This window comes from Lactuca virosa, chromosome 5, assembly GCF_052849685.1.
Source record: "Lactuca virosa cultivar CGN04683 chromosome 5, Lactuca_virosa_CGN04683_v6, whole genome shotgun sequence".
Taxonomy (NCBI): domain Eukaryota; kingdom Viridiplantae; phylum Streptophyta; class Magnoliopsida; order Asterales; family Asteraceae; genus Lactuca; species Lactuca virosa.
Genome location: NC_136430.1, coordinates 145,821,609 through 145,965,787, shown reverse-complemented (window position 1 = coordinate 145,965,787; position 144,179 = coordinate 145,821,609).

Sequence of the window (144,179 nt, the reverse complement as noted above, 5' to 3'; positions counted from 1 at the left end):
TTATTAATGCAATGGATGATGTTGTTGCTTGTTTACTACTTTGCATTGTTGTGATACTGTACATGACGTCCTCCACCCCCGAACGTTTCCGCCGTTCCGGTTTTGGGGTGTGACAGATTGGTATCAGAGCATTGTTTATAGTGAATCGAGTGTATCAACCCATAAAAGATATACGAATTATAAACACAGCGGGATTAAAATACTCTGATAAAGAGTTTATACTTTTAAATAATAAAATATTTAACTAAGTATACATACCTGCATTCATACTAAAATCAGTGTCACTAGGACAGAACAAAAGTATTACGATTGTTGGACAGCACAAGTAGACTTAGAGACATATGGTCAACCCTGGGAAGATGTAGCCTGATCAACTACATTATCTGAGGAGTGATTAGCATGTGCCTAAGTATGGTTGTGAGGTTGCAACAAGTCTAAAAACTTACCAAAACTACTACAATGAGAACAGTAGAACAGAACATAAACTTAAAATACTATAGGAGTATTTTGTGTGACTATTAATTACTTATCTGAGAACTAAAAAGGTCTTTATTAGTATGTCAATAGTTGCGGGGTGGATACATTAAGGTTATAGGTAACTAGGATGGCATAGACTTAGAATCTGTGATCTTTGCTCTACTTCATGTTCCTTGTTTGGTTGTGGGCTTAGAGTTAGGGTCACTTATTCGAAGGTCTATCCTGTCTAGGTTACATATGACTGGTATGCACTACGCAAATGTTGGAGTAACTCATAAAGATCATCTTATAATTATGTAGTTAGTTCGTCTATTAATTATTTCCTTATCCCTTTTCTCGCATAGATATAATGGCTAGATTCCATCTTCCCGGAGACCCGTACTATCCCAACCACGGCAATGCAGGATGGCTGGGAGAAGAGCCAGAAGTTGATCACCCAATCCCTTTGGATGATCACGAAGCTGAAGGCTTTTATGATGGTTCTGACTCAGAGCCTGAAGTCAACAACCTACCCCCAGCTGCTCAAGACCCAAACCTGAACACTCGTCCAGCATTTCAAGGACCCACACCTCTGTGGGCCACAAACTTGAACAGATGGAGTCAGGAACAGGGTCAACCTTTTCGCTACAATGGAGACAGAAGTTTCTACAACCTCACTGAGGGAGGTTCAGCTGACAGGGTCCTACCCATAATGATCCGTAGGATTGCTCGGAACACCGAGCAAGGTCGAGCAACTATCAACCGAGTCGTGGAGATTAACTCCAACTCTGGCGTTAACACTGTCCCCATTCGCCAACTAGAGTCTGCTCATGAAAGGACTCAGGTCCGCAATGCAGTTCTACAGAGGGAACTTGCTGAAACCCAAGCAGAAGTCAGGGAACTTCGAGCTCAGCAAACAAGATCTGATAGGCGCGTGAGAGACATAGAACGTCTTCTGTCGGATTCAAGAACTTACTCTACTAGTTCTCGTCGCCGATAGAGTCTCATCGACTTCTCTTTTGGATATAACGTAGTTATGTAAAAACTCTGGTCTAATTTCCTATCTTTGTAAATCTTAGACTTGATAGGTCTTGATTAGGTCGTAGTTCTGTCAAAATTTTCCCATCTTGGTTGATGTAAGACCTACTTCTAGGTCATTTTTTCCCGAACTCATTACATCTGTAATTCCAGTATTATTGACAGATATCTAATCTCCTGGAAATTTTTATCCAAATGCTATCATCTGTTAGTACTAGATCTTCATTCAATCATACTATTCAATCGTGCTATTCAATTGTGCTGTTGGGCTATGGAGAGTTAGTCCATGAGTCATTTTCATCAATTTCCCTATCAAATTCTTATCAATATCTTCATTTTTCTAATCTTATAGTTGAAAAATGCCTCCTCGTAAATCTACAAGACGCGATCCTCCCACACCAACACCACCTGCTCCTCAAATCGATACGACAGCTCTAAATGCTGCTGTAGCTACGGCTGTGGCTACAGCCATGGCTCAATATCATTCGTCCGGTTCTACTGGAGGAGGAACTCCTGTTCACTCTACTCCCGTTGAAACCCTTGTGCGCTCGAGAGAGTTCTCCTACAAGGACTTCACAAACTGCAAGCCCAAGTCCTTTAGAGGGGCTGGCGGAGTCATTGCCCTTTCGTAATGGTTCGAGAAAAACGAATCGGTTTTCGAAATCTGCTCCTGTCCAGAGGGGAGCAAGGTCAAGTTCGCTGCTTGCACCTTTGAAGACAAAGCCCTGACATGGTGGAATAGCCATGTCAAGTCACTATCCCTAATAGTGGCAAATGCTATGGGCTGGGAAACTTTGAAAGACCTCATGATTGAGGAGTACTGCCCGAGGGGCGAAATTCAAAAACTAGAAGAAGAACTGTGGAGCCTAACCATGAAGGGCTCGGATATAGTGTCTTATACCGCTAGGTTCTGTGAGTTGGTGGCCCTCTGTCCCAACATGGTTCATACAGAGGGAAGAAGATAGAGAGATTCATATGGGGGCTGGTGCCTCCATTCCAGGGAAATGTTTTGGCTTCAACCCCATTACATTCGATAGTGCCAAGCGATTGGCTCAGCAGCTTATAGACAATGGGATTCGTACCCCGGCCGCAACAACGACCCTGGCCATCTCAGAACCCGCCAGAACCGCTGATTCCAAGCGGAAATTCTAGGATGACAAGATAAAGAAGAAGGCTGCCAAAAAGCAGCAGATCGTGGCAGTTCATAGTGCGATAGCATCTGCCACTGCTGTGCTCCAGTAAAGCAGTACGCTGGAAGTTTGCCCAAGTGCAACAAGTGTAACTTCCACCACGTAGGAGCTTGCCGGGAAATGCAGTGTTTGAACTGCAACAGGAAGGGGCACACTGCTCGTTTCTGCAAAGCTCCGGCGAGGCCAATCACTCAAGTCCCCGGCGCTGGTGTGAGCCAAACTTGCTACGGTTATGGCGAGGTAGGCCACTACAAAAGGAACTGCCCGAAGGCAGGGAATGCCAGTGGAGTGGGAAGAGTTCTGGCCATAGGCCACGAGGAAGCGGTTGCTGACCCCACAGTGGTCACCGGTACGTTTCTCCTCGATAACTCTTATGCATGCATACTGTTTGATAGTGGAGCGGAGAGGAGCTTCGTGAACCAAAAATTTGCTCATTTACTTAAGCAAAAATCACGAGCACTTAAGGAACCGTTCACAGTAGAAATGGCTAATGGAAAGACGGAGAGCACTAGCAGTATATTCATAAGGTGTACCCTAACTCTAGATAGCCATTCATTTTGGATCGACCTCATGCCAGTCTCAATTAAAAGTTTCGACGTCATAATCGGCTTGGATTGGTTGAGTCTTCATCATGCCGACATCATGTGTTACAAAAAGGCTGTACGCCTTAATCTGTCGTCTGGCGAAACTCTAGTAGTATATGGCGACAAACCCGACACGAACCTTCGTATCATCTCGAGCATTCAAGCTCAGAAATTCTTGCGAAAGGAATGTCGCGCATTCCTTGCTCATGTGGTCGATGTGAGCCAAGAAACGAAAGACATTCAGAACATTCCAGTAGTAGGCGACTTTCCCGACATCTTTCCAGAAGAACTCCCAGGATTACCTCCGCAACGTCAAGTCGAGTTCAGAATCGACTTAGTTCCAGGGGCTACCCCCGTAGCCAAATCGCCCTATCGTCTAGCACCTGCAGAGATGCAAGAATTGTCCTGTCAACTTAACGAACTGCTTCAGCAAGGGCTTTATAAGACCAAGCTTCTCACCCTGGGGAGCTCCAGTCTTGTTCATCAAGAAGAAAGACGGATCATTTCGTATGTGCATCGACTACAGGGAGCTCAACAAACTGACCATCAAAAATCTTTATCCTTTGCCTCGGATTGACGATTTATTCGATCAACTTCAAGGGGCGAACTTCTTTTCAAAAATCGACTTAAGATCCGGATATCACCAAATACGAGTGCTAGGGGAGGATGTTCCGAAGACAGCCTTCCGAACTCGTTATGGGCACCACGAATTCGTAGTGATGCCGTTCGGATTAACAAACGCGCCCGTAGTATTCATGGATTTAATGAATAGGGTGTGTCGTCCTTACTTGGATCAGTTCGTCATCGTCTTCATCGATGACGTACTTATCTACTCTCGTAGTAAGGAGGAACATAGTCAACATCTTCGTTAAGTCTTAGAAACGTTGCGCGCGGAGAAGCTTTATGCGAAGTTCTCGAAATGCGAATTTTGGATCCGAAGAGTCGAATTCTTAGGGCACGTGGTTAGCGAAGAGGGAATACACGTGGACCCTTCCAAAATCAAAGCCATTGAGAGCTGGTCAGCACCGAAGACACCTACAGAAATTCGTCAATTTCTAGGCATCGCTGGCTACTATCGCAGGTTCATTCAGAACTTCTCCCGCATTGCGAAGCCTCTTACGACACTGACCCAGAAGGGCGTGGCCTTTGACTGGGAAGAGAAGCAGGAGAGAGCGTTCCAAATGCTCAAACGGGCCTTGTGCACCGCACCAATACTATCCCTCCCCGAAGGGATAGAAGACTTTGTTGTCTATTGCGATGCGTCGAATCAAGGACTCGGATGTGTTCTGATGTAGCGAGGTAAGGTCATCACCTATGCCTCGAGACAGTTGAAGACACGTGAGGTCAACTACACCACACACGATCTTGAACTAGGAGCAGTTGTGTTTGCTCTGAAGATCTGGAGACACTACCTGTACGGTACAAAAACCACTATCTTTTCAGACCACAAAAGCCTACAACACATATTCGACCAGAAGGAGCTCAACATGAGACAACGACGGTGGGTCGAGCTACTCAGTGATTACGAATGAGAAATTCGTTATCATCCGGGTAAAGCCAACGTAGTAGCTGACGCCCTAAGTTGGAAAGAATATTATGGTCGTAGAGTCAAATCATTGACTATGACTATCCATTCGCACTTGTCCACACAAATTAAGGAGGCTCAGCTCGACGCTTTGAAACCTGAAAATGTGGCGGGTGAATCCTTGAGAGGGATGGATAAGAACTTGGAGGTTAAGGGTGGCGGAGCTTATTATTTCATGGATCGGATCTGGAGCCCGAAACTTGGTGGTTTTAGAGACTTGGTCATGAACAAGGCACACAACACTCGTTATTCCGTCCACCTAGGTTCAGATAAGATGTATCTAGATCTTAAAAAGCTATACTGGTGGCCTAACATGAAAGCAGAGATTGCTACCTTCGTGAGTAAATGCCTTACTTGCGCCAAGGTCAAGGTCGAATACCAGAAACCCTCTGGTCTACTACAACAGCCAGAGATACCGGAATGGAAGTGGGAGCGGATCACTATGGATTTCATAACTAAGTTGCCCAAGACAATCGGTGGACTTGATACCATATGGGTCATCGTCGACAGATTGACCAAGTCCACACACTTCCTGCCTATCAAGGAAACAGACAAGATGGAGAAGCTTACAAGAACTTACATTAGGGAGATTGTACGACTGCACGGTGTTCCCGTATCCATTATCTCAGACAGAGATAGTAGATTCACTTCGAGGTTCTGGCAGTCGTTACAAAGTTCCCTAGGAACTAGGCTGGACATGAGTACAGCCTACCATCCACAGACAGACGGGCAAAGTGAGAGGACTATCCAAACCTTGGAAGATATGTTGCGAGCCTGTGTAATCGAGGCCCTCTATGGCCGAAAGTGCAGATCCCCTCTGTGCTGGGCTGAGGTGGGTGATACCCAGTTAGCTAAAGGACGAGTTCCTGAAAGCACTCTCACGGGCCCGGAGATCATACGGGAAACGACAGAGAAGATCATTCAGATTCGTGAACGATTGAAAGCCTCTAGAGACCGACAGAAAAGCTACACTGATAAACGAAGGAAACCTTTGGAATTCCAGGTGGGCGACTGTGTTCTATTGAAGGTCTCACCCTGGAAGGGCTTGATACGCTTCGGAAAGCGTGGAAAGCTAAATCCAAGGTACATAGGGCCTTTCGAGATTCTCGCAAGAATCGGCCCTGTAGCTTACAAACATAACTTACCGCGCGAACTCAGTAACGTACATTCTACTTTCCACGTCTCGAACTTGAAAAAGTGTCTGTCCGACGAGACTCTTGTAATCCCACTCGACGAGATCGAGATCAACGAGAGCCTCAACTTCGTGGAAGAACCTGTAGAGATCATGGACCGGGAGGTCAAGCAAACGAAACAAATCCGTATCCCGATAGTGAAGGTTTGCTGGAACGCCAAGCGACGACCTGAATTCACTTGGGAACGAGAGGATCAGATGAAACTGAAATATCCTCGTCTTTTTGCTTAGTTATTTGTAACTACTTATTTGCTTAAATTCTAATTTTGGCACGAAATTCCTTCTAACGTGGGGATGATGTGACAACCCGAAATTTCTATTCTGTACAACCATTCACTTCAATAGGAGTCAAAACTGTTTCTGCTAATTTTCAAGATTTTTGGAATAAGTTTGAGTATTTTAAGATTAGTACTTCAGGAGATAACAGGAGAGAGGATGCCCTAGGGTTTATTGTGCAACAATAATGTCCCAAAACTCCAAGAGTTTGGATTTTACGGCCTAAACAAAGGTGTTTACGGCCGTAAACCCTAAAAGAGGGTATAAATATGACACTTAGTCATTATTTATCACTTTTCACAATTTCAAGATCCAAAACTCAATTCTCTCTCAAGTATCATCGACTTTTCTTCTTGATCTTCAACATTGTAAGTGTTTCTAGCCCTAAAAAGTTGATATCTTACTTAATCTAGTGATCTAACATGATTCCATCTGTGAAATCATTCCAAAAGTGTAGATCTTCAAGTTTCACCAAGAACACACACTAGTGTTCTTGGACTTTTAGCACCTTTTCAAGCTTCTACTTGTAAGTACTCTTACCCTAGTGTGTTATAGGGCTTGTTATACTTCTTAATCAACTAGAAAACACCAAGAATCAAAGGATCAAAGGTGTTTACGGTCCAAGAACACCTTGGACCGTAAACCCTAGTAAGGCTGCCAAAGTGTGCCCTAGTTCCTTCTAAGCCTCGGAAACTAGTCTAGACCCTTTCCTTAATGTGTTTAGTACTTGAAAACATCAAAAGACCATAAATCATTTGGGTTTACGGCCGTAAACCCAAAGACAAATGGTCCAAGGACCGTAAACTCCCTAAAGGAGTGAAATGGTGCCCTAATCTCTTCCTAAGGCTTATACATGAAGTAGGAATGCTTCTTAGGACTTGTAAAGCTTCAAAACTCAACATGGTAAAAGTACTATGAGTTTACGACCGTAAACTCAATGAGTTATGGTCACAAAACCGTAAACTCCAATAAAGGGTCCCCTTGAACCCTAAACTCAATAGAAATGTCCTACAACACTTAGATGCAATCCTTAGGACTTATGGCACTTAAATAAGGTGTTTTACATGTCCTAGGATGTCTTAACTTTGTTAATTAGTTGTTTAAAGACTAATTGGATACATATATGTGATATTATATGTTAACTAGGATCATTGTGTGTGTACAAGTCTTCACTTGACACCTAGCATCCTATACATTCCGTTCATCCAAACCACTCACTACAGGTGAGTTCATACCCCTTAATTAACCTTTTAAATGTTTTTAAATGCTTTTATGGGGGGGGATACAAGTTGAACTATTATAGTTATTATATCAATCACATGTGATTAATAACTACCAAACAAGTGGATTTCTTACTTTTCAAACTGTGTTATCAAACTGTTTTACTTCAAACTGTTTTACAAACTCTTTTACATATCAAATACTTTTATTAAACTCTTTTAACTTATATTCTGTGTATCTATATGGATATAATTATATAAGTAGGATTGAAAGGACTTAGGACTGATAGCTCACCTTACTTCCTGTTCCTTGTTTGGTTGTGGACTTAGGGTATTCGGGTTATTTGTCCGAAGGTCGTTTGAATCCTAGTTATATATCATGTATATGTGTATAGATATAAAAGGTTACTTCTTTCATTCAGTTCAATGCCTTTGGGTAGCAAAAGTATACAAACATGTTCATATACACAAACAACATTACTAGTAAACTATAATAGGTATAGTTTAGGAAGATACTATTACTAGAACAATGAAACATACAATGAGTCAGTTCATTCATGAGTAATACATAGTGATGAGAAACAAACATAATACATAGTGATGAGAAACAAACATAATACATAGTGATGAGAAAGAAACATAATACACAGTGATGAGAAACAAAACATACAGGCTAGACAGAGAAAGAACACACAATACAGCTAGCACATACATATACATATACATATACATTACTTACAGTTATGTGAGCCACTTAACGGGGGCATGGCACTACCTGTCATGACCCGTTTTGTATCCAAAATCTCCTTAAGTGGAGAGCGTATGAGTTTGTGTATAGATCTATACTGGATTGACTATCCTACACCTTGCTGCTCGCTACAGTGGGACTTGCAAGTCTACGGGTGCCAAACGTCATTTCTTATGACGTCTTACATCGTCGTTTTTCTATAGAGTCGGTAGCAGGATACATGCCGATCACATGGTACTTTAAATAACAATTGGTTTAAAGTAATTAGTACAGCAGTAGTTACTTAATACAACATTACAGTACTATTTCATTTTCCCTTTACATTTACTTTGTGATATTCACACAATAAACAATAATGTAAAAACTATATTTTTGGTTAATGATAGTCAGATTTGGGAAAATACACACTCTTACAAGAGACACACACACAGATACTAGATGCCTTGGTAGAAGGCTACTTTTAGTAGGAAACATAGGGTTTTCTAGGAGAGTCCAAACAATTACAAACTTTTACAAAACTTATACATTACAAGACTTACAAACACTTTCATAACAAATACAGACACTAATATACTTATGAACTCACCAGCTTTAAAGCTGATAAACTCTTTCAAAATAACTTGTATTCTCAGGTCGCCAGTAGACAGTTACTGGAGCCAGGTTTTTGAGAAGATGGAGCTCGTTCAAGACTCATCTTTTATTTTGATGTATATTTTTGGTGTCTATAAAACTTGACAGAACACACCTGTATTAAATTATATTATTAATGCAATGGATGATGTTGTTGCTTGTTTACTACTTTGCATTGTTGTGATATTGTACATGACGTCCTCCACCCCGAACGTTTCCGCCGTTCCGGTTTTGGGGTGTGACACACAATCACAACCTTGAGCATACAGCGGCTTTCCTAAGGCAACCGAACCCAACCCAAGCAGAACTTTCCAACCCAAAAAAGACAAATCCAAAAATCCCATGTAGAAAACCAACCTGAAATCTGAAATCTCGAATTGGTCTGACTCCCCGAAAGACCACCCATACTGAACCATTGCTAATCCCATTCCACTTATCTCCCAACTGGCTACCCAATTTCTGATAACTTGGTGCTCCCACTAGAAAACATAATCACAGACCAAAATTATTGCTACAAAACACTTATACTTGACAGACAGCTCAGATAATATTTCGAGTAGAAGACTTATCCCTGCAACGGTTAGACTCAGACAAGAGCTGCGCAACATGATCAAATCTTTTACTCTGAGATTATTTAACCCAAAATGCAAGTGACCTAACATATTCTCTGAATGAGCGACTCCACACACGGTTTCCAAATCAATAATAACACCTTGCCTTATCTTGATGCCCTTCACAAATAGAACCAATCCAAGACATAATCTTAATGGCTTGATCTATCATCAAAACATAATCCAATCATTATCCTTGAACCCTTCGATTGATGCCCTCGGCATATAGATACCCCAATTCTTATCCCACTGAAAAGAAATCCTGCACAAAAACACTCTTGATACCCGACTTGAGATCTCTCCCAAAACTCAACCTAATTCTCAACTCATCACCTGAGATGCATGGATCTGCACTTTCATTTTACCCAAAACCTTCTGATTCCCGACAACCCCTCACTAAATCAAGATATAATGGTTCCCAAACCATCGCTAATACTACCAGAGTCACACATGGTCGAACCACTAGGTTCTCAGGAGTCTAAAAAAACAAGGCTACCCAGCCTATAAACCCCTCTGCGCCACACACTAACCATTCACTTAATCCTGCAACTCAAGATCCAAAACCTTGACCCAACGGTCTTTGCCAGGCCCCACCTACATTTTCAAAATCACACAGGCCTCACGCACGGGTCCCACCCAACTATAGCACGAAGCGGCCTCGCCCACGGGTCCCACCCATCTAGAGCTGCACAGGCCCGACTCCACCTCGGACCCCAATTGTCATGAATCTAACACAGAGACATACTCCTCGACAATCCTGACCGGCGTGTCCAAGGCACAAACTGATTTCTCCTTTATGCTCATGACCACCTCCAACGATAGTCTACCTCGAACTGTTGAATGATATGATCCCATCACAGTCTTAAAACACTTCAAGCCAACCATGGTTACCACTCATGGCCTTACCACACCCAAATCATCACAACTCCACTCAACCCGAGTCGAAACCTGCATCCAACTGCATCCCCTCAGGTGTTCGGGTCATACTTCGAATTTCGAATCTCTCAACCTGGACTCAACCACAAACCTACTATGCCTAATAAAGAAGACACCGACCAGCGGTCAGAAGTTTCCTGAACTCCCACTTACACAACCTCAATATGAACGGCCACTTAGGCTGTCTCTCCTCTTGGCCCGGATGTGAAACTTACCCTAGTTCACACCCTTCCTATCTCCCAGAAATCCTGATCGATTCTCCCCCACTTGGATTTGACGAAGCTCTCTCACCTCTTAAATCGATGGATTCCCAACCCATCAACCTCATATAACATGAACCGCCTATGACCTACGCTAGTCAATACTAGCGTTCCATTACTAGCCAAACCCCAATAATCGCCCAACTTCTGAAATCCTGAAGAGTACTCTTGAAGTCTTAACCAATCTGATACTCCAATTCACCTCCCATGATACCATACCAATTCCTTGAGTTCCTATGTTGGCGACTAGAAACCATAACCCTTACCCTAACTAACGAATCTTCACCCCAACTTCCATTCTCACAGAATCACTGAACTCTAACCGTATATAACTCATGCGAATAAACAACTCCCTTAACACATCCAATGACCAAAAAAATCATGCAACTGACACCACTATCTTCCTGCTACCGCTCTTCCCCTAGCAACGGTAGTGATTGAACCCAAAAGTTCTTCCATAGGCAACCGCCGATCATACCAGAAAGATGACAAGACCACTGAACCCTGACTTCACTGGAGGACTAACCCGCTAACCCTGGCCAAAGATCCTCCAAATAATACCCTTGAATTGATCCCCAAAAAACCCGGAACAACAACTGAACGCACTGAAACTCACTCAACAAGATACGACCCTCCAAGGATTCATTAAACACTCTCGGCATGCAGAATGGCATATCACAATCCTTGATAATATATATTCCAGAAAATAGCATAAAATCAACTCGATATATTGCTTACCCAAACCCAAGAAAAATTCCAACGCAATAAAATTTCCCTATAACAACCCCAAAGAAAACATAAGATGGTATACCCGCAAAATCATCTGAAGAAAATCTTGACCTCCTCCTCCTAAATTACCCCGACCATCCAGAGGACATGGTGAAAAGCTCACCTCCAATCCCAAATCACAAGAACTAACAATAAGATCCTTCTTCCTTAAGGATTCTAGAGATCCACAAGCCTTGGGCTCTAGATGAGCCCCCAACCGCCTTACCACAATCCCGGCTCGAAAGGCCCCGAGATGACAATCAAAGAGCTCCAAAATCCATCCCTTGTATGAACCAAAGACCACCGTGGTCCATTCCATAACACCGCGATTAATATCCAATGAGATGAACTCCCGCGACCGTGCATCGATCGGCTCAGTACCCGCTCCTAAGCCGGAACCAGAATCTGAATCACATTCCTGAGTACTCAACACCATACTGAAACAACATGCAAAAGATCTTAATATACTCAAGAAACCTCATCTCCCGGGCTTCTTTGATTCTCCAAGACTCTCCCCGATTGGAGTATGGATCCAGTGCTTTCAGTAGTACGGGCCTAATACTACCTTCCACACCTATCCATACTTTCCTCAAGAATCATCCCGAATCCTCTAAGTCACCTTCTCAAATCCATACACCAAACACTCGCTACCCAGCACAATAAAACCCACCGAAGCAATCCCCAGGCTTTCCTTGGTTCCCGACCTCACCCTGCCATCAGCTGCTAAAGAACTCCTTATAATGCCAGTCGCCCACCTCATTAATACAATCACATGTAACAAAGCTTAGATAATCCTTCGAGTAACAGACTCAACCCTACAACGGTTGGACTCAGACAAGAGCTATGGAATAGGGTCAAATCCGCACTCTGATATTATTCAACCCTGGTCACATGTGACTTGGCATACTCACTTAGTAGTTAACTCCCATCACGTAAGAGTTCCACAAAGCACAAAGCAAGCAGTATTCATGCAGTAAAACTCCAATCCATAGAATAATCAAAGAACATTCAAACTCACACACCACCACTCATTCTAGGAACTTCCACCCTCACAACTGGTTGCCTTATGCATGCAAATTATACACAGGACAGGATCAAATAGGTTGTCGAATAAAAGACTCTACCCTAGGACCACAACCAGACGAGGAACAGGAATTAAGGCAAAATCATTTATTCTAGGGCTATAAGATCCTAACCGTATACACTTTTTAAAGCATATACTTAGCAATTACTGATACAAATAGCTATTCCCATGCTCCCAATGCTACAAGGCATCACAAATTAGGCCAATCTATCGCTGACTACCAGCACTAGCATGCAATTCTACCAGCTCATACAATAGACATACAAATTCATCTCTCCTAGCATTCTATCATACAAAACTGAGCAGATCCTTAGCCCTAACTAGCATGTGATTCACAGATTCACAGATCAAATCATATCAGATAACATGTATGGGTATTTTGAGGGAAACTTACTTGAACTCGGTCGATTGCATGCACCACACCCTTTCTTATATTAGAAAACTTGTTTTTCACTTTTAAATCATTGTTCTTTCATTTTTGAAAAACTTTACCAAATCCTTAGTTTGAGTTTAGACACACCCGAGAGTATGTCTGAATCCCTCATACCATGTTTTTAGATTAATAAATCATTAATACATAACATCTCCATAAAATCAAGATAATCAAGATTTAGCAAAATATCATTAAATCAGAGTAATTCATAGAATGCAGAAACATGTGGTGTGTGCTCTAAATCATCCCGAGCTCTTCCATTTGAAAACCGAAGTACTTGAAACATAAACTGAAAACCGTAAGCACAAACCTTAGTGAGTTCCCCACAAATATCACCTACCAAACATACAAATGGGCCCAGCCCTAAGGTTCATTCCAACCCAAAATGCAAGTATGGGCCCCCGCCTTGGGGTATATTTCAACCCGAACATATCACAGTGGTCCCCGCCCTTGGGTATATTTCAACCCGATCATAATATAGTGGGCCCCGCCCTGGGGTACATTTCAACCCGAACATATCATAGTGGGCCCCGCCCTAGGGTATATTTCAACCCAAACATAACATGTATCACACAACATCTACCATACTACATAACCAGGTAATGGGTCGGCCTTGGTGCCTTCGACCCATGGATATGGTGAGAAGACTCACCTCGCACTGCCGAATCATACATAAGATCACCGGCCGCTGGCTGACAGACCCCCGAACTATCAACATCAAACCAACACCAAATCAACATTTGGGTCCCAATCCATATCCTTAAATCCATACTCAGGGTAAAAAGACCATTTTACCCTTATTCAAGCTTGGTCCAAGACTAAGGCCTAAACTGACAATCTAAAAGGTCCAGAAGCCAAATAATAAATCAAGGACCAATTTTGGCCCAATTTTCCAAATTCGGCCCCCACCCCTTACATGGGCCTTACCCTAAAGCCCAATCATTCCTCCTCCTCCAGAACACTTGTACTCAGATGGCCCATTAATAAATCAAACACCCAAGCCCAAAATGCAAAGTCCCCTCTGAGTAGGCCCTACATACTCAGTGGGTACGTTAAACGTACGCACAAGAAAATCAGTACGCCCCGCATACGAGGAGGTACACCGCGTGTACTGACCCAGCCCATGACCAACCAAGAAAACATCTTAATCCCTTAAGCCAAGATGTCCAATGCTCAGATCTGGACCCAAAACACGCCTTAATCCATAATCATCATTTGGGTCCCAATCTATATCCTTAAATCCATACTTGGGGTAAAAAGACAATTTGACCCCTAATCAAGCCTGGTCCAAGGACAAGGCTGAAACTCACAATCTAAAAGGCCCAAAATCCAAATAATCAACCAAGGCCCAATTATGGCTCATTCGGTCTCAAATCTAAGTTCTTACTTTCCGACTTCATCAAAAAGGCTAAACCACATGCATGAGATGATATCAATAATCAAGATCACATTTTTATGCATTTGGTACATCTAAAATGTCCAAATATAGTGTCCACACTCTTCGGGCAAGCTCAAACTCATAATTACAAACCAAAGGGACCAAAAACCACCACAAACAAGATCTAACCAAAGACATGTCAAGATGAGAGCTTTTTACCTTCAAAAGATGGAAAAGGATGAGAAACTTCTGGATCTTCAAGCCCCACTCCAAAAGATGATCCTTCAACAATCTTCACCCTCCTCAAATGCTCAAGAACACTCCAAAATCACACACAAAATCTTGTGAACTCCAAAATGGTGGCTAAAGGTCGAATATTAGGGTTTAGGAGGCTTGGAGGCTGATAAGGGTCAAGACTGACCAAGATAAGATGCTTAAAAGGGGTAAAACCCTAGAAATGAGGGTTTTGAGCTGAAGAAAGTACGCCCAACGTACCCCTTAGTACGCTTTGTGTACATGAAGAAGGCCCGCAATCATTTAACCCATCACGCCCCGCGATCATTTAACCCAATCCTTGCTATCTTTAATTTGCCATAACTCCTTAGTCTTAAGTCTGTTTCCAACAAACTTTATATCCACAGAAAGGTGACGAGAAGCCCGCACTTCTATCAACTCACCTTCGCCTAAGAACTTTCCGAACAAAAGCCCAAAATCTATAAAGGGTCGAGCTATCGAACTATAATTATACCCTCTCGCTCCGAAACAAAAACGAACACCCGGATCACGTAGACTATAACACCCACATCCAAAAAGGGTCAAATCCTTTCTTCTCCAAGGGCCTAGGCCTTATGATAACTGATGATCGGGCCACGGCCCCGAATAATGATGCGATTCGGAACTGATTGTTACAACCAAAATCTCGTAGAATCTCGTCCGTAGGTGGCTATGTGGTGCGCTTTGGGCTTGTCACGTCATCTCTACCGGGTAAGACTTCGAATCTTAAAAAATTCATAACTTTTACATACGAGCTTCGTTTTCGACGTTCTTTATATCCACGCGTAGTTATTGACGAGTACTACAATTTTCCTTTAGATTGTTTTGGCTAATTCGTAATTTATTTTTAGCCCTTATTTATATAAGGGGTGCACCCTAAATTATTTTTCAAAAATCACAACTCTCTCATACGGACTCCATTTTCTGCGATCTTTATATCCATAATTTGTTTATTGAGGTGTAGTACGATTCTCCTTTACATTGTTTTGGTTAAAACTCGATCAATCTCCTTTTCAATTTTTACTACACACGTTTTTGTGCGCGGTTGATTTTAAAACATAGAAAAATCAAAACTTATTCGTACGAAGTCCGATTTTTTCATTCTTTATATATTCGGGATCGTGTGTACTTTCGGGTTATGTTATTATTTATGTAAAGTAAACAACTTTTTACACACCTAAATTTTTATTTTTTGAGTTATTGGACTAATTTTTCTTATATGTTGGAATACGAAAATTTGTATTTTTATCATTGATTGACAAATATTATATATTTAGTCTATTATATTTGATGTTTGTCACATTTGCAATCAACAATTGCTTACAATTTTAGCAATTGTCACAAGCGTTCCAAATTTTCAACAATTTTTTTAATGTAAATAAAAGGGATAGTGACTTAAAAGAGTAATATACTTTTCGATTTGTATACATTTGGTCAGTGAGTTTATTTTGCGTTCACATTTACCCGTTCAACTTGTTTAAATATACACATTTAGTCCTTATGACCGGCTACTTCAGCTAAGCGAGAAAAAATAACTTAAAAAGGTAATATATTTCTCATTTTATACACATATAGTCCTTAATATTATTTTTGCATATTTAATCCTTAATATTTTTTTGTTGCAAAATAGTCCTTGTTGTTTTTATACACATGCAATACTTATGACCGTTTTTTTTAGGTTTTTCTCACGATATATTATGCGGGACAATCATTAATAAGGTGTTTGAGGTTGTTCATGCTTATGATAATCGCGACATCGACTGCTTGGTTGCTTAGCTCTTGTGGTTTAGTTTATGTCTTGTGTTTTGGACGTCGTAACTTCTTCATACGAGCACGAATTTTAACAATCTTTATATCCACACATTCATATTTGAGTCTACTACAATTTTTCGTTTAGATTATTCCTATTAAAAACAATATATTTTGAATTACGATTTTATAAAAAAAAACGTTCATACATACATTCATAAAGAACACATGGATATAAAGATCGTAAGTAAAATTGTATTACTTTTTAGCAGAAGTAATCTAAATGAAAGTTGTTGTAGATTCAAATATGAACGTGTGGGTATAAGGATTGTTATGATTTGTGATTGTTTGAAGAAGTTTTTATGTTCAGAACACAAGACCTAAGCCAAACCACAAGATCAAAGCAACCAAGCATCCGAGGCAGCGGTGGCCATAAGCATGAACATCCCCGAACACTTTATTAATGATTATCCCGCATAGGATTGTGAGAAAAACCTAAAAAAATCGGTCATAAGTGTTGAATGTGTACAAAAACAACAAGAACTTATTTTGCAACAAAAAAATATATTAATGACTAAATGTGCAAAAAAAAATTAATGGCTTTATGTGTACAAAATAAAAAGTATATTACCCTTTTAAGTCATTTTTGCCAGCTTACCTAAAGTAGTCGGTCTTAAGGATTAAATGTGTACAGCAACAAGCTAAAGAGGTAAATATGGACGAAAAAAAATATTAGTGACTAAATGTATACAAATCGAAAAGTATGTTACCCTTTTAAGTCATTATCCCTAAATAAAAACATCCCAAAATCCTCGTTCGTAAAAACAACATATGTATCCATTTGTTTCAAACTTTATGAAAACACAATAGTGTTTGGTGCAAGTCTAAAAAAAAATCATAGATGTTAGTGTAGTGACACCGTTCCCTTCCCATTCTCACAAGAATAACTTCAAAAAAATATAACTATAAATATCAAACACAGATCTTAATGAGTTCCCCAGTATACCACACATTCCACCACACATATAAGGCTTACACTTACGAATTCTATAGTCTAACTATAGTCTTACGTGGACATACTAATGTTATAATCTAACTATATTCGTCCATACGACACCATAGTCCAACTATAGTTTTTCATACAACTGTTATAGTCCAAGTATAGTCTTTCTTACAACTGTTATAGTCCAGTTATAGTCTTTCATGAAACTGTTATAGTCCAACTATAGTCTTTCCTACAACTGTTATAGTCCAACTATAGTCTTTTATGTAAATGTTATAGTCTTTCAGTCATACATACATCCTACCACACAAAGGACGTATAATGTCACACGTAGTTTTGTGAGAAAACTCACTAAAATCTAGAAGTCTAAGTTTCACCCACAACATTCCTCAACGAACCCACTAGCATGACCACCTAAATTCATCATATGACGCATCTTAGTAACCATTACTAATCAGAGGTCCAACCTCAATCCAAAACTCCATCTCCATCACAATTTGACCAAAAGTTAAACTGGTCAAAATGTAATGCTCAATGGTCAATGTGACCACGTGTTTGTGACCAACCTCTTTCCGCGTCCGGACTACTAAAATCCAAAATAGTCGCTACCTAGACCATACTTAGCATCGCGATCAAGCAAGCCTTGGTCGCGTCAAGCTTATTAGGGAGTACAACCACTTCTTATTAAGTGTTGAATCCCTTAAGTCAGACGCTATAACTTTCCCGAAACCTTCTAAAGTGGTTCCTAATGGATAAAAATCCTATTTGTATACACTTGCAAGCCTATACTAAACACCAAACCTAGATCCAAAACTAACCAAAAAGGCTAAGGTTCGAAGAGAGCTCATGGATGCTCTATTTTCACTTTATAAAGTCTAGAAAGGTCCTTCAAACAACTTTATTTAGTCGGGATATCCCAAACTCCAAGGAATATCAAATAAATGGGACCAAAATGCACCAAAACACTCCAAAATTCTAGATCTAAGATAGAAACCCATAAAGGTTGGAACTTTATTACTTATAAAAGCTGAAAAGATGACTAAAAGGCTGAAAATTATCTGGACCTAGCTTCTTCTTGCACTAAAATCCTTGCTTTTACTTCAAGCTTCTCACAAATTGAACCAAAGCTTAAGGAACATAGGATGGAGGCTAGAGTTTCAAACTCTTGGGTTTTGTAGAGGATAGAGGACGATAAAAGTGGAAAACCTATAAGTTAGTGTGTTTAAAAAGGGTCCAAAACCTGAGACCTACTGTTTTGAGCTATGGCGGTCACGCGTCGCAACCCACTATAAGGTTGTGTCACGACTAATCCAACTGACATGCGCCACGAACGGCACCTGGTCACGTCGCGAGGTCAAGTTCTTACAAAATCCCTTTTTCTTAATTGCCTTTAATATAAATAAATTAAGTGTAAGGTCGAACTTTATAATCGGATGAGTCAAACCTACTTCACGCTGGTACATTTGTGATAAGATCTTTTGTATGTATGGTTTATCTTTTATTTTTAAAGATTTATTTAAATCCTTGATTTGTAGGGATTCATATTATAGATAGTTCAACTCTAGTATATAAGTTATATTGGGGTTCTTTGTAAACTCGACGGCTTGGTGCATTCTCTTTTTGTGAGAGTTTATTAATCAAAATTATTTTTTGATTACCTTCGTTCTTATTGCTTAATATTTGTTTATTACGATCCTTCATAAACATACCCCGAAATCAGACGTTACAATAATGAACATGAAAACACATACCATGACCACATTATAAAAACAAAAAAGATCTACATACTTCATCATTTTTAAATTATGATTGGTGTTACATACATAGTACTTAGATTGCCATCGTCAAATACTACCAATTTAAAGGATGACCACCACATGTTTATTATAAGCAACATTAGCAATCTCAGATGAAAACTCCAACACATGTTCAACCCACAAAGTACATCGAGTAAGATCCAGAATGGACAACAACCAACAATTAGTATTCTCATGCCTGTGAAATTCAATCCCATCAGAATTAAATAAAATAGTCAAACTAATTGTGTCTTACTCTGGATCTTGAAATTCAAACAACACCCTCCTACTAGACCGATCGTCATTTATACTCGGTTGAATTCGATATACCATGTCACTACACCAATCACATCTACAAAACCGAAACACAACATAATTTAGAAATGTTAGCACTTACAACAAAAATATAAGAGTAGTATGTAATCGATAGAAAAGCAGACTAACTATTGCATACTCCTCCCTATCATAACCTAAAATAAGGTCACCAAACATGGCGAAACAAAAAGAACTCAAAGCATGGTAGAATCCAACTGTCATGGCCTTATCAGACGTGTTTTTGTAAAAAAAAAATATTAATTTAAACTTATGATATGCCATTTTCAACGAACACGGTTATCACCAACAAAGAAAATTATATATATATATATATATATATATATATATATATATATATATATATATATATATATATATATATATATATATATATATATATATATATATGCTCCCTTCCTTCAACAATCATTCAAACTTGCGAATCAGAGCTTTCTTAATGGTAGCTAATATGTGGTTTCTATGAAATTATCGTACAATGATACAAAGAATGAAGAATAAAACTATACCAATGCAAACAAAATGGAGAAAACTTATCAATGATAGGTTAACACCTTCTCGTCCATTAAAACGATATCAATACATTCAATTCAGATGGCTTCAAGTAAACATGCAATTGATATACAATTGATATACCACATGCCTGATTTAAGACGACACATAATAGCTAACATCCTAAATTAATGAGCAGACACTTGAACAACCCAAATAGTTACATTACAATTTCAAGAAACAATAAATTGAAAGGCACATGAACAACAATAAAACAACCGCCAGAAGAATCTGTAACTGTAACCCACACAACAGCCTTTCCCAATCAAATGACACGTCGGAAAACAAAGTCTTACCAAAGGCTGTTTTGCACAAATATATATGATTACACCGGCGATGTGGCCTTCAACAACCTGAGGCTTCCGACAAATCTGCAAAAGTTTTCTTAAGTTATATAGAAAAAGGAGAAATCAAATATTCTCCTATTTTTTCTTCCTATATACTTAAGATTGTAACATTTGTCATATTTAATAAAATTAATAAACTTTTATTACATTTATCATCATCTTAAAATGGTAGGAATATGTGTAGGAAGAAAAACTAGAGGATATATAATTTCTCCATAAAAAATTCTACTGATTGAATTGTTGAAATTCAAAAATTCTATTACTTATAGAAATGTATTATACATTTTCTTTTATAAGCTATTTAACTACAAAATGAAAATTGTTTCGTACTTGTATATTTTTTTCAGAAAATGTTTCCTAGATAAATAAATATAAGATACTAATCAAATTTTGTTACAAAGATTGCTAAAAGGTACATTCTTTTTCAACGGTTGCGCATGTTTGACTGACAATTTTTTTTTTTGTGTGTTTATGGTAATCCTTAGTATGTCGAAACAAAATACAAAAAGATAATTAAAAGGTCTAGTGAGTATCCAAATTAAAAGTGATGTGGAGATAAGCCCTATGAATTTCTTAATTACACGAATGAGTCTGGATGATGACACATGAAGCAATGCAAAGAAGTAGTGGCTAGGAGATTCGTTTTTATCTCACGTTGTTTTCAAACATGACTAGGAGATTTTAGCCATCCAGCAATGACTTACTTTTATGTAAGTTTTGATGTCCTTTCATCAACACAAGAGCCTAGTACACTATAAAGAATAAAAGGGGCATCTTGTTGAAACCCATAGTCATAAACGATTAGTTTTGCCTTTTTAGATGATGTGTTATGTTCCTTTACGGGAAACAATCAACAGGTTATAGTCCAGAGATGAGAATACAATATATTTTTTTAATATGCAAATAGAATATTACAAAATTCCTCATTCTAAAAAGTCACAATCTTTATATGGAATGTAAACCCTAAACAACACTAGTCACAATGGAGACAAGTTAAAACACACACACACACACACACACATATATATATATATATATATATATATATATATATATATATATATATATATATATATATATATATATATATATATATATATGAGAGGTCATGCGAAAATGCAAATAATTTGCGAAAACGTGAAAACAAGGAAAACCTATGAGATTGTGTCACCTCAACCTTATATTTTGGACAATAATTCATTTAAACTTTGAATTACTTGATGATAATCGATGATATATGAGAAATCGTTTCATATTAGCAAAAAAACATGTTTTTTTGACTTTTTTTATTATGAAAACTTGATTTTAAAAGTGGTTAGGAAAAAAAAAACGGTTGTTAAAACCACATTTAAATATATATTACCATAACATCCTCCCATGTTAAGTTATTATCTTTAATTTATTGCTAATAAATTTAATTTCTAAAATACATTTAATTTCTAAAGTACATGTGGTTTGATTTTTATAAGATAAAATATATTTTCGTATTTTCGCAAAATATTTATGTTTTCACATAAACCTACTTGTGAATGTGTTGTTATATATATGTACCAATCATTTCAAAAAATATATTTCAAAAATATAGACAAAGGCATTATGGTAAAGTAACAAATATATAAATTATTAATTTTAAATTATTATCCTAAAATTATGGCAACTAAATTAAACGGAAGCCTATTATTTTGGTAACACAATTATCTTCACGTCAAATTGCTCATCTCGAATTTTACAGTCGGCGACCATCTCTGAAGGTTCTCCCCCATACTGCGACACCATTGAAAAAATCGATCAGGTCATTTGTTAATCTGGGGTTCGTCCTGAAAAAACCATACCAGATTCGAATGTCATTGTCGTCAATTACTAGAAGAAACAAGATGATGGGTGTTTCGATGAGGTATCGAGAATAATGGGGGATATTCACTCGAGTGGTGTGATGGTGTGCGGTCGTTGTTTGAATAAAATCTGTCTTAGAAGTTGATGTGGGTGACATTCAAGTATATGTGGGAGGTTTTTTATCATTTAAAAAATATAGGTTACAAATAAAAAAGAAATCACAAGAATGTTTTAGTGGGATGTTTTTTTATCATTTTGAACATGATTACATTTAGTACATCAACAAATTGGTTTATTCAAAACAACCTCCATTTTTCTCTTTTGTTGTTATACATTAACTGAAGAATAAAAGGATGTATTTAGTGGAGCAAGAACATGCATGATACTAGCAGAATTATCAATAGAGACTGGCTTGCCAAATGGTGTATCACTTGTAATCAATGTCCAGTTCTAATCTTGTCAACACCACCACAACATCTTATACAACCAATATTTTGATGAGCAACCCTTCACCCACCAATACCATCGCCATCACTATTGTGACAGCCAAACACCATTGTTGGAACACCATTGTTGGAACACCATTAGATCATCTTCACACTATATTCTTAGAGAACTATTTAAGAATATTTTAGTTATATAATTTTTTTTAAACAATGCTTAAATTCTTAAAGAATTTTTAGTTATATAAAAAATTTATGATGTTATAGATATATAACATTATATTTTTTCAAGAATTTCTTCAGTTGTGTAAAGGAAACAATTATGGTCCTATTGTATAAAAATTATGGTCCTACAATGCAAGAACACTTCAATTCTTAAAGAATTTTTCAGAGTTATATAAAGAATGAAATGATGAAATATATCAAAACCATTTCTTAACCCTAAATTCTACAAGAGTATTTGATTTAGTTTTATGCTTAACCTAAATTCTATAAGAATATTATTCGTTGTTAAGTTGAACTGATTCTTAACATTAATCCTCAAAAATCAAGTTATAGTTTAAAATAGAACACTATATTCTTCAAGAATTTCTGATTATTATTTTTCATAAATGTTTGATTATTTTTCATAAATGTTTGATTATTTTCCATGCAAATAGATGATTCTCATAGTCATATTATATTTGATTTGCATTAATTTTTATTTAGTTTGAATTTAATTAATTATTTTGATATAGTTGCCTAAAACATAAGTAATATTTATTTCTCTTTCTTAATAAAATGTTTTATTTTCCTTTTTAATCAATTAAATTTAGTTATAAAGTAAATGTTATTTCATGTTAATACTATGTACCCTAAGATCATAATTATTCATTATTTTCTATCTAATGGTCAAAATTTGGTCATACATCCACACACTATTTGTTATTCACATTTGATCATATATATATATATATATATATATATATATATATATATATAAAAGTTAAAAGGGCCGTGATAATCATGGCCCGAGAGTATATTTAAGGTATAGTAAGAAAAACGAAAGTATAATGCTATATTGGGCAGGTTTTTGATAGTACAATACCATGATAGGAACACAATTTATAGAATCACTCAAACAATGAGCATATTATACAATAATTAGCATGTATTTTTATAGATTATGTCACATGTATCCTTACCTTATCTCCTGTTGTGGGACAGAATAGTTGAGATCAACACTTGTATGGTTTCTAGAATAAAAGTTTTGATTTGCAGCATACTTTTTCACTCAAGCCAACAAGAGAATGTTCTAGTGTGACAATGATGCTTGTAACATTTAACAACAAGGTAGTTAATAGTTAATACCCCCAAAATGCCAGTTACATTATCATATAACACCTATCCAAAATAAAAAGTTGGGAAACCCAGTTGTATTTTATACAGACCAACAAAATGAAAATTGATGTTTACCATGCTTGCTTTCAGTAGCTGAAGGAGTAAAGTTGTTTAAACTAATGTCTAGAAATATCTTGCATAGAGGTCCCTACATGAGATATAGGAGGAAAATAGGTTTGTCTTTATTTGAATAATCTAATTTTTGTTACAACATCCTTTTGCTATTTAATTTCAGTAATTGTTGCATCTATTTAAGAGAAGAATGAAACAAACATAAATATTGTTCATATTTTTATGATAATTTCTTGAAACATGAAGGAAATTACAATTTTAGGAACAAAGATTTTAACAATAGGATTCAAAAAAAATATGTTTGTTTATATTTGAAATACCAAATGCAGCATAATTTCTCATTGATAACATCAAAAAACAATCAAATATGTTTCCACGAGACACGTCACAGAAAGAACTGATAGCTTCCATACTTGGAAAACTTCATAGGCTATATGTAGTACTATTGGTGGATGAATAGTGATGGGGGAGGAGAATTTAGGATCAATTGTACAAACAACTATATATTGTATTCAATAAGGTTGACAAACTTATATATCCAGAAGAACCGAAAGAGAACGAACCCCGAAAATTGTCCTAGCTACACCCTACATGGATTTTTATACGCTTTTAAGTTAAGTATATGATGGAAAATTTATCATTTATTTTTGTTTGCTAACATTCTAACTATTATTAATTTATTTGTTTGCTAACATTCTGATATGGATTCTTGAGACTTTTTTCGGTGAGTAGTTTGTTTGGTACCCGACAACATAATGTGATCCTTCGGGCTGTTGCATGGTCAAAACTGAGGCTGTTACAAAAGACTCATTCCAACCAGTTTTTACAGATCGACGACGTATGGTTACTTTATTATTTAAATATTTATTGATTTTATCATTTAAAAAATATAGGTTACAAATAAAAAAGAAATCACGAGAATGTTTTAGTTTGATCTTTGGATTGCAGCTAAGAATTGTAACAACGATATTAACAATGACATTCATGGAACAAAGAACCAACCAATAAATCTTTAATACAAATGAAATTTTGTCGACCACATTTAATAAAATATTAACAGAGTTTTTGAATTGGAAAAATGGAACTTTTTTTTGAGGGTTTTATATTCTAAACATGATTAACATTTAGTACATCAACAAATTGATTTATCCAAAACAGCCTCCATTTTTATATTTTGTTGTTATACATCAACCGAAGAATAAAAGAATGTTGTGATTTTCTTTAAATGTTGTGATTTTCTTTGCTTTGTGTTGCTGGAAAACAAACGCACATAACTTAAGTATATTGAAACTGTTATTCTTCTTTTTTCCCATTAATCAAATTGAATTAGCTTTGTTTAGTTGAAACACATGCATTTTTTATACAGTGCATATAATCATCATGTTAGAAATTAGAGGCTAAAATTCATTGCATTAGAAATTAGAGCCTAAAATTGAGGATTTTTATTGAAATTCAAATTCATTGCATCTAATTCCAGTGGAATATCTAAATATTATTAAAAGAGAAACCTTATGACATCATCTTAGATAATCTAGACTCTTGATTGTATTTCAATTTTATTTTTTCCACCCTTAAATCAAATTACTGATATCATCTTTCTTATATGTAATTTATTTAATTCCAATAAATGCTTTCCAATCGTTAAACAATAACTTACATTCGTTGAAATGGAATGTATTTAATTCCAATAAATGTTTTCTATATTTTAAATCTTGAATTTTCAGTTATGAAGATTTTAATATGATCAATTTTAAAAACATATTACTAACAAACCATTTCAATCAATGCATTAATATCAACCATTAATATAAATCTGTTTATATTAGTAAACCATTAATATAAAATCTAATTTTATTAGGAAATCATTAATACCAAAAAATCATATTCAAATTATCACATACATATACGATTCATCCTTGAATCCGCGGCTGACACTTATTTTCAATCGTTTTTTTTTCTTCAAACCTTTTCCTACAACATCATTCTTATTGCTTATAACTTTCATCATCATTCTCTGCTTCAAACATTCGCTCTTGTGCACTAGAAGATCAGTACCTTCTTTCGCTATTTATATTTTTTTCGATTATTTTTTTGTTCCGATATCAAATATATGTATTCATATGTTTCAATTTTCTTTATCACAAATTACATGAAATTAGTTAACTACGTTTCTGAAACTTTTCAAATAAACAGAAAAATATATTACGTACCTTTAACAAAACAGAAATTAACTATCTTGAGAACTGACATTATTTACGAAAATGTTACTTTTATATATTAGAGATGATTATGATTTTTTTTTTTTATAATTTTTATGTCATAAGAATCCGGTTAATTTTGGTATAATTTTAAAATATCATTGAAATTATTATGTTTTTGTATATCATACCAACCTACTTTTTTATCTTTATATAGTAACAATAAAATTTATATATTACACAACAAATATTCATATTTCGAATTTTGTAATATTATTATACCTTACAAAATACATCTCCCTCCAAAATAATTTTCGCTAGTAATTTCATCCATAATTTCACCAAATTTAAATTTGTATTTTCTTTATATAAACTTTTTTAATGATCCTGATTTTTTCCTCCAAAAGTATCTCAAGCATTTACGACTTAGATAATCCTGCCCCATTATAACTATTACTTTCCAAAAATATATCCGTTTAATGAGGAATTTGATTTAATGAAGGAAGTAAATGTTAATTAAAACGAGATATATATTCCATAATTATTACACGGGTTTATTAAAAAAATTAATATCAACGCGTAAACATTAAGCATTTTTAAAGTGAAATTTCAGAATACATACAAACGATGATGTTGTACAATGAAATATAAAATTGAATAGACTGAAAAAAACTATTAAGACAGTCAATCTTGAAAATAACATATTTATGAAAAATTATAAAGTAAGATAAAAATTATAAGATATTAGGGTATTTATAAAAAGTACAATTAGTAAAAGCGTTACGGTTATTAGAAAAAAAAATAAGACCGTTAAGATTAGTTAAAATACAATATATAAACTAAATTATCACAATAGTAATGAAATGTCATTCTTTGATATTTCATATAATTGAAAGATATACTAAATTACATTGATGATATACTAAAATTATTCAAAGTTGCGCCAAATAAAATTGCAAAGTTCTTGCGAGCACCAAATAAATAAGAACAAACATAAAAGCTAGCACTTATATTCATAATCAATTTAAAATAAACTAATCATGATTTAGAAAAGAATCTCCATTGATGATATACTAAAATTAAATTGATATAACATTTAACATTCTATAAATTATATTATATGACTTTATTTGAATAAATGAAATAATTGTCAATATTTAATGCAGTGGAAAAAAAAATGGTATATTGGTTGTCAATATATGTTTAAATTAGGTAACCTTATTATGGAAGGAACGTCTAATTAAAATGCTTATAATTATATAACAATATCATAACAATATGAGACGAGGAAGGTCATTCAACTAATAAAACAAAAAATGTTGTCTACAAAAAGGTCCTTCAATGATTATAGATATTTATCGTTTTCAATGTATTTTCTACACATTTCAATAATACCAATAACCATATATTTTTTTATAATCATTATGCAATATCTGTAGACAATTATATGTTTTTTATGTGTTTCCCGCATTTAACACGGGCTATAATCTAGTTTGTTATTATATAAAGATTACTATTGCATATCATGTAAATTATTCTCATTCCTCCAAATTTGTCCATTTATGATTTATAATTTTTAAAATCATCTTATATGATTGGTGTTGTACTCTTGTACTACACATTAAGAAGTAAAGAATAAACTTTTTAGGAAATTAAGAATGGATACAATTGTTTTTCTTAATTGAATACTACTTAAAGGTTTGTAAATTTTAACATTAAATGGTTCAAGCTTTATAAGTTTTTATTTTTACCTAGAGTAATATAACTTATTTGTTTTACCTAATGAATGTAAACTTGTAAATTCTTTTAGAATGAAAAAGGGCAATATTCTTTCTAATGAATGTTAACTTGTAAATTCTTTCAGAATGAGAAACGGCAATACTATTTCAAAATGAGAAATGCCAATATTCTTTCATAATGAGGAAAAATTCTTTTATATATATATATATATATATATATATATATATATATATATATATATATTTTGGACGATTGTTAGGAATAGTGAACATACTGACTTTTTGGCAAAACAGGTCCTTCTTTTATATTAATTTTGTTATATTATGCATCTGTTGTTTTATGGGTATTTATGCCATTTTTTCCGTTCTTTGTGGACACGTGTTCCCACGTGTCCCTCACATATTATCTCCACCGATTTTCCGCCCAATCACTTCCCACCGCCTCTGTTATCACTGTTGTTATTCCATTACATTTTATCTATTCAGCTGCAACTAATCAGTGCCTACTTCCACCGCCTTCGAACCCAATGTGACAACCCGAAACTTCTATCTTGTACCTTAGTCAAATTCTATCAATGTTAAACTCGTTTCAGCTATCTTTAGCATTATTTTGAACCTGTTTGGATGATCTAAAGCCTTATACAACCAAAGTTTGAATTAGGAATTGGTTGGTTTAAGATTTAGGGTTGCAAATAGGCCAAACACTCCATCAAAAGGAGTGTCTGGTCACACACATGAGTGTGTGGCTGCACAACCGAGTGTATGGCCGCACACATGAGTGTGTGGCCGCACACCCGAGTGTATGGCCGCACACATGAGTGTGTGGCCACACACCCGAGTGTATGGCCGCACACATGAGTGTATGGCCGCACATCCGAGTGTATGGCCGCACACATGAGTGTGTGGCCACACACCCGAGTGTATGGCCGCACACATGAGTGTGTGGCCGCACACCCGAGTGTATGGCCGCACACATGAGTGTGTGGCCGCACATCCGAGTGTATGGCCGCACACATGAGTGTGTGGCCGCACACCCGAGTGTATGGCCGCACACACGAGTGTGTGGCCGCACACCTATCCTCCAACCGCACACTCATCCCTATTTATATAGGGTGACCCCTTCACTCATTCCTTTCATTTGGCTGCACTCTACTTCTCTCTCTACTTTCTCTCTCTAAGAACTTCATCCAAGAACACTTTCAAAGCCTAAAAAACGTGAGTTTTCCATCACCTAGCTTATCATACATGAAGGACCCATTGATCTAAGCCTTTAATCATCAAAGTTTCATCATGTTCTTCATCATATGAAGGTGTACGACCGCACACCTTCATAAGGGTGGCCGCAAACTCTTGAAAGACTCTCCAAAGTGAGAGTCTGGCCTCCATTTGCTAGTTGGACTTGGTATTGACTTGGAAACACTTGAAAATCAACATTTTTAGCATGAATGAAGAGTGCACGGCCGTACACCTCTATGTACGGCCACACACTCCTTTGTACGACCGCACACGTCCTCTGTACGGCCGCACACTCCTGTGTGCAACCGCACACACATGCTGACCGCACACCCTCGCCGCACACACACACTGTTGGTTGTACACCTCCCTCGTTTGATCATATAGGGTCCCGACAAGCATTTCCAAGTCTCTAGGGTGGTTTTCCATCACTTATAGTGGTGAAATACCTTCATTTGACTCTTTTATGTGTCATTACGTGATAATTAGGATAGAATCGTGATTAAGGATTCACTTGAACACCCAGCTTTCCGTATCGATCCTTCAATCAAACCACTCACTCGAGGTGAGTTCATTCCCCTACATTTTCTATATTTTTAATGTTTTCAGGGGGGGAATACAAGCTAAACATAAATGTTTTCAAAACTCATGAAATTCTCATACTTTAACCCTTTTGTACTGTGTTGAGCGTAAGGGACGTTTTCACTAAACTTGCATGATTTTTCGGACTCGTTATTCAGTACGTTTTACATGCAAACTATAATCGGTACAGTTTGGGATTTTCTAAACATAACAAGTATAGAAACTTTCACTACTCAACGTATGCACTAAGACATAAATAGTTTACAGTTTGCATCACTACTTTATCGCGTTTTCATAACTGTAATTATCACTACAAACGGTATACATTCGGATTTTCACTACGGTAGAACGCTACTACACTACATGTAAACTAGATTGTACGATACTGTGAGGCGCTACTTCACTACTGTACCCTTAGGTGTACAGGGATAAATCCTATCATAGTATAACCAGAGTCTCCTGGAGGGAGAGCGTGAGATATGTGAATAGATCTATTCGGGACTGACAATCCCTCACCCGAACTGCTAGCTACAGTTAGGCAGGCATGCCTAGGGTGACAAATGTCATTTAGCGCGACGCCTGAAGAACGTTGGAAAGGTCTCTAGTCATATCAAGCATGGTTATACGACTCACATTATGTATAAATCACCTTTAGTTTACAATCTGACACTCTTCAACGGTTTTATTTTTACTAAATAGAACTAAAACACACTACGTATACTGGCCAAGCCAGGGTTTTCAAACAGAACCAATTATGCTATGGCTTTACATACAAAATATTTATACTTCATGATTAGCTTTAGCTAGTCACATCAGGTAGTATTTTCGCATATCACTACAGTTTTCAGTAACGGACATTCATGGTTTTATACGTAATCGATAACGCTACATTTTCACTAAAGAAAATATCGGATTTTCTTGGAAGCATACAAATATTCATGGTTTATTACATAACTGAGAACACTACATTTTCATTAAAGAAAATATCGGATTTTTCTTGAATCTATACAAACATTTCGGCTAGCTCATCAACAAGTTTTCATTACAAATTACTGCTTATCAACTCACCAGCTTTATTCTGATATTTTCAAACTACTTGTATTCTCAGGAAATTAGTAGACATGTACCTGCTGGGTTTTTGAGGAGTGGCAGCAATAAGAGTTTAATGTTTATATTCATACAAATTATATGATGTAATTCAAACAAGTTCCAGACGATTTCCAAATTGATGTAAACATTTTTATTTAAGTTTTCATTGTAATGGTTGCGTTGCTATGATTGCTATTATACATTGGTTGTGATGCTATACATGACGTCCTCCACCCCGGAACGTTTTCGCCTTCGGTTTCGGGGTGTGACAGATTGGTATCAGATCCCTTGTTTATAGCGAACTAGTATACCGAACCTTACATGGTATACAACTATAAACACTAAAGGGGCCTAAGTGCTCTACACTAAAAGTATACTTTCAAAAATATAAGTATTTTTATAAAAGTATACGAGCATGCATACCTAACAGAATTCGTGTCATTAGTGGAACAACACAAAAAGTATTTGGATGTTGGGACACTTCGTTCAAGCCTAGGCAGTTATGTAATCATGTTTCGGGTGAATATAGCCTGATCAACTATATTCAGTCAAAACATGACCAACATGTGCTTGGGAGTGACGGTGGTGTTACAACAGACTTAAAACTTACCAAAAACATTCACTAGAAAATACTATAGGAGTATTTCGCTAGAGCCAAATTCAGTGAGGAGATTCATTCTTGGTAGAACACTTATTTATCAGGATGAGATATATTTTGTTTCATATATCTTGAGGACTTACCATCCTCTTCTTCCTGATTGTTTCTAGAAGAAGATGCCTCCTCGACCAAGACCCATCAGAAGAAACGACAACACTCCGCCACCACCACCACCCTCTCAGTTCGACCCCGTCATGTTTCAGGCAGCAGTTACAGCTGCCGTGACTGCAGCAATGGCACAAGTGAATGCTGGTGAGGCTGGAGGTGGAACCGACCCACAGAGACAAGATGGAAGTCAGGGACATCAAAAGGAGTGTTCCTACAAGGACTTCATGACTGCAAAACTCAAGTCTTTCGACGGAAGTGGAGGTGTCATCGCTCTAAGTCGGTGGTTCGAGAAGATCGAATCCATCTTCGAAATTTGCGCCTGTTCCGAAGCAAACAAGGTGAAGTTTGCTGCCTGAACCTTCACTGACAGAGCTTTGACCTGGTGGAATGGTCGAGTGAAAACCCTAACCCTGCCAGTGGCTATTGCCATGGGTTGGGAAAGACTGAAGGAACTCATGCTAGCTGAATACTGCCCGAGGGGCGAGGTGCAAAAGTTGGAGCACGAACTTTGGAACTTGAAGATGAAGGGTTCTAACATTGCTGCTTACACTGCTAGATTCTGTGATCTGACACTTCTCTGTCCGGGAATGGTCACCCCGGAAAGCAAGAAAATCGAGAGGTACATCTGGGGGCTGACACAACCCACCAAGGGAAATGTCTTGGCTGCTAGACCGACTACATTTGAGAGCGCCAAGGATCTGGCACAAATTCTGATCGATAATGGGGTTGATCTAGACGAAGTGGCAGCTGTTTCCGAGCCACAGAAGGAAAGTGGTGGGAAGAAGAAGAAATCATGGAACAAACGCAAGGGTCAGTCTTCGCAGGAGCCCTCCAAGAAACAACAAACAGTGGCAGTTCATGCTGTTACTGCTCCTGCTGCTGCTCCAGCTACTGTTCCAACCACCCAAACTCCTACCGGTGTTTATGCTGGGAAACTACCTTTGTGCAACAAGTGTAACTTCCATCATCACGGACCCTGCCGTGAGTTGAGTTGCAACAGCTGTGGGAAGAAGAGTCACACAGCTCGATACTGCAAGGTGCCAGCCCAACCAACCAACCAGACTACGGGAGCAGGTGCTGGTCAAGCTTGTTATGGATGTGGAGAGGTTGGGCATTTCAGGAGAAACTGACCCAAGGCAACGACTGGTGGCAATACAGGGAGAGTTTTGGCGATGGGCCAGAATGAAGCGGTCGCTGATCCTACCGTTGTTACGGGTACGTTCCTCCTTGACAACTCTTATGCATGCATTCTTTTCGATTCTGGTGCGGAGAGGAGTTTTGTTAGTCATGCATTCAAACATTTAATCAAATGTCAATCCCAACCTTTAACTGAAACGTTCACCGTCGAGATGGCTAATGGAGAGAAAGAGAGCACGAACGACATATTCATAGGCTATACTCTTACCCTAGACAATCACTCCTTTCCCATCGATCTTATGCCGGTATCCATCAAGAGCTTTGATGTCATCATTGGCATGGACTGGTTGAGCTCCAATCGTGCTGATATTCTTTGTTTCGAGAAAGCTATCCGTCTCAATCTTCCCTCTGGTGAAACCCTCATGATTTACGAAGATAAGCTTAGCTCGAACCTTCGTATCATCTCGTGCATCAAAGCTCAGAAGAACCTGCGGAAGGAATGTCATGCGTTTCTAGCTCACATCGTTAATGAGACGCAAAAAGTTAAAGACCTCGAGAGCATCCCCGAAGTCTGCAACTTTCCTGATGTCTTCCCTGAAGATCTCCCAGGAATTCATCCCGAACGTCAAGTCGAGTTTCGTATCGACTTAATCCCCGGAGCTACTCCTGTAGCTAAGTCTCCCTACCGTTTAGCGCCAGCGGAGATGCAAGAATTATCCAGCCAGCTCAATGAGCTGATCAGCAAGGGATTTATAAGGCCGAGTTCCTCACCTTGGGGAGCTCCGATCTTATTCGTGAAAAAGAAAGATGGATCCTTTCGGATGTGCATTGACTATCGAGAACTGAACAAGCTGACCATCAAGAACCGATATCCCTTACCTAGAATCGACGATCTCTTCGACCAATTTCAGGGAGCCAATTATTTCTCAAAGATCGATCTAAGATCAGGGTACCATCAGTTGCGAGTCCACGAGAATGATGTGTCCAAGACAGCATTCCGAACTCGCTATGGACACTACGAATTTGTAGTAATGCCCTTTGGTCTGACCAACGCACCGGCAGTTTTCATGGACCTGATGAATCGAGTGTGCCGCCCTTTCCTGGACAAGTTCGTGATCGTGTTCATCGACGATATACTTGTCTATTCACGGAGTGAGAACGATCATAAACAGCACTTGAGGCAGGTGCTGGAAAAATTAAGGGCGGAGAAGCTATATGCAAAATTTTCAAAGTGTGAGTTCTGGATCAGGAAGGTGAATTTCCTTGGTCACGTGATTAGCAAAGAAGGCATACACGTGGACCCTTCCAAGATCAAAGCGATAGAGAATTGGTCTGCACCAAAGACACCCACAGAAATCCGACAATTCTTGGGTCTCGCAGGCTATTATCGCAGGTTCATCCAAAACTTCTCCAGAATCGCTAAGCCTCTAACTACCCTAACACAGAAAGGTGTAACCTTTAGCTGGGGAGTCCAGCAAGACACTGCATTTCAAACATTGAAGTAGGCCCTGTGCAGCGCACCTGTCTTGTCTCTACCCGAAGGGACGGAAGACTTTGTGGTCTATTGTGATGCGTCCAATCAGGGCCTAGGATGTGTGCTCATGCAGCGAGGAAAGGTCATCGCCTACGCCTCGAGACAGTTGAAAACGCACGAGGTCAATTACACAACTCACGATTTAGAGTTGGGAGCAGTGGTATTTGCGTTAAAGATCTGGATACATTATCTCTATGGAACCAAGTGCACTATCTTCACTGACCATAAAAGCTTGCATCATATCTTCGACCAGAAGGAGCTAAACATGAGGCAACGACGATGGGTTGAGCTACTCAGTGATTACGAGTGAGAAATCCGCTACCATCCCGGCAAGGCCAATGTGGTGGCAGATGCCCTCAGCCGAAAAGAGTACTCAGGTCGTAGAGTGAAGGTACTGACCATGACTATCCATTCCCATTTATCCGCGCAAATCAAGGAGGCTCAGCTGGAAGCCTTGAAACCAGAGAGAGTGGCGGATGAAGCATTGCGGGGAACAGACAAAAACTTAGAGGTTAAGGGAGACGGAGTGTACTATTTCATGAACCGGATCTGGACCCCAAAGTTTGGCGGGTACAGAGAGGTTGTCATGAATGAGGCTCACAAGACGAAATAATCCATTCACCCAGGTTCAGATAAGATGTATCTGGATCTCAAACAGCTCTATTGGTGGCCAAACATGAAAGCAGAAATTGCAACCTTCGTGGGCAAGTGCTTGACTTGCGCCAAGGTGAAGGTGGAGTATCAGAAGCCCTCGGGTTTACTTCAGCAGCCAGGAATACCTGAGTGGAAGTGGGAAATGATAACAATGGATTTTATCACTAAGTTACCTAGATCCCCGAGTGGGCACGACGCCATCTGGGTGATTGTCGATCGGTTGATTAAATCCGCCCACTTCCTGCCAATCAAACAAAACTTCAAGATGGAGAGACTTACACGGATCTACATTCAAGAGATAGTTCGCCTTCATGGGGTACCTGTTGTTGGGTTTTGACCATTCTAACACTCCTATGGTGTACATGCAACCCTATAAACCTTGGATCTATGTTTTCTCTATTAAACATGCAAATATTAACTATTCCAAGGTTTCATCCTAACTAGCATATTATGAAGCACCTATACTACAAAGTTCTAGTTAGATGACATACCTTTGATGTAGCTTGATGTCTTCAAGCTTTAAGAGCTTAGCCCCAATAGTGTGGAAGCCTCAAATGGAATCACAAATCACCAAAACACCTTGGAAGAACTTGAGAGAATATGTATGCACACTAAAATCGGCCCACTCTTATTTTCAGACACTTGTGCCAATTTTGTGAGCCAAGGACCCCTTTATATATTATGGAGGATTAGGGTTACATCCATGTAAACCCTAATATCCATGACCTTTCATTTACATAGGATCCATGGGTTAAAAGCTCCATGGACCATCCATGAAAGCTTAGCCCAACCTAAATGAACTTGGCCCATTCCATATATTTAAGAGTCCATATTTTATTAGTTCTTTTTGATCACTTAATTAATTCTAAATTAATTCTTGATCAATACTATTTAAATAATGTGATTCCGTATTAATATATTAGAACTTATAATATATTAATATAAATCATAAATATACTATTCTCAAAAGACTATCCATATAAATTGTGCCGGTGAAGTGCAACCCAAATGGACCATGCCGGGTCGGGTCAAGTACATACCAAATATAGTTATAGACTTAGACATTAATCCAACAGTCTCCCACTTGGATAAGTCTAAAACTATTATTGAGTATGACTTCAAAACCTAACTGGCAATCGTAGCTCTTAAAGCCGCTGTCGAACTCTGACCTTGTCAATGACTTGTCCATTAGATACGGGATCATATATTCCTCCCTTCTAGATATCATATGGACTGAGACATGGATTATAATCATTCTCGCTGTCCATTTGTTGTTTCCCGATTTTCGATTTATGATGACTGACTGATTGAACAAATCAAATCAGTCCTGGCTTGGCCAAGCACTCACATGTGTCATCGCTAAATCATCGAGGGGCCCACAGATATCGCTTTTATCCCGAAGGTAAAAGGAATGGATAAACTTCGACTCATATGGCTTGTTCTACTACTTGTTGAATCATACACAAAGGCACGTTTTATAACATCGAGTTACCAATTCGTGTTCGTGCAATCAATGTATAACCAACTCATAGTAACAACTCATATCTCTAGGTTTGAAGAATATAAGATATTATCGTCTCATGATCACTCGTGATAAAATCCATGAAGTGATTCAAATAAGCGCGGGTTGAATCCAATACTCAGAACTTATGAGCACTCATGAGTGTTTTAGCACCACTTTGTCCACCAACTTGGACCTCTACAAACCAACCCATGACAATCTTGATTCATATCTACTTCCAACATATGACCGACTGTGGATGGTTTGAATAACTTAATCATTCAGGAGGAGAGACTTAGTTATTCTGGAAGTCAAAACATGCAAAGTGAAACACAATAATAAATGAATCAAATATGGTATCAAACCCTATGAATATAAATAAACACTTTTATTTATCACCATACTGATTACTCATTATTCATTGTTTCGGTTTTATCAACTTTATACTTGAATTAAAAACACTAGCTGTCCCATGCTCCAAGCATGTACACTATGTTTTTCTTAAACAATAGCTTTGCCATACACCAAGTATGCACTCTATGTTTGTCTATGATCCTTACTTTGTGAAATAAACCAATTGAACATAATTTCAATGATTCTAATTTCACACTCCCAAATCCTTATCGAAAAATGTGAGAATTTCAAATTCCTATCATTTATCGAAATCTATTTAGATTTTAAACTTATATGCACTGACCCTCCTGTAATGAATATGTAAAAACTCACAAAGACTTGTCAACAGTCATTATAAGGTATTCCAATGGAGATCAACTCCATGGAAACTAAGTCTCATATTCAAAGTACATTGCTTTGGACATGCTTCTTGCATTAAGTTCTCTAATCTTACACATATAACTTCCACCTATGGAGACAACTCCATATTCTCATTTTGACTATCACTTCTGAATAAGAGATGCCTCTTTTCAGAATATGTCAATATGGTCCTTCCAAAATTAGCACTATACTTCCAACTGTCCCTGAGCAACCAATCTTTGGTAAACCTCAGATTGTCCTCGACAATTGCTTAATCATTTCAGTCATATCCAATTCTAGACCTTTTCCCTTCTTAATGCCTCTGGGCATTTGGAAAAATTTAGAAATGACAAATATTATAGCACATGCAATCGGTCCTGTACCCAAAGCAAATGGTACACGATTCATGATGTCTCAGAATTTTGAGCTGTTGGATATACTTCATTTCAGTTCTAAAGGCTTAGATTGAGACCTTAATCATCTATAGTCAAGAATATATATATGAATTTCATGTTGGATTGGTTCAACTTAAGGAAATTCTATATATCGCGTTCTCAAAATTTTACTATGAAGAGGGATGCCGTAATCATAATCGAATTTTGAGAACGCATTATATAGAATTTCCTTAAGTTGAACCAATCCAACATGAAATTCATATATATATATATATATATATATATATATATATATATATATATATATATATATATATATATATTCTTGACTAAAGATGATTAAGGTCTCAATCTAAGCCTTTGGAACTGAAATGAAGTATATCCTCTCCCTTAATTATAGCAAAACAACTTTTTCAATCCCTGCAGCCTCACGAATTGAAACTTTTGTTTTCTATAATTAACATTGCTAACTTGCAACACTAACAATAGTTATCATGCTCACACTAACATGATGATTATTAGCATAACAGTTATGCTCCCACTAGCTTTGACATGTACTCAGAAATCAGCTGGACTTCTAGAAATCAATACTTTATTGACTTTCTTACCAAAGTTCAGATTTCTGATACGAGACGCTTTGATAAAACTTTATCAAAATCATACACCTTTCCTTAGATAGCATGCATGTGTGTCTAAACAATTTCAGAACTATGAAAAGGGATGCCGTAATCATAGTCTCAATTGTTTAAACCTTTTGCTATCTGCTTCAAATCTACTTGGTGGAAGTGTTTCCTCACCATCATTTTCATGAATCGGAGAGAAACCTTATGACCCTTAGATTTTATGGTGTATGTGTTCTTATCCATGTGAATCGTCAAAACCATAGTCACAAGACAAGGATAATGACAAATCCAAACTCATATGGACTAAACTTATGCAATCTTAACTTCTTGCCACCTGGCAGTACAGGGCCTGCCATTGCTTCCAAGTTGTTATGCAACCAACTGAGAACTTTCAGAACTCCTATGCAAAGCCAACTTTAACTGGAATGGGCACAAAATATGTCAACACGATAGGTTATAAACCTCAAGTCGTGTGCTAGTGAAGAACCTCAGGTTTTATTCTTGATTAGTTCTTGAAATTCTTTTTAGGATATTTAAGACTCCCACTGTCCTCTTGACATATAAGACTATCTTGCCAAATATTCAAGAGATAGTGCAGATTCTTTATCAAGACAAACACTTCACACAATTGGCCTTAGTTGGTCTTTGTTTTATCAAAAACATCACAACTTACCAATTTCAAATGTACAAGAGTAGGACACTTTTACTCTTACATTTGAGAAGTGTTTTAAACCTTTCTTTAAGATATGTCAGTCAAGTTACAATCTTGGAGTATGACTCTAAGAATTGTTTTGGAACAAAGTATGACTCATCTTCCTGATCTAACCATTTCAACAATTAATGACTCATCTTCTTAGTCATAAGAATGCACTAAGATGACCTTTAGAGGACTAATTGTGATATGATTTCTAAATCATTAAGATGATCACAAACATGATACTAAAGTACTCTCCCATCTTTTCAGATTTGTGAAACTTTTATCTTTCTGCCTAATTTGATTCTTCCCATTCGTTCTGCCATACATTGAGACTTTTCCAATGTTTCAGAATTATACTTAAACTTGTAAGTATAACCATATTTACTAAACTTTAGTAAATCAAATAGTCTTAACGAGCTTTGTGGTGGACATGACCAGTGCACAAGAATGTGTACTCGATCCCTTTAGTCCTTCACTTGACTCACACATCCATGTGAACAAGTAATTAGTCTTGATTTTCCAATGCTTGAAAGTTCTCATTCATCATACTATTCAACTTGCATGATTCCAAGTTTCGGTCCAATTGAAACTTGGGTGATGAGGAACTTTCTTGATTTGGTAAATTTAGACACTACCACAAATGAAAGAATCAAATCCATTTTCCAATATTGCTGTCAGTGGAATCATATAAGCAACAATTTTCCACAAATGCCATTGTAAGGATACTTCAAATAAATAAAATTAAACAATTTTCTTTTATTTTAAAACTTTGCGGAAAAACTTATCCTTACAATCCACATGGAAAATTGTTGTTATCTATTCCTTAGCAATATATCATAACTTCTTAAGCAACTGCTCAAAATTCTGATGCGATCGAAATCCACCTTCGCGATCAGAATCAACATATATTTCCTTTAAGATTTCTCTCTATTCTTTGATTCTTAAAACATCAACATGTGACCCAGTCACATCATGTAATGAGGATCTCAGAATAGAACTTAACAGAGTTAGATAATGGGCTCTACCTGATGTAGAGTCAAACTTATTGACTTTAACATCCTTAGGTAAATTTGGCAGCTTTGCAATCAACGCCCCTTCCTTTGGCAAAATAAACATATGGACCCTTTGGTAATGGGACTATCTCAGACTTAGCCTTTCTCTTTACCATTTGGTCAACCGGGTTGACTATGGCCAATCCCTTTCCATTGGGAAGAGAATGCTTTTTCTGGATTTCCAGTGTCACCATTGTCACTGTCCATAAAGTTTTGGGAAGTAGATCTTCTAATCAAATTTGCTTTACTATCGTTCCAAATCATTGCTGATTCAGCAGCACCAAGCAAATAGATAAGATCTTTAAGGGTCATGTCATAGTCTGTTTCATAGGAGTCCCAAAGGAACTCACTATGTGACTTAGAAAGTGATTGAGCATCCAACTTTCTTAAGACTTTGACACCCAACTCTCCCGGCTTGTCAATATGTGACTTCATCTCCAAGATGCGATCACACATAGACCTCGCTTGCCAATAGGGCTTGAGTGACCTTAAACTTGTGGGTTAGGGAGAATAATTGGAGGAGGTGGAGGAAGTAAAGTTCCAAGAGATTTGGGAAGATCATAGATGTCTGAACTAGACATCTTTTGGGAGATATTCAAGGTAGTTGATTTAAAGTCCTTAATATAACACCCAATATGAAATATTAAGGCTAGGATCCAACAACCTATTTATAACTGGAAGAGGGATGTCGTAATCCGAGTTATAAAATAGTTGAAGGTAGGTAAATGACGATTTACCAATTTCCACCATGAAAAACGAAATATAATTAAGTTTTAATTGGATTTGAAACTCCTAGATCTTTTGAGATTCATTGAACTTTTCAATGGAATGTTTCAATCTCGAGTGTGCCCTTCAGGTTTTGTGACTGGGATGCCGAGGATCACAAAACAAGGTGTGAATTAACCATGCAAATATACTTGGTACCCTTAATATTTACCCCTCAATCGATGTGCCGGTTAACCACACGAGCTCCACCGATACTATGATAAATATTAAGTTACCATTTGCCTACCTTGTTAAATCCAGGTTAGTGTGCCGGTTAACCACACACGCTCCACTAACGGTTTAAGCAAAGTGCAAAGTGTAATTTCATGGATTAGCACCTTATTCACATTTTCCTAAGTAACTAAGATTGAGAATTTATAAGTGTTTAGTTACTTAGTATTTATCATTAATACTTTTAATGAAGGGAGAATTATAGTCCTTGTCCTACCCGTTCGGCTAACGACCCTACACCAATCAAGGAAGCGGTGGGTGAGAGTGGACACCCATTAAACTGCCATTTTATAGGCAGTAACCTTATACCCCCCTTATAGACCGGCTTCGTGAATGAGGCCTACTAACGGTAAGACTGACTTGCTCTTATACGTATATTTATTATTAACTTATAATACTATAAATTATAAGGGTTGAATTTTAACTTTTAAAATTCTAAGGGCTAACTTGGAATTAAAGTATTCATGGGGAAAACTTTACAAATTCCAAAACTTGAGGGCAAGTTTTGAAAATATTCAAAACTAATTAATTCCATAACTTATGTGTTTAAAGTAGTTTTAATTAAAAAACTCTTCAAGTTCCATAACTTGAGGACAAGTTATGGAAGACTTTAAACTAATAAAAGAATGTAACTTTTCTTTATTTTTGTAACTTATGGAACTAATTAAGGTTACACATTTTATTACTTAATGAAATGACTCTTGAACCTCCATAACTTAAGGACAAGTTATGGAGTCATAAAACCATTCAATAAAGACATGACTCTTCATTTTGTAACCTTTGCCAACTTTTATGAGTTTTAAGAAACTTTAATGTGACTTTTCATGTAACTTGAGGACAAGTTACACAAACACATTTTAGAATCATCTCTTAGATTAAAATGGATTGAAAACAACAATTTATAATAATTTTTCTATTAATCTAAGCAACTCATAAGAACAAGATAATTTAATCAAACTTTTTCATGTAATTAGACTAACCATTAAACTAATACAAAACATGAATCTATTGACAATTATATTTGAAATTGGATTAGAATGAACATTACCACATCAAAACAGGTTTATAGGTTCAAAAACAGCTTATGGTAATGTTCCTAGTCCATTTCTAGCCAAAAAACTCGAAGATATGCTGTCAGGGGCTCCTACTCGTCGAGTGCATGAACCTACTCGACGAGTAGGATGAGTTTGTTCATGGACTCGGCGAGTTCATCAGTGGACTCGGCGAGTCCAGTGCTCAGACAACCCGAAAATCGACTTTTTCAACATTTTTCAGCACTTTGCATCAAGTATAAATGAAAACAAGCCTAGGCTCTGATACCACTGTTGGGTTTTGAGCATTCTAACACTCCTATGGTGTACATGCAACCCTATAAACGTTGGATCTATGTTTTCTCTATTATACATGCAAATATTAACTATTCCAAGGTTTCATCCTAACTAGCATATTATGAAGCACCTATACTACAAAGTTCTAGTTAGATGACATACCTTTGATGTAGCTTGATGTCTTCAAGCTTTAAGAGCTTAGCCCCAATAGTGTGGAAGCCTCAAATGGAATCACAAATCAGCAAAACACCTTGGAAGAACTTGAGAGAATATGCATGCACACTAAAATCGGCCCACTCTTATTTTCACACACGTGTGCCAATTTTGTGAGCCAAGGACCCTTTTATATATTATGGAGGATTAGGGTTACATCCATGTAAACCCTAATATCCATGACCTTTCATTTACATAGGATCCATGGGTTAAAAGCTCCATGGACCATCCATGAAAGCTTAGCCCAACCTAAATGAACTTGGCCCATTCCATATATTTAAGAGTCCATATTTAATTAGTTCTTTTTGATCACTTAATTAATTCTAAATTAATTCTTGATCAATACTAGTTAAATAATATGATTCCATATTAATATATTAGAACTTATAATATATTAATATAAATCATAAATATACTATTCTCAAAAGACTATCCATATAAATTGTGCCGGTGAAGTGCAACCCAAATAGACCATGCCGGGTCGGGTCAAGTACATACCAAATATAGTTATGGACTTAGACATTAATCCAACACCTGTATCCATTATCTCTGACCGAGATAGCAGGTTTACCTCGAGATTCTGGCAATCACTATAGAAGGCTCTTGGAACTAAATTGGATATGAGCACAGATTATCACCCTCAAACAGATGGACAAAGTGAGAGAACAATTCAGACATTGGAAGATATGTTGAGAGCCTGCGTCATCGACTTCGGCGCGTCATGGGACACTCATCTTCCCTTGGTTGAATTTTCCTATAACAACAGCTACCATACCAGCATCAAGGCTGCGCAGTTTGAAGCCCTCTATGGCCGCAAGTGCAGATCCCCTCTGTGCTGGGCTGAAGTGGGTGACATGCAGCTAGTCAAGGGTCAAGTCCCTGACAGCACTCTCACTGGTCCTGAAATTATCTGAGAGACGACTGAAAAGATTGTGCAAATCCGAGAACGACTGAAAGCCTCACGAGATAGACAAAAGAGCTACGCCGATAAGAGACGAAAACCCTTTGAATTCCAGGTCGGTGACCGCGTCCTTCTGAAGGTCTCGCCCTGGAAAGGCATGATACGTTTCGAAAAACGTGGAAAGCTAAACCCAAGGTACGTTGGACCATTCGAGATTCTTGCTAGGATCGGTCCCGTAGCATACAAACTCCAGTTACCACGAGAGCTCAGCAACATCCATCCTGTCTTCCACGTGTCGAACCTAAAGAAGTGTATGTCCGACGAGACACTTGTGATTCCTCTCGACGAGATCGATCTGGACGAAAGTCTACATTTTGTGGAAGAACCTGTTGAAATCATGGACCGTGAAGTCAAACGTACCAAGCAAAGTCGCATCCCGATAGTGAAGGTCCGCTGGAATGCTAAGCGGGACGAAATTCCCTCTAACGGGGGGATGATGTGACAACTCGAAACTTCTATCTTGTACCTTAGTCAAATTCTATCAATGTTAAACTCGTTTCAGCTATCTTTAGCATTATTTTGAACCTGTTTGGATGATCTAAAGCCTTGTACAACCAAAGTTTGAATTAGGAATGGGTTGGTTTAAGATTTAGGGTTGCAAATAGGCCAAACACTCCATCAAAAGGAGTGTGTGGCCACACACATGAGTGTGTGTCCGCACACCCGAGTGTATGGCCGCACACCCGAGTGTATGGCCGCACACATGAGTGTGTGGCCGTACACCCGAGTGTATGGCCGCACACATGAGTGTGTGGCCGCACATCCGAGTGTATGGCCGCACACATGAGTGTGTGGCCCCACACCCGAGTGTATGGCCGCACACATGAGTGTGTGGCCGTACACCCGAGTGTATGGACGCACACATGAGTGTGTGGCCGCACATCCGAGTGTATGTCCGCACACATGAGTGTGTGGCCCCACACCCGAGTGTATGGCCGCACACCCATCCTCCAGCCGCACACTCATCCCTATTTATATAGGATGACCCCTTCACTCATTCCTTTCATTTGGCTGCACTCTACTTTCTCTCTCTAAGAACTTCATCCAAGAACACTCTCAAGGCCTCAAAAACGTGAGTTTTCCATCACCTAGCTTATCATACATGAAGGACCCATTGATCTAAGCCTTTAATCATCAAAGTTTCATCATGTTCTTCATCATATGAAGGTGTACGACCGCACACCTTCATAAGGGTGGCCGCAAACTCTTGAAAGACTCTCCAAAGTGACAGTTTGGCCTCCATTTGCTAGTTGGACTTGGTATTGACTTGGAAACACTTGAAAATCAACATTTTTAGCATGAATGAAGAGTGCACGGCCACACACCTCTATGTACGGTCGCACACTCCCCTGTACGACCGTACACATCCTCTGTACGGCCACACACTCCTGTGTGCAACCGCACACACATGCTGACCGCACACCCTGGCCGCACACACACACTATTGGCTGTACACCTCCCTCGTTCGATCATATAGGGTCCCGACAAGCATTTCCAAGTCTCTAGGGTGGTTTTCCATCACTTATAGTGGTGAAATACCTTCATTTGACTCTTTTATGTGTCATTGCGTGATAATTAGGATCGAATCGTGATTAAGGCTTCACTTGAACACCCAACTTTCCGTATCGATCCTTCAATCAAACCACTCACTCGAGGTGAGTTCATACCCCTACATTTTCCATATTTTTAATGTTTTCAGGGGGGAATACAAGCTAAACATAAATGTTTTCAAAACTCATGAAATTCTCATACTTTAACCCTTTTGTACTGTGTTGAGCATAAGGGACGTTTTCACTAAACTTGCATGATTTTCCGGACTCGCTATTCACTACGTCTTACATGCAAACTATAATCGGTATAGTTTGGGATTTTCTAAGCATAACAAGTATAGAAACTTTCACTACTCAACGTATGCACTAAGACATAAATTGTTTACAGTTTGCATCACTACTTTATCGCGTTTTCATAACTGTAATTATCACTACAAACGGTATACATTCGGATTTTCACTACGGTAGAACGCTACTACACTACATGTAAACTAGATTGTACGATACTGTGAGCCGCTACTTCACTGCTGTACCCTTAGGTGTACATGGATAAATCCTATCATAGTATAAACAGAGTCTCCTGCAGGGAGAGCGTGAGATTTGTGAATAGATCTATTCGGGACTGACAATCCCACACCCGATCTGCTAGCTACAGTTAGGCAGGCATGCCTAGGGTGACAAATGTCATTTAGCGCGACGCCTGAAGAACGTTGGAAAGGTATCTAGTCATATCAAGCATGGTTATACGACTCACATTATGTATAAATCACCTTTAGTTTACAATCTGACACTCTTCAACGGTTTTATTTTTACTAAATAGAACTAAAACACACTACGTATACTGGCCAAGCCAGGGTTTTCAAACAGAACCAATTATGCTATGGCTTTACATACAAAATATTTATACTTCATGATTAGCTTTAGCTAGTCACATCAGGAAGTATTTTCGCATATCACTACAGTTTTCAGTAACGGACATTCATGGTTTTATACGTAATCGATAACGCTACATTTTCACTAAAGAAAATATCGGATTTTCTTGGAAGCATACATATATTCATGGTTTATTACATAACTGAGAACACTACATTTTCATTAAAGAAAATATCGGATTTTCTTGAATCTATACAAACATTTCGGCTAGCCCATCAACAAGTTTTCAGTAGACAGGTACCTGCTGGGTTTTTGAGGAGTGCCAGCAATAAGAGTTTAATGTTTATACTCATACAAATTATATGATGTAATTCAAACAAGTTCCAGACGATTTCCAAATTGATGTAAACATTTTTATTTAAGTTTTCATTGTAATGGTTGCGTTGCTATGATGGCTATTATACATTGGTTGTGATGCTATACATGACGTCCTCCACCCCGGAACGTTTCCGCCTTCGGTTTCGGGGTGTGACACCCAAACTCAAACCGCCGTTCATCGGCTTCTTCTTCTCCACATCTACTGCCGGCTGACCCTCCAGTACCTTTGTCATCCAATAGCCTCCTGCACTTTCCTCCACCCTTTGGGTTTAATCCACAGACTTTGTCATCCAATAGCCTCCTGCACTACCATAGGTTTCCTCCACCCTTTGGGTTTAATCCACGGATGTAGGATGCTGGTGATTCGGTTCTTCTTCATCTATGTGGTAGCACCCTTATGCTTCTTTGCCCTCTTCCAATCAACCACCGACTGGGATGGGGAATCTTATTTTCTTCCATCTTGTTTGTCTTTTCTCTTGCCGACGGCTACTTCTTCAACTTCAATTTCATCATCGGGCAACACAAAAAAAAATCAGCGTTCATGTCGGTTGTTCGATTGCTCTCTGAAGTGTGAGACAAATGATTTTGGGTTCAACAAGCATTTAGTCAGGTACCGCTACCTCTTCTTTCGTCTTTGGTTTTCACATTTTCATAATTTTGGGTTCAACAAGCATTTAATCAGGTAACGCCGACGACCCTCTTCGACGTCTTCACAGTCCTTCGTCTTTGTCTCCTCTCTCAATTTCCCGTTGTGAAGGCCTTCTGTCACAATCCCTATTAGGGCCCGATTTTGGGTTCATCAAACGTTTACCAGCCAGGTATCGATGGCCCTTATTTCGTCTTTGTTTTCTCAATTTCAGAAGTTAGGGTTTAGTTTTGGGTTTATGATGTGATTTCAAGTGTTAGCTTAATTTTATCAGTTTCTGCAAACGTGATTCAATGCTTTCTCTTCGATTTTCGCTTCCTATTAGATTCTGAAACCGATTGTCAACCCCAAATCAAAGCTGAAGGTTAGGGCTTTTTCTTTTGCTGGATTATGGCTTAATCTTCTTACAAAAGTTAACAAATGTTTCAATTTCAGGTCATTCTGATATCTTATGCTCTTTTTTTTTTCAGTAACAATCAGTCGTATATGTTCCAGATCGGGATTTTGAACTTCAAATCTGAAATATAATTGGAGGCGGCAACTTCATTTCGGAAAGGCGCATTCCAATTCTGACATTCCGACTCGATTCCGGTGTTCCGACTCGATTCCGACACGTAACTCTCATCTCTGACACACATCAACACCCATTTCTAACATGGAAGACGAGCACTACGACCCCGTTATTTTATGGATACGTTGTTCGTTTCTCTTTGTTTGTTTAAGGTTTCTATTTTTCTACTGTTACTTACTGTTCCAGAATTCGTATACCACCTCCGTAAAGAACTGAAAACGTTCCAGAGCTTAAATTAAAGATATCATTGTTGTAGGGCCAACTGAAAAGTAGTTTAGATTTATAGGTATTGTTAATTTACATTGAAAAGTCATGTTTCGGATCTTAAAATTTCATTTTGGAAGCCTCCGGAACGCGAAGAACTGTTCCGGAACACGATGAACTCGTCCGGAACATGAAGAACAGGTCCGGAACTGCATCGGAACTGGTATGGAATATTGGTCATTTCCATTTTAGAATGAAGTGATAACACATTTTTTATTTGTGTGGCATGACATGGTTTTTGATGCATCAATTACACTCTCGTGTAAACCCAAAACCGACGGGGAAATTCTTACGATATTCAGAAACAGACCCGAATGCGAGACTATGTTTTGAAATACATGTTTCGAGAGGTGGTTAGACATTCCTAATGTAAATGAGGATCCTTTGCTTCTACATTACATCTTTTGCCACGAGGTTGTCACCGACCCCCAAAACCAAGGAGAGGAAATGACTTTAGAGATTGGGGGTTACGAGCTGTCTTTCGGAAGAAATAATTTTGTCTGGTTACCGGCTTCTGGTTTGGCGACTATTTTCTTGCTTCTGCATCTGGCACCGCTTTTCGTTCCCGTACCTTTCCTATCTTCCCGACGAATGTATCGTTCAAATTACAGCATGTTACATATGTGTTTAAACAATCACTTAATGAGTTATCGGATGAGGATGCAGTTCGTGTATGTCTTCTATACCTGTTAGAGAAGGTTTTCAATGGACGGTTTGCTAAACAACCTGTTACAGAAGAGTATTTCGCTTTGCTATCCAACCTTGATGAATTCAACATGCATAATTTCGTATATTTTTATAATTATTAATTAATTAAACTACCTATTGTTACTAATATTTTTTAGAAATTTAATTGTTAACTAATTTTTTATGTGGAATATATCCATGGGGGAGGATAATCTGATATCAATTGTACAAACAACTATATATTGTCTTCAATAAAGTTGACAAGCTTATACATCCAAAAGAACCGAAAGAGAACAAACCTCAAAAATTGGCATACACCGTACATGGGTTTTTATACGCTTTTAAGGTAAGTATATAATGAAAATTTATTATATATCTTTGTTTGTTAACATTCTAACTATTATTTATTTATTTGTTTGCTAACATTAAGATATGGATTCTTGAGACTTTTTCGGTGAGCAGTTTGTTTGGTACCCGACAACAGAATGTGATCCATCGAGCTGTTGCATGGTCAAAACTAAGGCCGTTACAAAAGACACACTACAACCAGTTTTTACAAATCGACGATGTATGGTTACTTATTATTTAAATATTTATTTACTTTATAATTTTGTTAGCAGGGTAATAGATTCGTACTGAAGTTGGAGACGACAGAAGATGAGATGTATGTTGAATGGTGGATTGTTAGCTCGGCGTTGATTGATCACCCTCATTTTACCGACACGGAAGTTCATAGGGTACCTTCCCTAACATCATCACCCAAAAACGCCCCTAGCCATGAGAATCAAGAAAATATGGAACGAATAGATGATCAATCTCACCTGCCACTATTGACGGAAATAATTTTCAACGTGATTTGATTTCTATTGATTTTGGGGTTACATAGAAACAATGGTACAAGTATAAAAGGAATATACAATCAAGAAATAATTATAAGGAATAAATCAAATAATATATTTATGGACAATATATTCAGTTATCCCACCTCAAGCGAGATCGGTAGTGGAACAACACGAAGCTTGTCACGAAAGTGTGAAAATAAGGGACCAACAAGAGGCTTGGTGAAGATGTCGGCAACTTGAAGTTTGGTGGGGACAAAACTCGTTTAAAGTTTGCCATTAGATATAAGCTCCTGGATCGAATGATAGTCAATTTCAATATGCTTGGCTCACTGATGAGCAACAGAATTTTGGCTAAGGAATATAGCACTTAAGTTGTCACATAAGATGGTAGGGTGAACCGTGGGCATGGCATTAAGATCTCGTAAAAGATGGGTGATCCAAATAAGTTCAGCAACGGTATTTGCCATGGCACGGGACTCAAATTTACAATTTGATCGAGAGACCATCGATTGGTTTTTTTCACTCCAAGAAACAAGATTACCTCCAAAGAAAATTGAATAACCATAGGTAGAACGTCGTGTTTCAATACAACGTGCCCAATCTGCGTCGGAGTAGCCAATTAAAGATGTTGATCTAGGGAATAAAAAAGAAGACCATGAGAGATGGTGCCCTTTACATATCGTAGAATGCGCTTGACTATCTGAAAATGATCAGTTGTTGGAGCATGAAAGAACAGGCTAGCTTGGTTTACAACATAGGATAAATATAGTCGAGTGATGGTAAGGTACTGTAGTTCCCCAACTAAGGATCGATAATGTGTAGGATCTGAGTAAGGTGTGTCGGTGCTTAAAAAAACATCATGTGTAGCAAGAGGAGTAGCTACAGGATTAGCATCAAGGAGAGTGGCACAGGTAAGAACGCCATGAGCATATTTAGATTGATTTAGAAACAATCCATCAGAAGTATAAGTGACCTTAAGACCTAAAAAGTAACTTAGCTTGCCGAGGTCTTTGATTGCTAACTCTCGATGTAGCCTTTCAATGAAACGAGAAATAGAAGTCTCGTCACTCCCGGTAAGAATGATGTCATCAACATAGACGAGAAGATATGAGAGACAAGATCCTTGTTGAAAAACAAACAAAGAGTTGTCGGCTTGACTGCATTGAAAACCTTGTGCGAGCAAAAACGAGCTTAGGCGTTTGAAACCAAGCTCTTGGAGCTTGTTTTAGGCCATATAAAGCCTTATTGGGACGACATACATAATCTAGATGTCATGGATCAACAAAACCGGGTGGTTGTTCCATGAAGACGGGTTTAGATAAATGTCCATTTAAAAAGCATTCTTCACATCAAGTTGATGAAGAACCTAGTGATTTGTAACTGAAATATATATCACGACCCGAGCCATAGTAGCCTTGATCACGTGATTAAAAGTATGAGAAAAGTTAAATCCCGGTACTTGAGTAAAACCCTTTGCCACAAGTCTGGCCTTATTACGATCAAGAGATCCATCAGAATGAAATTTGGTTCGAAACACCCATTTGGAGCCATCTACCTTCAAGCCTTTCAGCCATGGAACAAGTGTCCATGTGTTTATTTTGATGAAGAGCCAATATTTCATCTGACATAGCATCCTTCTAGTGTTGGTGTTTTAAAGCGGATTTAAACCCTTTGGAATGTTTTCTGCAAATAAGGTTGAATGCAATCCATTTGTGGTTACCACGAGAAGATTAAATATATGATTGTGAAGAGGTGTTAGAAGGATCATGAGCCTGAACAACTGGTGGTGTTGGCGATGAAGTGGTTGGACCCACCGGAGATGTGTTTGGGCCTACAGAAGAAGGATCAGACCCAACAGAAGGTACAGAAGTATCACACTCACCAGACGTAGTCGCCAAGGGGTTAGGTGTTGGAGATGGCGATGTGGTTGTATCACATGGGACCAAGCGTGTAAGACACGGGTTGTTGGGGTAGTTAGGAGGAAATTTAGATGGTGTTGGAATGGAAGGTTGCATGGGTTGTTGTGTTCCATCACTGTATTCGACCAAAAACAATTTTGCCAAATCAATATTTGGAGCCTTGCCAAAAAATGGAAAATTTGCTTCATCAAAACGTGCATGGCGATTGATGTACACATGACTTGTTGTCAGGTCTAAACAATTGTAACCTTTATAGTGAGTAATGTAGCCAATAAAAATACATTCAATACTTCTTGGTTCAAGGTTATGAGATGAGTAAGGCCTCAAGTATGGCAAAACTCGACATCCAAATACTTGGAAATTGGTGTAGTTTGGAGTGGAGTGATATAAAATCTTGAACGAAGATTTATTAGCCAAGATTGGACTTGGCAAATGATTGATGATGCGGGTTGCAGAGGAAAAGGCATCCACCTAAAATTTAGCAAGAACATTGGCACCAAACAAAAGTGTTAAGCGAGTTTCAGTTAATGGCGACGCTTTCTCTCAGCGTGACCATTTTGTTGCGGGGTATAGGGACAAGATAGCTGGTGGTGAGTACCATTTTCCAAGAAGAGTTGATTGACTTGATGATTAACAAACTCGGTGCCACCATCGCTTTGAAAAAACTTCAGTTTGCAACAGAATTGTGTTTGAACAAACGCAAGGAAAATTTTTAATATCCCAAAAAATTCAGATTTGGCCTTCAAAGGATAAAACCATGTGAAATGAGAGAAATCGTCTATGAAAATGGCATAGAATCTAAATCTTTCCATAGATGTTATCGGGGTGGGTCCCCATAAATCACAATACACTAAATCCAGAACTTTCAAAGCACGCTTTTCATTTAAATTGAAAGGTAAACGATGTTGTTTAGAAAGTTGACATGAAGAACAAATCACAGGTTTAGGTAAAAGTGAAGTAACAACAAAACAACCGTTTTTATTTAAATAAGAAGTAATGTCAAATGCTATGTAACCCAAACGTTGATTTCATGTCTCGAACGATGCTTTGGAAGAAGGAATAGTAGAAGCCAAAAAAGCTTGATGCTCCGAACTTAACACGTAAAGCCCGTCATTATGCTTGCCTTTTTCCAAAATTTGCTTGGTTTGGGTGTCCTGAATAGCAAAGTAATAACGGTAAAAAATGACATCAACCAGCAAGTCATTCGTCAGTTTACTCATAGAAAGTAGATTCGTCTTGAGATGTGGTACGATAAGAACATCACATAAAGGAAATCTAGAAGAAAGTGATTTAGTACCAACTCGAGAGACAGGAAGAATAGTACCATTACCGAAGGCAATATGTTCTGGAGCATGACAGGGTATGGAGGAGTCCACATGGCCGGCAAAGGAGCCTTGTGGGTTGTAGCACCCGAGTCTACATACCAGTCGCGCATAGAATTTGTTAAGCGACAGTTTGATTGAAAAGCTTGGGCGAGATTTGCTGCAGAATAAGAGGATTGGAGACCATAATTTGGTAATTCGGGATATATATTAGCATAGTGACCATTATGCCTACATAATTGTCAATGGGGAGGACGCCGACCTTGACCACGACCTCCTGAGGAATTGTTATGACCACCAGAAGAACGTCCAGACTTACCACGTCCACGAGACGCATGCAAGTGATTAGTAGGATGATGAGTGCTATTAAAAGCAGCAGAAGATGGCAATGTTCTGTGTAAGGATGTGATGAATAGGTCATGACCTTCCGCAAGGTCTAGCAAATCATGATAGCAAGGATGAGGTTGAACGGCTCTGTGGGTTGTTGAGAAGGTCTGAAAAGCCAGTCCTAGTCCATGCAGAAACCAGTGGGTATTGTCATCATCGGAGACAGAATGAACAGTTGCAGTGAGTTGGTCACATATAGATTTGAATTTCCTACCATACTCGGAGACAGAGAGAGAGAGAGAGAGAGAGAGAGAGTATTTTCTTAATTGACGGATAGAAACCTTGAGGTTTTGAGCCCTTTCAGAAGACGAGTGGATGCAAGCGGCTTCTAGTGTACACCATAAGGATCGAGAAGTGGTGAGACCAATGACCTTAGACATAGATTCTTCAGTGAGAGACGATTTCAGGAGAAGCATTACCTTTTGATCTGTGGCAAGCGAGGAGGTTTATTCCGGATTAGGGTTGGTTTTTTCTGCAACAGTGATGGTTGGCGGTGGAGCCGAATACGACCCATCAACAAAACGGAACCAATCTTGATGGGTCAGAAGAGGTAGAGCTTGACTATGCCATGATAAATAATTTGATTGGGTTAATTTTATGGTGAGCAAGTGGATGAGGGTAGCCATAGGTAAAGAAGTTTTAGGGGAGGAAGAAGAGGTCGACATTGTTGAAGACGAAACAAGAGACAGAAGCGACTGAGATGAATAGGGTTAGGGACAGGAATTAGGAATTAGGCTGATACCATATTGTCGAAAATAATTTTCAACGTGATCTGAATTCTATTGACTTTGGGGTTAAAAAGAAATAAGGGTACAAGTATAAAAGGAATATACAATCAAGATATAATTACAATGAATAAATCAAATAATATATTTATGGACAATATATTCAGTTGGCCACCACCACCACCGTCGGCCGCTGATCCATCAATTGACAAGGACCAAATTCTTAGTGACTTGCAGAACAAGTGTCGGTCAATTGAAAAATGAGGTCCGTGAATGTCGCGAGTAGTTGCGGTCTCAGAAGGAGCGTTTAGCAAAGCATGAAGATACTTTAGTCATGGTTCTAAAACTTATCAATAAGACTCCCGAAGACGATGTTGGTACCTGGAAGGGGATAGAAGTTCATTTTTCATTACATCATCGTTTATGGTCGTTATGTTTTTGCATCGTTTACAAGTATACTTTATTGAACCGTACATGGATACTTCAATGACAATGAGTTATGGGAGCATGATTATATCTTAAGCACCCTCGAAAAGCTGCTGAATGTCGACCCTAAACATCTGCTGAATGACGACCCTGAACAACTGCTGAATGTCAGCTCTGAGCAGTTGTCTCCAGTTTTTCGCTATTCGGATGTAACAGAGATTCCACGGGATGAATACAAAACACCGACGCAAGCACCTCTTAGGCATTCTAAACGCCATAAAGTTATGTCCATATAGAAATGAAGAGGAAAGGTGTTATACGGAAGCAACCAAAATCGTTGGGCAATCTTGTAGATCCTACTATACACAGTGTATATAAAGAACGAGATGGTTCGCTGTTGTTTGCTCATAATTATTTGACCGTTTTGCTACGCTTGAGTTTCGGACACGGTTATATACAAATAGTCATGAAGGATGGTTGTCATGTGATGTAAGTAATATAATTATTTGCTTATTACATTGGAAGGGCTGCTACTGTTCAGAAAATGAGGGTTGGTTTATAGGTATGACAACCCGCATCCACAAACTGCTAGTGAGAGTCAACTACTGGGTACCGAACCAACTGATTCAATTCCACTTTAGAGCTTCAAGATGACATTGGAAAAGGCCCCGGACGTACCACAATAGGTTGATAACAAAGGGGATTGTGGGGTGTTTTTTTTGTTGGTTCCTGGAAGCGTTGATCACCGGGAAATCAATTTCTATAGAGGGTAAAACCGGTCCATAGACTTAGACTTCAGGTTATCGAAAACGACTAGCGGAAATTTTTTGGGGTACAAGGACAAAGATAATTTAAACATCGTATTTGTAATATTATCTACAGACACATCCTTTATTTAGTTTATGTATTTATTAGTTGTTTGTTGATTTTAACTTCATTTTATATTTGAAAAACAAAAATGTATACATTTTATAAAACCAAAACTTATACATTATATAAAACCAAAACTTACTCTAAAAGAAAAACCACATGTTACATGAAAAAAAAAACTAGGATACTGTGTTCCGGAACCGTACTCCGGAATTTCGGAGATCTCTCCGAAACAATGAGGTTATTTTTCAAAAAAAAAAAAATTGATCATATATGTCAAAAAGATCATTTGTAGGGGTTAGATTACTCAATTTCCCATGGAAAAATCATGAGTCATTTTGTCACTTTCTTCCTTCCATCTCAAAATAATAGCTTTTGGGCTAAAGAATAGTTGATGGTTCTGAGTCATTTTGTCACTTTCTTCATTTTTTAATTTAATAACATGTAATTAACTAAAAAAACACCATTAATTTAATTGAAACAATTATGTTCCTAAAAACGAAAAAAAACATAAAAATGATTAAAATCCTAAAAACGACAAAAAAAAAATAAAATCGATTACAATCCTAAAAACGATTACTAAGTGTAATATTTTTTCATCATGTCCGCTCTAGCCTTCAAAACCATATCGAGCCCGTCTCCGTAGAGTTGATCGAAAGGTTTTGTTAAAAAATTAATATCCCGGCTTTTTGGCTTCACCTATCGAGCTCGTTGCTTTTCCTCTCTTGATCTTTTTTTCTCCTCCAACTTCTCCTTTTCAAAAGTCAAACGAGTCTCAAAATTCAAATTTTAAATTTCCAAACTAGTAGCAACTCTATTCACTTCATCTCATCTTCCTGTTGCCGATGTATTTAACGACGATCCTCTCTTTCTGGCCCTATCTCGACCCATTAGATGAACTACTTTTTCGAGCTCGAGCTCATCCACTTCATTCAAATCAACTCCAAAATGTGCATCCGATGAAATAGTGTAAGTCGTCTCGAAAACTTTGGTTCTCTTCGAACCACCTTCTTCGCTACCATACTCTTTTATCCATTTCGGAGACTTAGATAAAAATCTCCAAATTTCAAGAAACTTGAACGGCTTCTTATTATTATTAACAAGAAAAAATTTAAGATTCATCTCTAAAATTTGTTCATCGCCTTCCCCACTTTTCCGTTGAGTAAACAAATTGTTGTAGATGTTGTTAAATTTAGTGATAAATTTATTCATCTCACGAAACTTTCTTGTACACTGATGTTTGGTGCGGTACTCTCCACAATACATGACCTTGAAAAAACGTTCACTTATGTGTCGCCAAAAATGTTCATCTTTTTGCGCGTTTCCTTTCTTGGAATCCTCCAAAATATCGACCCATTATTGCGCTAAAACCAACTCTTCGTCCGGTAGCCATTGTTGAGACGCCATCTTCTCTTTATGAACCAGTGCTTTTCCTTTTTCGTGCTTTTCCTTCTCTTTACGAACCGGTTCGGGATCTGATTGAGTTTCCCGAACAAATTCGACTTCCTATAACTAACCGTATTCCGGCAGGGGGGAAGTTTTGAAAAGTTGTTGATCTAAGTGGTTGCATCGTGTATTATTTTTGTGGTATTTTTTGCTAGATAAATTGTTGGGGTTGGTGTTGGAGGCGGGGCAAAATGGAAGACGGATCCATTTGTGGTCGGTAAACCGACGGATCAACCGGACAAACATTTGCAGGCGATTTTCTACGAGCGATAAATTGAGGGCTGTTTGGTTTCATTTTTGAAATGAAAAGGTTTTAAAAGTTGTGTAGAAGGTGGGTTTTGTATCAAAAATGAAATGGAAATGTTGTATTTATAGTGTTTTTTGAAGAAAAAAAATTAAAAATACCAATTTCGAGCTGTTGGCAACGGCTAGAAACCGCTCATTCCCCATTTTATGTGCGACAAACCTATACCCAAACAAACCTTACCGAAGTTTTTTGGCACCTCGGTATGGTGTTTACCGCATACCGCATCTTACCGCGATATCCGGCACATGGTGCGTCGTATAACCTAAACCAAAAAAAAACAAGCCGAAAAATAAGAGTGACGTGTATGTTCTGACCTTCAAGAAGTTTTCATCTTGTATGACTTGGCCTTTGTTAAATATTCCTCAAAAATTTAACTAAAAGTCTACATTAATCCAAGAAAATTCAGTATTAATCTAATAACCTTCACTTTCTTCAAAATCTAGAACATAAAGCTTTTATATATATATATATATATATATATATATATATATATATATATATATATATATATATATATATATATATATATATATAAAAGACTATGTATGTTTTAGGGGCCGTGCTTAGTGTAATTTAGGTATTTCCATCGGTCATTTGAATTACTACATGTTCGGGGATTCACAATTTCTAGAGGTAATTTGAGTATTTCCATCACAGTCGTCTAATTTAAGAATGTAAGTACATTGCTACTATAGGTAAGGAATTGGGAAGGAAATGAAACTACAACACTATTATGTGCAAGAATGTGAAATTACATTGGTATTTTGGACAATAGGAATTACTACCGGTTATAGGATTCACATTTCTCTTTATTATGAACAACATTTGATTCTACCACTTGATCTTTCATGTGATTAAATGAGTAGCCAAATAAAAAATTAAAATCTTTAAAAAATAAAAGATCAATATTAAGAGGCAACTTATACTCCAAGGAGCACTTATCCATCATCTTTTCAGCAAATGTTTCTTTATGTTAGCTTAAACTGGTCATGGTTTAAGTGGATTTAACCTCAGCTTTGTTGCATTTAGTCACTACAAAATTTTGACTAAAAATTCAACCTTCCAGTATCTAAAGTCTATTACTTTTACGGTTGATGTCAGCTACCTTTTAATTGCTTCATCATAAACTTTCCTAGTCATTTCGTCACTACGAAATGTTACAAATGTAATAAAGGTTTTTATATCTATTCTTGTATCCTTGTAGCTTCATTTGGCATCAAAAAGAGAAAAAAACAGACGGGAAAAAAGTGCAAATGACTTCAACAACTATGCCAAAACTAAGGTTATTAAAAGAAGCTGAAAAGATGTTCAACAAGGAAGCTAAACCTGCACCAATAAATGACCTTGTATACTACATGTTTTTATTGACATGAACAGATAAACCATAATCCCATCTATTGCAGGTGGACACGAATATCCTAGTAGAATCAGCAAATTCATGAACATACAAGTCAATTAATGAGGAAGTAATTAGTAAGAGAGGTGGTTCTTTCACTTTAAAAGTTAAACAAGTAACATAGAAGAGCATACTTGAGTATTTCTAGAAAAAAGGAATTGTAGGAAAAAAAACACAGTTTGTTCGTCTAGAAGAGAAAAAAATACATATGGCGATTAACTCCCTATCAAGAAAATAGTATTTTGATAAATATAAACTTTGCATCATAGGAAGCAAGAACATCCTAGATCTTCACCCTGAGATCCATACAATGGGTTGACATATAATGTTGGATTTCTTTCTTTGTCATCTTTTCAATAATTTCAGAAGGACTAACAATAATACCAATAAGAGGAATGAAATGGAAAACAGTAGCATGTAAAAGGTCAAAAATTACTTCGTCAATATATGAACCCACTTGTAACAAAGATTGAAAATTAATTAAAAATGGATACTATGAGATCATAGTGCAACAAGCAGCAAAAACAAACATGACGAATTTGTTAAAAAATAGTTTTAAAAGAGGAAAGTAGTTAACAAAATGGATGGTCACTTTCCAGTTAAAAGTGTAAAATGTTCATTTAGTGTCATCTAGATAATCATTTAGTCAATTGAAGAAGCATCATTTGTTCATATAACATAACATCTTCTGCATACAACAATTATTTATCCACAACACTTGATGAAATAACAAAAAAAACAAAACGTCTCTCATCTAATATTCTTATTATCATCAAACTTTGATTCTTCAAGTTTCTATAATCAGTTTAAAATTGCCCACAAAAAAAAGAATGGCCACGGAGGAAAGTACCTAAGAACCAGAACCAATATGCTTGGAAACCTTCCACACAAGTCATTAATAAGATTTGTGTAGAATTGTTCCTTTGAAGTTTGGAGTTGCTGTAGGTGCACCATAATATGAGAATGCGACCACATCAACTGTTGGATTAAGGTGTCTAAGCCAGTAACTAATTTGTTATATTCTTGTAATTAAAGCAAATTCCTTTTTGGGTTTCACTCCTAACTAGAATTTGATTAGTATGACAATTGTAGAGAGAAGATAATTTATTATATTATTATATGACTAATAAACTACTAGGAAATTATGAGGAAATGATTTGCTAATATATTATGTGATTAATATATATTAACTGAAAACAAATAATTTATATGTTAATTTATTATGTGATTAATAAATTAATATGAGATCAATTGTTAAATAATTTTTTATTTATATGATTAATAAATTAATATTAAATCAATTAGAAATGATTAATTTTTTAATCAAGATTAATCATGAATTAATTTGGGATTAATTGAAATTAATTAACGGTGCAAGGGGTGAATTGTAATTGTTTAATAGTTGAAAAAAAGAGACAATTCTAGAACCATCTAAGGGACGACGGTTTTGGGAGCCTCCTTGGAGTTTTCAGAAGCCTCTTGGATGCATATAAAGAAAGGATTTCGATTGGAATTAAAATCCATTCAAATCTTGCTTTGTCCCTAAATTACCTAAACTATAAATAGGACCCTTGGGCACTTGAATTCGTTCATGCACTTCCCATAAAGCTTAGGAATGAAATTTCCTTCTCTTCCTCTCTCCTCCATTGTCTTCTATTTCTAGGGTTTGGGTGTGAGCCATTAGAGGCATCATACTTTTGGTGCTAGCTTTCCAAGCTCTTCAAAGGAAGGATTTAAGTGATTTGTTTACTACAACAAATCAAAGGTATGTAATCCTAATTCTTCTATTGTATTTTGATTATATTAGGGTTCATCTAGATTATTGTTGTTTATAATATGTTGCATTCAAAGTGTATGACATAAATCATTTAGGTTGCATGTGCCCTTCAGTATTAAGTGAAATTTCGCAAGCACAATAGCTTTGTAACATATAAAACCCATTAGTGGTATCAGAGCCTAGGTGTATCTAACATTGATTGTACATGAGATGAATTGAACAAATCTGATTTTTCGAAAAAAAAAATGTTTCTCACAATGTGACAGGCCCGTTGTCACAACGTGAACTTAGTCCAAATCCATAATTCGGGATTTTCTTGCCTAATCTGATTTGTGTGGTTAATTTAGGTAATTATCTGTTTTTAAATCTTTCAAAATACGATTTTTGGTGACTTAGATGATTAAAATAAAAAACCTAAATATTAGGAGATAATTTTGGAAAGATAATATTTAATTATAAGATTAGTTAAATGAATTATCCTTAAGGAATTAATAATAAATTTAATTATAAGACTTACTAAAAGATAATTATAAATCAATGACAGGTTTAAATTGATTAATTAATAATATGATTAATTTAGATAATTAATATTTAAACCTTGTGTTTTAAAAGGTTTTAAAATACACCTTATACTATTTATGATTAAATGTTTAATATATTATACGTATAAGAAAAGTCAGTCAAATCGCTAGTACGCCTCATTCACGAAACCATACTATAAAAGGGGGTATAAAGAAACGACCTATAAAATGATCGTTGAATGGGTGTCCACTCTCACCCATTGCCCCCTTTTATGGTGGATGTTATTATCTGAACTGAGTTGATAGGATATAACCACATTAAAAGTATGATACTATAAAGTACCGGAACCTTTTATATAAATCTCAACTCTAGTTACTTTAGGAAAAGAGTAAAGTGTATGTTAATCCTTGAAAATGCACATCATTATTTAATGAGTCGTTAGTGGAGCATGTGTGGTTAACTGGCACACTAATTTGGGACTATAAAGATGAAATGGTGAAACAACTTGTTTTTACAATTGTTGATGGAGTGTGTGTGGTTAACCGACACATCAATGGGAGATTATAAATCGATCGAGGGTGTTTAAGCGGGTTTGCATGGTTATCCACATCTTAATTATGATCTTCAGCATCCCAGTCACAGTTGGTAAGAGCATAATCAAGATTAAACATGCCATTGATTAGATTCAATGAATCTCAAAGAATCTAGGAGTTTCATAAGACTGAAATTAGTAAAAGCCTTACCTACCTAAAATAGATTCGAATTTGATTGCAACATCCCTCTTCAATGTTCGAATAAAAAATATGGATTCTAGCCTTAATTTAAATTTTGGGTTAATAATTAAGGATTAAAATAACTTGAATTCTCTCTTCTCCCAAATTTTATTTGTATTATGAAGATAGAAATGGTCTTCCGCGTTCTTATGGAAAAGGTTTTCCTCAATCTTCTAGAGATGGTCTTCCACTTTCAAGCCAACATTAAATTTTTCTCAAGTTGGGAGATATGAAATAACTCAAGCCCTATTGGCATGTAAACATAAACATGGAAATTATGTGTGTGCACATGTTCTGAAAAATTGGAGAGAATGGGTATCATATTCCCAAAGGAGCAAGCTAATTGTAACACCTCAAATTTCAAACCAAAATTTTCATTTTTAAATTACCGAAAATATTGTTCATAAACCAAATCATCAGAAAAGCACAAGTATCAAATAGAAATCATCATGACAAATATCAGAGTGCCATAAAATGCCCAGTAACAAAATCTCCCAACGAGTATGTACAATCAGACCTTCGCCTTCCTGCGATCCTCAAAAGTACATGAAACACATATAATCAACAACTGTAAGCACAAAGCTTAGTGAGTTCCCCAATATATCTTATACATCACAACACATAAATTGTCATGGGTTATAAGCAACCCTGGAGACTACACGAAGTGACAGTGGACAAACAGGACACCCTGTGGGTTATCAATAACCTTGGAGACTACCCGATTTATCAATCACACATAAACAACATAACACAATAATAACCATAAGACCCAGCTGGTCATCACAGGATACAACTATTCTACCATACTGGTAAGAATAAGTGAGGAGACTCACGTGATATTGATGACAGATAAATCTCACACTCGAACTGCTAGAACAAGACTCCGCCTAATAACACGACAAGTAACCCTAGTCAATTAAGGTTATAACCCGACTCATAGGACTAATCCCACAACTACGCCCCTGATGGGCAAAAAGACAATTTTGCCCTTCCATGATCCAAAACCCTAAATCTTTTGACCAAAGCCGAAATTCAGAAAAAGTCAACAAGTCCACATTCTCGTCCGTACATGGGGCATACTCCTTCCTATGCGTGGCATACAACTCGAGTCAACAATCAACGGGGACGCGCCTGGCTACACGGGGCGTAGCCATGAGTACGCCCGACGTACTCTGCCTGGTCCACACTTAACAACTTTTATATATTAATGCTTTAAGACACTTATTCCAACTTCATATCTGACCATTATACAATTTCTTAACCCATAAAGTCACCAATTTTAAGCCTTTGCATGGCTAGATAGGGCTCAATACACAAAACCCTTACTTCTACAACACTCTAAGTCACTTAACTCATTCATAGGCCAAATAAAACAATCAAGCAACCATTTTTATGAATCTAAGCATTCTAAAACATCCGAGAGGATAACCAATATGCTCGGGAGTACTCCATAGTCACAAAGGTTCAAGCTTTGGGACAAAAAACTCATAAAAACCCACCTTATGAAGTAGTCCCTACCGAGGGTGCTACTATTATAAATGTTCATATCACTTCCCGCTTCTTCTCTGATGACTGCCTAGCCTTCCCTTTGGCCTCCTTACCAAATTTCCTTTTCCTACCCTCTGCCTTGGGAAGATCAGCCATCTGAATCATCGGTCATGTAACATCCCGAAAAGTGGTATAGTTCTTTGATCTTAATCTTTTGTGTATTTGGCAAGACTAGTCCTTTTTGAGAAAAGATGGCAATCTAGTATGCGGGGCGTACGCATGGGTACGCGGGGCGTACTCATGCACTTTGCATGATCGCAGAGGCCACCTAGTACGCTTGCCATACCAGAGGGTACGCTGGGCGTACTAGGCTCAAAGTAAAATCCTAATGCCCTCTTGTGCCCCTATTTAAGGAACATGATGGCCTCATTTCCATCCACCATGTCACACCCCAAAACCGGAACGGTGGAAACGTTCTGGGGTGGAGGACGTCATGTCAAGTATCACAACATATGCAATATAGTAATCAAAGTACAACAACCATTGCATTAATAGTAATAATTTTACATAGGTTACATTTAACAACAACATCAAAAGTAGATATAGGAAATAACATAAGCTGCAGCTTGGTACTAGGCTGACTTCGCAAAAACTCCCGGAGTGTACCTGTCTACTGATGACCTGAGAATACAAGTTATTTTGAAAGCGAGTATCAGCATTTTAATGCTGGTGAGTTCATAAGTATTTAATGACATTGGTATAAATACATGTTTTTCTTCAAAATAATCGCACTAGATAATGGTGATTTGAGTTTACAGAGTATTAGAATTCTTCCCAGAAAATCCTATATTTTCTAATCAAAGTAGTCTTCTACCAAGACCCAATTGTTTTATGTTTAAGGAGTAATTTCCCCCAAAGGTGACTATTATTATCAAAATATAGTTTATACTTTAAGGAATATGTGAGAAGATCACAAGCAAAAGTAATAGGGAAAATACTATTTTACCTCAGTAGTAACGCTGCTGACTAAAAGTGAATAAACATAGACTCCAGGTGGTATCGAATGAACCATACGCCTCGGAGAGTCTAAAGGAATGAAGTATAGACTCCAAGCGGTATTAAGTGAACAATACGCCTTGGAGAGTCTAAGTGAATGAAATACAGACTCCAGGCGGTATTAAGTGAACAATCCGCCTCGGAGACTCTAAGGAATGAAGTATAGACTACAGGTGGTATTAAGTGAACAATACGCCTCGGAGAGTCTAAGTGAATGAAATACAGACTCCAGGCGGTATTAAGTGAACAATACGCCTCGGAGAGTCTAAGGAATGAAATACAGACTCCAGGCGATATTAAGTGAACAATACGCCTCGCAGAGTCTAAGTTAACCTTTAATCCTAAGTAGGTCAGTTTAAAGGTTTAATATGAGGCCTAATGTATAACTAGGAAAATATATTATGATGGTTTCATATGTAGAAAATATCGTGATAATTCTGATTACCTTAAAGCCATGAATTATAAGGTAAATGTAAAGATACTCGTAACCATACTGATCGACGGATGTAAACATGACGACCTGCTGGCGTCGGAATGAATGTGACATTTGTCACCCCTTGGCTTGGTCGGCCGAGACTGTAGCTAGCAGTCAGGATGTGGGATGGTCTGTCCCGTATAGATCTATACACACAATGGCCGCTCTCCCTCCAGGAGACTCTGGTTACCGCTCGACAACGGTGAAATCCGTGTCATCAAGATGTATCTCGTGTTTTGATTTCTATATACCTTTCTTTTTACTAAAAGTACAAGTGTTTAGAATATAGATATAACTAAGTTCTCCTTCATGAAAGTTATGGTTGGTTTCTAAACTATACCTATTATAGTTCACTCGAGAGGTTATCTAGATGCCTTTGCTACCCAAAGGTGTTGAACTGGAATAAGAGTGTTAACATCTAACCAGATATACATAATATATAACTAGGACTTCAACGACACTCGGACAAATAACCGGATGCTCTAAGTCCACAACCAAACAAGGAACAGGAAATAAAGCGGGTTATCAGCCCTAAGTCCTTCAAACGCTACTTATATAACTATATCTATATAGACATGAATCTATCAAGAATATAAGTTTAAAAGACTTTGATAAAATCTTGGTAATTTAAAAGAGATTTTGGTACTTTAAAAGAGATTTCAAAACAAAATTTGGAAACCTTTAGCTGGATAAATTAGTTTAACATCCAGAAATCTTTTTTTTTGCTATACAGTTATTAATCACCTATGATTGATATAATAACTTTATAGTTCAACTTGTATTCCCCCCCCATAAAAGCATTTAAAATCATTTAAAAAGGTTGATTAAGGGGTATGAACTCACCTGAAGTGGGTGATTCGAATGAACGGGTGGTATAGGATGCTAAGTGTCAAGTGAGGACTTGAACACACACGCGGATCCTATTGAGCATGCAATGATACATTTATGTATCTAATTAGTCATTAAATAACTAATTAAGCAAGTAAAGACACTCAATTACATTAAAACACTTTGTTTCAAGTGCTAAGAGTGCTAAGGGTTGCATCTTAAGAGAGTATGGCCTCACATTGGAGTTTATTCCCGATATGGTAGCACCATATGGGTTTATGGTTCTGGGACCATTTTCCCCCATGAGTTTACGGCCGTAAACTCATGGCAATGGTGTCATTGGGTTTTTTAAGGTCCTAAACCACACAAGGAAGTAAGCTAGACTCGAATCCAAGGCTTAGGAAGTGACTAGGGCTCGAAATGGCCCTTTGTTGGAGTTTACGGTCCTTGGACCACTCCTTGGGAGTTTACGGTCGTAAGCACATGTGTTTACGGTCGTAAACCCATGATTTTACGACCGTAAACTCATGGTTACCCAACCATTCTGTGTTTTGGTGTTTCTAGCTCATGCATGCAAGGTTCTAGTCCTTTATACAAGCCATAGAAGGTGTTAGGGGCACCTAAACCCCATTTGGGGGTGTTTACGGTTTTGGGAGATCCCCAAACCGTAAACACATATGTTCTTGGGGATTTTGATGATTTTCCCATGGATTAACAAGTATACTATGCAAATAACTAGCTAGGAGGAGTGTACTTACTTATGGGAAGCTTGTAGGAGTGTTTAAGGGCCAAAAACACTAGTGTGTGTTCTTGGTGTTTTGAAGAACACTTGAAGATCTAAGAAAAGATGAAGAATCCATGGATGAAATGATGTATAAACACTAGATTAAGTGTTGTATATTCGAATCTAGGAAGGAAACACTTACATTTTGGCGGATTTGAAGAGATGATCTTATGATACTTGAGAGAGAATCTTGGGTGTTCTTGAGTTAGGAAGTGAAAAGTGAAAGAATGAAGGGTAAACTCATGCTATATGCATGAGTCCATGGTCAAAGGGAGTTTACGGCCCAAACTCCCTTGTTTGGCCGTAAACACCTAGTCAAGGTGTTAATCGTTTATTTGTTTCACAACACTCCTAACGGGTACTTCCATTTATTTGATCGTTTGACGAAAATTAAAATAAAAACACCCAAACGGACTTAAAACCGGCCAAAAATGTACTGGGATGAATTTGACTATTATTTGATGTGCCTGACTGCGGAGTTTATACAAATGAAAATTTTGGGTTGTCACATCATCCCCCCGTTAGAGGGAATTTCGTCCCGAAATTATAGTTCAAGCAGCTAAGTTATTACAAAATAACTAAGCAAAAGAGATGGGGATGTTTAAGTTTCATTTGATCCTCGCACTCCCAAGTGAAATCAGGTCTTCGCTTGGCGTTCCACCGAACCTCCACTATCGGGATACGGCTTTGCTTTGTTCGCTTGACCTTTCGGTCCATGATCTCTATAGGTTCCTACCCGAGTTTGGGGCCCTCATTGATTTCGATCTCGACGAGTGGGATTTCGAGAGTCACGTCGGTCAAGCACTTTCTGAAGTTGAGACGTGGGATAGATTCGGATTGAAATTATGGAATCCCTAAAGTAGTCGAGGTCTGACGGAGGTTGGACCAATTCTTATCAAGAATCCCTGATGGTCCTAGGTTCTTGGGAAGATAGAATGTTTCAGTACTTGGAACATAATGTACTTCCATGGTTAGATCATCACTTGGCGTGATCGCCATTCTGAAGTTCCACAAGTTCTCTCTTACTGGAGTGCAGTCTTCCGGGTTGGTTCTTAGAAGGCTCAGGTCGTCTTCGGATTCGTATTTCCTACTGATTGGTTTTCGGAGGTTTTCTGGATCATTGGAGGTATTGGCTATATACTGGCATCTATTGGTTACGTGGCATCTATCTCGACCCTGTGCAAAATGGACCTGCACTTCTGACTCTCGAGGTGTTTCTAACAGAAACTCTCAAAGTCAGCGAGATAGAGGGTTTTACTAGACGATGCTTAGAAAATTGCAACTTTTCTCATCGTCTAGTAGATACTTTCACAGTATGACTCCTAACTGGAAAGAATCATTCTCTTACTCGCTTCGCTGTTTCATGGATAGCAGTCTGTGGTCGGGGCTAGCTTCGCCCTTAAAGATTTTCTGAAGTGATTGACTATCTTGGGAGGTGGATCTACTATCTCTTTCGGGATAGTATTCTTTGGAACACCTAGTAGTCTAACAAATGTCTACGACTTGCACCATTCTCCATCGCGTATGCTCCCTCCAGTTTGTAGGAAGCGCGTGTTCTTGTGTAACCCATCGACTAACATCTAGACTGGTGTCGAGTTTATAATCTCTTTATGATCTGGGTTATAAAGCTTAACGCAACTTACCATCTACTCTATTCAAGTACTCTTGGTTGCGGAGGTAGTCATGTGGTTCTTAGCATCTTAGTATTAACTTTGGAGAATGTAGTCTATCGTCTATAGGGTGACGGTGACTTTTCTCACATGAGGAGGCATTGGGTTCTAGGCACTACTCGTCTGTATCTGGATGGACGAAGTGCCTGAGTAGTGCGAGCATCCCTTGCAACTACTCTTATGGTGTTATTGAGTTTCTCTATCTAGATTAAATCTAGATAGCATAAGATTCTGCTACTCAGAACCTCTAATTTCCTCATCCATTCATCTCAGAGTTTAACCTGTCACAGCTTTCCAGGTTTCATAGCCCACTACTGAGAAGCTTAATTTGTGGGATTAGGCGCGAATGGATGGTTGTAGTCAATATTTTTGACTCTTACGACTTGAGTTAATTTTCCTAACTGAGGGTACTATGTTGGCTTAACCGGGATGACAACAATTTCGAATTTGTGGTCATTTTAGTAGCTCAACCTATAGTGGTTCTCTTGACTCCAGCTCCTTTTCTATAGGATAGGATGAAGGGTCTTATTATAAGGTTCGTGGTAGACCTCATACTCGGCTCAATCACTAATACTCGGTGTATTCAAGTCGTATATAATTGAGATTTACAGGATGTTCAGATGTGTGGCCCCACCCCAAACCCACAACCATACAAGGAACAGGGAGTAGGGAGGAAGCACCCATCTTAAATCTTATTGATCTAAATCATATACCACTCTAATGCATATAGTCAGTAGTAGTAAGTTAATCCCATGAGTTATTTCTCTTGGTTCGCGAACCTGGATGTGCGGTGCTAATGGTCTTTCTGGGGGATCTACTGAGTCGGCCTCAGGCGGTTATTGTTTTCCAGAATATATGCAGTGCCTTTCGTTTCTGGTTTTAAAGTCTAACGGGGTTGGTTAACAACACACGGTACCCCTCTCCTGGTTACTTCTGAAGGTTGGACGAGAGATACGACTGACGGTTCGCATTAGGTTTTCCTTACTAGGTTCGAAAGAACCTTTATTCGATGCACAGGATACGGTGAAAGTTCTTTTTACACAGCACTAGGAATTCTCGCATGGTTGAACCAAGTCAAGCCATGACTGACGGTAGTGTTGAAATTTACAATCATCGACACGATATGGAATGTAGATCGATAGGACTATGTGCTGAACAGGGCACACAAGTTCTTGGCGTCTCGGGTTTCGTCTACGGCATCACTATCGTGGATACTTGGACCGATATGGTTGACGCTGAACTTTAGGGGTCTTGATGTTTCGGAATAATGTACTTATCAGGAACGGATTTCTCACGAGGCCTCTCTATGACCGCCTAGTATACACTAGTCATGTATAATTAAGATTAAAAGGACTGTTGACTGAGCGACTCCGCCCTAAATCCACAACCAAACAAGGAACAGAAGATAAGGCAGCATCACTCACTCGAGGTCTATCAATCTTAATTATAAATGGCCTTAACGTATATACTAAGCCATCATAGCTTTACCTGATGGGTTTTTAAGTGTTACAACAGTGCTGCGACTTTCGCCTTAACGAGGGAGTAATTACAATTAGAATGGATTATTTTAAGTTTTCGATTAGCTACTTAAGGTTTGAGAAACATACCAAAATTCTACCGGGTTCTTGATGTTCCCCTAGGCATTAGGGTTAAACTCCTCCTGCGTCTTTGTCATTTCCTTCCGTTGGGCAGTCCCTCTTGAAGTGCCCAATTTCACCACATAGGTGGCATACTGGACTGGTCCCAACATTGGTGGTTGATGTAATGAGCTCAACCGGGGTTCTACAGAAACGAGCGCTATTCCTCTTCATGTTGCACCTAACACAAAAGAGTTCCCGACAGATACCATGATGATGGTAGTAACACTTGCTGTAGCGGGGGAGGTTTCCTAGGTATGGTCTTCCAGGTGTCGAGGCAGAAGGGTTGACAGAGGCATTGACCACTTCAGCTCGTTGCCCTTTGGAAGGTCCTTGAGTCGAGGTATTTCCCTCCTCGTTCTCAGACTTCCATTTCAGTGGGTTAGGTTGGAGTTCTTGGGTGGCTTTACACACCGGTGCTGGTTGCTGCCGTCCATTGCTTTGATCGGGATTCCCGATAGGGCTACTGCTAACATTGGCGTTGTTAGCGTTCAGGTGAGCCATGACAGCTGCTACGGCTGCTGAAACTGCAGCTTGAAACGTAGCTTCATCGATTTGAAGAATCGGTGTCTGACCAGCGGGTTGGTTACGTTTCTTTGGAGGCATGGTTTTTCCTATACGAAAAGGAACACAAGCTGATGAGAGACGATGATTAACCCCAGACGTATCCTTCTTTACTATGATAGGCATAAATTTTTCCCGCGCCTTGATTTATGGTTATCTGAGCGTGGACCTACATCCCTATGATGCAGTCTGGGTAACAGAGTAGGAGTAAGTGTATCGGAAAGCCATAAAATGGGTGTTGTTCCTACTAAGTTATCTTTATATTGGAGAGGTTCACTCTCCGGCTTTGAAAAGATTCGAGAGAAGTTTGGAACGAAGATCACGGAAGAAAAGGCTCATGAAAACTTATGGCTAAACACTCTCAATCGAGGTTTTGTGATCCAATCTATTTATATTAATCGCGACGGGAAAGACGATTTGCCTAGCACATAGTGTGAGTAGTGTAATCACTAACTCACTAAATTGTATTATTTTATGGATTATTAGTGTTACGTTAAAGAGGTAGAAACACTTCTCGGGCTCCATGCATTGGCTCCCTCTGTCCATCTCTTATTCCTGACTGGGACAAGCATTGGTTTCCTCCGGGTATCTATATAGGGTTCTCCGCTCTTGTAGACATATTGAATTTCTGCTCCGCCTTACATCTGATTCTGATTCTGAGTGTCATCACTTCATAATGGATGACTGGAATCTCGGAAGGTCAGGCGAATTTCCACCGATGTCTCTAAAAGGTATAGGCACATGGTGATTTCAATAGTCTCGTCCCTGTTCATTTATTTCCTACTTGGAAATCTTTCTCAATGAACCTCTTCTGGGTCTTTATCGACTCCTCTGCTGATTACTGAAGTGGATAAGGTTTCCTAAAGGGGTTTGTGCGAGAATGGGAATGTCTAAAGAATCTTCAGAGATTATTAAAACATTTTACTGGGTGATCCATATCGAGTCCGGCTACAATTACATAGTGTACACAAATCATGTATAACTTAGATCTGATAGGCCTTCGAATATGTGATACTACCCTATATCCACATCCAAACAAGGAAAAGGAAGTAGAGCGAAACCACATATTCTTAGCCTATGAGATCCTCACTATACATAACCTTGGGAGTATACACTTTGTAATCATGGGTCTATTAATAAGGGTCTGTTTTAGTTTTCACGTAAGGTTATTTATGGTTCCTAAAATACCCCTATAGTATTTTAATTACATGTTTGATTCTTAACTTCTGAACATGCTTTTGGGTTTATTACGAGTCTTTTAGTATCCTAAAATACTCCTATAGTATTTTAACTTTATGTTTGGCTCTAGCATTCCTATTTGGTAAGTTTCAGATTCATCGCAACACCACCATCACTCCCAAGCACACGTTAGTCGCATCTCGAATAAATGTAGTTGATCAGGTTACATTTATTCCAGCTTACGATTACATAACTGCCCAGGTTTGACGGTAATGCTCAACATCCAAAGACTTTTATTCTTGTTCTTCTTGTGATACTTGTTCGGGTTTTTATATTCTGGATGTTCTTATACTTTTGTAAAATATGGTTATATTTTAAAGTATAATTCTTGGTCAGAGTATTTTATTCCATTTTATTTATAGGTTGTATATCTTTTATGATTTGATATACTGAGCTCACTATAAACAATGCTCTGATACCAATCTGTCATACCCCAAAACCGGAACGACGGAAACGTTCTGGGGTGGAGGACGTCATGTCAAGTATCACAACATATGCAGTATAGTAATCAAAGTACAACAACCATTGCATTAATAGTAATAATTTTACATAGGTTACATTTAACAACAACATCAAAAGTACATATAGGAAATAACATAAGCTGCAGCTTGGTACTAGGCTGACTTCGCAAAAACTCCCGGAGTGTACCTGTCTACTGATGACCTGAGAATACAAGTTATTTTGAAAGCGAGTATCAACATTTTAATGCTGGCGAGTTCATAAGTATTTAATGACATTTGTATAAATACATGTTTTTCTTCAAAATAATCTCACTAGATAATGGTGATTTGAGTTTACAGAGTATTAGAATTCTTCTCAGAAAATCCTATATTTTCTAATAGAAGTAGTCTTCTACCAAGACCCAATTGTTTTATGTTTAAGGAGTAATTTCCCCCAAAGGTGATTATTATTATCAAAATATAGTTTATACTTTAAGGAATATATGAGAAGATCATAAGCAAAAGTAATAGGGAAAATACTATTTTACCTCAGCAGTAACGCTGCTGACTAAAAGTGAATAAACATAGACTCCAGGTGGTATCGAATGAACCATACGCCTCGGAGAGTCTAAAGGAATGAAGTATAGACTCCAGGTGGTATTAAGTGAACAATACGCCTTGAAGAGTCTAAGTGAATGAAATACAGACTCCAGGCGGTATTAAATGAACAATACGCCTCGGAGAGTCTAAGGAATGAAGTATAGACTCCAGGTGGTATTAAGTGAACAATACGTCTCGGAGAGTCTAAGTGAATGAAATACAGACTCCAGGCGGTATTAAGTGAACAATACGCCTCGGAGAGTCTAAGGAATGACATACAGACTCCAGGCGATATTAAGTGAACAATACGCCTCGGAGAGTCTTAGTTAACCTTTAATCCTAAGTAGGTCAGTTTAAAGGTTTAATATGAGGCCTAGTGTATAACTAGGAAAATATATTATGATGGTTTCATATGTAGAAAATACCGTGATAATACTGATTACCTTGAAGCCATGAATTATAAGGTAAATGTAAAGATACTCGTAACCATACTGATCGACGGATGTAAACATGACGACCTGCTGGCGTCGGAATGAATGTGACATTTGTCACCCCTTGGCTTGGTCGGCCGGGACTGTAGCTAGCAGTCAGGATGTGGGATGGTCTGTCCCGCATAGATCTATACACACAATGCCTGCTCTCCCTCCAGGAGACTCTGGTTACCGCTCGACAACGGTGAAATCCGTGTCATCAGGATGCATCTCGTGTTTTGATTTCTATATACCTTTCTTTTTACTAAAAGTACAAGTGTTTAGAATATAGATATAACTAAGTTCTCCTTCATGAAAGTTATGGTTGGTTTCTAAACTATACCTATTATAGTTTACTAGAGAGGTTATCTAGATGCCTTTGCTACCCAAAGGTGTTGAACTGGAATGAGAGTGTTAACATCTAACCAGATATACATAATATATAACTAGGACTTCAACGACACTCGGACAAATAACCGGATGCTCTAAGTCCACAACCAAACAAGGAACAGGAAATAAAGCGGGTTATCAGCCCTAAGTCCTTTAAACCCTACTTATATAACTATATCTATATAGACATGAATCTATCAAGAATATAAGTTTAAAAGACTTTGATAAAAGCTTGGTAATTGAAAAGAGATTTTGGTACTTTAAAAGAGATTTGAAAACAAAATTTGGAAACCTTTAGCTGGATAAAACAGTTTAACATGTATAAATCTTTTTTTTTGCTATACAGTTATTAATCACCAATGATTGATATAATAACTTTATAGTTCAACTTGTATTCCCCCCCCATAAAAGCATTTAAAATCATTTAAAAAGGTTGATTAAGGGGTATGAACTCACCTAAAGTGGGTGATTCGGATGAACGGGTGGTATAGGATGCTAAGTGTCAAGTGAGGACTTGAACACACACGCGGATCCTATTGAGCATGAAATGATACATTTATGTATCTAATTAGTCATTAAATAACTAATTAAGCAAGTAAAGACACTCAATTACATGAAAACACTTTGTTTCAAGTGCTAAGAGTGCTAAGGGTTGCATCTTAAGAGAGTATGGCCTCACATTGGAGTTTACTCCCCATATGGTAGCACCATATGTGTTTACGGTTCTGGGACCATTTTCTCCCATGAGTTTACGGCCGTAAACTCATGGCAATGGTATCATTGGGTGTTTTAAGGTCCTAAACCACACAAGGAAGTAAGCTAGACTCGAATCCAAGGCTTAGGAAGTGACTAGGGCTCGAAATGGCCCTTTGTTGGAGTTTACGGTCCTTGGACCACTCCTTGGGAGTTTACGGTCGTAAACACATGTGTTTACGGTCGTAAACCCATGCGTTTTCGGCCGTAAACTCATGGTTACCCAACCATTCCGTGTTTTGGTGTTTCTAGCTCATGCATGCAAGGTTCTAGTCCTTTATACAAGCCATAGAAGGTGTTAGGGGCACCTAAACCCCATTTGGGGGTGTTTATGGTTTTGGGAGATCCCCAAACCGTAAACACATATGTTCTTGGGGATTTTGATGATTTTCCCATGGATTAAGAAGTATACTATGCAAATAACTAGCTAGGAGGAGTGTACTTACTTATGGGAAGCTTGTATGAGTGTTTAAGGGCCTAAAACACTAGTGTGTGTTCTTCGTGTTCTTGGTGTTTTGAAGAACACTTGAAGATCTAAGAAAAGATGAAGAATCCATGGATGAAATGATGTATAAACACTAGATTAAGTGTTGCATGTTCGACTCTAGGAAGGAAACACTTACATTTTGGCGGATTTGAAGAGATGATCTTATGATACTTGAGAGAGAATCTTGGGTGTTCTTGAGTTAGGAAGTGAAAAGTGAAAGAATGAAGGGTAAACTCATGCTATATGCATGAGTCCATGGTCAAAGGGAGTTTACGGCCCAAACTCCCTTGTTTGGCCGTAAACACCTAGTCAAGGTGTTAATCGTTTATTTGTTTCACACCACTCCTAACGGGTACTTCCATTTATTTGATCGTTTGACGAAAATTAAAATAAAAACACCCAAACGGACTTAAAACCGGCAAAAAATGTACTGGGATGAATTTGACTATTATTTGATGTGCTTGACTGCGGAGTTTATACAAATGAAAATTTTGGGTTGTCACACACCATTTCCAGCCTCCAACCTTCCTCAAACCCTAAATTCGTGTTCCTTGCTTGTGTGAGTGTTTGTGGCTTATTCAAGTGTTCTTGTGAATATTTTGGCGAAGAAGGAGCCGTGAAGGAAGGATAGCTTGTGCTTCTAGCTCTTGGATCTGAACTCTACTCTTGTTGGTGCATCTTCCAAAGGTATCAAGTTCGAAACTTGCTCATTATTGTGTTAGTTCATGTTTTAGGTCAATTTTTAGGGCTTTATGTCCCAAGTTTGGAGCTTTGTGAGTTTGATGAATTCCAGAGCATAATTCCTGTCCTTTTAGGACTTTGGCTGTCTACATTCATAAACATGGGAGCTTGGTTGTCTAAATCTCTCCATGCATGAGTTATATGGACTTTTATGTTAAGAATGTTAGAGTTTGTGAGTTTGGGACTTGTTCAGCCATGCTAAGGCTTAAAGTCCACAAATTTATGAAGTAATAGCCCTTATTCAGCTCAGATCTATAGTTGTAAACTTTGTCTTAACAGATTAAGACCAAATGAAGTGAGGAATGGAAGTCTGAGGAGTACGCCGTGCGTACTCCCAGCTACGCGCATCATAGTGCTAAGACCCCCCGATGCATGCACGGCTGATTGAACGCCCAACGTAGAGGGCTGTACGCCTAGCGTACTCGCTGGATGTTGACTTTCGTTGATTTTTGAGCTTTTGGCCAAATTGTGGACCTTTGATCAAGGAGGGGCAAAATGGTCTTTTTACCCCTCTGATATTTTGTAGAGAGACTCGGTCTAGCATTCGGAGGCTGTTAGTATGAATTATTAATTAGAGTTAAATGTGATATAACTAGGCGGAGTCTAGACCGGCAGTTCGGGTGTGAGATTGATTGCTTTCCAGCGAGAGGTGAGTCAAGCGATTTGAGCATTTATAGTAGCAACACCCTCGGTATGGACTACTTCAGGAGGTAGTCCTAAGTGCAAGGAATGTGGGTATCATCACTATGGAGCATTTTGGGTCTGTACCAACTGCGGCAAGAGAGGTCATCTTGCAAAGAAGTGTAGAACCCCAACCAATAGAGATAGTCGAGCGTGCTATGAGTACGAGGAAATTGGACACCTTTGAAAGGATTGTCCAAAACTAAGAGGTCAGGGAGGTCCCCCTAGAGGCAGGACATTTGTTATCGGAGAAAGGGAAGCCATAGAAGATCCGACGGTAGTGACAGGTACGTTCCTAATCAATAATTTGTATGAAAATATTCTTTTTGAAGTGAGGAATGGAAGTCTGAGGAATACGTCGTGCATACTCCCAGATACGCACAACGTAGTGCTAAGACCCCCCGATGCATGTACGACTGATTGAACGCCCAACGTACTCGCTGGGTGCTGACTTTCGTTGACTTTTGAGCTTTTGGCCAAATTGTGGACCTTTGATGAAGGAGGGGGAAATGGTATTTTTACCCCTCTGAGATTTTGTAGAGAGACTCGGTCTAGCATTCGGAGGCTATTAGTATGAATTATTAATTAGAGTTGAATATGATATAGCTAGGCGGATCGTGGGAAGGCACCGACATGATTGTACACACCAGCTTGATGATTAGGGTTTATGTGTATTTTGGGATACTTGACTTTGTTTTATGATATTTTGTGTTGACAGTTATATTTTTGCATGGGTTGATGCTGTGAACTATGTTTTTGTGAGATTTAAAAATGAAAAACATTGTTTGAAAATTTGAGCTATTACAGTTCCTTGATGAACCCCTTGATGGGTCAGACTAAAGGCTAATCTCTTGGTGCTATCAAAGGTAGTAGGTTTTGAGGTCATGACTAACACTTAAATAGGCATAGGAAAACCCCAAATATACATCCCTATCTTTGTCTCCTCCGGAGTAACCATCCCGGGACACAAGGTGGGTAGGTAATTGAAGCAATTTATATAGGTGGCAATATCAGGCTCCGGCATCATCAGATTCAACAACTGTTGCTCCAGTTTCAACATTTCCTTGTGTGGACCGTATTCTCTAACCATGAGTTGCTTCAAATCATCCCAAGACATGGCGTTAGCTATGCTTACGCCTATGGTCTTGGTGTAACTGTTCCACCAACCCAAGGCTGCATCTGCCAGGGTGTAGGCAGTGTATTTTACTATACAGTCCTCTGGGCAGAAACTTATCTCAAAGACCGATTCCATCTTCTCTATCCACCTAGTCAACCCAACAACTCCCTCATTTCTATAGAAGAGTTTAGTCTTACCGTTCATAAAATCCTTATATGAACAGACTCTAGTGGGAATTCGATTGTCTCCTTGTGAACTCTCGCCTCCATTGCCTCATGGTCCTACATTCCTATGAGTTTGTAGACTTTCTATGGCATTAGCTACATGTTGGACGATTAGTATCTCAATCACGGCTGAGCTCATTGGATCCGAATTTCTTTCAGGTGTTCCTGGGTTACATTTAGTGCGAGGCATGATTCTAAATTTAAGGTACGAGTTAATTGTTACTTTATCTTGCTATGTTAGAAGGGTTAACTTATTTAAAGCAATCAAAACAAACAAATAAAATGTAAACATTAAGATCGTACAAACTTTATAGATTTTCATAAACTTCTTACATCAGTTTATCTTAACCAAAAGAGTCTATACAAGTGTGGTTTGAACAGGAATATGATCTATTCTACATAACAGAAGTAGCAGATTCCTATATCGGCTACGCTGCTATTCCCTCCCTCAAACCCAAAAATATCATAGTTCCTTGCTACCCAAGGATAGAACTATCAACCACAACCTAATGTAAACTACCCACCAAACCACTATCTGGGATAACTGCTGCTAGAGGCACATGATCATTGCCTACAGACTGGCTGCCCCTATTTCTGACACTAACAATCTTAACTCCGCCTCGTTCACGCACTGATCGAGACTCTTAATCTTGATCTGCTAATGCTGCACTAGAGAATGGGTCTCCTCTAGGTCATCATAAGCGTGGAGGATTCTTATCTCATCAAATCCCTCCTCTCCCCTAAACCTCTGACGACTTCGGTCAACATCCTAACCTCCCTCCTCAACGAGTCACAATCCTCTTTTAACTAATGTATGCGACCCTCATGTCATGCCACACGCAGAACTAACACTAAAATGGCTCGATATGTGGGATACTCAAGGATAGGGTTGCGTCTCGGAGCCTGGGACGACTCTCCGATCTCATAGTAGCCAATGCTGTCCTCCTGGGTCCACTCGTCCACTTGGGGCATCCTTTTATGGATATGGTAAGATTTCTTGGATGGATTTTGGGATGATGTGTAACATCTAGACTCCTAGGTATATTATCTATTTACTTATTTTTGAGGACTATTGGGCAACTTGAGGAGTTGGTGCTATAAATCGTCGAGTAGAGTAGTGTTTGGCCACATGGGATTAGTAACCTACTCGACGAGTTAGAGAGTCGACTCGCCGAGTAGACACTGAGTGATGAAACCCTAAATACCCGGGTTTGGGGCCTATTTAAGGACAGTTATAGCCTCATTTGCGGCTCACCAACTGCCCAACTTCATTGAGAGAAAACCCTAATCGGTCATTGAGCTAAGAGAGAGTATTTAAGCTAACTTTGAGTGTTTGGTGCATATTTTGAAGAGAAAGGAAGGATTCCAAGCCAAGGGATGAGAAGAGGCTGTTAAATTTGTGGATATTTCATCCAGGAGCTTCTGTGAAAGGTAAAAAGTCCACACATTCTCATTTTGTTGGGTAGATCTCATATTATTGGAGTTTAGGGCTTTTTCCATCTACTATTGGGACTTTGAGTGTAATGAGTTCATATGGAGATTTGGACATCAGATCTGGACCTTGAAAGGCCCTTAGAGTCCAAAGGTTCCTGCTTTATTCAACCATAATAGAGGTTTTGAGTGAAAAACCATTGATAGAGCATGTTCTTTGCATTTCAAGCCCTAAGTGCCATGCATGGACGTAAAGCTCGTGACTTTATGTGATAATCGAGCCTTGAGAGTGTAGATCTAGATTTTGGGAAGGTTTTCTGCCTTGAAATCGTCTGAATGAGAAATGAGTCTGAATGGATTCGCCGAGTCGATGAGCCGACTCGAAGAGTCCGCTGGGGTTGTCCCAATAAGCTTGATCATACGATAGCTCGCGAGTTGGGGGTTAACTCGATGAGCTGCGTTGGACCTTCACGAGACTTCTGAGGAAAGGAGTGGACTCGACGAGTCACATGGGTGCACTCAGCGAGTCAGGTCAAACATGGACTGTTGACTCGAGTTTGACTTTTGTTGACTTCAGGGTTTAGTCAACATGAGTAATGGAGAGCATGGAGGGGTAAAAAGGTCTTTTACCCATTCTTAGAGTTAGAGAGAGAGAGAGCAACCTTTGGTATATTTTGAGTATAAGTAGAGAATTAATTAGAGATAATTATTCTATGTGTTAGGCGGACGCTAGTTCGAGATTCCGTGTACGAGATTGTTACTTGCTAACTTACGAGGTGAGTTTTCTCACTATACCTACCATGAGTGGTATCTATGTGTGACCGGAGGGTCTTATGTGCTTATTTGAGTTATGTGATATTATGCATTTTGTCTGTGTGATATATATGATATATTCTGTGTTTTACTGAGATAGGACCGGAGGGTCCAACCCGAGTTGTGGGACCGGAGGGTTTCCACTGAGACAGGACCGAAGGGTCCAAATTGAGCTGTGAGACCGGAGGGTCCTCACTGAGACACATGACCGGAGGGTCCACACCGAGAAGCATGAGACTGTAGGGTCCATGCTGAGTTATACCCATGAGAGGCTTATTATTTGTGTATGTGATATTTTGGGGAACTCACTAAGCTTCATGCTTACCGTGTTATGTGTGATGTGTTTCAGGTACCTCTCAGGACCGCGGGAAGGCGTCGACATGATTGTACACACTTGTTCGAGACTTTATTGAGGATTTTGGGATTTGACTTTATTTGTGGTTTTGATGTTGACATTTTGAGATACATGTGGTTTTATAAAATACAATATATGAGTTTATTGTGCTTTTAAAATGAAAAATTTGGTTTGAAAATTTCGGTGTTACAAGTTGGTATCAGAGCCTTGGTTTGAGGGTTTCGGATGTACCTTCGGGTATGTTTGGACTCAAACTGAGAATTTGAGGAAAATTTTCAAAAGAAATGATTTTTCTAAAATTGAGTAATAGATTTTAAGAGAAAACGAGAAGGAGCAGTGTGTACAATCAGCCAGAGCCTGAACGGTGGTTTCCCAAAATACCCTTAACTGTTTATTTTCCGAGATATTTATGAGATACTTGTGTGATATAGAGATGCATGCTAGATATTAGGCTAGGTATTTCATATTCTTGGTCTAGAGTTGCCTGATTTGTGATGCCTTAGCCTAGGAGATGCTTTTGATCAGTGGTATCTGTTATTTGCTCTGAGTATGTGTTGAGTTCTGGGTCTAGAGATAATCTAGGAAAAGATACCTAGATGAGCATATGAGTAGCCTACTGGGAGAGTAACCTGATATTTGTGAGAGGTAGAGTATTTGTGAATTAGAACCTTAGGAGGAGTACTTGGGATGACTACAGGTTGGTGTGGAAGGTAGTATTGGGCCCGCACTACTGAAAGCACCGGATCTGTATGCCACCCAAGTAAGAATCCTTAGGATGCTAAGGAACAAGTAGGGATGAGTGATCGAATGTGAGTATGCTCGAGCAACCTTTGGTATATTTTGAGTATAAGTAGAGAAATAATTAAAGATAATTATTCTATGTGTTAGGCGGAGGCTAGTTCGAGATTCCATGTACGAGATTGTTACTTGCTAGCTTACGAGGTGAGTTTTCTCACTATACTTACCATGAGTGGTATCTATGTGTGACCGGAGGGTCTTATGTGCTTATTTGAGTTATGTGATATTATGCATTTTGTCTGTGTGATATATATGCTATATTCTGTGTTTTACTAAGATAGGACCGGAGTGTCGAATCGAAGTTGTGGGATCGGAGGGTTTGCACTGAGACAGGACCGGAGGGTCCAAACTGAGCTGTGAGACCGGAGGGTCCTCAGTGAGACACATGACCGGAGGGTCCACACCGAGAAGCATGAAACCACAGGGTCCATGCCGAGTTATAGACATGCGAGGCTTATTATTTGTGTATGTGGTATTTTGGGGAACTCACTAAGCTTCGTGCTTACCGTGTTATGTGTGATGTGTTTCAGGTACCTCTCAGGGTGCGACAAGGCGCCGACATGATTATACACACTTGTTTGAGACTTTATTGAGGATTCTGGGATTTGACTTTATTTGTGGTTTTGATGTTGACATTTTGAGATACATGTGGTTTTATAAAATACAATATATGAGTTTATTGTGCTTTTAAAATGAAACATTTGGTTTGAAAATTTCGGTGTTACATGATGGGGGTGAGGCTTCTCTCTTTCCAAATAGAATAGAATTGGATTTTCTGGGGGTGTAGATCACTCGGCGTCCTGAGGCGTATACAATGGAAGGCTGGTTTAAGGCTGGAGACTCCGATGATGGATTTGACTCCAAAGTGTCCTCCTCTTGAGTCTCGGGATGTGCATCACCGTGGGATGATGAGTTGGGATATGGTGAGCTGTCACCTTGATATCCTCCTGCCTGCTTGTCGTGTGGATCCTCCAGTGGCTTCTCGTTCTCATAGGACTCCACGTCCTCATAGGTCTCCTGTCAGAAGTTTAGAGGATAAAAGGTATTCTAATGAGATAAGAATCCTCCATGCTTATGATCACCTAGAGGAGACCCATTCTCTAGTGAAGCATCAACAGATCGAGATTAAGAGTCTCGATCAGCGCGTGAGAGAGGCGGAGTTAAGATTGTTGGTATCAGAATATGGGTAACCACTTTAGAGGCAATGATCGGGTGCCTCCTGCAGCACTTAGCCCAAATAGTGATTTGGTTGGTAGTTTACTTTAGGTTGCGGTAGATAGCTCTATCCTGGGGTAGCTAGGAACTATGATATTCTTGGGTGTGAGGGAGGGAATAGCACCGTAACCGATATTGGAATTTGCTAATTCTTTTGTGAATAATAGATCCTACTCCTGTTCAAACCACACTTGTATACACTCTTTTGGTTATGATAAACTGTTGTAAAAAGTTTATGAAAATGTATAAAAGTTTGTATGATCTGAATGTTTACATGTTATTTGTTTGTTTTTATTGCTTTAAATAAGTTAACCCTTCTAACTTAGCAAGATAAAATAACAATTAACTCGTACCTTAAATTTAGAATCATGGCTCGAACTAGATGTAACCAAGGAACACTTGAATGGAATCCGGAGACAATGTGCTCAGCCGTGATTGAGACACTAATCGCCCAACGTGTAGCTGATGCCATAGAAAGTCTACAAACCCATATGAATGTAGGATCAGGAGGCAATGGAGGTGAGAGTTTGCAAGGAGACAATTGAGTTCCTACTAGAGTTTGTTCATATAAGGATTTTATGAACTGTAAGCCAAAACCTTTCTATGTAAATGAGGGTGTTTTTGGGCTTACTAGGTGGATAGAGAAGATGGAGTCAGTTACACCGATACCACTGTCCACATGAGGAAATGCAAAAACTGGAGCAGAACCTGTGGAATCTGATGATGCTGGAGGCTGAGATTGCCACTTATACAAATCGCTTCAATGACCGAGCCACCTTGTGTCCCGAGATGGTTACCCCAGAGGAGAAGAAGATAGAGAGGTATATTTGGGGTTCGCCACAGCGTATTCAATGCTTAGTCACGATGTCAAAAACCTACTACCTTTGATAGCGCCAAGAGATTAGCCTTTAGTCTGACCCATCAAGCGGTTCGTTGAGGAACGATGGTTCAGAAGGATGATCTTCCCAAGGCAGAGGGTAGGAAAAGGAAATTTGGCAAGGAGGCCAAAAGGAAGTCTAGGCTGTCATCAAAGAAGATACGGGAAGTGATTCGAGCATTTATAGTAGCAACACCCTCGGTAGGGACTACTTTAGGAGGTAGTCCTAAGTGCAAGGAATGTGGGTATCATCACTATGGAGCATGTTGGGTCTGTACCAACTGCATCAAGAGATGTCATCTTGCAAACAAGTGTAGAACCCCATCCAATAGAGATAGTCGAGCGTGCTATGAGTGTGAGGAAATTGGACACCTCAGAAAGGATTCTCTGAAACTAAGAGGTCAGGGAGGTCCCCTAGAGGCAGGGCTTCTGTGATTGGAGAAAGGGAAGCCGTAGAAGATCCGATGGTAGTGACGGGTTTGTTCATAATCAAAAATTTGTATGAAAATATTCTTTTTGATACTGACGCCGATAGAAGCTATATTACCTCAAAATTTAGGAAGTTATTAGATCGCCCCTCTAGTAAAATTCGGGAATCCTATATAGTAGAAATGGATAATAGTCAAGTCAGTAGTATTAGGGAAATATTTTGGAACTGTACCTTAACTCTAAATTTCATCCCTTTCTCGTTGACCTTATGCCAATCGTCATTTGAAGTTTCGAAGTCATTATCGACATAGACTGGTTATCCGTTATTGGAGCATGGAAATGCTCTACAAGTAATGAGTGATAGTTAGGTTGTATTTTTCCGTCTATTGTATTGTTGGTGTGTTTTTCTCTCCCTCCTATATAAAGGGAGAGGTGGTCATTTTTCTAAGTGTGCACTTTCTAAAAATGTAATCTCTAGAGAGAGAAATTGGTGGGATCTCTACCCACCAAGGGAGAATCTTCTCTCGCATGTTCTTGTCACGTTCTTCATGTGTATCTCTCTTTCTTTTCTTATCTTTATATGAATTCTCATCATATGTTCTTCATGTTATATATTTTGTATCCGTTAAATCTCGAGATATTTTATTCCGCATCCATCGTTCGTTCAAAATGGGTTCTATCAATTGGTATCAGAGCCGTACCTTGAAGGTTTAATCGACTAGTTCAAGGGAACGACTCCCGTTCGGTGATTATCTTGGAGATTTTTTGTATTTTTGCAAGAATTTTCGGGTCCAAACCGGAAATCTTTTGATGAGTTTTCTATTTTTTTGGGTTGATTCAAGCTTAGAAGAATAATTTTGTTACTACTTCTCATTCAAATTTTCTGCAGGAAATCATGTTCTTAATGTTCTTATTATTTTGTTGTTGAAGAAATGAAGAAAAATGGGAGAAGATATTAATTTTGTGGTCTTAAAAAGGGTTGCAGAATTGCTCTAGGGAGTTTTTGTTCTTGGAAGTAAAGACACAAAATATCTTGGGCTTACTATTCAAGGAAGTGAATTTTTTTTACCCAGCAGCTTGTAAATCTTCACGAGGTATGAAGCCTTTTATTCCTCAATTTTCTTGCTGTGAATCTATAATTTGAAGAGTTTGGATGTGATTAATTGTTTGCATAAAGCATAATGTCCTTTTTTCTCTTTTGGGTAAAGTGTATTCCACTTATATTTGTTTTCCCAAGTAAAAACCATGTGACTTTGTCCCATCCCATGACCTTTTGTCCCCTTTAAACCACCTGCACACTCCTTATTCCCTTGACCAAAGCCTTTTTTTCCCACATTTTTTATAAAAACAATCGTGCGAGGTCCGCTGAGCAGACCGCAGCCTCGGATGTAACTGTTGACCTGCAACCTTCTCTTCTGCTGCCCTCTACCTTGTACTAGAGCCCTGACCCACTACCGCAACTTCCTTTGACTTGTACCAAGAGATCGAAGCTTCGAATTTCCCTTGTAACCGCAATGACTTCGCATACTGCAGTTGCTTTACCCTTCTTCGCATCGCAGTCTCTTCTAACTAGCTTCATCCGCACCCACCGTTTTCTCCTACCGCAACCATCCTTTGCGAACCCGCAGCCTCCTCACAGACTTCCCACTTCGGTACTCAGCTCTCATCCGCACCTGCCCCCTTTCATCCGCAACCACCCCACCGCAGCTACCTCCCTCTCTGCGGTTCCCTTCTCATCCAAAACACCTTATCAGATCCGCCCCACCTCCTTAACTTCGGCCCTCTCCTCTTCAACCCCTTCCTTCCTTATTCTTCCTCCCACTTACTCCTTCAGCCCTTCCCTCTTCTCTTCTTACTCCTCCCCTCATTCCTTCTTTCCTTCCCTTCTCATCAGCTTTCTTTTTTTAACCCTTTTTTTTAACTTCATTTTTTTTATCAGCCAATTTTTTTATTATTATTTTAATTGTTTTTTTACAACAATTATTTTTTATTTAGCCAACTATTTCTTTTAACACCAATTTTTTTATTTAGCCAATTTTTTTTATTAAAACCAAATTTTTTTTTAAAAAACCAATTTTTTTTTAATACCAGTTTTTGCCACAACCGAACCTTGGATTGTCACATTGGTTCTTTTCTTGCCGATTATTTTGGAAGACTTCTATTCTTTCCATGAAGATTACTCCATACCGTAGTCGGACTTCATATTATTCTTTGTGATGCTTGCACCGCAACGACGATTAATCAACAAAGTTGTTTCACATTCTTCACTTTATGGGATTTTATGACTTGTCGCTCTTGATCTTCGGTTGACAAATCATTTATCTTGACCATGTGGACTTTATTTTCTATTGAAGACCACTTCGAGAGTTCCGACACCGCAATTTGGGTATTTTGGTATCTTTTCGGCACATGAGAGATTATTTCTTCATGCAGACTTATTCTCCTTTCTAAGGTATTTGTTCGAGCAACATCCAACAATTGAATCACACAGCTTCTCATGACCGCAAAGTATCTCTTTTACTCTATTTCTTGTGTCTTATCGAGACCCTTCATACATCTAGGGAGAGCCTTCTTAGCTCTTGGTATCCGACACTCTCCATCCCGATGATTTGTTGATTTTTGATATCCTTTCATTGGTTATCAAAAATAGGGAGAGAATATCAAATATCATCCGGATGTGATTTTATGATTGTTTGAGTTTGGATTTTTGAAGACTTCTAAAGACGATGATTTATTTAGATTATTTATTATTTGGACTCTACCACAAGATGATTCTTTGTGTTTGCATTCGGTTCAGATCTTATGTTTTCTCGAGTTTGGATTTGTGATATTTTGAAGACGAAGACTATTTTGGCGATGTGATGTGGCACTTATTTTTGGTCTTTTGATCAAATTTTTGGCATTGCTGGACCATGTCTTTGGACTCACATTATTTATTATCCGGACTTTATTTTTTGGATGCTTCACATTTTTTGGCAGGTTATTCTTTGATGAATTTTGGTGTATTATGATTCGAGAACTAGAGATGGTTTCCAGACTTTCTGAAGCCGAAGTGTTTCTTTTATTGGATCTTCTACTTGCTCATGGTGATCTTCTTGCTCATGGCGCTTATGACTAGTTTGAAGATTTGGATCTTATTTTTCTGCTTCATTAGTGGTGCTTTGAAGCCGAAGACCTTCATTGTTTAGAGATTCATGGCCTGTTTCAGACTTCACAGACACTTCAGAGTTTCAGAGACATTTTAACATTTGGTTCTCATTATGTTTCATTTTATTACCACACTTGCTAGTCGGATTACTGTATTATAGCCTTGTATCACTTATTGTATCTCTCATCATTTGTAAGCATTTAGGGAGAGAATGTTGGAGCATGGAAATGCTCTACAAATAATGAGTGATAGTTAGGTTGTATTTTTCACTTTATTGTATTGTTGGTGTGTTTTTCTCTCCCTCCTATATAAAAGGAGAGGTGGTCATTTTTCTAAGTGTGCACTTTCTAAAAATGTAATCTCTAGAGAGAGAAATTGGTGGGATCTATCCCCACCAAGGGAGAATCTTGTCTCCCATGTTCTTGTCACGTTCTTTATGTGTATCTCTCTTTCTTTTCTTATCTATCTATGAATTCTCATAATGTGTTCTTCATGTTATATATTTTTGTATCCGTTAAATCTCAAGATATTTTATTCCGCATCCACCGTTCGTTCAAAATGGGTTCTATCATCTGCCAACCATGTCGAGGTGCTTTTCTTCGAGAAGGCCCTACAGCTGCCCTTACCCAACAAAGAATCCGTGATCATCTTCGGTGACAAGCCTATTAGAAACCTTAGGATCATCTCATGCATGAAGACTACGAAATACTTCCAGAAAAAGTGTTTCACGTTGTTAGATCATATTGTCAATAGGAATTGTGAAAACAAGATAGATCTGATGCGCAGGGACAAAGTCTGAAAACTCAAACCTTTAATGAATGCTTAAGATCAATGTCTGCTTGCTAATAAATGTTCTAGTCAGGCCTGGATAGACCAGTCAAGTCTAAGATAATATATTCAACAAATAATCAAGCCATAAATGAAGAATGAGAATAAAGATCAGAGTATGGTTAATAAATGATGAACAAGAAGAATGTTTTAAAGAGAGTTGAAATAACTTAGTAAATGCCAAAATTGAGTGAATGATCTGTCCCATTACATTACATTGAAAGCTCCTTTAAATAGGAGTAAATGAAACATGGTACAAACCACTAAAAATACATCGGACCGGATAAAGGGAACAATTCTTACATTCTGATTGTCCAAGTTGACAAACAGACTATGTCCTATGAAATGTCTAATCATGATAAGAGACAAAAGTAATTCATGCAAAAAGAGACAATACAGCTTCTCCGAATCACCACACATTCCGGGCATGAAGTCCATTCCAGAATGTCTTCACTCCTGATCTTCTAATCAACTTCTCTCCAAGTCCGGACAACTTCCAGACTGCTCTTCACTTTGGAACTTGATGTTGACTCCGAAATTATTACTTGGACTTAGGATTGCTAGAGGTTCACTTTCAGGTTCCAACAATTTCCCCCTAAGTGAACTTAGCAATCCAGTAAGCTTTAGATCGCTTCTTCATTGATGAAAGTATACGCTATGAACAACCATTCTTTGAGTTCGATGTACCAGGATAACTGCCTTATAAAATTCGCTTTGATCTGTTCCAGAGCATCAGACTTGGATGTACGAGAAATGAACTTCCGAATGGCTTTGGTTGGAACAAGGTGTTTGTCAAGGACTCGGGAAAAGTCCTTCATGTTAGTCTTTCTAGTTGTATAGACAAACCCTAGAACCAGGTCATCGATTGGACCATCTGCAAGTAGTTCACCTTCAAGAAGAACAAAATCGATTTTTACAACGAAGTCTTCAGTTCCGTATAGGTGTGCCAGCTCATAGTTGCATCTGTAAAACTCGACGACGTAATCCTTGAGGAAACTCAGAGCAGCATGGTAAGCACCCATACCGATATCATCATTTTGAATTCCTTGGAAGTGAGCAGCCAAAGTGAGAATGTCATTTGGATTCATCGAGGGGAAATCAACATCAGTGATAGTCTATTGAGTTGGTTTATTCCGGAAGATGTGAAATCTAAATAGTGGGCAGTTAAGTTCGAACTTCACTAAGATTTTTCTTCCAAAACCACGGACCTTGGTAATTCTTATTCTTGTCCAAACTTCCTTCAAAGGTTGTGCATTCTTGGAGTACAATGTTTTAAGCCTTTCACACTCAGTCCAGAGGATCACTTCCGGATCATCATTGGGATGAAGAGGAGTGAACTTGATGTAGTACTTGCTGTAAGGAGAGAGAGGAAGATCGAGCTGTTCGGAGTCATTGGTGGGAACATCGTAATACATGAAGGGAATGATTTCATGATCACAGAGAATACCTTCACGGCATAGAGGAGATATTCCACGCATCAGATCAGGATTATCCTTGAGAGATTAGATCCGGATGCTGTCCTCTAGAGCCTTGTTGATTTCCTCCTGAGACCATCCTTTTTTTTTGCTTTGGAGGAGGTCCGGAGTAGAGGGCTTGTTGTTCGGAAGTCATTGGCTTTTTGCCTTTGTCTCTTTTCAATGCAGCCATGATGAACTACATGTTTTCATCCACAACATATTTCAAAGTGGGGTTCGGAAGAGATTCTTCCGGAATGTCATCAGAGGTCCGGAGTGGAAAACCCTGATCTATTGGAGCAATTTTTGGAACCGGAATAGGTGGAAGCATAGAAGAAGTGGCTTGGAAGGCTTGAGTTGCATTCCCATACGAAGAGCATCAGGTAGAGAAGATGGCTAGGAAACAGAAGACCAAATTTTCTTTTCTTCATCTGTCATAACCTTTGGGAAAAGCTTCTTTGGAGCCTCGAGACAAAGAACTCCTTTTTTAACATACTTCTCTTAATCACTTTCTTCTTCATCATCAGAATTGATTCCTAGAAGTCCGGAAACAACGTGGACTTCATCATCCGAATCCAGATCTTCATCTCGGAGCTGAAAAACCGAGGCAGGCTTCCATGGTTGGCTGGGACCATCTCCCCCTCTTGTATCGGTGGCTTTTGGAACCGGTGCAAGGAGTAAATAGTCCTTCAAATCTTCAAACTTGAAGAATACTTTCTGAAGGCTCGTATTGAGTTGACGAGTGAGGGCATCGTATGCTTCGGAAGTGGGAGCCTGAGCAGCAAGATGATCGAACAGATGGCCAAGAACGGCCAACATCTCATCAAACCTTCGATTCGGAATGTCAACAATGTTCCAAGTGGATCGAAGAAGTTTGATGAGGACTTGTTGAATAATAAGATTCATCTCGTCCTTCTTGATTTCCTTCTCCAATCGCTGAATCTGTTTCTCATGACGAACATGGGTATGCTTAATAAGATCATTGGTAGCAGACAGTATGACAACCCGAAATTTATATCTTGAATAGTTGTTCAAATCAATCAAGGTTGGACACATTTTGCTATCTTCTACCATTGTTTAGAGTCAAATAGAGCGTTTTAAGCCTAGTACATCCAAGAAATGAGTGTTAGGAAGTATCTGCTTGAGTCCATTGTGCACCAAGCAAGCCATAAACTTCATCATGTGGAGTTTACGGCCACACCATATGAGTTTACGATCATAAACTCAAGCTGGCCATAAACTCATGCTATAAACATGATATTCCACCCTTATTCCTCATTATTCACCATTTCAACCTCAAGAACTTGATTTCTCTCTCAACTATCATCCGATTTTTACTCTTAGATCTTCAAAATTGTAAGTGTTCTTCCCTTGAATCATTGATACATCTCATTATCTAGTATCACCCTTTGATTTCATCCATTAACTTCATATTTTGGGATTGGTCTTCAATTGTTCTCCATTTTCACCAAGAACACCAAGAACACCTACTAAGTTCTTGGACTTCAAACACCCCTAAAGGCTTCTAAACTCGTAAGTACCTTCCTATGTGTATTACTTACTAGTTATTCTACTTGAAATCATCCAATATCCAAGATCAGAGAGAGTTTACGGCCAAGAGCATCTCCCTTGGCCGTAAACCCTTGTTAAGTCTTCTAGTTGGACATAAATTGTTCCTTAAGGCTTGGATTGGGTTTAGAACACTTCCATGATGTTTGTATGACCTTAAATCACTTTTTGGCACAAAACTTCTTGAGTTTACGACTACAAACTCATAGGGCCATAAACCCTATGGCCGCAAACTCATCGGGCCGTAAACCTTATGGCTGCAAACTCATATGGCCGTGAACACTTGTCCGTAAACACCATTAGGTGGCCATACACCCCTTATATGCAATCCTTAGTACTGCTAGCACTTCAATTAAAGTGTTTCCTAAGTCCTAGGGTGTTTTCCATACATGATTAGTTGTTTAAACACTAATTATATACATATATGTGTCATTATATGCTTATTAGGATCCATTGTGCTCAAGGCTTCACTTGGCACTTACCATCCTTCAAATCGATCTTTCATTCATATCACTCACTGTAGGTGAGTGCATACCCCTTAACTTATATTTTAAATTCTTTTATGGGGGGGGAATACAAGTAGAGCTATTATAGTTATTATACCAATCACATGTGATTAATAACTATCAAACCAGTGGATTTCTTACATTTCAAACTGTGTTATCAAACAAACTGTTTCAAATCATTTTATAAACTCTTTTACATGATAAATACTTTCTATTAAACTCTTTTAAACTTATACTTTGTCAAAATCACATCTATATAGATATAGTTATATAAGTAGGAATGAAAGGACTTAGGACTGATAACTCGCCTTATTTCTTGTTCCTTGTTTAGTTGTAGTTTTAGGGTATCGGTTATTTGTCCGAAGGTCGTTTGAATATTAGTTATATATTATGTGTATGTATATAGATACTAAAGTTCTTCATTCAGTTCAATACCTTTGGGTAGAAAAGGTGTACAAACATGTTCATTCATACAAACAACATTACTAGTAAGCTATAATAGGTATAGTTTAGGAAGTCACTAATACTATTTCTAGAACAATGAAACATACAAGAGTCAGTTCATACATGAGTCAGTTCAAACATACTATAAAGAGAAACAGATAGAGAATGCTATAACGAGAGTCAATACTCACTATAAAGAGAAACAGATAGAGAATACTATAACGAGAATTAATACATACTACATGCTATACACTAGAGAACATACTACATACTAGATAAAGAGAACACTACACTAGTACATACTATACAAATACAAGAATACTATAACATTAGTGTCAGATACTACTTCATGGCTCGGCATATACTGTTGTGTCACGTTTTGTACCCAGAGTCTCCTGGAGGGAGAGCGTGAATTTGTGTATAGATCTATACGGGACTGGCCCTCCTACACCTTGCTGCTAGCTACAGTGAGACCTGCAGGTCTATGGGTGACGAATGTCATATCATTTCGACGTCTCGAACGTCGTGTTTTACTGGTCGATCAAGTATGGTTACAATCATATCACATTTTACCTTAATTAACTAACAAGTTTAAAGGTAGTTAGTATATTAGTAGTTACCAAGATAAAACTATAGTATATCTTTATTTTTCCCATTTCATTCACATCGTGATCTTCTCACATAAACGGTAATGAGAAACTATATTTTGGTAATGATAGTCATACTTTGGGAAAACTCACACTTTTACAAAAGAACAAACATAGAGAACAGTTGAGTCTTGGTAGAAGACTACTTTAGTAGAAAATATAGGATTTTCTAGGAAGTTTACAAACATTTACATCAAATACTTACAAACTTTTACATCAAACATTTACAAGTACATTCTTCAAACTTATACAAACAATGACACTAAAATACTTATGAACTCACCAGCTTTAATGCTGATCTACGCTTTCAAAATAACTTGTATTCTCAGGTCACCAGTAGACAGGTACCGATGACCAGGTTTTGAGAAGATGGAGCATGTTCGAGACTCATCTCTTATTTTGATTTACATTTTTGGTGTCTTATAAACTTCAGAACACACTTGTATTAAAATTATTACTATTAATACAATGGATGATGTTGTTGCTTGTTTACTATTATGCATTGTTGTGATACTGTACATGACGTCCTCCGCCCTCGAACGTTTCCACTGTTCCGGTTTTGGGGTGTGACAAATTGGTATCAGAGCATTGTATATAGTGAATTGAGTATATCAACCCATAAAGGATATAAAACTATAAACACAACGGGATTAAAATACTCTGACCAAGAGTTTATACTTTTAAATAATAAAATATTTAACCATAAGTATGCATACATGCATTCATACTAAAATCAGTGTCACTAGGACAGAACAAAAGTATTACGATTGTTGGACAGCACAAGTAGGCTTGGGAACATATGATCAGATCTGGGAGTGATATAGCCTGATTAACTATATCTTTTCGAGAAGTGATTAGCATGTGCCCAGAAATGGTTGTGGTGTTGCAGCAAGTCTAAAAACTTACCAACACTACTACAATGAAACCAATAGAACATAACATAAACTTAAAATACTATAGGAGTATTTTGTGTTACTATAATTACTTTTGTGCAAACTAAAAAGGTTTTTATTAGTATGTCAATAGTTGCGGAGTGGATACGCTAAGGTTATATGTGACTAGGGTGTTATAGACTTAGAATCTGTGATCATTGCTTTACTTCCTGTTCCTTGTTTGGTTGTAGACTTAGAGTTAGGGTCACCTATTCGAAGGTCTATCCTGTTTTGGTCACATATGACCGGTATGTGCTACGCAAATGTTCGAGTAACTGGTAAGGATCATCTTATAATTATCTTAATTAGTACACTTATTAATTATTTATTTTACCCCTATTCTCGCGTACATAACATGGATGGATTCCATATCCCCGGAGATCCGTACTATCCAAACCAAGGCAACAGAGGATGGTTCGATGTAGAGCCAGAAGAGAATCATCCAATCCCTTTTGATGATGACTTCGCAGAGAACTTCCCGGAGGATTCTGACTCCGAGCCAGAAGTCAATGATCTACCTCTGGAAGCTCCAAACCCCAACCCTAACCCTCTCTCGGCTTTTCAAGGCCCGACACCTCTGTGGGCGGAATACTTGGATGGATGGAGTCAAGAACAGGGTCAACCAATGCCATTCAATGGAGACCGAAGCTTCTACAACCTGAGCGAGGGCGGCTCAGCGGACAGGATCCTGCCTATTATCATCCGCAGGGTTCCTCGTAATGAAGAGCAGGGTAGGGCAACCATCAACCGGGTCATGCAGGTTGATGCTAATGTTGGACTCAATACTGTCCACATTCGTCGACTGGAGGATGCTTGTGAGAGAACTGCGAGAGACAACGAGTCTCTACTACAGGAACTGGCTACAACTCGGGCTGAAGTCATAGAGCTCCGAGTACGCCAAAGGGCTTACGAACGAGACCTCCTCGATGTTGAGCGTCAGCTGGCTGACTTGAGGATTCGCCCAAGGGGTGCCCGTCGCCAGTAGGAGATGCTCTGCTCATCCTTTCTTTTGGTTTAAGGAATACCCTTCATAGCTATGCTCTAAGTAGCACTTTTCCCTGTAAATTCTTGTTTATCTTAAGACCTTGAACTTTCGGTCAATAGATCTTTATTCTGTCAAAATTTTCTTATCTTGGTATGATGTAAGACCTACTCCTAGGTCATTTTTTCCCGAACTTGTTACATCTATAATTCCAGTATTATTGGCAGATATCTAATCTAATGGGAAATCTTTAATTCAATCATACTTTCATCTGTTTTGTTGGGCTATGGAGAGTTAGTCCATGTTTCAATCTTATCATTCTCTCTATTTGAATTCTTACCTATATCTTCATCTTTTAAACTTATAGCTACAAGATGCCTCCATGTCGACCAGCAAGGCGCAATCCTCCGATAACTCCGAATCAAACTCCACCTCCTCTTCCTCAATACAACCCAGCAGCTATTCAAGCTGTTATGAATGCGGCTGTTACGGCAGCTCTAGCGCAATTCACCTCGACCGGTACTAGTGGGAGTGGGACTAATGTGCCTCCCACTATAGTTGAAGCTGCAATGCGCTCTAGAGAGTGCTCGTATAAGGACTTCACCAACTGTAAGCCCAGGCCCTTCAACGGGACTGGCAGAATCATTGCCCTCTCGCAATGGTTCGAGAAGACGGAATCAATCTTCGAGATCTGTTCCTGTCCGGAAGGAAGCAAGGTTAAATTTGCTGCTTGCACCTTCACGGACCGAGCCCTGATGTGGTGGAATAGCCATGTCAAGTCACTAACTCTTATAGTAGCAAATGCCATGGGCTGGGAAGCTCTCAAGGAGCTTATGATCGAGGAATACTGCCCGAGGGGCGAAGTTCAGAAGTTGGAGCAAGAGCTCTGGAGCCTAACCATGAAGGGCTCCGACATGGTCTCCTATATTGCCAGATTCAGCGATCTGGTAGCACTATGTCCATCCATGGTCCCCACTGAGGGGAAGAAAATAGAGAGGTATATCTGGGGGCTAGTGCCTCCATTTCAAGGGAACGTACTAGCTTCCCACCCCACTACCTTCGACAGTGTCAAGCGATTGGCACAGCGGCTCATTGATCATGGAGTCCGTACCCCGTCAACAACAATAGCCCTATCTATCTCAGAACCCTCCAAGGCCGCCGACAACAAGCGGATGTTCAGGGATGACAAGAAAAAGTTGAAAGCTGCCAAAAAGCAGCAGGTCGTGGCGGTTCATGCTGCGATAGCACCTGCCGCTGTTGCACCGGTAAAGCAGTACGTGGGAAGCTTGCCAAAGTGCAACAAATGCAACTTCCACCACAATGGACCCTGCCGGGAAATGCAGTGCTCTAACTGTAACAGGAAGGGGCACACTACCCATTTCTGGTGTGGCCCAGGCTTGCTACGGTTGTGGCGAGGTGGGCCACTACAAGAGAAACTGCCCGAAGGCAGGGAACACCGACGGAGTGGGAAGAGTTTTGGCTATAGGCCACGAGGAAGCGGTTGCCGACCCTACAGTGGTCACTAGTACGTTTCTCCTCGATAACTCTTATGCATGCATATTGTTTGATAGTGGAGCGGAGAGGAGTTTCGTGAACCATAAATTTCCTCACTTGCTTAAGCAAAAATCACGTGCACTTAAAGAATCGTTCACTGTAGAAATGGCTAACGGAAAGACAGAGAGCACTAGCTGCATATACATAGGTTGTACACTAACACTAGATAGCCATTCATTTCCAATCGACCTCATGCCGGTCTCAATTAAAAGTTTCGACGTCATAATCAGCATGGATTGGTTGAGTTATCATCGTGCCGACATCATGTGTTACGAAAAGGCTATTCGCCTTAATCTGCCGTCTAGCGAAACTCTAGTAATCTACGGCGACAAACTCGACACGAACCTTCGTATCATTTTGAGCATACAAGCCCAGAGGTATTTGTGAAAGGAATGTCGCACATTCCTTGCTCATGTTGTCGATGTGAGCCAAGAGACGAAGGACATAAAGAACATTCCAGTGGTAAGCGACTTTCTTGACATCTTTCCAGAAGAACTCCCAGGATTACCTCTGCAACGTCAAGTCGAGTTCAGAATCGACTTAGTCCTAGGGGCTACCCCAGTAGCCAAATCGCCCTATCGTCTAGTACCAGCTGAGATGCAGGAGCTATCCGGTCAACTTAACGAATTGCTCAGTAAGGGCTTTATTAGACCAAGCTTCTCACCCTGGGGAGCACCGGTCTTATTCTTCAAGAAGAAAGACGGATCGTTCCGTATGTGCATCGACTACAGAGAACTAAACAAGTTAACCGTCAAAAATCGTTACCCTCTGCCTCGCATTGACGATTTGTTCGAACAACTGCAAGGGGCGAATTTCTTTTCAAAGATTGACCTAAGATTCGGGTATCACCAGTTACGAGTGCTAGGGGAGGATGTCCCGAAGACATCCTTCCGAAATCGTTATGGACACTACGAGTTTGTAGTGATGCCGTTCGGATTGACCAATGCACCCGCAGTATTAATGGATTTAATGAATAGGGTTTGCCGTCCTTACTTGGATCAGTTCGTCATTGTCTTCATCGATGACATACTTATATACTCTCGTAGTAAGGAGGAGCATAGTCAACATCTGTAACAGGTATTAGAAACGCTGCGATCAGAGAAGCTCTATGCGAAGTTCTCGAAATGTGAATTTTGGATCCGAAGAGTCGAATTCTTAGGTCACGTGGTTAGCGAAGAGGGAATACACGTGGACCCTTCCAAAATCAAAGACATTGAGAACTGATCAGCACCGAAGACGCCTACAGAAATTCGTCAATTTCTAGGCCTCGCTGGCTACTATCACAGGTTCATTCAGAACTTCTCTCGCAAAACCGCTTACAACATTGACCCAGAAGGGCGTGGCCTTTGACTGGGAAGAGAAGCAAGAGAAAGCGTTTCAAACGCTGAAATGAGCCTTATGCACCGCACCGATACAATCCCTCCCCGAAGGGATAGAAGACTTCGTGGTTTATTACGATGCATCCAACTAGGGGCTCGGCTGTGTTCTGATGCAACGAGGTAAGGTCATCGCCTATGCCTCAAGACAGCTGAAGACACACGAGGTCAACTACACCACACATGATCTTGAGTTAGGAGCAATAGTGTTTGCTCTGAAGATCTGGAGTCACTACCTGTACGGTACGAAAAGCACTATCTTCACAGACCACAAAAGCCTACAACACATATTCGACCAGAAGGAGCTCAACATGAGACAAGGACGGTGGGTCGAGCTACTCAGTGATTACGAATTTGAAATTCATTATCATCCTGGCAAGGCCAATGTAGTAGCTGACGCCCTAATTTGAAAGGAATACTCTGGTTGTAGAGTCAAATCTTTGACTATGACTATCCATACACACTTGTCCAAACAAATTAAGGAGGCTTAGCTCAAAGCTTTGAAACCTGAAAATGTGGCGAGTGAATCCCTGAGAGGGATTGATAAGAACTTGGAAGTCAAGGGTAGCGGAGCCTTATATCTCATGGACCAGATCTGGACACTGAAACATGGTGGTTTCAGAGACTCATCTCTTGTATTCTCAGGTCACCAGTAGATAGGTACCGATGACCAGGTTTTGAGAAGATGGAGCACGTTCAAAACTCATCTCTTATTTTGATTTACATTTTTGGTGTCTTATAAACTTCAGAACACACTTGTATTAAAATTATTACAATTAATACAATGGATGATGTTGTTGCTTGTTTACTATTATGCATTGTTGTGATACTGTATATGACGTCCTCCGCCCCCGAACGTTTCCACCGTTCCGGTTTTGGGGTGTGACAGACACCAAGTCATCATGAACTTTTAGCATGGTGGTGATCGTTTCAAGATAAAGTTCAAAGGAAGCATCATACTTGGCTTCAACTTCTTGCATAGAGTGCTTCAGCCGGAGAGAGATGAGTTGATCTAATTGAGCTTCTCTTTTCGCAACTGTAGGTCCAGACTGATTTGAGAGAGACTGAATGATGACATCAAGTTTCAAATCCAGTCCAGAGACCTTTTGGTCAAGTTTGTTGTTGAGATCTGTTACGGAAGTTTCGATTGTGGTGACTTTATTCATGGTATCAGACACATTTGTTTGCATCTCAAGGAGAGAAAATAGGTCGATATGATCACCGGCTGAGGATCCGTTGTTGGAATTTGAGTGTAGAGGCTTTTCTGTGTGATGCTTGGGATTTGTAGATGGACCAGGCTGAGTTGTAGTATCATCTTCATGTAGTTGGATATTGGAGTTGGATTCACCATCCGGAGTGGTTGAGGAGGAAGAGCCAGAGTCGAAGGCAGACTTGGAGGATGATGGCTTAGATTGAAATCGGACAGAAGACAGGAAGTTGGTGTCCGGAACGGTTTTTACTTCATCAGTCAGCAAGATTTATTCGTAGAGTTCCTTATTGGGATCTGTTCGGATGAAGTTATTGTGAGATGTGACTGGAGGTTGTTCCGAAGCAAGCTCGTTGTCGGCGTCAACATCAGTGGGAGGAACATATGGAAGATTGCTTTGAATGGCCCTGTTCCTCATTGAAATAACTGTGACTTCCACATGAGCTCTTGTAAGAGTCGGACGTCTTGAAGCAGCCCTGTTCACATAATCTTCCCATTTGGGATCTTTAGCACCTGGTCGTCCTGTACGACTTTCGAGTATCAGACCAGTTGAGGCATCCGAAGTCGGAGGGACTGCTCCAACTTCAGAATGCTTAGGGTCCGGAACAGGGGTTCCGGAGTGTGTGCGTGTAGAAACAAGTGGGATATGAAAAGTGACACGTGGGTGTGTTCTAGGGGGTGCAAGCAACTATGGTCAACACCGGCATCACCTTTTTGAGAAGGTGAGGGTGGATTATGTGGAGACTCCCCGTGAGTGTGTGCTTGTGATTCTGAATCATCGAGGGGTACCTCGGATGAGTGGGCAGGAGGGGTGTTCGGACGGCCAGAATCTGCCTGAATGTCATGAGTTCCTTCTTGTTGAGAGGAGGAACTGACTTTGGATTTGTTTTTAGGCTTTGCCTTTGAGGGAGAATTTTTCCGTTTGGCAGATTTTTTGATCTTAGGTCTGGATGTGGGAGGATTGGCCTCTTCTGAAGTGGGCTCAATTGAGACAGGGGCAGGTTGTGTTGGGTCAAACACAACTGAACTCTCTAAATGTTGTTTCAGATAAATAGAATCAGAAGGGATTAAGGCCAACATGTGGTCCGGAAGTCGTCTAACCGGACAAGAGGAGGATTGGTCCGGAATCCTATATGCCTTGACAACCTTGAATGAAACACATACCTCCGGAGGAACTATGGAAACTGGAATTGGTTCGGTAAGCTCATTGAAGAGTTGTTGAATCGTCAGTGCCCAGAACATAGGGCTCGATATTTCATTGTCTTTTCTCTTGATGGCAAATTTGTAGAAATCTTGCCATAGGACCTCCAGAAGATCAACAACGTTGTCACGTCCGGAGTAGATGCTATAGACAACATGAAGCCAGTCCTTGATGAGTGTATCGGTTCCTCCGTGCTTACCAGATAGCCCTCGAATGATGAAGTGCATCAGCCCAGTCCAGAATCCAGAGACGGCTGATTTCTTGAAGTCTTTTACTCTGTAGTCTTGATTGTAACCAATGTGGTTCAGAAATGTTTGAAACTCTTCAGCAGTGTGTTCTTGAACTTTGAATCCCCTGGGGTTTGGTTTAACATCGACCGCCTTTAAGAAAGTAGATTTGTAGATTGGAATAATTCGATCGCCAATGATTTTTGTCTCCAACACACCGTCTACTACCTTGATTCTTTAGAAAGCCCTGTGGAGATGATGAAGTGGAATAGGTGGTTCAGGAACTTTAGTGAGAGGGATGGAGATGGGATGATTTGTAATAAACTCGATCATAACCCTAACAGATTCATCATAATCCATGGGGTTTAGGGAAAACAGTTTCGTGGTATCCTTGAGAAACGGTTCAGGCGATGCTGAAGATGATGAACCTTCGGAGCGTTTTTTCTTTGCAATGGACTTCTTTGGAGTTAAGGCGGTTGGTGCGTGTTTTTGTGGTGAAGATTGGGAGGCCATTGTTGCAGAGTGATGAGTGCTTGAAGAACATGATGAACACAGAAAGAATTTCAAGATTTAGGGGTTTTGAGCGCGTAAAGGGATAAAAGGGGTTTAGATGGGTATATATAGGTAAAGGAAACAGGTCGGGTTAAAGGGTGTAATGATGAGGGTCCGAAATCGAAGCGGGTTGCATTAAATGAATAACCGTTTTTGAGGGGTGAGGTGACTTGAGAAGGGAAAGGTAGGGTTGTTTGTAGCTAGAAATGGAAAACCCAAACGGAGATTAGACGGTTGCTTTTAAAGTTAAGGCACGAAAATCAAGGAAGATTGGATAAGGATCCTCACAAAGTAACCATTTTATGACGTTTCACCTTAAAAACCTTTGCTATTCTGAATGAGCGGTTCCGGACAGTGTAAGATCCGAAGGAGAAAGAGTTGGGCTCCGGAACATGGTTGTTTTTTGAAAAATGGTCCGAAATGGGAAATAATCCGGAGTGAGTTTCAGCTTTTAAGAAAAAGTCGATTTCGGAGTCAAAAATTGGTTGCAATTCCCGAAAAGGTTTATGATTCCGGAGCAAAAATTCCGAAATGATGATTTTTAAGAGTTTTCGGAAGGGATTTGAAAAAGTTTCCGGAACATGATTTGGAAAGCATTCCGGAGTAAGATTTGAGAAAACTTCCGGAGTGGATTTTGAAATTCCGAAGTGCAGAATGTAATACCTTTACGGATTGGAATTCCGGGATGCCATTTTGAAGTATATCCCGAGATGAAAATTTAATCACCAAGACTATGTGGACTTGAACAACAAATAATCAGGATGAACTGTACAACTTAAAACTGAAGTGATGCTTAGTAATACAGACTAGTAAAATGATCCGATGTATTCTGAGAGAAAGTAGTTCCGAGATGAAAAGTTCTTTTTAAGATTGGAACTAATTTTCTTTCAAATACGTCCACCAGAGAGAACAAGTCTCTTGAAAGAACTGAGGATCTGGCATCATCATACCCATCTTGTTCAGAAAACCATTGAGTTTGGTTTCGTCTAATGCCTTAGTAAAGACATCAGCAATCTCATCGTCAGATGGAACAAAAATGAGTTCAATGTTACCATTAAGAACATGATCTTTTATAAAATGGTACCTTATATCAATGTGCTTAGTAATGGAGTGTTGAATTGGATTGTGTGAAATCGCAATGGCACTTTGAGAATCACAATAGATAGGAATGCGTTGAAAGCGGTAACCATAATCCAAAAGTTGAGACTTCATCCATAGAACTTGAGAGGTACAACTTGTTGGATATAGTGTCTAAGTCCATAACTTTATTTAGTATGTACTTGACCCGACCCGGCATGGTCCATTTGGGTTGCATGGCATTGCAATACTTGGATAGACTAAATGAGAGAATAAGGCACTTATGATTATTAATATATTATAAGTTCTAATATATTAATAATAGTATTATTTAATTTGTATTGATCAAGTATTAATCTAGTATTAATTTGGTGATCAAAGTGAGACTAATTAAATATATAGGGTTGATTATGACAATCATCAATTCTTTTATGGTGGATTAATGATCCATGGTTTATGGGTTTGATTATAACCATATGGAGCTCCATGGATAGTCCATGGGAGTTACAAACCCATGGGTCATGAGAAATCAAGAGTCATGACAATTAAGGGCATTCATGTGTAAACCCTAATTGTGACAACACTATAAAAGGAACCCTATGGCTAGCAAAATGGTGAGCTAGGAGACCTAGTGTTACTAGAGAGGGCATAACCGATTTTGAGTGCTAGAAGTATTCTCTCAAGTTATTCCAAGTCTTGTGGTGTTGTGTGAAGCATTTGAGGCACAACATTTGGGGTGCTAGGCTCACAAAGTCTTGAAGGAATCCAAGCAACAACAAGGTATGTATTTCTACTAGTTTTATGTTTTATGTAATCCCCATGCCATGCTAGTTAGGAAATAACCTTGAAAAAGAAATTTGCATGTATATAGAGAAAACATAGATTCAAGTTTATTAGGGTTGCATGTACACTTAGGAAGTGTTAGAATGCTCAAAAACCCATCAGTGGTATCAGAGCCTAGGATTGTTTTCTGTATACTTGTTGCAAAACTGCTTAAAAATCGAAAATTCTGCACTCTGACGATTGGACTCGCCGAGTCCATGGGGAGGACTCGCCGAGTCCATGAACAAATTCATTCTACTCGCCGAGTAGAATAATGCACTCGGCGAGTAGGAGCGTGCTGGGCAGTTTTTTCGAGTTTTGTTGCTGGAAATGGATTAAGATCATTATCCCAATCTGTTTTGGACTTGTAAAATCTGTTTTTCAAAATGATAATGATTATGTTAACCCATTTTACATGACTTTTATCAATTTTCAAGTATTGTATATGTTTATATGATTTTCTTGAAATTGTTTGATATGAATATTTGTTCTTATGAGTTTTTTAGAAGATCATAGGAATTTTGTGTAACTTACATGCTTGTTTAATTCATGATCTTAATGCTAATGATGGTGTCCATAACTTGTCCTCAAGTTATGGATAACCAAAAGTCACTTCTTTTAATTATGATTAAAGAACTAAAGAGGTTTCATAAAATGAAGAGTCTTCATTTTATGAACCATTAAAACTCATAAGTTACAAATTGAAGAGACTTGGAATAGTTTCAATTCTTGCCCTCAAGTTTTGGAATTTGAAAAGCCTTACACTTTAATTCCAAATTGAACTCTTAGAATTTTTTAAAGGTAAAATTCAAGCTTTATGGACTTCATTAAATTAATTAAAGTGTTTAATTAAAAGAGTTAATAATTCCATAAAGACATGGTTTAAGTTTAATTAAATTAAGTATAGTTTAATTAATAGATTAAACCACCAAGTATTTTAAATGTTTAAAATACACCCTTATACTATTATTATAATTTTAATTATATAGATATGTATAAGAATATGTCATTCTTACCGTTAGTAGGCCTCATTCACGAAGCCGGTCTATAAGGGGGGTATAAGGTTGTTGCCTATAAAATGGTGACTTAATGGGTGTCCACTCTCACCCACCGCTTCCTTGATCGGTGGAGGGTCGTTAGCCGAACGGGTAGGATACGACTTTAAATACTCGTTAAAATTATAATGAATTATAAAGTAACTATACATTATAAATTCCCAATCTTAGTTACTTTAGGAAAATGTGAAATTGGTGCTAGCCCATAAAATTACACTTTGTACCTTACCAAGTCGTTAGTGGAGCGTGTGTGGTTAATCGGCACACTAACATGGACTAGTAAGAGTGGCAAAGGGTAACTTGACTTTATTATAGATCGGTGGAGCGTGTGTGGTTAACCGGCACATCGATTAGGTAATATTGTTGAGGGTACCAAGTCAATTTGTATGGTTATTCACACCTTGTTTGTGATCCTCGGCATCCCAGTCACAAACTTGAGAGGGCACAATCGAGATTCAAACATGCCATTGAAAGTTCAATGTATCTCAAAAGATCTAGGAGTTTCAAATCCAATTAAAAACTTAATTATATTTCGTTTTTATGGTAGGAAATTGGTAAATCGTCATTTACCTACCTTCAACTATTTTATAATTTGGATTACGGCATCCCTCTTCCAGTTATAAATATGTTGTTGGGTCCTAGCCTTAATATTTCATATTGGGTGTTATATTAAGGACTTTAAATCAACTAACTTGAATTTCTCCCATTATAGATGTCTAGTTTAGACAGCTATGGTCTTCCCAAATCTTTAGGAACAAGCTTCCTAATGAAGATGATATCCCAAATGGCAACCAAGGTGAAAGATCAATCCCTTTGTTGTGCATTAGTGGGACTGGAAATCATACTTCACTTCCTCCACCTCCTCCAATAAATCTCCTTATCCCACAAGTTTCAAGACATGATAAGTTCTAAGTCACTCAATCCCTATTGGCAAACAAAGTCTATATGTGCTTAGGTCTTGGAGATTAAGTCACATATTGACAAGCCGGGAGAGTCGGGTGTCGAAGTCTCAAGGTAGCTGGCTGTTGACTTGGTCACTCCCTGATAACAGATCACGACATGACCCTTAATGATCTTACCTATTTGCTTGATGATGCTGAATCAGCAATGATTTGGAGCATTGGTAAAGCAAAATTTGATTGGAAGATCAACTTCCGAAACTTCCATGGACATTGACAATGGTAACATTGGAAGTCCAGAAAAACTTTCTCTTCCCAATTGAAAGGGATTGGCCATAGTCAACTCGGTTGACCAAATGGTAAAGAGAAAGGCTAAGTCTGTGATAGTTCCGTGTACCGTTTCCAAAGAGTCCATATGTTTCTGTTGCCAAAGGAAGGGCATTGGTTGCGAAGCTGCCGAATTTACCTAAAAGTCCATAAGGATAGTAAAGTCAAATGTTTGACTCTACTTCAGGTAAAGTCCATTGTCTAACTCTATTAAATTTCTATTCTGAGATTCTTATTGCATGATGTGACTGGGTCACATGTTGATGTTTTAAGAATCAAAGAAAAGTGAAGAAACTTAAAGGAAGTATATGCTGATTCTGATCGCAAAGAGGGATTTTGATCGCATGGTTCGGTGATCAGAATTTTGAGCTATTACTTAAGAGTTGAGACATATTGCTTAGGAATAGATAACAACAAGGTTTTCATATGGGTTGTAAGGATAAGTTTTACGCAAAGTTTTAAAATAATGAAAAGTTTTGATTTTATTTATTTTAAGTATCCTTACAATGGCATTTGTGAAAAATTGTTGATTATATGTTTCCATTAATAGCAATATTTGAAAATGGATTTGATTCTTTCATTTGTGGTAGTATCATAATTTACCAAATAAGTAAAGATTCTCATCGCCCAAGTTTCAGTTAGATAGAAACTTGGAATCATGCAACTTGTATTGTATGATGAATGAGAAGTTTTCGTCTTTGGGAAATTAAGACTAATTCCTTGTTCACATGTACATGTGAGTCAAGTGAAGGACTAAAAGATTGGGTACACTTGGTTGTGTGCTGGTTAGGTCCACCACAAAGATATATAAGATTATTCGTTATGATTTACTAAAGTTTAGTAAATATGGTTATGCTTACGAGTTTAAGTGTAATTCTGAAACATTGGAAAAGTTTCAATGTATGGCAGAATGAATAAGAAGAATCAAATAAGGCAGAAAGATAAAAGTTTCTCCAATATGAAGAGATAGGAGAGTACTTGTGTATTTTGTTTTATGATTATCTTAGTGATTATGGAACCATATCACAATTGATCCTCTAAGGACACCTTAGTGTGTTGGTTGCCTGAGGAGAGGAATCGTGAATTGTTGAAATGGTTAAATCAAAAGATAATTCATACTTCGTGCCAAAAACAAATCCTGGAGTTATACTCCAAGATTGTAACTTGAGTGACATAGTCTTTAGAAAGTTCATAACACTTGTCAAATGTAGAGTAAGATGTTTCCTATTCTTGTACATTTGTGATTGGTAAGTTGTGATGTTTTGGATAAAACAAAGACCAGCTAAGACCAATAGTGAGAAGTGTTTAACTTGATAAGAATCCGCACTAGATCTTGAATATTTGTTTTGTCAAGGAATGGTTCTTGACAAAGAGAAGTCTTATATGTCAAGAGGATAGTGGGAGTCTAAATGATTCTGAAATAGTTTCAAGAACTAAATCAAGAGTTTTATTAATCACTAGCCCACGACTTGAGGTTTGTAACCTATCGTGTTGACATATTCTTGTTTCTGTGTCTGTTCCAGTTGAAAGTTGATTATGCTTGTGAGTTCTATGAGTTCTCAATTGTTTGCATAACAACCCGGAAGCAATGGTGGGCATTGTGCTACCAGGTGGCAAGAAATTAAGATTGCACAAGTTCAGTCCATATGAATTTGGAAGTGTCACTAACCTAGTCCTGTGATTATGGTTATGACAAATTCACATGGATAGGAACACATACACCATAAAATCTAAGTGTCATAAGGTTTCTCTTCGATTCATGAAAATGATGGTGAGGAAACGCTTCCACTAAGAAGATTTTAAGTAGATAGCGGTTGTGATATTTGCATTCTCATATAGTTAGTGGAGCGTGTGTGGTTAACCGGCACACTAACTAGTGAGAATTGCAAAAGGTCTAGACAAACATGTGAGCTATCTAAGGAAAGGTGTATGTTTTTGATAAAGTCTTATCGAAGCAATCTACTATCAGAAATATGAACTTTGGTAAGAAAGTCAATAAAGTATTGATTTCTAGAAGTCCAGTTGATTTCTGAGTACATGTCAAAGCTAGTGGGAGCATAAAGTGTTATGCTGGTAATCATTATGCTAGTGGGAGCATGACGATTATGTTAAATATTGCAGGTTAGCAATGTTAATTATAGAAAACAAAAGTTTCAATTCGCCTTGAAAAAGTTGTTTTGCTATAATTAAGGGAGAGGATTTTATACTTCACTCCAATTCTACAAGCTTAGATTGAGAATTTAATCTACTTTAGTCAAGAATATATATGAATGTTATGTTGGAATGGTTTAACATAAGGAAATTCTATATATGTTGCGTTCTCAAAATTCGATTATGATTACGGCATCCCTCTTCATAGTTCGAATTATGAAAACATGGCAAATAAAAAATTTTATAGCATAAATCATGTCCCATATGCTTTGGGTATAGGTTTGATTACATGTGCTATAATATTCATCCATTCTAAATTTTCCAAATGCCTAGGGCATTAAGATGGAAAAAGGAATAGAACTGGAAATGACTAAAATGATTAAGCAAAGTTGTAGAGGACAATCTGAGGTTTACCAAAGATTGGTTGCTCATGGACAATTAGAAGTATAGAGTAAGGATCATATTGACATATTTTGAAAAGAGGCAACTCTTGTTCAGAAGTGATGGTCAAAATGGTAATATGGAATTGTCTCCATAGGTGGAAGTTATTCTTTGAATCTGTGTAAGATTAAAGAACTTAATGCTAAGAAGGATGTTCAAAGGAATGTACTTTGAATTTGAGACTTCATTTCCATGGAATTGTTTTCCATTGGAATACTTTGTAATTTCTGTTGCCAAGTCTTTGTGACTTCTGTGCATAGTCATTACAAGGGGATCATTGCATATAAGTTTAGAATCTAACAGATCACAGTAGATGGCAAGAGTTTGGTATTCTTTCATTTACAACGAGGATTGGAATTGTGAAATTAGCATCATTGGAATATTGTCAATTGATCTATTTCACAAAGAGAGGACCATATGTAAACATAGTATGCATACTTGGAGTATGACATAATTGTTGTTTGGAAAACCATAGTGTACATGCTTGGAGCATGAGACAACTAATGTTTTAATTCAAGCATAAAGTTGATTAATTGAAACATAAATAATGAGTAATCAATATGGTGCTTAAATAAAAGGTGTTTTTATTTACACTCAAAGTGTTGGGGCCATATAAGATTAGTATTATTCTTATGTTTCACTTTGCATGTTTTGACTTCCAGAATAATTATGTTATGGTATATATCATATTATTCAAACCATCCACAGTCAGTCATATGTTGGAAGTAGATATGAATCAAGACTATCATGAATTTGGCTTGTATGATTTGTCTAAAGTGCTTTAGACAATGCAATGGTTGCTACAACATTCATGAGTACTCATAAAGGCTGAGTATTGGATCCAACCCACGCTCACTTGCATCACTTCATGGAATTTATCTCGAGTGATCGTGAGACGGTAATATCATATAAATCTTCAAACCTAGAGATATGAGTTGTTGACTATGAGTTGGTTATTCATTGATTGTACGAAAACGCATTGGTAACTCAATGTTATAAAACGTGCCTTTGTGAATAATTCAACAAGTAGTTAGTACAAGCATATCAGTCGAAGTTTATCTGTTCCTTCTAGAAATAGAAGCGATATCTGGGCCCCTCGATGATTTGGTTTTGACTTATGTACCGGGCCCGGTCAGAACCTAATTGATGTGTTCAGTTTAGTTCTATGTCGAAACAAATCAGAGATCGAGAAACAAATGCTGGACAATAAGTAAGACCATGTTCCATGTGTTTGTCCGGCTGATATCATGAGAACAGAGGATTATATGATCACTTATCTTAAATGGCGTATCATCATCATCTCAGTTCCGAGAGACTTTGAAAGAGCTACGATTGCTAGTCGGATTTTGAAGTCATATTTGCAAATATAGTTGTTAGACTTATCCAAGTGGGAGACTGTTGGATATAGTGTCTAAGTCCATAACTTTATTTGGTATGTACTTGACCCGACCCGGCATGGTCCATTTGGGTTGCATGGCATTGCAATACTTGGATAGACTAAATGAGAGAATAAGGCACTTATGATTATTAATATATTATAAGTTCTAACATATTAATAATAGTATTATTTAATTAGTATTGATCAAGTATTAATCTAGTATTAATTTGGTGATCAAAGTGAGACTAATTAAATATATAGGGTTGATTATGACAATCATCAATTCTTTTATGGTGGATTAATGATCCATGGTTTATGGGTTTGGTTATAACCATATGGAGCTCCATGGATAGTCCATGGGAGTTACAAACCCATGGGTCATGAGAAATCAAGAGTCATGACAATTAAGGGCATTCATGTGTAAACCCTAATTGTGACAACACTATAAAAGGAACCCTATGGCTAGCAAAATGGTGAGCTAGGAGACCTAGTGTTACTAGAGAGGGCATAACCGATTTTGAGTGCTAGAAGTATTCTCTCAAGTTATTCCAAGTCTTGTGGTGTTGTGTGAAGCATTTGAGGCACAACATTTGGGGTGCTAGGCTCACAAAGTCTTGAAGGAATCCAAGCAACAACAAGGTATGTATTTCTACTAGTTTTATGTTTTATGTAATCCCCATGCCATGCTAGTTAGGAAATAACCTTGAAAAAGAAATTTGCATGTATATAGAGAAAACATAGATTCAAGTTTATTAGGGTTGCATGTACACTTAGGAAGTGTTAGAATGCTCAAAAACCCATCACAACTGGCAGCAACAATGTATTCAGCTTCAGTTGTAGAGAGTGCAATGCAGTTCTGTTTCTTGGATGACCAGCTAACCAAACTACCACCTAAGAATTGACAACCACCTGATGTGTTTTTTCTATCGAGTTGAAGACCACCATAGTTTGAATCTGAATATGCTTGAAGTAGGAAGCTCTCGTTTGCTAGGTACCAGATTCCGAGACACTTAGTACCTTTAAGGTATCGAAAAATTTGTTTCACAGCCAAAATATGAGACATCTTTGGGTTGACTTGAAATCTGGCACACAGGCATGTGGAAAACATGATATCCGGACGACTTGCTGTGAGATATAACAGAGATCCAATCATTCCTCTGTACTTCTTTTCATCAACTGCTACACCTGAAGGGTCGGCAAAGATCTTGTGTCCAAAGCCCATTGGTACCTTGGCTGAGGCAAAAGTGTCCTTTGAGTACTTTTTGAGGAGTTCCGAAATGTTCTTCTCTTGGTGAATGAAAATTCCTCTGTTAGTTTGTTTGACTTGGAGGGCAAGAAAGAAGCTTAACTCCCGATTCACGCTCATTTGGAATCGATTGATCACTAGTTTAGCAAAGTCAGCAACCATAGATGAATCTGTGCATCCAAAAATGATGTCATCCACATAGATTTGAACCAACATGAGATGATTTCCATTCGATCTTCGGAATAGAGTGGGATCTAGAATACCTCTTTGAAAACCGGAGCGTTTGAGAAAATCAGTGAGGGTCTCGTACCACGCGCGAGGAGCTTGCTTGAGGCCATAGACTTCCTTCCGGAGTTTGTAGCAGTAGTTCGGAAAAGAGAAGTTAACAAAACCGGGGGCTGTTGAAGACACACTTCAGAGTCAAGTTCACCTTTAAGAAAATCACTCTTTACATCCATTTGCTAAACTTTGAAGCCTTTGTGAGCAACATAAGCTAGAAAGATTCTGATGGCTTTAAGACGGGCAACGGGAGCAAAGGTCTCATCGCAGTCGAGTCCTTCAATCTGTGTAACTCCTTTTTCCACCAATCTAGCTTTATTTCGAATAATAACTCATGCGTCATCAAGCTTGTTGCGAAATACCCATCTCGTACCGACAATGGGATGATTTTGAGGAGGAGGCATGAGAGTCCACACTTCATTTCTGTCAAATTTTGCCAATTCTTCTTGCATGGCTGTAATCCAGTCAGCATGCTCCAATGCTTCCTTGATGGATTTGGGTTCAACCATGGATATAAATGCCGAGAAATGGCACTCATTTTGGATACTTGCAGCAGAATGAGTCTGTACACCAGTATTAGGATTTTCGATAACTTGGTTAGGAGGATGATCCTTTGTCCAAATGTGTAACCTTGGAAGTTCTTGTGCAGCATTCGATCCGATATCAATAGTAGGATTGAGTTGCTCCCCCTGAATGGTTTGAATATGAGGATGATGCTAACCCTGAACTTCTGAACCGGAGAGGTTGACATGATCATCAGAAGGGAACTCAAAGAAATTTTCATTTTCATCAATGTTGATAGGATTGGAGTCATCGAAATTAGAAGCTGCATCTTGGAAGCCATCCACATTTGATTCAAGAGAGGGATGAGCATTCTCCCCCTCAACCTGAGAAGGTTGAAACGTTTCGGAATCAAATGGAGGGAGGCTTAGGATCGCACCAGATACGTTTTGCGAGACAGGAGCGTCCGAAGTAGAGATAGAAGTGGGGATCGGCCTTGTTCGAGATTCTGAATCAAGGGCTGTTTCGGAAGGTCCAAAGAGAGTTTCAAAATCAACTTCAAGAATTGTTTGCGGGTTCGGACATCCTGACGTTGGAGCATCAGACTCCATAATGTGAGTTGTAACATGGGTTGGGCCAGAATTCCGAACAAAGTTGTCATCGACGGTAACATCAAAGCTTTCTTCCAGAACACGAGTTCTCCGGTTAAGAACTCTGTAAGCTTTTGATTTTGAGGAGTACCCAAGGAAGATAGCTTCATCAGCTTTAGGTTGAAATTTGGTAAGCTGATCACGGTTGTTCTTGATGAAGCATCTGCATCCGAAAATATGAATAAACGAGATTGTTGGCTTCTGACCATTCGTTGCTTCGTACGGTGTCATGTTGAGGCGTCGATTAATGATACTTCGATTTTGAGTGAAGCACGCAGTTGATACCGCTTCGGCCCAGAGATAGAGTGGTAGATTTGCGAAGTTAAGCATGGAACGGGCGGCTTCAACAAGAGTTCGATTACATCGTTCAACTACACCGTTCTATTGAGGAGTGTACGGTGCTGAGAAGTTGTGGTCAATTCCTTTCCGATGAGGAATTTTTCAATGGTTCCATTGGTGAACTACGAACCATTTTCACTTCGGATACACCTCACAGGAAGTTTGATGAGGACTTCGATTCCTTTGATGAAGTTGATAAGTTCAGAGGCGGATTCTGACTTTAATCTGAGGAAGAAAACCCAAGTAAACCTTGTAAAGTCGTCAACAATTACCAGAATGTATTTCTTATGATGAAGACTTTCTACAGTGGATGGTCCACAAAGTGTAAGGGTCGAAATTGTATTGTAAGGTGTCGAAATGTAATATTATTTTACAAAGGCATTTTGTGTCGAAACTAGAATGCTTAGTCCTTTGTATTTTTTTGTATGCTTTAGTGTTTTCCTATAAATAGGAAATGTTACTTAGAGTTAGAAAAGAGTTTTTGGGAGTCTGTCTTGTCTATTCTCTCTTTGTAATCGTGAAGCATAATTGAGCTGAAACAAGATCATATTTACACTATGTGTTCTTAATTCTCGTTACTCTGATTCCACATTCATTACTCGATTCAATACTTCATCAATTGGTATCAGAGTAGGAATCATATCTCTGCGATCTGATTTTCATTCTGAATCAAAAGGTTTTTGAATCAAATTATGGATTCAAAAGTTTCCGCGCCTTTTGTTTTCAAAATCATAATTGATCTACAGTTGTGATTCGATTCTGCAACTGACTTGTTGAATCGAGTGTTATGCTTGAAATCTCTGATCGTTTCAGCTATTTGTTTACAAAAATTCTTAAGTTTTTCTGAAAAATTCATCCATACGTTCATGGCTAATTTCAACCTGAACTCAGTGACATCCTATTCTCATCTGCTAGGATCTTCAACTAAGATTCCAATGCTCATCCTTGAATACTATGATCAGTGGGATGATCGCATGCAAGAATTCTTAAACGGGCGGGATGAGGAGCTCTGGTCATGTATTACTGGAAACGGTACTCCTCCACCAAATGTTCAAGCAATTGGATCTTCATCTGGAACTTCATGTGTTAATGATCAATCTGATAGACTGAAGAAGCTTGAGAAAAGACGTATGAGAGAATTGTGTGGTGCGTTGCCTCCTACTGTGTACAACTATATCAGAAGTTGTACAACTGGAAAAGACATCTAGAACAATCTCAAAGAAAAGTTTCAAGGAAGTGAAAATACTAAAATCAATTCTGTAAAACATTGTTTGATTAAATTGAAAGAATTCAAATAGAAGGATGGTGAATCGATAGAAGATTACTATGATCGTTTGAACGAATTAATCTACAAATGTAATCTCCATGGGATTAATCGAACAACCATGGAGTTCAATCTGACATTCATCATGGGCTTACACAAAGAATGGAGGAATGTGACGTTAATGGTGAAAACTCAGCAGAGTTTCAATACTTCGACGCTTAATGAGTTGTATAATTTGCTAAAAACCGATGAAGGAGAAGTAAATGAAATTGTTGAGGAATCGAAAATGAGTCTTGGAGGACCATTAGCTTTGATGTTGAAAGTTAATGAGAAAGAGTCAGTCGAAAAAGAAGATTCTGATAGTGAAGGATTTTTGGTTAATTCGGACGATGAAGCTGTTGCATTTTACTCGAATAATAGGGTAAAGAAGTTTTTCAAGAAACCTTTTAATTCAAAGTCGAAAATTGGTGAGGGAAAAGGAAAATTCGTGGGAAAAGCAGGAGGAGAAGAGAAAAAGAAAAGTGAGAAAAGTGATGTTAAAGAGGAAGAGCTGAAAGTTGAGAAAAAGCTGAAAGGAGACTCTGGAATTGATTGTCACTATTGTCATGGTGCAAATCATATGTCTAGTGATTGTATGCTTCGAAAGAATGACGAAAAGAAAAATAAGGTGAAGGAAGAAGCATATTATGTTGAACGCTTGGAGGAAGTAAGGGCCAAAGCAAAGGGAATCTCTCTTGTGGAAAAAGGTGAGGATGATGATGAAGGAACATACAAAATTTGGTCCTCAGGTTCTGATGACGAGGAAATGCGTAATCCTACGCATGGGTCGATGTATGCCAAGTTTGAGGAAGAAAGTGATGAAGCGGTGACTGGTCGTTGTTTTATGACCAAAGGAGGAGATAAATCACCCATGACAACAATGGTACATTCTATTCTTCAATATTTTAATATTCCTTTAAGTGCATATGATTCTGAATCAATTGCTTTTGATGATACTGTTGCTTATTTCGATACTTTGGTTATCTCTGCTAGTAACGAAGCTAAGAAATCAACTTCTCAGTTGCTAGAGGTTCAGAAGCAGTTAGATTTCAAGTAAATAAAAGTAGAAAGTCTAGAATTACAGATTACAAATTTAATGTGTGATGGGGATTCAGTGAGTAGTGAAGTCAAATTGTTATTAGCTCAAAGAAACATATATTGTAATTCTACTAAAAGACTCTATGAAAAATTAACTGCTTTGCATCATTCATCTGATATAAGCAACGAACAACATAGGAAGTTATTACCTTTTCTAGCTTACGAGAGAGAGAAGGTTGATAATATTTCTTATGATTGTGAGAAAACAAATTGCAGAATTTGATAAAATTCCTGATGATAGATATGCTTATGGAATTGTGAAAATAGACGAATATCTTGATGTAGATGAATTAGTTGATATTGTAAATGATACCTTGACCAAAACTGAACAAATTAAAATTTTGAAAAAAACTGAGAATTCGACATCTGATTCTCAATCTAATTTTGCTGATATTGAAGATAATTTTGATAATATTAGCAAAATTTGTGATTTTGAGGATGTCGATTGTTCTCATTTTTCTATCGTTAATGTTGCCTCTAAGTCTAAAGGAAAAGAAAAGTGTAATGATTCGTTGGTTAAGATTGACACTGACAAACCCTCAACTTCGAAAGTTTTTGATTTCGATCATGTGGGTGTCAGAGATAGTCAAACTGATAGCAGTGATGATGAAACTGGTGATGAAGTTTCGAAAAACCGCCATCAACAAGTAAAGATTCGAAAGAAACAACAATTCCATGAATTGTTGTTGATCAGGTGTATGGTGATACTGAAAAATTCAACAAAGTAATGACTGAAAAGGGTGCTCATTATCTCGAAACTAATCAAGTGGTGTATTCGACCTTCAAATGCTCAGATGATATTGTGTTTCCAAACCAAGTGTTTGTGACAAAAGGAAATGTCGAAAACATTAAACCAGAATCTAACAAATTGGTTGAAGAAGATAACAAACAAACATCTGATGAAGGATTTTTTTGCAAATCAAAGTATTATCGAAAATAATCTCACAATAATACATACACTTTTCAATGACAAAAACCTCAAAGAAAATGGATTGAAAAACAAAAAGTTTCAAACGAAATTCCAAAACAAATTGAGGAGAAAACTAAACAAGTTGTTAAAATCAACTCAAAAGAATTTAAAGATCAAATTCATAAATTTTCGAAAGATAATGAAATTTCAAAAAGACAAGCACGAAAGAAAATTTTCTGGGAAACTGTTGAGTCTCAAAAGAAACAAAACGGATTGACAAAGAAAACATCTGAAAAGACAGAGTTCAAATCTGTTAAGACAAAGTCTTCGTCAAATTCAGGCAATTAGAAAAATCCCGCTCAATTGAATAAATCATTGTCTGAATCCATTTCACAAACTACATTTTCGAAAGATAAAACTCAAGCCATTACATCATTTTTGAAAAATTTCAATCATTCATCACAGAAATTTCAAAACCAAAATTTCACAAATAGGTTTTCTCCTCATTCACAACAGAGATTTTTCTCAAAATCAATATTTAAAACACAATCCTCCACCAACTCAATCAATGAATTTTCAAAATCGATTTTCACGTAACACAAATGTCAAAAACAGTGTTAAAAATCGACAATTTGGAAAATTTCGTCCTAAATCAAATATTGATTTCACTCCACAAAAACCAAATTTTCCAAATCCTTCTAGGAAGCAGAATTCGAAAGTTTCATACACAAAGGGTTCATCAAATGTGAAGAATATCGACCATTGGCTTGAAGGAAAAGGAAAGATGTTTCAATCTCGCACTTATTCCCAACAACAAATTCGAGAAGCTTATGAGAAATATGTGAATGATTCTTCAAACGGAAGTTCATCTTCGAAAGAATCAAATATTCATATGAAAACATGGACATCAGTTTCGAAAGATAGACATGTTGAGAAACAAACTGAGAACAAAAAGGTGAATGTCAGTGACAATCCTAAACCTTCGAAAACTTATGTTTCTGCTCCTTTACCTAATGATGTCGACTTAATTGATACTTTCAAATCAAAAGTTCGTGATTGGGTTTTAGGTTCTTCATTTCACTCGGTTTTCAAAACTAATAACCAAGGACCCAAACAGCCTTGGGTACCTAAACTCTTTCATTAATTGCAGGTTTTGTGTGACGAGCAATATGATGATAAATGGTACATTGATAGTGGTTGCTCTCGTCACATGACTGGAAAGAAGGAGAATTTGCGTGATTATCGAAGTTTGGAGAATGTAGTAGTAGTTAAATTTGGAAACAATCATAGGTGTGAGGTGAAAGGATAAGGCAAAGTCACGAATGGGAAGTTTACTGTTAAGAGAGTCGCATATGTCGAAGGTCTTTAACATAACTTGATAAGTGTTTTACAACTTGTTGTGGGCACTGGCAATCAAGTGGTGTTTAACGAAGCAGGAAGAATCATTTCTAATGTTAACACTAAAGAAGTTTTGCTCAAATCCAAACGACATGGGGACATGTTTACTCTTGATATCAAACCAATCATTGGAAAACCCTCAGTGTGTTTACTCTCGAAAGCTTCAGTTGATGTTAGCTGGCTTTGGCATCGAAGACTTTCTCACTTGAATTTTTGAAACATCAACAAATTAGTAGTTGATGATCTTGTCCGCAGTTTGCCTGTGTTAAAATTTGATAATGATACTTTATGTGCAACTTACGAACAAGGAAAACAACATCACAAAGGTCATCCTCTAGTTATTGATTCAAAGATTGTTGTACCGTTGAAATTACTTCACACTGACTTATCTGGACCATCGACTGTTGAGACACTCAACGAGAAACGGTACATTTTAGTTATTGTTGATGATTTTTCACGGTTTACTTGGGTTTATTTTCTCAGGTTAAAATATGAGGTTGCTTAAGTAATGATCGACTTTATCAGGAAAATAGAGATCAGCTTAAAGAAGAAAGTTCGAAAAATCAAAAGTGATAATGGTTCTGAATTTAAGAAAAAGTTTCTTGATTCGTTTTTAGTTGATCAAGGGATTTCGCATAATTTCTCTTCACCATATACACCTCAGCAGAATGGTGTGGTTGAGAGAAGAAATCGTTCTCTCTGTGAAGCAGCACGAATAATGCTTACATATGCGAATCTTCCTCAATATCTTTAGGCTGAAGCTGTTTCCACTGCATGTTTTACTCAAAACAGATCGTTTATTCGTCGACGTTTTAACATTACTCCGTATGAAATTCTTAATAACCGAAAACCTAATGTCAAATTCTTTCATGTTTTTGGTTGTAGGTGTTTTATCATGAATCTCAAAGATAATCTTTCGAAATTCCAGTCCAAAGCTGACGAAGGAATTTTCTTGGGATATTCTCATAATTTGGTTGCATATTCAGTTTTGAATAAACGGACACGCAAAGTGGAAGAAACATTTAATCTAACCTTTGATGATTATTATGTTAAACAAGTCGAAAAATGTTTTGATCAAAACCCAATTATTAATGAATCAAATGTTGAGTCTGACATTTCAAATTCGACATATTATGATTATGATTTAATCTTTGGTACTTCAGATATGGCTGCTGATGCTGATGTTAATGCAACTGATAATCACATAACTGCGGCTTCAAAGCATTCTGACAATTTGACATTTAACCAAGATGCTTTAGACTTGAATTCAACATCGAATTCTTCAAGAATTGGCGAAAGCATGCTAAATGATCAAGTGGAGGGGGAGCACTTGCATTCAACAACTCAGGTTGAGGGGGAACATTCTTTCGAGGGGGAGCATATGAGATTGGATAATGATGTTGAGGGGGAGCATCCTATTGACGGGGAGCATCCTATTGAGGGGGATCAAAATGATTCAATTATGTTGAATAGTGATCATAATGAAAATTTTCATGATTTAAATGACAATGTTTCTGTTGCAGCATCTGAAAATGACGAAATGTTTGAAGATGCATCATTGGATTTTGATCCAGCATATCCACCGTTAGATAAATGGACAATAAATCATCCAAAGGAACAAGTTCTTGGAAATCCACGAGACGGTGTATTAACGAGAGCTCAACTTCGTGTAAAGAATGAGGTACTTAATGTTCATTAGGAGTTTTGCATGTTTAACATTTTCATTTCGAAAATTGAACCAAAAACAGTTCAGGTTGCAATGGATTGGGTTGTTGCAATGCAATATGAATTAGCTGAATTCGATAGAAACAAGGTTTGGAGATTAATTCCTAAGCCAAAAGGCGTTTCAATAGTTGGGTTAAAATGGATCTTCAAAAATAAAAAAGACAAAGATGGTAATATTGTTCGAAATAAATCTAGGCCTGTAGTAAAAGGTTATTCGCAACAAGAAGGAATAGACTATGAAGAAACCTTCGCCCCTGTCGTAAGACTCGAGGCAGTTCGAATATTTTTGGCCTATGCAGCTCATAAAGATTTTGATGTTTATCAAATGGATGTGAAATGTGCATTTTTGAATGGAGAACTCGAAGAGACAGTGTATGTGGAACAACCTCCAGATTTTGTAAATGAAGAATATCCTAATCATTGCTATATTTTAGATAAGGCTGTTTATGGGTTAAAACAAGCACCAAGAGCATGGAATGGAACTTTAACTTCTTTCTTAAAACATTAAAAAATTAAACAAGGATCAGTTGATCCGACTCTCTTTCGAAAGAAAGTTGGGGATCATCTAATGCTTGTTCAAATTTATGTTGATGATATTATTTTTGGCTCTACTGACCCTGCTTTGTCTAATGAATTCGAAAATCTGATGAAAAGCAAATTGGAGATGAGTATGATGGCAAAAATCAACAATTTTCTTGGTTTAAATATTCGTCAAAACAGAGAAGGGATATTTATCAATCAAGAAAAATATACCAAGAATTTGCTTGAAAAATTTGGGATGACGATTAGCACGAAATTACGAGTACCACTGACGACTGGAACAAGGCTCACACCTTCGTTAGATAAACCTGCGTTTGATTTAACTTTATACAGGAGCATGATAGGTTTGTTACTTTACCTCACTGCAAGTCGACCTGATATTATGTATTCTGTTTGTAATTATGCTAGGTATCAGTCAAATCCTTGAGAACTACCTCTTACTGCAGTCAAGAATATTTTTTGATATCTCAAAGGCTCAATTTCGTTAGGATTGTGGTATCCTTTGAAAACTGGATTCTTCATACAAGATTTTTCAGATGCTGATTTAGGAGGTTGTAATCTTGATAGAAAAACCACAAGTGGCAGATGTCAACTTCTGGATGGGAAGTTAGTAAGCTGGCAGTCGAAAAAGCAAACATGTGTTTCGATTTCCACAGCAGAAGCTGAATATGTTGTTGCTGCAGCTTGCACTTCACAAATCATATGGATTCAAAGTCAACTGCGTGATTATGCAATCAACATGAAGAAAATTCCATTGTATTGTGATTCACAAAGTGCAATACGCATTTTTCATAACCCTGTACAACATTGGAAAACCAAGCATATTGCTCTTCGTTATCATTTTATAAAAGCTCATGTGGAAGATGGAAGCATTGAAGTTCACTTTGTGAAAACAACTGATCAACTGGCTGATATTTTCACAAAACCATTAGATGAAAAATAATTTGTGGGAATTTTGGAAGGACTTGGAATGATAGATGGAAATTCAATCCCTGGAACAATTTCGAAAGAATGAAGAGATTCAAACTACAAAAATGTCGAATCAGAGGCGCTGAATGATTTTCAAAAGAATCTCGTTAAGTGTTCAGTGGTTACTGTTCACATTCAGCGCTTCGACACGCTTCGATTTTGACATTAAGTGAAATTTGCTTTATTGATAAATTTTCGATAGTTTCTAAAATTTTGTTAGTTTCACATAATTTTTTTTTCGATAATATGGTACAAAATTTTTGTTAGATTGCTAAGTTGTTTTTCTTTTCAAAAAATCAAAAACACCACAAATATTTTTGTTTTGTTTCGTTTTTTAAAAATTCCAAAATTTTCAAAAAGATTTTCTTATTTTTGTTATTGTTTCTAAAATCAAAAATCCAAAAATATTTTCTTTTTGTTTGATTTGTTTTGTAGAAAAGCTTGGAACATGAAACAGAGGATGGACAAATTTTAAGAGGTAACATGCTTGCTGTTTCACAGGAAGGTACATTTTCGACATCTCATGTACTAGTTAGGTTGTCCTTAGAAGCATGCTGCAGCATGTCAACCCAAGCCTCTTTTGACTCAATGTGTGTTTGAAGCCTTAATAAAATATTCATCACGAAAATTTCTTCCCAATCAGGCTATATTCACATTAGTCCATGAGCTACCATACTCTACTCAAGCTAGTTTAGAGTAATCTGCTGAGTCCATCAAAAAGTAATGGTACTTTTGAAATTCTTTAACCAATCTTTTTCATCACAACGTTCTTACACTTTCACACACAATAAAATATGTTCAAGAGATCTTTGGTTAAACCAATCAGGATTTAGACATATCAAACTTCTGTGTTAATGATCTAACATCATGAGACCATGACGAAAGTGAAACCCAAAATGTCCAACTCACTTAAGGAATTGACGGGGAACTTTGTTCCAGATTTAACGAAACATTTGTTTCAGTACCAAATTTCGAAACTCCAAATCATATTCAATTCTTTTGAGTGATCTTGATCAAATAATCGAATCCCACGATGTTTGTTACCTAACAGGATCCAACTAACATTTTTTTTTCATGAATATGATTTATGGGTGAGTTTCATTTGAAATTTGATGTCACTTCATCTATTTTTTCCAAAACATACTTGTTACTAACTACACAAGTCATACAAGTAATTTCTGTTACAATTACTCACATTTATGTTAAATGCTTATATGTAACGAAATCACAAACCACCCAAGAAGCTTGTCAAAAAGAGGCCCTTCGATACTTCTCTACAAGTATTCAAGCTGCTAGTCATCTCTCTTGATGAAGAGTGAATTAATCTTTGCCCGATATTTATCTGCCTTTATGTCGAAATAATGTTTTCTACATCACAGAACCAAAATTTTATTTTCTTGCTTCTTATCTTTTTCTTTGACACACTGCACTCACGAAATCCTTGAGGTTCTGAGTATTACCAACTCAGGATGATGATTTCGACAGTCTGGCATATGACTTCCTTTTCAAACCCTAAAACGAAAGAGCCCAACCTCAATTCCGAAGGTTTTTGTTCTTATCCACTTGTACTCACGAAGAGACTATTGATGTGACAGTTTGGTTACTGTGCTTATTTCTCGGACATGGAGTATATGACGGTAACTGGTGCAACTTTCAAGGGCTACGTGTCACGATCTTTTATTATAACTGTTTGAAATTCAAAAGGGGATACATATAAAGGGCAACTGGATCAGCATTCCAAGTTTATGCGATCTACAAAATCTCCAAACGATTTGTTCTCTATTCCTTTCTTGATTCTCAAAGAAAAGCCTAATCATGGCTGTTCTTCAATCCAACACCACTGACTATGCATCATCTCAACAACCCCTCATGAAGATTCAAAGTACAAATTACCAAGTTGACGATGATCTTTCTGTCTACCCTGAAGAACTCAAGATGCTAATTGTGGCTTTACAACATTCTATTTTATCAACTGCAATGTTCAGTACATTTGCAGTACCAATGTCCTGGTTATTAATGTCGGGTTCTACTGCATCCTACAGCAAGACGATGGATACTGTGACTTTCAATTTAGTCAATGAGAAGAAGTTTCGTCTAACCAAGAAGTTATTTGTCAAAATCCTTCAAATCCCTAATTCTCCACCTTTCTACAAAGTCTCTAATGAACAAGTGTTACACATGTTCAGTGAGATGGGTTATCAACCTACTCTCACAAAGATCAGTGATTTCAAGAAATCGTCTCTTCCAAGTTTGTGGAATTTTCTGTTTGGGATTTACCTTCGATGTCTTACTGGTCGAAGCATTGGTTTAGACAAAGGGTGTATGGTGGTGTATGCTATGGTCGCTGGTATTTACTATGATTTACCTGTCGACTATGCAACTCAGCTGTGGAAGGAATTATTGAAAATCATTGAAAATACGAATGTGGTTGATGGGATTTCATGTGCAAGATATCGGAGTCTCATTCTCCAATTTGTCTATGAGAAGGAAGTTATTTGGGTGCCGACTGATGAATCTAAGGCTGAATTCTTGAAGTATCACTATCCCAGGACGATTGAAGATGATGTAAATATTTTTCCCACAGTTGCTAGGATTCCTGATGGAATGCTCAAGAAGGTTGTTCCTTCGAATCCTATATTGGAGGCTTATCTACTTTCCATCAACATAAATTATGGACTTGGTATTTTGCTGTTAAAACCTGATGAAGGCTTTTCAAAGAAATCTCGGAAGTCAAAGATTGTCTCAACTCCTGAGAAAACTGATGAATACACAACTGTTTCTAAGTCACCAACGAAACAGCCTGCAGCGGTGGTGAAAGTTTCGAAGAAGTCTGAGAAATCTCAGGAAACTGCCCAACCTGATTCTACCAAGCAGCAAATTCCCATAAAGTCTGATGTCTTAAAGCGTATCAAAAAGATGTCTTATAAACCCAAAACATCTCCTGAGAGGTCATCTACTTTTCCACCATCAATGATTCGGAAGCCCCATGTCACTAGAAAAGGTGTTGTTCTTCGTGAAGTTCCTATGCCTGTATCACCATCATCAAAGAAGCGCATGGCTGAGGATATTTCCAAGCATATCTCTAGCAAGACCAAGAAGCCAAAGAAGCGAAAGTTGATTCTTCAGACTGATGAAGACGAAGAAATTGTTCCTGATTCTCCACTTGGTAATCCTTCCTCTCCACAGAACTCACCTGTCAAGTCAACTTTCGAAATGACAGGAGTTGTAAGTAGCTCTGTGGAAACTTCGATAGTTGACACATCTACTATTTTTGGTGAATCCACTCATGTGTCGATTCCTATGAAGACTTCGGACATACCACCCGAGGTTTCGTTAACTGAATCATCTTATGAGGACTTTCGAACCTCAAGCATTTCTACACACGTATCTAATACGGATGTAAATGTCAATATGGGTGAAGGAGTTTCGAATGATGAACATCTTGTTGTTTCTCAAGGTATTCTTGAACCTCTCATTGTTCAAACAAATACTTCTTTACCACCAATAGTCACCTCTATTGCTACAACCACTCATTCTCCTACTTTTGATATGGTCATTGATCATCCCATCACTTTTCTCTTTTCATCCCAATCCACTGACCCACCTAAACCTCTTAACGATGATGATACTGATGATGGAGGGTTTGGAGGATCATTTACTGATTTGGAATTTGATCCTGAAGAAGAAGATATCCCAGATCATATGTTGATCTCCGGGAAGTAGTTCAAAATTCTAAAAAAAAGCTCAATTCAGTACTTTAATCTCAAGCGGATGCAGAGGGTAAGAATTTTGTTTCAAGTATTGAAATTGATGTGATGCTTAAATATCAGGAAGTTCGGTTGTTCAAGAAAGTGGAGAAGTTGATTAATGAATCTGAATCTCATCATTTCGAAAAGCTTGATTCCATAGATAAATGTAATGAGTTACGGGTCAAATCTACATCTTCCACTTTTAATGATGAGCTCAAGGATTTGAAATGGATTGCAAAGGAACGCCATGTTCTTTTTGTACAAGATGTTAAAACGGTTCGTGAGAATGTCAATCACAAGATTGAAGAACTGAAGGTTGATGTATCCAAAGAGCTTCATAAGATGGATACCAAATACTCTTCTCTTCTTGAGAAAGTTGATATTATCGCGGATGTTGTTACAACATTTGTTAAAACTCATCAATCCTTTGATCCTAAGTTTGATGAGAAAGCAACTGCGGCTGTTACAAGTTTTGAAAAAGTTACGTCTATGCTTGAAGAATTGAAGGGCATTGTTTTGAAACCTAGTTCATCATCCATTTTTACTCCTGAGTTTATAGATCAGAAGTTTCGTTATTTCGAAGCTGCCATTCAAAAGATGTTGGCTCCATTGTCTCGGTTTGCCACTATCTTACCAACGAATGCCCCACCTGTTATTACAGGGGTGCAAGGAGGAGAAAGGGTGAATGTTGGTAAATAAGAAGGTGCATCCGGTATTTCAAATGAAGAAGTGAAAGTAGTTTGAAAATTTTTTACAACTCACATTCCCAGTTCAAGACCAATAGTTTCGCAAGCTGAACCCGTAATATCAACTGTTGTTACTACAAGGCCAATCTCAAAAGGTATTGTAATTGGGTCAACTGTTAACGAGGGAAGTAGTTCGAAACCCAAGGAAACAACAAAACCTTCAGACAAAGGGAAAACAATTCTTCTTGAAAAGACAAAAGAAGAAAGAACGGCAGAAATTGAAGCAGCGCTGGAGAAGCAGCGTCATATTCAGAGTATTTTGATGCTTCGTGCAAGTGATCCACCTACAATAAACAAAGGAGATCCAATAAAATTGCACAGTTATGAAAACATTGAAGCCAGAGTTGCATACAACGAAATGTATGAATTCAAGAAAAAGCCAAGAAAGAGTTATGCAATTGAGAACTCTGATATGAAGTAGCTTGATTTTCCTATCAATGAGATGATGTTTCTCACAGCTCAATATAAGGTTGTGAACATATTTGAGAACAAGGATGATTTTTCTCACATGAAGCTAAGATTCCATGCAGTGTTGGGGAAGGAACAAGAAGAGGTTTGGTCACTGGTGAAAATTGTTCGAGTACTTGGTATATCGAAAGTGGAAATGTTCGAAAATATGCTACAAAATTTTCGATATCATGTGATGAGGGCAAACAAACTACCTTTAGAATTTTCCATTGCTGATTTTCCTTTGATGAACTGGAATGATTTGATTCAAATTGCATATATACTCAAGGATTTGGATGCTTCTAAACTCCAGAACACAAGCAAGGATGTGTTGAAATTGGGTGTAGGTCATTTAGAAAATTTCATAGACAATTACTATGATTGTCTTGCTATGACAGACGTTGAGTTGGCTGCTACAATGGAAATGGAAGTTGCTGTTCCCAAAATCAAGGCAATGAGTGAAGCTCAGATGAAGAAATATGTGGATGGTGAAATATGTTTGAAGCTGTATAGTTTTTGCTGGGAAGAATAAGAAGGGAAAACCATCGAAGTTCTTTTTCCAAACAAGCGAAATTGAAAGATATACAACTGCTCAGTATACGAACTTAATTGTTTGTATGAATTGTTGTAAGAAGAATAATGATGGAGATAAGGCGAAACTAAAGAAGGTAATGAATTGGTATGCTGATATTCGAAGAACATTACACTTGGCTGCTCAAGTTTTGATCAACTGATTTCGACACTGCTTACAAAGGGGGAGATTGTAAGGGTCGAAATTGTATTGTAAGGTGTCGAAATGTAATGATATTTTACAAAGGCATTTTGTGTCGAAACTAGAATGCTTAGTCCTTTGTAATTTTTTGTATGCTTTACTATTTTCCTATAAATAGGAAATGTTACTTATAGTTAGAAAAGAGTTTTTGGGAGTCTGTCTTGTCTATTCTCTCTTTGTAATCGTGAAGTATAATTGAGCTGAAACAAGATCTTATTTACACTATGTGATCTTAATTCTCATTACTCTGATTCTACATTCATTACTCGATTCAATACTTCATCACAAAGATCAATGTGTAAGAGTTCCAATGGTTCCGAAATGTATTTTTCAATAATAATAGGATGACCGTTCTTCGATTGCTTTCCACACTCACACGCAAAACATAAATGATCATTTTCAAATTTGAGAAGAGGTAAACCTCTCACCATTTCACCGGATACGAGATCATTCATGTACCAAAAGTTCAGATGAGCGAGCCTTCGGTGCCATAAGCAACTGACATCAGGAACAACTTTGGTGAGAAGGCAGAGTTGTGGTTTTCCATCAATCATGTTGATGTTGAGTGGGTACATGTTCTTGTTGCGGTTTGGTCTTCATTCATTACATAGCTGTGCTTCTTACAAAATTCCACACGCCGATTTGAATCAGTGAGCTGGGCTACACTTATCAAATTATGTTTCAGATCAGCTACATAAGCCACATTTGAGATAGAGAAGTTTCCATTGGTGAGAATTCCGTAACCACGAATTTGAGAGTTGGAGTTGTTGCCATATGTCACGTAACCAGCGTTTGGAGAAAGCTTGAGATCTTGCAGAAAGTCTTTCTGCCCCGTCATGTGCATGGAACAAGCACTATCAATATACCATATTGTTTCTTGCTCTGAAGCACATAGTGCCTGCAAAAATTAGTGAGCGGTGGAGTTTTTAGGCTCCAAGTTAGATCTAGGGACATAGGCACGGGCTTTGGTCTTGGATTGTGACTTACGAATAAATTTGTGTTTTTAGGAGTACTCTTTGAGTTCTTAGGAAACCGATAAAAGGCTAATGTCTTTTCATCTATCCAGTATTCATATTTAATGACTTGAGGTTTGTGAACAGACTTCTTCGGACCTTGAACTTCCGGAGCGTTGGAAACAGTTGTAACCTTCGGAACTGTTGTTTCATCAATGTGAGATTTGACTTCCCACACAAGATTTTTCTTTGAGGATTTTGAATTTTTTTTTTCTTAGCAGTTGTGGATTTGCTTGATGACACATTGGTTTTTGAAAGATTAGGTTTAAAAATTGTGCCGTCACGTTTAGCAATAAAAACGGATGAAACGGTTCGAGGAGGAGTGTTTTGGACAGTCATGGAATTCACATGAGATTTAGGTTGAGTAGCACTGACTGCTTTCTTGGGTTCTACTGGGCTAAGAGAATCAGAAGGTCTTTTGAGGATCTTAGTTGGTGTGAAGGAGTTTTTGTTGGGTTTTGAGCAAACTAACACTCATAAGGTGTTCATGCAACCCTAAAAATCTTGGATCTATGTTTGTCTAAAATACATGCCAAAAAATTTTCCAAGGTTCATAACCTATCTAGCATACATGGGGTACTTTTAAACATAAAAGATACTAGAAGAATTACATACCTTTGTTAGTGAGTTGATTCCTTGGGAGTTTGAGAGCCAAGCACCAATAATGTGAATGCCTCAAATGGAAATCACAAATCACCACAAACTTGGAAAACTTATGAGAGAGCACTCTAATACGCTAGAAATCGGCCACACCTTATGCACACACACATAGTGTCTTTTCATGTACCATAAGCCTCTTTATATAGTGTAGATGATTAGGGTTATGAACCATGTAAACCCTAATAACCCATGTCTTTTCCTATTCCAAGGATCCATGGGTTAAAAGCTCCATGAATCATCCATGGACTCCCATTCAAGCTTAGCCCATTTCCTTATGAGTGTTAGCCCACACTATATAAGTACAATAGCCCATTATTTAATTAGTCACCTTATGATCACTAAATTAATTCATAATTAATTTACGATCAATACTAATTAAATAATACAATTTCATATTAATATATTATAACTTATAATATATTAGTAGGCCGCAAATATACTCTTCTCATAATGTTATCCATATAAATAGTTCGGGTGATGTGCAACCCAAATGGACCATGCCGGGTCGGGTCAAGTATATACCAAATAAGTTATGGACTTAGACACCTTATCCAACAGTCTCCCACTTGGATAAGTCTGATAACTGTATTTGCCTATATAGCTTCAGGAACCAACCGACAATCGTAGCTCTCGAAAACTCTGTTGAACTATGAAGCGCCATTTTAGATAAGTGATCACATAATCCTCTGCTCTCATGATATCAGCCGGACCAATACATGGAACAATGTCTTACTTATTGTCCAGCAGTTTGTTTCCCGATTTCCGATTTGTTTGACAAAGAATTTAATCGAACACATCAATTTAGTTCTGACCGGGCCCGGTACATAGGTCAAAACAAAATCATCGAGGGGCCCAGATATCGCTTCTATTTCTAGAAGGAACAGATAAACTTCGACTCATATGCTTGTTCTACTACTTATTGAATTGCACACAAAGGCACGTTTTATTACATCAAGTTACTGATGCGTTTGCGTGCAATCAATGCACAACCAACTCATAGGTAACAACTCATATCTCTAGGTTTGCAGACTTATATGATATTACCGTCTCACGATCACTAGAGATAAATTCCATGAAGTGATACAAGTGAGCGTGGGTTTATTCCAATACTCATAACTTATGAGTACTCACGAATGTTGTAGCAACCATTGCTATGGCTAAACACCTTTAGTCATCTACAATCCCAATTCATGACAGTCTTGATTCATACCTACTTCCGACATATGACCGACTGTGGAGAGTTTGAATAAACTTATTATTCTGGAAGTCAAAACATGCAAAGCTGAAACAATAGTAAATAATTGACAATGATAGCAACACCTTACTCATAAATAAATCATAACTTTTATTCATCATCAAACGTCGATTACATTTTACAAGTTTCAGTAATAACTATCTAATCTGTAAAACTAATATCGTCCCTCAGCCCGATGCGTCTCGCACGCTGGAAATGCTTCACCCTCGTCAGTCCCTTCGTAAGGGGATCCGCAGGGTTCTCATCTGACGATACCCTCTTTGCCACGAGGAGTCCCTCTTCTATCTTGTGTCTTATGAAGTGATATTTTCTGTCAGTGTGTCGGGATCTGCCATGATCTCTTGGTTCCTTGGCTAAGGCAACCGTACTATTGCTGTCACAGAAAATCTCCATAGGCTCCTTAATAGCTGGTACAACTCCAAGGTCTCCGATGAAGTTCCTCAGCCATATCGCCTCCTTTGCCGCTTCACTCGCTGTTTGGAACTCTTCCAAGTGATTGCCCCTCCATTTAGGGAAAAGACCCAGCCTGACTGAGAGCGGAAGTTATCCCTATCAGTCTGAAAACTAGCATCACTATACCCTACTACTCTCAAGTCATCACTCCCACCAAGGGCAACGATCCAATCCTTAGTCCTCCGCAGGTACTTGAGAATATTCTTTACCGCAGTCTAATGAGCCTTGCCAGGGTTCCCCTGATATCTGCTGACCATGCTCAAAGCGAAGGCCACATCAGGACGGGTACAAGTCATAGCATACATGATCGAGCCAACAGGGGAAGTATAAGGTAATCGACTCATCTCAGCTATCTCATCTTCTGTACTCGGGCTCTGAGCCTTGCTCAGTTTGGCATTGCTTTGGATCGGTAGTTCTCCTTTCTTGTAATTCTGCATGTTGAACCTTTTCAACACCTTATCCAAGTAGATACTCTAACTAAGTCCAATTAGTCTTTTACTCCTTTCTCTTAATATCCTTATCCCTAGGATATAGGCAGCTTCTCCAAGGTCCTTCATAGCAAAACACTTCCCAAGCCAGGACTTAACCTCCTGCAAGGTTGGGATGTCATTTCCTATGAGTAGTATGTCATCCACATACAGTACCAAAAAGCTAACTATACTCCCACTAGCTCTGACATACACGCAGGACTCATCTTCACTTCTTGAGAAACCAAACTCTTTGACCTTCTCATCGAAACAAAGATTCCAACTTCGAGATGCTTGTTTCAATCCATAAATGGATTTCTCAAGCTTGCACACTCTATTGGGGTACTATGCACTGACAAAACCCTCTGGCTGATTCATGTAAACATCCTCAGCCAACTTTCCGTTAAGGAAAGCGGTTTTGACATCCATTTTCCATATTTCATAATCATGAAATGCAGCAATGGCTAGCATAACCCTAATAGACTTAATATTTGCTACTGGTGAAAAGGTTTCATCATAATCAATACCCTGAGTCTGAGTAAAACCCTTCGCAACCAGTCGAGCCTTATAAGTGTGAACCTTCCCATCCATGTCGGTCTTCTTCTTGAAGATCCATTTGCACCCGACTGTCTTACGGCCTGGTACATTGTCAACCAAGTTCCAAACTTGATTGTCATACATGGAATGTATCTCACTGTCCATAGCCTCCTTCCATTTAGCAGACTCTGGGCCTGCCATGGCTTCCTTAACACTGTTAGGTTCATCCAGATTTACCAGTGTACTGTCACTAATAAATGTATCACCTTCCGTAGTAATATGAAATCCATAATAAAACTCAGGTGTGTTCCTAACCCTTGTGGAACGCCTCGGAAGTATAGACTCGTCAGCTGGATCAACAGGAATTTCCTCCTCAGGTTGATTGCTAGTGTCTGAGGTTCCTTCACCAATTGAGTCTTGAATTTCTTCAAGGTCAATTTGCCTCCCACTGTCTCCTTGGTTTATAAATCCTCTCTCTCTCTCGAAAGACCCCTCTCCTTGCCACAAAGACCACATTCTCACTGGGTCTGTAGAAGAGGTAACCAAAGGATTTTTGTGGGTAGGCGATGAAAATACACCTTTCACTTCGAGGTTCGAGCTTGTCATGAGTCTCGTGCCTCACGAAAGCCTCGCAACCCCAAATCTTGATATGGTCCAAATTGGGAACTTTCACAGTCCACATTTCATGAGGTGTTTTGGCAACCTTCTTTGTAGGGACTAGATTAAGGATGTGGGCGGCAGTCTCTAAGGCATACCCCCAAAAAGAGATTGGTAGCGAAGCTCGACTCATCATAGAGCGAACCATGTCCAACAAAGTTCGATTACGCATCTCAGCTACACCATTCAGTTGTGGTGTCCTGGGAGGTGTCAATTGTGAGACAATCCCACACTCCTTAAGATAGTCGAGGAACTCAGTACTAAGATAATCACCACCTCGATCGGATCGAAGCATCTTAATGTTCCTGCCCAATTGATTTTCTACTTCCTGTTTAAACTCTTTAAACCTTTCAAAAGTTTCTGACTTATGTTTGATTAAGTAGACATAACCATATCTACTAAAATCATCAATAAAAGTCACATAATAGCGATTAGCATCCCTTGTGGCGGTTTTGAATGGTCCACATACATCAGTATGTATAAGGTCCAACAGACCCTCACCCCTTGCACAAGTACCAGTAAAGGGTGATTTTGTCATTTTTCCAAGTAGACAAGACTCACAACTATCATCCGACTTGAGGTCAAACGACTCCAAGACTCCATCCATTTGGAGCTGGCCTATGCGTTTCTTGCTTACATGTCCAAGACGACAATGCCACAAAGATGCTTTATCCAATCTAGTAGAAGAATCAATACATAATACATTATTTCCTAAATTATCTACAACCGATACATCTTCATACACACCATCACAAGGTAATGCTTTAAAATAAAGAACATTATTAAAGAAAGCATTAATACTACCAACTTCATTATCAAAAGAAAAGGTAAAACCTTGTTTGTACAAAGCATGAAAGGAAATAATATTCCTCGCCATTTCAGACGAGTACACACATTTATTCAAATCTAACTTTAACCCACTATCTAGCAACAAAGTATAAACTTCAATCTTGGCAACAGGTGCAACCTTCTTGTTCCCCATGATTAAGTTTATCTTTCCGTGCTCCACATCCTCACTTTTTCTTAGGCCCTGCAAGTCACAACAGATGTGAATACCACAACCTGTATCAAGAACCCAAGAATTAGAATATGGTGAGTTATTAGACAATATAGTGTAAATACCTGCATGGGATGGTTTCACTTTCCCATCCTTGACATCCTGCAAGTACTTTGGGCAGTTTCGCTTCCAGTGCCCCTTATTTTGACAGTAGAAGCATTCAGCATCCTTAGAGATGGCAGAAGGAGTGATAGAACCACCTTTGGTTGCAGATGAGGAGCCTTCAAGGGACTTTCCCTTGGTACCCTTCGAAGGGTGCTTCCACTTCTTCCCTTTGCCTTGCCCGATAGCCAAAACAGGGGTAGTAGTAGGAGTAGGAGTAGCAACCGACTTATTTTTAAGACCACTTTCGGAAGTCTTTAGAAGTCCTTGAAGCTTACTGAGTGTGACTTCCTCCTTGTTCATGTGGTATGTCATATGAAATTCATCATAACACGAGGGTAAGGAGTGCAAAATGATATCAATTGCCAACTCCTCAGGGAAGTTCACATTCAGTTTCATTAGACGGTCCACATACCTATGCATTTTCTACATGTGGCTCGTGATTGGTTCGCTATCCTTCATACGGGTAGTGATCATGGAGGAGATTATTTCATACCGCTCTTGACGAGCACTCTGATGGTACCTTTCCATCAGATCCTGATGCATCTCAAAAGGGTAATAGTCCTCATAGGACTTTTGGAGTTCAGCTGTCATGGTGGCCATCATGATGCATGCCACCTTGGTGGCATCTTTTTCATGTGCCTGATACTCATCGACCTCCTCAGGAGTAGCAGTGGACTCATCAAGCTCCTTTAGCTCCTTATCGAGGACATATTCCTTGTCCTCGTAACGAGTGACCATCCTGACGTTCCGGATCCAATCCATGAAGTTGGAACCATCAAATATGACCCTCCCACAAAGGTTCATGAGGGAAAAGGAGCCTGTAGGGTTAGAGCCCGAAGCATTGTTGTTGGAAGACATCAGAAAAGAAGAAAATAAGTTTAGATTAGATATATCGAATCCTTAATAATACACCCAAATGTAATATTAAGGCTAGGATCCAACACAATATATTATAACTTAGAAGAGGGATGCCGTAATCTAAGCTATAACATATTTGAAGGTAGGTGAATGACGATTCACAAATTTCCACCATGAAAACGAAATGAATTATTAGGTTTAATTGGTTTTGAAATTCCTAGATTCTTTTGAGATTCATTGAACTTTTCAATGGCATGTTTCAATCTCGATTGTGCCCTTCAAGTTTTGTGACTGGGATGCCGAGGATCACAAAACAAGGTGTGAATAACCATGCAAATTCACTTGGTACCCTTAATATTATCACCTAATCAATGTGCCGGTTAACCACACACGCTCCACCGATCTATGATAAACATTAAGTCACCATTCGTGATCCTTACTAGTCCAAGTTAGTGTGTCGGTTAACCACACACGCTCCACCAACGACTTGGTAAGGTACAAAGTGTGAATTTCATGGGTTAGCACCATATTCACATTTTCCTAAAGTAACTAAGATTGGGAATTAATTAAAGGTTTACTTACTTTATAATATTCATTATACTTTTAATGAGAATTTAAAGTCATTGTCCTACCCGTTCGGCAAACGACCCTCCACCGATCAAGGAAGCGGTGGGTGAGAATGGACACCCATTAAGTTGCCATTTTATAGGCAACAACCTTATACCCCCCTTATAGACCGGCTTCATGAATGAGGCCTACTAATGGTAAAACGACTTAATCTTATACATATATATATATATATATATATATATATATATATATATATATATATAATAATAATTAACCATTAATGTTATAAATAGTATAAGGGTTGAATTTTAACTTTTAAAACTCTAAGGGTTTGGAATTAAAGTATATTAAAGTGTGTGTAACTTTACAAATTCCAAAACTTGAGGACAAGTTTTGAAACTATTCAAAACATTTCATTTCATAACTTATGAATTAAAGGTTCATAAAATGAAGACTCTTCATTTTCATGTAACTTATGTGTTTTAAGTGTGCATAAATGAAAGTGACCTTTGGAAATCCATAACTTGAGGACAAATTATGGACTCCATTAAAACACATAAATGATCAAGAATTATCAATAAACAATTTAGCAAATAATTCCTATGATCTAACAATAATTCATAAGAACATGAACATCATATCAAAAATTCCAAGAACATATGAACACATATCATCATGCAATTTTGTTATAAGCCATTGTAAATGAATTAGCATAAACATTACACCATCTAAAACAGGTTTTATAACACCAAAACAGTTTAGGGTAATGCTTCTAGTCCATTTCCAGTAGCAAAACTCGAAAATCTGCATTCTGAGGCTTCTACTCGTCGAGTGCACGAACCTACTCGACGAGTAGGATGAATTTACTCATGGACTCGGCGAGTCCCCCCATGGCTCGGCGAGTTCATGCTGCAGAATGCAGAAAACTTGAGTTTTTCAACAAGTTTGCAACAAGTATCAAACAAACAAGCCTAGGCTTTGGTACCACTGTTGGGTTTTGAGCAAACTAACACCCCTAAGGTGTTCGTGCAACCCTAGAAACCTTGGATCTATGTTTGTCTAAAATACATGCAAAATAATTTTCCAAGGTTCATAACCTATCTAGCATACATGGGGTACTTTTAAACATAAAAGATACTAGAAGAATTACATACCTTTGTTAGTGAGTTGATTCCTTGGGAGTTTGAGAGCCAAGCACCAATAATGTGAGTGCCTCAAATGGAAATTACAAATCACCACAAACTTGGAAAACTTATGAGAGAGCACTCTAATACTATAGAAATCGGCCACACCTTATGCACACACACATAGTGTCTTTTCAAGCACCATAAGCCTCTTTATATAGTGTAGATGATTAGGGTTATGAACCATGCAAACCCTAATAACCCATGTCTTTTCCTATTCCAAGGATCCATGGGTTAAAAGCTCCATGAATCATCCATGGACTCCCATTCAAGCTTAGCCCATTTCCTTATGAGTGTTAGCCCACACTATATAAGTACAATAGCCCATTATTTAATTAGTCACCTTATGATCACTAAATTAATTCATAATTAATTTAAGATCAATACTAATTAAATAATACAATTTCATATTAATATATTATAACTTATAATATATTAGTAGGCCGCAAATATACTCTTCTCATAATGTTATCAATATAAATAGTTCGGGTGAAGTGCAACCCAAATGGACCATGCCGGGTCCGGTCAAGTATATACCAAATAAGTTATGGACTTAGACACCTTATCCAACAGTTTTGACCATGGGGTGATGAGCGAGGATTCCGAGATACAATCGTTTTGGAGTTCTCAAGGAACCTGGAATTTTTTCTAGTCTTAACTTCTTTTTTATGAGCATTTCGAGCCTCCACTTTGGGATCTAGTAAATCCTTCCTATTTAACATTGGTTTTCTCTTAGGGTGAAATGAGGATTTTGAAGTTTGTCCTGTAGATGGATTACTAAACTTAGGGTCAATGGGAACCAATTTCGTTTTTGAAGTTACTAGAGAGTCCGATTCACAAGTATCAGAGGAGACACAGCTTGAGATTTCAACTTTATCATCTAAGGATGCCCATACAAACTCAGAGGCAACAATTTCAGTTGTCACCGGAATGATTTCTTCAACAACACAGTTGTTAGGGGATTACTCCTAGGGACGTAATCTACGCAATTTGAAACACTGTGATGAAATTACGTGGTCCGATTCAGGTCCATGTTTATCATTGGCGGAAGAGGTGTGGAATTGGAACATTTGACAACAAGTGGTTGAAACTCAGGAATTAAGGACGCAAAGTGGTATGTGGTCTCATGAAGAGGTGACAAGGGAGAAACAGGGGTGTCCGAATGTTTGATGTTTGGAACCTCTCCAATGAATGTAAAATTTTGCAATTCTTTCAAAGGACGAGCAATTGGTTTTGGATATTCGCTTCCGAGACCAGGTGCTTTAGACCATGGCTGACGAAAATTATGAGTCATCTGAAGATTTGATTCAAATATGTCAATTGAATTATGCAAAGCATCAATGTTAGCATTGAAACGCTTGTTATCAATGATCAAGATATTTCTTTCAGAATAGGTAATTTCATATTTGTCTTTCAAAATGATACATTCATCTTTAGACATTACAAACTCATGCTCTAAAGACTCGATTTTCAATTTTTTATCCTCAAAACACAACCTAAGACGATTTAGTTCACACTCCTTCTTCTCACTGGCTTCTATGGCAGACTTATAGACTTTATAAATGGTGCTCATATCTGTTTGGATTTGGGTCAGATAAGGTTCACAAAGAGATAGATCAAAATTATTATCAGTAATCATAGATTTTACCTGCTGAACGATGCTTCGACCAGGTGGATCGTTAGTCGCCATGTATCAGTAGTGAGGTTCAGCAACATCGTCTTCATTTTCAGAACTGGAGGACCAGTAGCCTTCATCACATTCAACGGATTGCCTTGCCATCAAGCACATGTTTCTTCTAGTTACCATGTCATCATCATCTCCGGATGACCAATATCCTTCAACATCCCTTGATACAGTTGTTACGAAAGCTTTTTCGCTTTCAGCCATTTCTTGAGCTTTTCGGGCGTAGTATGCAGAGTCTTTGATCTTCGGTTTTTGTGGAGTTTCAGCCAAGCTATCTTTTGCAAAGTGATTTGCATGTCCACACTTCTGACACACAATTTTTGGTTTGTCAGATTTAGGATTCTGAGAAGGTTCCGAAGTAGAATTTGGCTTAGTTATGTTTGGTTTGTATGCAGGAGGATTTTCTGGAGTTGGTTGTGATTCCGGAGCTGAGTATGTTTGAGGATTTGTTTTGGTGAGGAGCATGGAATCGATTTTGGTATGGTTTGTAAGAGGGCTTGAAAGGACTTTTGTATTTCATGGAAAGTAGAGCAAATTCCTGTTGGAAACGGAGTTCGGGGTCCATGGCTTCGGAATCATCAACATGGTAGTTTTGTGTGTGTAAGATGGATGCGGAGGGTTGAACAGATGGAACAATGGGTTTGAAAAGATCCGATGAGTTTGGAATGGTTGGTTCGAAAGAACTAACAAGAGCAAGAGGGCCTCCGGAGAGTTCCCTTATGGTTTGAGCAACGTTAGACTCATGTCCTTGAAGTCATCAAAAAGTTGATAAATCTTTAACTTTTTCAGGGAAACATTACTTTGGAGACAAGATTTCACATTTCCCAATCCTTTGCCGAGACTGATTATGAATTTGAGATTGTAATCCAAAGGAGTTCGGACAATCCCGTGAGCAGTCATGTTGTTGACCATGATTCGGCATCGGTTGGAGGCTAAGGCCACTATTTCACCAGGAGTGATAGTGAAGGTATCGAAGTCGTTAATAACTGAGGTGAGAAGCTTGTCTTTCATATTTTCCGAACCTTCAATAAGGTCGCGCAGAGTGTCTTAAATCTCTTTTGCTGATTTGCACAACTTAATATGCTCAAAGAGTGAAGGAGGAACACCAAACACCATTTCTGAGAAAGCAACTTGATCAGCATGCAACTTCTCAATATCATCTACAGTTAGAGGAGCTGGACGAGTTTCATCTTCACGCATAAGCTGAGCAGCAGCATCTCTCACAACTGTTCTGACTGGAATATGAGGACCTTCTTGGATAGATCTCCAAATCTCTTCACCTTTCTCTTTATCTAGTAAAAAACTTTCCATTTTAACTTTCCAGTGATCATATTCTTCCACAACTAGCAATGGGGCATGTGTAGGGCCACCCACACTATTTGTGATTTGCATTGAAATCATTTGTTGAGGATTAGAAGCAGCCATTGAAGTTAAGATATCTTCGAGCAAAAGTGCTATATAGAAGAACTTTTATCCTTACCACATAAATGGTTGAAGTACCAAGGTAATTTCAAACCAACTATAATCTGATCTTATGGATTCAAAGGACCACTCAAGCTCTGATACCAATTGTGAAAACAAGATAGATCTGATGTGCAGTGTGACAATCATCAAATTTTGGTCAAGTCAAAGTCAAACAAAGTCAACTACTCAAACCGGTCAACTCCATTAACCCTTGTATGATAGGGTTTACGTTATGTAATCACTGTACAATTCGCTATTTTAATGAGAAAACATCATTTGGAAAGTTCATGTGTTTGATTTTCCTTAGCCTTAACAGTGCTAAACAATGAACCAAAGCGATAAAACACTATTGCACAATCATCGGGATTGTGTAGGACACTAAATCATGGCTTAACGGGGTCTATGGACCTTGCGTTGCGAAGCCGGACACTCAAAAAGATCACAAACGAAACCTCTCGCAATCTCATTCAAACCCTACTCAAGATTACTTGACGCTAATAGGATCGAAACTCATACACTACGATATAAATTGACGTTAATAGCAACATAGTATAGTACAACGTTATAACTATAATCAAATTAAATTATGATACCATATTAAAATCAAATCAAAGTATAATGCTCTAATTAAATTTAAAAGAATCAAACTTGAATGCTATAATTAAACTTCAAATCAAAGTAGATTGTTATAATCAAATAATAACTCATCTTTTACAAAACTCCATTTTTATAAACTTTACATTAAATTTTATAAAACTCTATTTTTATAAACTTTACATTAAATTTTATAAAACTCTTATATTAATTATGTAAAAGATGCTTGTGTTAGTGGGAAATTATGAAGACCACCAAAAGCAAAAAGATTATTCCCATTGTCTCCCACTCACACCTCCCATCCACTTTCCTTTCCTTTTTCTCCCAACACATTATTCTCTTCACCACTTAAACCTTCTCTATTCTTTCTCTCACTCTCAATCTCGAAATTTCCTCCAAGAATACTCATATTCCATCCAAGAACAATCTATTATACTCAAATCTTCATCCCTCTTGAAGCATTCATCAAGGTATGTTGTTAAAAGTTTCATATTCATACAAGAAACAAATTAAATCCACCAAAATATCTAAAACTCATTTTATGCATAAACCTGATTTTTTTCAGAATCCCATCAATAAAATAAGAAGTTCTGGAAATTTTCAGAAAATAATTTATTTTTATTGAATTACTATAGTTATTGCAATAAAGTAGGGCAATAATTCACATAAAATACTTTTTGCATTCAATAAATTCTGAGAAAATTCTGGGATGACCTGTATATTGATTAAACATGATATATGAAGTTTCATGCATTTATATTACTTTTTACTATTATTTATGATTTTATTGATTAATTAATAATGAAATATATACAAAATACTTCCCATAGTCACAAATATCTGAAACTTATACACTAAGCTCTACATCATGTTATAAAACTATGGTTAATTTTACAGATTTTTTGAAAATCATTTACTATTTTTCCCGAATTTTGTGTTGTTTAATCATTAAAATATTAAATAAATACTAAAACAGTTCAGAAAAATATACAAATTTTACAGTAATTCATATTGTATGAAATAATGATTTCCTAAAAATTTCATAATTTTTCAATACTGTTTACTATTTAAAACTATTTTCCTAAGTATTTAAGCATGTAAAAATGCATTTTAATGATTATTTCATATAAATAATTGTTAAAATCTGTAAATAATTATAATTGGGTAAGTTATTATTTTAATAAGAAATTATTAAAATCTGGCCTAAATTGAAAATATAAATTAATTATGCAAAGTAAGTAATTCAATTTAAAATTCATTTAACAAATAAATACCTTAATATTATAATCAAAATGAATTATTGTTAATTCATCTAATATAAGAATATGTGTCTAATTATTTGTATTAATACTCCATTCTCGTTTAGCAGTTCCTAAACCAAAACTATTAATTATATTAGGTTCTACGCCATTTTGACCCGAATCGTCTATCGTACGACACACGCATTTCGTTTTGGGACTAATGTGAGTAATCTACCCCATATTTTATAATTTTCAATACTTTTGGGGTGTATCATGTGGTTCTAATATGTTCCAACTTCATTTTATTGTTTTATCACAATTGAGACATTGTTGGGACATTTATACGTGAGTCATTAATTGTATAACTATTGTTTGTTTAGGCTACATGTACTTGTAGTGCATTACCATTTTTAGTCTAATCTCCATGACTATGCCCGTATTCTTGAGGTACATTATGGACAATAATAGCGCTATTGGGTTGACCACCCCGCCTTGGGACGCTAAGGTGATTGATCACACGTGGTTGAGTGTGTATGATGATTAGATGCTCCATCCTATATATATTTATATATATATATATATATACATATGTATATATAGGGTGAGGACTTATTGTTGTTGTTATCATTTGTTAATCAATTTTTGATTTATAAACCGTTATCTCAAATACAATTGTTTGCCAACTTCAAAAGAAAACAAATTTCCAATTATAAAGGTTTCAACTTCATAATTTTCTCTACTAAAATTAGATTACTCACCAACTCTCGTAGTTGACCTGTTTTTACCCATGATGCAGATTTGAAGAATGAAGTTGATGAAAAATAGGTTGTGCCTTAGAAATCCACAAGACTATTTAAATTTGATGTAATAAATGTTGTTCATATTTGGATTTGTATTTGTATGTTGTGGATCTTGTTTGCATACTTAATACTTAATTGAATCTAATCATATTATAACATAGTTGTCATGAGACTTTGAACAATATATCACGCCTCGATCGATTCCGACAAGGATCGGGGTGTGACAGATTGGTATCAGAGCCCTTGACTATAGGGAATTAGGTTAATTGCCTTGACCTAGTCTATAGCCTCTAGGGTCCTCTCGTATGCTAGTTTATAAAATGCACACACAACTACATGCAATTCACACTTAGAAAATCCTAGGAATACCTTTGTGTGTTAATTGCTCCCTTATGTGCATACGTATTACTCCTGACACTTATATGTGTGCATACACTTGTGAATATTCTCCACTTTCTCTGAAAATCACACACATACTCAAGTTGTTTAACAAAATGTATATACATATATGTATTCCTTAGAGCTCATAGGAAATTCAAAGTCATCCACTCTAGTTGGGTAGGATCATAGTAATGGACGCGTAGTAACTGGAAGGGGGAGGTGCCGGTAGCCCGAAAGTCCTGACTAGGTAAGCATTCGTATACATCCCAATCAACCGAGGGACCAGTTTGCTTATCTGGGGACCAAAGGCGAGAGTTCCCAAACCTATAGGCCAAAGCGCGTCATTCACATTACTTTTGAGCCATCAAAATACCCGACCTTATCAAACGTATCCGAAAGGATACACTCCAAAATGGCCAACTCATTGGACTATTAAGTTCCGTAATGGGCCTAGAAGTGGGAAAGAAATGTGAAAACTTAGTTTTGTGGGGGCCCACGCAAGTGCTACATGTTTCACATTTAGTAACCATGGAAAGCCCAAAAGGTGCCCAACACTCCTAACCATGGCCCAACAAGTGTTTTACAATTATTTTACCCAACAATGTCTAAAAAAAAACTTTATTTCCCTAATCAATTTACAAATAACTCACAAGTCCATATGCGTGTTTCTCATAGTTGACATGTTCCTTGTTTGGTTGTGGACTTTAGGTAGACTCATTAGGATCAACAGTCTAATAAAATTTTAATTACACATAACTGGGGGCATGTCGAGTGAATCGTAGGAGTGGATCAGACATGGAACAAATCACAAGATTATAATCAAGTTATTCCTACTAAATTCATAAGTCTATTTATATAGACCTCTGGTATAGAGTCGTCAGCGTAGTCGTGTCGGCAATCTAGAATATAGCTAAATACATAATACAAACTATAATACCCAAATTATACAAAATTTTCTGCATAAAAAATCAATAGACAAACACAATGAAACTAAAAAGGGTATCAATCTATCAAGAGAAAAACACATACAATGTAGATTAAAATCCACTAATTATAACAAAATGGCTAAAAGAAAAGGTAAGGACTAAGGATTGTTAAGTCCTCTCTTCTTATAAATAGCTTTGAAGCAAGCTTGCCTAAGCTTCTTTGTTCTTTCTGTCAATTCCATACCTGGCAATTTCTCCATCATCTTCTTATACCCTGCTAACGTCTCTACCTCCTCCTTTAATCCCAACTCCTAGTTTTTTTAGGTAGATGCAATATATTTTTCGTGTGAGTTCATAAAATTTACAATGAGTTAAGTTTATGTAAATATAAATCACAAATCGTAGTAAAACAATTGATTCGATGTGGCATATGCCTAGGGCCTATGTTTATGTTATAAAGAAACTAATAATTAAAATTTTAGAAAATACCAAAACTACTTTGGTTACCAAGTGCATGCATACATGCATGAGTAATGTATAGAAGGTTATTATCGTAGTTTACCTTGGCATTTTGAATGAGGGATTGAAGACTCTTAAGTTTTCTATTAGGCCATCTGTTTATGTTTAGCTCTCTGCATCTTTTCTTCAACAATGTTAACCCTATCCCTAGTTCCTTTGCTGCCATGATTATCGGCATCTCAAAGTACTTCGCTATCTCTTCAAACTCCAATGGTCTCAATCTATTTGCCACCTTCCGGCCACCGTGATCAGTGGTGGCAGCACTAGAACTACCTGTAGCCTCACCACCGGATTTACAGTCTTCACTGAAACTAACCAATGGTAAATTACCATCCTCCCAACAATCCCATAAGCTTATGTCTTTAAGGGGATCCAAATCGTGAAACTCATTTCTAGAAATGATGTTTTGATCTTTGTTAAGTACTGTGGAAACGTTCTGATCGAGCACTTCATGCAATTTTTCCAACAACTCGTAATCATGATGGTCGAGCATGTCACCACTGCAAAAATCCAAAAAAAAAAAAAGTCAAGATAATCAAATCCAACACGATGAAAGACTCTTTTTGATCACTACAAATCCAAACCATGTTTTGATCAATATAGATAAAATCACTTTTCTGTACGAAAGATGGGGTAATGAGTGACGTTTATATATACCTGAAAAGATCTTGATGATCAAAGTACTGAAACCAATCGAGGTCATCTATGGGGTTTTGATGATCTGCAGGTGGATCCATTTGTGAGGGAGAAGTTAAAAGTTGCGGTAAGAATGTGATGATTTATATAAGTGAAGTGGGAGAAGTAATTAATAACAAATAAAGAGGAAATGAATATATATGGTCTTTGAACTGTAACTTTCTTCTTCAATTCACACACATATACGTATATGTTACCGCAAATTATGACTTATGTGCCTCATGCATTTAATACATCACATGCCTACCGCATATTCTTGACTTTGAAGCTACGTACCAGTTTCAAATTTCCCCAGTAGCACACTTTTCATTAGAAAGTACTCCAAGTCTTCACACATGAACCAGTTAGAAAGTACTCCAAGTCTTCACACACGAACCAATTAGAAAGTACTCCAAGTCTTCACACATGCAAATTATGACTTGTGTGTCGCTATAGGTAACTAATAAAATTTTATTTTTTAACCCCTTAAATATCAGTACAAGCTTCTAACCTCGACGTTTAAATTCAAAATTTCTTTTTATTACTAAAACTAGCATCGATTCAAGTATATAAACCATGAATCTTGAGAACACGGCAAAACCCAAATAAGTCTTATCATCTATGTAAAAAAAAACTCAGGGTTTTTACTAGTAAATATATCAATGGCGGAGCTTGAACAATTAACTTGGGGGGGGGGGGTGGGGGGAGAAAATATTATAAACTGAAATTAAAATTAAAAAAAAAACAGATTGTTTTCTACAAATAAACACCAAAAACACCTAGAAAAAGAATTACAACTCAGCCCGACAGCCTTTAATGTCTTTAAAAACAGATTATGAATGATATATTAGTAAGCAGACAACAATTTCTCTTTCAATGTTTTCATATTTCCCATGATTATATCTAGAAAAATCAAAATGAAGGAACAATTGATCCAATCAAAACAAAATCAAATTCAAAATTAGAACAGTAACCAATAACTCATTTAACAATAACCAAATCAATCTTTGTTGTCACTTTTCAGTTTTGTTTGAAGCTGACAAGCTGTTAAGCATAACCAAATCAATAACCAAATCTATAAGTTCATAACTTATAAATCAAATTGGCAAATCGCCAAATCGCAAATGACAGCCAAATTAAAAGGAACTCAGTAAGACAGTAGTAACGCATAAATAGGCAACAAATTGACAGAAAACAGCAGCAGCAGTGCAATACGGCAACACCAACAATCAACAATCTTACAATCAGAAAAGAAAGAACATCTGAACAGGATTTGGGTCTCGGGATTACATACCTGATTTCTGTGAAGTGAGAATGGGGACTTGGGCACTTGGCGATGGCGATTGGCGAGAGTGAGACCAGGCGACTGACTTGGCGAGACAGCGACAAACGAACAGCAGGCGAGATAGGCAGCGAATTGGGAAAATGGGGATGAATCGATTTTGATTTCTTGATACCGCTTGGTCGCTTGGAGAATTGGGAGTATTGGACCATTCTGATTAGGAATCGGGAGGGGCCAAAGCCCAAGTTTGAAGATAGCAGTCTTATAACTATTTTATTTTGAACTACAATTCCTACTTCTAGCCCAATAATACTACGCCCCTGGAATCTATGAGGGCTAGTGTAAACATTATGGTAATATATCATTAAGATTCTATGGACTTAGAATGTGTGATTCCGCCTCATTCCCTGTTCCTTGTTTGGTTGTGGGCTTAAGGCGGGGTCACCCATCCAAAATGCCCTTGCAATCTTAATGATATACGACTAGTTTACGTCAATCGACTATAAAAGAACTTGTAGGACTTATAATGCAAATTTCGTCAAAATTTGTTGAAACATTCGTAATGATGGAACTCGCTAACTACGTTATAAAATATTCATAGTGGTAATACCAAGGATAAAACAGGGAGTATAAAAGCACACATAGAATACTCTATCATCCCAAAACAATAAACTCCTTTTAAATTGACTCAGTTCAAGTTATAATACGAAATTTCCAAGCTCATCATGTGACATCAGGAGGGTTGTTCCTCACCATAATCAATTTCTTGTACTACGAAAAGTTTTCCACATCTTTTTCCAAACTCTTGAAGTCCCAATCAAAATGCAAATTTCAGGACGAAATTCCCTCTAACGGGGGGATGATGTGACAACCATCAAATTTCGGTCAAGTCAAAGTCAAACAAAGTCAACTACTCAAACCGGTCAACTCCATTAACCCTTGTATGATAGGGTTTACGTTATGTAATCACTGTACAATTCGCTATTTTAATGAGAAAACATCATTTGGAAAGTTCATGTGTTTGATTTTCCTTAGCCTTAACAGTGCTAAACAATGAACCAAAGCGATAAAACACTATTGCACAATCATCAGGATTGTGTAGGACACTAAATCATGGCTTAACGGGGTCTATGGACCTTGCGTTGCGAAGCCGGACACTCAAAAAGATCACAAACGAAACCTCTCGCAATCTCATTCAAACCCTACTCAAGATTACTTGACGCTAATAGGATTGAAACTCTTACACTACGATATAAATTGACGTTAATAGCAACATAGTATAGTACAACGTTATAACTATAATCAAATTAAATTATGATACCATATTAAAATCAAATCAAAGTATAATGCTCTACTTAAATTTAAAAGAATCAAACTTGAATGCTATAATTAAACTTCAAATCAAAGTAGATTGTTATAATCAAATAATAACTCATCTTTTATAAAACTCCATTTTTATAAACTTTACATTAAATTTTATAAAA